Below are 130,586 nucleotides of genomic sequence, written 5' to 3' on the forward strand. Positions count from 1 at the left end.
ACGACCCCGTGGGGAGGCCTGGGGTGGGGGGCGATGGACCAATCCCGAGAGCCCAGCCCTGAGACGCTCCTTCACCTCCGGCCACACTCACACTGCACAGCTACGGAGAGTCGCAGCTCCCCACACAGACCAAAGCAGGGATCCAGGAACGGGGCAGTGCAGAGGACGGGGTGCGATGTGGGCTCGCCCCTTCAACGGGCCCCCTGGAGTTGCAGTCCGTGGGGACCACTGGAAGGGCCCATTTGCTTTGGTGGCAGCCCACTGACCAAAGGCCACCGGCTTTGCCCTCCAGTGAAGAGGTGTCTGCAGAGCTCGGCCAGGCCGCTTCCGGACATGGTCAAGACGCCCTGGCCTGGCCTTCCCTGGGGCTGCCGGGGACCAGGGTCCTGCCTCCACGCTGAGAGATTTGGAGTTCGGAGCAGGGCTCCACCCTGAAGCCCTTTCCTCTGTGGGCCCAACGGGCACCCGGCTGCCCGTCAGCTTCCCTCCCAAACACAGTGGGCGCAGCGGGTCCTGGTGCCAGGGAGCGCTCTGCCGGGGACGGAGGCCTTCCTGCTGCACAGGCCTGCCCGTCCTCACGGTGCCCTGTGCCTGCCCCACGTCGTGCTTCGTGAACCTCTCCTGGGGTGCACCCGGATCGAGCGAGGGCCTCGTGCTGCACCAACGTGTCTCCGCACGGAGTCCGCAGGACCCTGTTGGGTAGATGCCGGCGTCAATCAACGACTGTTTCCACCCGCAGAGCCGCGCCGTGGCGTTTGGAGACTTGCCGAAAGTAACAACAGACCGAAACGGATCTCCCTCCTCCCCGTCTTCACACGGAGCTGCTGTCCGTCCCTTTCACTTTCGCTGTCCCACTCGGGCCACCTCGGGGACCATCAGAGGAAGGAGGTCATTTCCACAGAGACAGGCTGCAGCTTCCTGAGCTCAGAGCCGACAGAGCCACGCCCACGCGAGCCGAGGTCCAGCCGGGTCACGTCTGGGCAGCTGCTCCGCTGCGAGTGTGTTTCTGTCCGTGTCAGACTTGTCCGTCTGCACCGCGGCCCTCGTCGGCGGCGTGTACTGTGGGTGGGGGCGGCGGGCAGGGAGCCATGAAGACGGTGGGGGCACTGCGGCTCCCCAGGGGAAGGGCGTCTCAGCGGCTGAGCCACCAGGAGACAAACCGGCCAGAGGAGAACTCGGGTGGTGCTGACTTCACTCCACCAAAGTCTGCAGCCGACCAGCGGCCCGTCCCTGGGGAACGTCCTTGTGCACCTGTCCCGTGAGGTTCACACTCCGCAGGACAAGCTCCCAGGTGATGCCCAGGTCGCTCGAGAGCACCGACTCCCTCAAGTCAGCGAGCAGAGCAGGAACACCTGTCACCTGTGCACTTAAACACACTGAACTAAAGACAAGATGGAAGTTACAGTGGTGGAATCAACTGGATTCTAGAACTGCTGGTCCCAGTCACCAGAATTCCGGACCACCCAGCCGGGGACGAGGTTCGGAGGTGAGAGCGTAGGGGCTGCCAGGACTCCTGTCCCTCAGCCTCTCGCTCTCGCTCCTCCTTCCCGCGCGTGTCTCTGTGTGAACACGTGTGAGGTGGCTCCGGCCTCACCTGTCCTCACAGTGACCTTCAAACGTCAGAATAACCTTAGTGGCAAACGGTGGACCGCGAGGTGCTTATTTGTGGAGCCTTCCCCGACCGACAAGCCCGCTCCGAGCAGTTGGCCGCCCTGTGGGCCTGTTGCCCAGAGCACGGTGGGGCCCCGTCGGCACTGAACCCGTTGCTTCACCACAATGTGGCAAAAATAAAACCTCACGCCAATGTGTGACCAAACCAAAATAGCGTTTCTTTTCTGGGCCCTTTGCTGCCACAGAGACCTATCTTCGGAGTCGGCGGAGACTCGCGCCCAGAACGCTGCTCACCGCCCGGGGCAGCCGCCGGGAGTCTGGGAAGAACGAACCCCCCCAGCAGTCTGCCGTGTGGCCAGCGTGGGGCTGTGCACCTCCTGTGGGGGCCACGGAGGGACACGCTCCGCCTACCCTCCAAGCTCACGATCACACGAACAGAGCAGATTCGCAGCAGACGATCTAATCTCATACTCGGGGAATTCCCGTGAGCACTGGGGACAGGTGACATTTGGACAAAGGAGAAGGGGGCCGGGGTCTGAAACTTCAGAAACGAGAACAGGGACAGGCAGGAGAATCCTTGCAGGCTCAGGTGACTCAGAAACAGGGGGACTGAGGAACCCAGTGAACGGACCCCGTGTGATGCCCCCCACCCCCCACCCCAGGTCCTCAGACCTCTGCCTCTCCCTCTGAACCTCAGGCAAGGGGGGGGGGGGTCAAAGTTCTTCCTGCGTCTCATTAACCAGCTGAAGAATCGACATCTCAAAGGGCAAACCTTGGGTCCCCTTCCCTCCCAGAGCACCTGCTGTTGTCAGGACTGGCTCACCCGGAAGAGCGGACGACAAGGGTCTGCGTGAGGTCTGGCCCCTTGGCTGCGAGCTAAAAATGTCCCGAGACGGCCAGTCCAGGGCCTGCCCTGGGACGGCTTCTCCCTGGAGGCACAGGCCTGGAAGACGAGTGTCCCTGTTGGGTCGTCCGTGCCGCCCCGGGTTCGGGCTGAGCCGTGAGCAGCGGTCAGCAGCGGTCAGCAGAGAGCTCCCGTTCCCGGAGGAAGAGATGAAGTGACCGAGAACCGAGCACTTGTTCCTATCGTTTAAATCCACAGCAGCACTGCAGACAGAGGACAGTCGCCCCCTGTGCGGATGGGGGGGCTGCGGCCCAGAGAATGGAAAGAACCTCAGGAAGGTGACCCCGTGAGTCGAGGGCCTGCTCCGAGCACGGGCCCCTCTGCGGCCAGTCTGGGTTCGTGTGGGTCCAGCCCCAGGGCCTGAGGGAAGTGAAGCCCTCTGGCCATGTGACTGTCACAAAACCAAAGTGGTTTCGTGCTCCCCAGCACTCACCCCGCTGTGGAAACCTGGCCGCCACCCAAGGGAAATGACCATAATTCCGCCCGGCTCATCATTAGTGGCTTCCTCGGTGAGCTGCCGCGAAGAGACCGGAAAATCTAGTGGAAAAACCACTTCTTCTCCGTCAAGCTCTGCGGCCTGTTACGAGCAAATCACCTGCTCCGTGAGAATGTTGAACGCATTTGCTGTATTTCCTGAGACGGTTACAGTTGAAAATCTTTTAATTGCAGAAGAAAAACACAAAGAGAAAAATTTATGCCTGGGCACCCCGTCGGAACCACACAAAGGCCGTACTTGGCTGTGAGCCCTGGACCAACCACCAGCGAACAGGGCTCACACTGCCCAGTAGCCGGGCGCATGGGGTTCCTTCCTACGGCCCCCCGGAAGATGTTTCCCCGTGAGGAGTCTCGGGCCCTCCAGCCTGAGCCAAAGGGCCGGGCTGCGAGAACTCGGGGACACAGGACGACAGACCAAGCGCCTGGCTCAGGCCGGGCCCACGGGTGGTCAGGGATGTGCAGCGGTCTCCACGGACCCAGCTTCTCAGTGCTGGGGGGGCAGAGGGAGGATTTGGGGAACTTCTGTGGGTTTCCTGGCGCGCTGGGCCCTGACATAACTTTGTAAAAAAGTAATTCTGACACCTGGGGTGCACCTTCCAGTCGCTCTGGGGCCCCCAGGAAGGATGGAGGAGGACAGGAGCTCACACCCTCCTCCACCCGGAAGCTGGGAGCCCCCGCCTCCTCACTGCCGCTGGGGGAGCCCAGGAAGGGGCAGGGTTCCCATCCCCGGGGCGGGGGGCTGCCTCGGAGCCTGCGCAGACTGGCTAAGCCGGGGTCTCTACTCTGGGCTGGGACTGTGTCAGCTCATCTCGCTGTGCGGGTCCCCAACACGCAACCCAGCTCTGCGGCACTTAAAATGCTTTTGGCCCACAAGAGGTAGAGCGTGTCGAAGTCACAGCGACCCCGGCTCCGCGGGGAACAGTAAGAAGGTCTTGGCCATGAAGAGGCTGGGGCTGCCGTTCCCGCTGCGCTGACAGTCCTGACGGGCACCCCCCCCCCCCGCGAGCACCCGGCAGGGGGTTCAGGAGGGTGCTGGGAGCCTCCTCCACGCGGAGCCTCTGAGATCCCAGGAGTTCCTCCCTCCAGAACGCTCTGGTTGAGAACCAAAAATAAACTTTCAAACGCAACTTTATGACACAGAATAAACGCTGCCTGACACGAACACGATCCCAGCAGAGCCGGGAACTTGGTTCGTTTTGACCCACGTTCAACGTAAAGGCTCCCGTGTAACGGCCCAGACCCCACTCTGAGGGCCGACGGCATCGGACGCCCAGTTCCGAGCTGCGTTTATCTCTGTAACCGCGTTTGCGATGCTGCGCCACTCCGTGAAGCAGCAACTCTCGTGGTGACAATTCCAAGCACGAAATATGCAGAAACTTCTCCTGGATTTCCTTCCAAACCTTCACTAACTCAGTCTTGAAGAGAAATCCTCGCACACATGTTCCCAAGCTTACTTCCCCTACTGGGTCCCATCTGGGTTTCAGGACTTGGGAACGCTGGCTGTACTGTGATTCAGGAGGTAACAGGCATGAACGGCCCTAAAAGTGAGGTGAGATGAGGGGTGACTTCTGTCACCCTGTGTCGTCCCCACTGCTGGGGAGCTGGGCGCTAACCTCACAGAACCACCCGAATACCCCAGAAACGGCCGCTGATTCAGAGACACCCTCAGCCCACCGGGGCTGCCTCGGGCGGAGCAATGAGGGCGCCTGTGGGCCGGGGAAGTCCGTCACCTCAGGGCCCCCCCCCCCCCCGAGCCGTGCAGCCTGAGGCAGGCCGCCCCTTGCTGGGAGAGCCCCGCAAACTCCCCGGGGCAGGGGTGGAGGCAGCGTGCCCCTCGACTCAGCCCGCGAAGGGGCCACTGCTGTGCGGTCAGTCCTCAGCCTCTCGGCGGGAGGGTTACCCCCAGTCTGGCTCGGCCAGGAAGGCAGCCAGGATTCCACGTGTGGGGTGTCCTCGTGAGGAAAGTGGGAGCTTTTCTCATAAGCAGGCGATTTAGTCGATTGGAGGTGCCCACCTCTCAAGTCCAAGACCCGGGAGTCAGATGACCCCACACCCAGCACCTGTCCCTGCAGATCCCTGCACTGACCCTCGAAGACTCGCGAGCCGGCACTGGCTGCTCGGGCGGGGATGTCGGCAGAGCCCGGAACCTCCTGTGCACCCAGCCCACACGGCCTGCGGGCCGGGCAGAGGGCAGGGACCCCGGTCAGCACAGGGCCCTGAGCAGGCTTCACGCCTGGCTGCTGCCCCCGGCCCAGTGGCAGGAAGTCGCCTGCACGACTTCACAGCAGCAGAACCGCACGTTCATCCGGCAAACCCTCCCGGCTGCGGACCCCGAGGGAGAAACACCTGGGAGGGCTCCTGGCTAATGGGCTTCACATTTTTTAAAAAGCAGAATCTAGTGCCTCAGGGCCTCACACCAAACGCCTACACCCAGCCACGTCCCCCCACCCGGCCGCGTCCCCCCAGTTCCTGGGATCCCAGTCCAACCAATGAGACTGATGTCCCCGGTCACAGCTCTGACCAATCAGAGTGGCTCTGTCCTGACTGATCAGAACCGTCTTTGAACCAATCACACTCTGAGGATTCGGAGTCCTCACCTGCCTGAGGGCAGACCAATCAGGGAGCAGGGGCGCAGATTCCTGTCTACACAGCCGGCTCCCCTGCGGCTGCGAGCCAGCGAGATGGCAGACGGCTCCCCGGGAGGGGTGCCTGTTCCACCTCACGCTGAGCTGTTTGCACCAAACAAGGTTCCCTTCTCCTTTGCACCCCGATGGGGGACTCCTGTTGGTGCTGCGTGGGTGCCGACGACCATGGGTCACGTGTCACGGCACCAATGTGGGCTGTAGCGACGCCCCCATCTCCTGACACGTCCCGAAAGCAGCTCTCCTGGTGCCTGAACCACCTGCGATCAGGTTGTCTTCCTGGGGGCACCTGAGGACCTCAGGTGAGTCCCCTCAGATCCAAGACCGCCCGCCCTTGTAGTTGAGTTCTCGGAGATTTTACTTGTATTCGGTTTAGGTAGGGCACCCTTATCCTGTGACCTTGGTTCATACACTTGGACCCAGAGGGTCCCTCCACAGAACTTGGGTTTGGGGCCTAGGAGGGGCACCCCTCAAGTCATAGTTGGTCCCAGGGTGGGTTCCTCCGGGTTGGGGCCAGGCCTTGTCCACAGGTCTCGGGGACACTCTCACTAGCAGGCACTGGGGGCAGCCGGTGGGAACAGACTCTCCCGCAGCAGAGCGAGGTGCCATCCACCGCTCATCACGTTGTCGAACGCTTCAAACGTGGTTGCACCTATTTCAACACCGACTGCTGTCAACTCCCCTTCTCAGGCCGATGTGGGTAGAAACAGCCCACACTGTCAAGAACTAAACGTTCGCTCGCAATGTTCAGACGTACTGGGAAGGACTTCCGGAGGAATGTTCAACCCAGACAGAGCCCTGCTTGGAAAACGTTCTCCCTCCCTTCCTGCCAAGGGGTCCGCAGTGAGCAGACTCGTGCAGGCAACCTGTGTGCCCCCAAAAGTTCTATTTTTATCTGGACCTATGGAGATCAGCCTTGGGCTTTTGCTTGTCTAGACAGCTGGAGGCTGGCTGGGCAATGCCTTCCGGTCATTCGACATCCTTTTACCATCTTCAGAATAACAGCCCCCCCTGCCAGTGCCGGTCAGGGGCAAGGGCTGGTCAGTGCTAAACCAGCATCCTCATGAGGGTCCCTCTGTTCATGAAGACAATTCTTGTGGCCCTTCTGTGGGATGTGAGTTGCTAACAGGTTTCTCAGGAGATGAGGGTAATTACGTTGAAGAGCACTTTCACGGGGTGGTGCTTAATTAGATATAATGCAAAACCTAACTACAGCCGCCAATGGATCACACAACCACCAGCGCCGTCTGAGCCCAGCAAACGTCGCTGGACTCCTGAGGACGAGTGGCCCATGACCACAGAGTCGTCCTTGACCACGTGCCCACAGCCCAAGGAGGCGTTGGTGCCCAGCCAACACCTCCTGCTGCACCTGGAGAAATACTTCCTCCCAGGAAGAAGTAGATACAACCAAACTCCTTAACCTTGCCGGATCCTCTGAGGGCCATTCCAATTCTGCTTCTAGTGTCAAAGGCTCGTCAGGATTTAAGTTTTCTGACATAGTTAGTTGGCTCTCAGCTGGGCTCAGAACTATTTTAAGGTCCAGATGGCAAATTGCTTTGCTTGTGGTTACTTTAATCTGTTCCATATATTTCATTGTCAAGCTACTGATGCTCCGTATCACCAAATGTTTAAAACCTACACAAACCCGAGTCGTGTCTGCGTGAAGGACAGAAGTGACCCATCAAGCCACTGCGTCCTCTCCAGTGGTCAGAAATTTCAGTCCTGGTGCCAAATACCCGTGACTTGTCCTACCAACCAAGTGCCTCTCGTCCGTTAACCTTTCCCAAGTTGTTCTGGAGACTGGATGCTGACTTTGGCAGGTGACCGGGAGACCACTGGTACGCGATTGCTCGGCTGCTGCCCTGCACGGGCGCCCCCCAGGGGCAAGGTGGCCAAGCCCCTCTGGCACCAACACGGGACAAACTGGCCTGGTCCGCCATCACCGCTGGCCGTCGACGCGGTCTGACCGAAAGGGGGAAATGTGAGCTCTGAGAAAGAAAATACCTAAGCAGGGCTCCTGGTGGCTAACGGCTCAAACCGTTTAAAACTGAGCCTAGCAGCCGTGCCTGCCCAGGGGCCTCCCGCCGAAGGGAGAAGCCTCCAGCTCCCAACCTCCTGCCCTGAGCCCCCGCCGCCGCTGCACCCACAGGGCAGCCCTGGACCCCTCGCAGCCAACAGGCCTGAGGTCCCCATCCTGGGAACTGTGCCGCTCTGACCGGAGTGGCTCTCTTCTGACCAATCAGAACAATGCCTTTGGACCAATCAAATTGTGAGGATCCAGAGTCCTCATTTGCCTGAGGGTGGACCAATCAGGGACCAGGGGCGGGGACTTCTGTCTATATAAACCCGTCCCCCACTCAGCTCTTCCCTGGCTGAGCCCGAACACTGCGCTCTGGGCTGAGCAGGGCCGACCCGGCTGCAGAGGGGCCTGTCCCGGAGCCATTCCGCAGCGGGCTGGTCACTCTGAGGTGTCTGCATTGCGTCGTTCCCTCCTTTATCGCACCCCAGGTCAGGGGTTCCTGTTGGCCTTGGCCTGGCACTAACAGCCCTTGGTGGCCAAGGGCTCAGCTGGTGTCCGAGTGCCCACTGGTGCCACCAGCGGTCACCGCTGTCTTTCTAACAGCCGTAGTGGGAGTGTCTCGGGTGAGACCCGTGCACCGGCCGTCCAGCGCTTGCCAGTGTGACAGCTTATTCAGGTCGGTTTGTCATCTGTAACTTCATATCTACTGAAAACAAAAATACGTGTTGGATGAGCAGTCATAGCGTCTGAGTTTGAGGCCAGGACGGCCCCTCTCGTCTGCTGTGTGGCCTCTGTGTGCTCGCTGCACCCCTCTGGGCCTCTGCGCCTTCACAGTTCGCAGGCCTCACTGCTCGAACCCACGGTCAGCTCGTTCTCTGGACTGAACTATTCGGTGAGACGGGGGTTCTTCCCGTGGTCTGAGCCGAGCCACGCAGCCCCATCCTCCCCTCTCTGAGCTTAATCAGGACGCGTTAGGGTCTGGGCAGTCTCAAAAGACAGAACCTTGCTCACACCCACAGACGAAGCTGACGCCCAACACGGGTGTGGGCCGGAGGTGGGGTTCGGAGGGACATGCCCCAGTCACGTGGACAGAGGGAACCGGACTGCTTCTCACACCCTTCCGCCCGGAACCACAGCAGACGACTTGTGTTTTCCGCGGCTCATAGTGGCTCGGGTGCCAGGCGGTCCCCAGGCCCAAAGGTGGAGCGTGCTGCATTGGGTGGAGGTTATTTCTAACTACCCCCACCCTTTGCATAAACCGCGCTTCAGGGTCCTGGCCTCAGAGACCTGCGCTCCTGCGCTGACACCAGGGAAGAGCGTTTGCTCACGCGTTTCGGTCTGGGATCCCCGCTCTCTGATAGGGGGTGTGCTCTTCCTTGGAAAGACCTGGCGAGAGCAGGCGGAAGCCTTCCCTGTAGGAGTCCAGGACGAAACGGGTGCTCCAGGGAGCCCCAAGGCTGGGCCCGCTTCGCGCAGTCTGGAGACCAGCGAGCAACAACCTCTGTGTACAGAATGGGCCCACTGGCTTCTCCTCTGCAAGATACGAGGCTGGGGTATGTGGCCCCCCTCATGCGTTGGGGCGTGCTGCTCTCTAAACCGACACAGAACAAGCTCAGAGCCCACGGCTGCAGCCAGGTGGCCTGGCCACGCTCTCCAGGCCCAGGGTCAGCGGACACCCTGGGGGGAAGGTGCCCACTCCCCCAAGAGGGATGTCACAGTCTGGAAGCGGTGCACCTCCTGACCATCCTTGTCAAAACTTCAGCCTGGCCGTGTGGCTCAGTGGTTTCGCCGGTTCAATTCCGGTCAGGGCACATGCCCAGGTTGTGGGCCCGAACCCCAGTGGGGGGCGTGCAGGAGGCGGCCAGTCGATGTTCTCTCTCATCAATGTTTCTATCTCCCTCTCCCTTCTTCTCTCTCTCAAAATCAAAGGGAAAAATATCTAAAAAAAAAAGTGAGGCTTGAATCTCGAAGGATGTCAGTGGTTGGGGGAGGGGGAGGGCTGTGCTGGCCCTGACTCGGGCTCAGCCCTGCGCACCAGCAGCTCGGGGGAGGGGAGGCCGAGGCAGCGCCCGGCCATCGCACAGGCCCAGCCAACACCATGTCCGGCCCCGCGCGGCCCTGTTTGCAGTTGTTTGGGACAATATCATCACTTTCTGTTTTGTTTTCCGAAGAAGTCGAAAGCCGGGGCTGGAGGCTGAGGCAGGGGGACAAGGAGCCAGGGATTCTGAGCGGTGCTTGCCGAAGGCCGGGAGGGAAGCGTGTCTGTCACGAGATACTGGTGCTGACCAGATGTCACCGCTTTTTTTTTTTTTTTTGCATGTGTCTCTGAACAGCTGGTGAGAACATCAGCTCAAATTATTCACCACAGCACACGTTCTGTTGTCTCCAGATAAAAGGATTTAGAATCCTAGTCGTCAGTGAGGGGTGGTAAAAACTGGAATGGATTTTCCTAGACCAAAAACCAAGGTGACCTTCCTTGGTCCCGCCGTCTGGACAGGGCACCCAGAGCTGGGGAGCTTGGACGGTCAGGACAGCTCCAGCCCCTGCCTGGGCCCGGCCGCCACCCAGGCCCGCACACCGCGGTCCTTCCCAGAGACTCCGTCTCGTCGTCTGTGGGAAACCAGGCCGCTGCTGCTGTCCACTCAGTCTTGTCTTCACAGGTACACACCAGCCCCACCAGCCCTGCGCGTCCGCGAGGGCTCGGTGTCTCTGGAACGTTCTGTCTGCGCACTCGCGTGGGGTCTGCTGCTGGCGGCAGCGTCACCCTGGCGTCCGGGGAAGCTGTCCGGCCCTTATTCATACTCCCAGGGGCTGTGCGCAGCTCAGGTCTCCGAAAACGCTCACGGGGAACATTTATAACAGGTTCGCTTTCAAAAGTCACTTGATTGGAAGTAACGAGAGTGTCTGCAGCAGGGACGTGGTGCCCTCCAAGCCCGGAACCTCAGACGGTGGCCGTCTGTGCAAATAGGGTCTTTGCAGATGATTAGGAGCAGAGATGAGATCAAACTGAGGTGGGTGGGTCCCCAACCCCGCTCTACTGTTCTCACAGTAGTGGGAGGAGACGCCCAGGGAGACGGCCACCAGGGCACGGGAGCTGCAGGGACAGCCCCAGGCCAGAGGACTGCGAGGACGGTTGCCCCCAGCAGCCAGGAGAGCAGTGGACGCAGCTCAGAGCCCCCAGCCCACCTGCCCACACCGTGGTGGAGGACTGTGAGAGGAAGTGCCCACTGTCCGAACCCCAGTCTGAGTCACTGGTCACAGCAGCCCCAGGGACCTAGCACAGCACCGGAGAGGCAGGAAGTTCCAATCAGCTCCGAGGAAGCAGCCGCACCCCAGATGAGAGCCTGTACAGCCAGCCATCCAGAGGGCACCCCGGGGCCCCCAGTTGGTAGCTGGAGGCTTGTTCTGAGCTCCCAGGGAGACCTGGCCACCTGCCTCCTGGCTGGGGAGCGGGAGCAGGTAAGCAGACCCACACCCGGCCGCGCCCTCTCTGCACACGCGCCCCACCCGGAAGGCGGCTCCTGTGCCCAGACCCTGGCGGTGCCCTCGCTCCCGCTGCCAGCTCAGGGCGAGTCAGGCACGCGACTCCCTCGTGCCCCAAGTGAGGTGCTCTCGGGACAGCCCAGGAGGCCCTTGGAGGGTCTCCCATTTCACCAGGGGCTGACGAGCATCAGAAAAAGGCGAAAGGCCACACTGTTCCTCTCCCACCCCCAGAGCCTGCAGATTCCGCCCCAGGCGGGTACTGGCTGGTCGTTACTCATTCTCTGCGTGACACAGACCGTCTTCGAGTCTGTGCAGAGCGGGCAGCTGGCAGAGCCCTGGAGGGGAGGAAGGAGGCACCAGCCAGCACCTGTGCCGCGGGCTGAGCACGCTCCTGGGTCCTCACCAAACACGGCTGCTCGCGGCACGGGGCAGGCGGTCCTCCCACAGGTTGGAACACACCACAGACAGGCAGTGCCCGGTCGCCGCCTCCGCGCACAGGCCCAGCCCTTGCCAACAAGGGTGTTTGCCTCTGCTCTGGAGCCCAGCCGTGCACCTGGGTGTGCAGCCAGCCGACCGAGGAGCAGCTTACGTGACTTCACCACACTCCCAGGCGGTGCCGAAACCGAGTGCGGGTGCCGCAGAAATCGTCGGTGTTTGTGCAGCTCAAAGTCCAAGGGCGGGGGTGGGTGCCGTGGAACCCTGCTGATAACAGGGACCCCAGGTTGGCAAACACTGTGACCTGACTTTGTCTCCTGCCCAGAGAACACATCTCACATCTGTCTCGCGACTGTAGAGCTCGACCCGGAGTCCTGTGGGCTCTGCTCCCCGGGCCTGGGCCCAGCACAGCGAGGGCAGCACCTCGGGGCGGCGAGGGCAGGGTCCACCGGCCCAGCAGGGCTCCTGCCCACCCAGCCTGCGTGGGGAGGGGCAGTTTACACTGCCTCTGCTGACGCTTGGCCTCGGCTCCTGAGGGCGACCCCGCCCCAGGAGGATCCCAGAGAACCAAACGCCATTCACAGCGGCTGTCGGGTTAGGGCTTCAGGTTTCGTCCTCAGCACTTGTCTGGTTTGCTGCGGGTCTCGGGTCAGTGTTTATAAGAAATGCTGAGCCCTGCCCAGCCGGTGTGGCTCAGGGGGTGAGCGTCGACCCTGCACCAGGAGATCGCTTGTTCGATTCCCGGTCAGGGCACATGCCCAGGTTGTGGGGGGCGTGCAGGAGGCAGCCAGGGGGTGTTCTCTCATCAATGTTTCCATCTCTCTCTCCCTCTCTCTAAAATCAATAAAGAAAAAAAATTAAAAAACAAACAAAAGAAATATTGAGCCCTGGCCAGTTTGGCTTAATGGTTAGAGTATCAGCCCTTGGACCAAAGAGTCCTGGGTTCGATTCCTGGTCAAGGGCACGTATCTCTGTTGCAGGTTTGATCCCCGGCCCCCGTCGGGGTCGTGCAGGAGGCAACCAATTGATGCGTCTCTCTCCCTCCCTCCCTCCCACTCTATCTAAAAATCAATGGAAAATATCCTCAAGTGAGGATTAAAAAGAAAATTAAAAAAAGAAAAAAGAAATAGTGAAACAGCGGCTATAATAGGAAAAGCAAGAAGCATTCTTTGAATATTTCAGAGCAAAGTGCCCTCCAAGCCCAGCGGGACGGGGAAGAGAGTGAGTCAGGGGCAGCTGCCCAGCACCTGTTCCTGCCCCACCGCCGAGGTTCCCGGGCGTTTGGGAGGAACGGGCCTTCCTCCTGCAGGAGCACCCTGGGCTCTGACCACACCGTGGACGGCACCCGACTGTTGGCTGGAACAGTGGGGCTGGGGTGCAGTGGAGAGCAGAGCGGCCCCCACGCTCTGGGCCACCCCGCCTCTGCCCTGCGGGGCCCGTTTCCCCCAGGACAGAGGTGCCGCTGTGGTCCCCAGTCTCGGGGAATATTCTCAGTGGGTCCTCGGGCCACACGGACGGCACTAAGGGCCCAGCCTCAGAAGGCGACAGGCTTGGACATGAACAGGTGGGCTCAGCACCCTCGCCATCCGCCACCGGCCCTTCTGGGGCTCCTCTGGCCACTAGAACAAACGGCCACGAACGTACACTTGTGAGGGATGGAGGACCCGCACGGCTGCTGGTCAGATCCAGCGTCGACGGGGCTGGTCCTGCTGGGGCTGCAGGAGGATGGATCCCTGTCCTGCCTTGTCCAGCCCCTGCAGGCCCATGTCTGTGGCAGGTGCCCCCCTGTGCCCACAGCCAGCACACAGCCCTTCCCCACCTCGCTGTCCTCCGGGCCGGCCGCCCGCCACCCTCTTTCCCTTTGAGGACCTTCGGTGGCATCGGGACGCCCAGGAACGCAGGACGACATCCATCCAAACATTCTGACCTCGACTCCCTGCAACGCCCTGACGGCACAGGCTCGGCACAGGGCCGGGCCTCGGGAGGTGATGACTTTGGCTCCTTCGTCCCCTCCGGTGACCTGGACCATCTCTCTCAGGTCTTGGGGACAGAAATGATGCCAGTGAGGGGTCCCTTTCATCCAGACCCTCTGCTAACTGACAAGTTGCTCCAAGAGGGTTGCTAAGCACCCGCCACACCCAGACACGGCTCCGGTCACCGGGGGCACAAGGAGGCCCAGGCCCTGGGCTGCAGCCACAGGTCAGAAGGGGGAGGACACAGTCCTGAGTGGCCGCCAGAGACGAGAGAGCTTGTCACGCAGACTGGAGAGTAGCCACAGAGAACGGAACCTCCCTTGGTGCAGAATGGAGATGCCCGGGGAGAGCATCTGCCCGCTCTGCTGGCCCTCTGTCCCGCCAGCTGGGCTGATGGGGAATTTAAACCAAAGGGAGGAAGGGGAAGGAGGTCAAAACCTGCTTCCTAGGGCTTCGCCAATTTCTAGAGGCAGCCGGTTCCCTGTGGAGAGGACAGGCTGTCCTGCTCACTTCCGCGTCCCCGGGGGAGGCCGTCCACCGCCAGGCTGCCGGCTGAGGACTGGTGGTCTCTCGGTCGCCTGGCACAGCGGGGCGGCCGTCGGGAGCGGGGTGAGAGAGACCCCTCCCGCAGCAGCTGTGTGGCTGACTCAGTCCCAGTGGAACCAAACCAGCCGTCGCTGTGGTCCTGGACCCGCTTCCTCCGGCCGGGACACGTGTCAGCCTGCACCTGGCGGACCGCGGTTCTCGCCTTCTCCTCCCGAATGTTCTGTTTTCAACATGACGTCTTGACTTGCATTGGATGGCTGCCTCACCGCATCCGAAGGTGGTTTCTAACAACCGGTTCGCTCAATCCGTGTGATCCGGTTGTTAGAGCCATAGCGCTGAGCTCAGGTTCTGAATTACTTTAAAATATTTCCCATTAGTTGGAAAACGGCTCCCACGCCGTCTCGCCCCGGTCAGGTGGAAATAGCTTCGGAGCAGGTGTTCAGCTTGGGGGCGATGCCACGGGGCAGCTGCCCTGACGAGCTGGCCTCTGGTGAGCACGCCTCTGGTGAGCACGGCCGGGGCTCCTCCCCCACAGGCACAGCTCTGGGCTTGCTGCACCCCTTGGCCTGCTCCCCCGGCCCCGGAGCTGTGGGGACCCGTGAAGATGGCACAGCAGCCTCGCCGCCCTGGTTTGAGAGGACTCCCGTCGACAGAAGGAGCAACCCGGTCCGGGGTGGCGACGGCACGAGCCACACCCCAGATGCTGGGAATGAGTCTTCAAAGCCCCGACTTCCTGTGTGGGGACAGAGGTGTCCCCATCTCCCACCGACTGGCCGCTCCCTGCTGCCCAGCCTCAGGAAGGACGACAGCCCAGGCAGCTGCCCTGGTCCAGGCCCGGCTTAGGTCAGGCGGTAAAGGAGGGGCTGGGGCTGGAATGTTCCAGGTGCCTCAGTTTGTCACTGAGACCCCCGGCCCCCTGGGGTTTCCACAGCTCAGTGACCCCCGAGGCCACCCGGGTGCACCCCCAGGACACCTGGCGCCGGCCGCTCCAGCGGCAGTGCTGTGACCCAGAAAGGTGTGGGCGCCTCTGAGGTCCAGGCCCTGGAGGGACGGGGGGCACAGGACTCTGACGTCAGCTGAATTAAGGTGGAAGTGAATCTTCTTGAAGCCTGGCGGTCTTTCTAAACGGGGGTCTGTCTCTCTGAGGCACACAGGCCTGACTCCTCCTGAGACAGCCTCCCGAGGCTGCCGGCGTCTGCACCGAGCGCTCGGTGGCCAGCTCCACTCACTGTCTGTCCTGCTGACGGACCAACGGTCATCTGTCTGCTCCCGCCCGCCTCCAGCCTCCCAGCGCCCAGGAGCCTGCCGGGCCAGGATGGCGGCCACTGCCCGTGGCCCAGCCTCCCCTCCTCCTCGGTCCACAGAACTGGACTTTGAGAAACAGAGAGGCAACTGGCATCACTTTGTCTTGAGTGAAAGACCCAAATGTAGGATCTCTTTCCCTTATAAATATGCTCTTTTTAATATTGTATGTAACTTGACATTTTTATGCCAAAGTTTTTTCTAAGCTTCTAAGAAAGCGCTGAAATTCAGGCAGACAAATCCATGCTCGGTCCTAAAAGAGTCTGGCTGCCTCTTCGCAGGGGCAGCTGACAGGCCAGCCAGAGCTTGTGCCCCACCCTCCTCACACGCAGGGCCTCACCCGCGGGGGCCCGGACGCAGCCGAGAGAACTGGTGGCTACTCCAGCCACAGCTCCACAGACGGCGCACACGTCCGTGGCTCTGACCGGTGTCACCGGCTTCCGTGTCCGACCGGGGAGCTTCCTGTGACGGGCCCAGCACGGCACACAGACAGGCCCCCCTTCTGTCCCGTTCATTCTGAAGTTCACGTCAACGTAAAAGCTGACTTTTCTCAATGTGGGCTTGACCGTGATGGCAGTAAAAACCGGAGGCCGCACGGAGCAGACATCGCTGTCAGAGAGGACGTGGTTCCGGAGAACCACACAGACGGACTTAACCTCTGGGTCCACGTGCCCGTGTCAACCATAGTTAGCGCTGGGCGTCTGCCCGTTTTTAGAAGTCGTGTCAGAAGGGCTTCTGCCATGTCCACGCCGGCCTGCAGCCTTCCCGAGGACCTGCCCTGAACTGTGTCCTGCGCTTGTCGGCGCCTCACGGGTCTGGCACCAGCCCCCCTTCAGGAAGGCTGTTCCCGACTTGAGCGTCATCCCGCCCCCTTACACGCTCCCCAAGCAGAGACTTGGACTCTCCTGTCTCGTGCCAGTGGTCCAGGGGCCCACTCTGGTTTCGGTAAGACTGTGATCCCCAGAATACGAAGTCAGACAACACCAGACGTGGGGCAGGAGGCGTTCCTTCAGAAACAAGGGAGGTGAGGAAGAGGACGGTTGTGTTGTTTTCAAAGCTTGTTGCCAAGAAACCACAGGTACACGTCCAGCCTCCCGGGAGAAAAGCGAGGTGGGTCAGATAGGTTTCCCCAACGTGAGGTGCTCGTCCGTCGGAGCCAGTGGGAGCCATTCGGGTCTGCTCAGGGAAGGCTGCATGTTGTGCATGGTGTGTGTGTGTGTGTGCGCATGCGTGTGCATGTGCGTGTGTGTGTGTGCCTGGTATGTGTGCATGTATGTATTTATGCGTGTGTGTATGTGTGCCTGGTGTGTGCGCACATGTGCATGTGTGTGTGCATGTGCCTGGTGTGTGTGCATGTGTGTATTTGTGTGTGTGTGTGCGTGTGCCTGGTGTGTGTGCGTGCGTGTGTGCACGCATGTGTTTGTGTGTGCATGTGGACTCACATGTGTTCGCCCTCTGCAGCTCAGGCGTGCAGCTATGACAAAGGCTGGACCTGCTCTCTGGGACACAGACCTGAACAGCCACATGAGCACGTCCAGCCGGGAGGACATCGGAGGGTGGAGGCACCCCGTCCGGGAGGTCCAGAGGGCTCCCCTGACCACCGCACCTCAAGGAGCTCTCAGAGGCAGAGTGCACCCAGCAGGTGGAGGGTCACGTGGGAAGTCTCGGGGCCGGGAGGGCGGAGACCCTGTGCCGACAGCCGTGTGGCTGCCGCTGACAGGCTGCGAGGGGAGAGCACAGACGGGCAGAGACGGGAGCGACTGCGCCAAGGCCCGGAGGACCCAGCGAAGGGCCTCGAGTGGGCACTGAGGCAGCGGGACGGCCCCCTTGGGCTCTGCCTCGGGAGCCTTCACTGGCGCCACGGAAACGGGGCCCTTGCTGCCCAGCAGAGACCCCTGTGCGCTTCCTCGGCGGTTCAGCAGGTGACAGTCACCGGTGCCTGGACAGAGCAGGCAGAAGCTGGATCGGAACCCTCCACGTCCACTCACTGGATGGTTCGGCTTCGGTCCTTTCCGATCTCAGTCCACGTCCGCAAAGATGGAGCCTCCCGGTCACTGCCGTGGGGGCCACCTGTCTGAGCGTCTTCCCGAGGTGTGACCCCTCGGCGCCCCCCCGCAGCGGGCACCGCCGCCCGCGGGCCGCCACGCCCATCTCGAGTCATTCTGAAGCAAATCCCAGACGTAGTCATGTTTCATCCATAAATATTTCAGAAATTTTCTCTTGAAGACTCTTGTTTAGTTTAACTTAACAGTAATAACCTCTCACATCTGAAAAATTTAAATAGACCTTAATGCCATCAAATGTGCATCAGTGCACATTTCCATCAGGCGCCTCCCGTCTAGGACCCGCCCCGGCCACTTCCCCGGCCACTTCCCCGGCTGGTTCCTGGGTCCGGTGAGTCGATCCGAGCCCCCGTCGCCTGCCGTTCTGTGAACAGCTAACTAGATGGACAGGTCTGATCAGATTCCTGTTCGATTTTCTTTGCACACCGCCCTCGTCAACGGTGCCGGGGGCTGTCTGCTCAGCGTGCCCCTCGCCAGCGTGCGGAGCTCGTGTGTGGGGTCGTGTGTGGGGTCGTGTCTGCAGGCAGTCAACGCGGACCTTTCTCGGCAGCTTCCCCACGGGTCATCTGTTCACATCTCGGTAAATGCTCATTGTGTCGAGGTTCACGAAGCCACGACGTTAGAAACACCGTCGCGGGCACAGTCTGCTAACAGAACAGGCGTCTGGGAAGGGCCGCCTCGCGGCCGGGCACCTTGGCAGCCGTGGCCTGCAGGTGAGGTGAGCTCGGAGAGCCGATGGCAGGTGCAGAGGGCCGTCCCAGCATCACAGGACGACAGTGAGGACTGTCACTGCAGAGTGATTCAGGCCCTGGCCGGCGTGACTCAGTGGTGGGAGCATCGCCCTCGATTCCTGGTCGGGGCCCATGCCCATGTGGGCTCCATCCCCTGTCGGGGTGTGGGGTGTGAGCAGGAGGGAGCTGATTGACATGTCTCCCTCACATTGATGTTTCTCTCTCTTTCCCTTCCTCTCTCTCTAAAATCAATAAAGACGCCCTGGCCGGTTTGGCTCAGCGGTTAGAGCATCAGCCTGCGGACCAGAGAGTCCCGGGTTCGGTTCCTGCTAAGGGCTCGTACCTCTGTTGTAGTTCGTCCCCAGCCCTGGTTGGGGTGGTGTGGGTGGCGGCCACTCGATGTGTCTCTCTCACATCAATGTTTCTCTCTCGCTCTCTCTCTTCCTCTCTCCCTCCCCCTCTATCTGGAGATGAATGCAAAAATGTCCTTGGGTGAGGATAAAAAAAATAAAAATAAAAAGTAAAATCACGACAGACAGAGTTTTGAAAGAGGAGTGAGGTGGTTGAGTCTGCTGCTGCCGGCTCACTGGCTGAAGAAACCAACAGAGCAGAGGGAGGGCGGAGCCACCGCCCTGGGGCCGGGAGAACTCAGTGCTACGCTTGCAACATCTCTGGACGCGCAAAGTTCAAGGAAACACGGAGAAATGTGCTTCACCTTCCTCAGGCTCCACCCAAGTCCCAGCATCCGGGGCCTGGGGGTGGCCTGGGCTGAGCAGAGGGCCCAGCCCTTCCCAGGCCGCAGCCTGGCCCTGGGGCTAATTCTAACTCGAGTCGTGAGCACAGGGTTGTCCCGTCCTTCCCACTGCTGGTGGCACTGGGAGGTCATGACCAGCGGCTGGGTGCTGGGTGCTGCCTGGCATGACGGTCACAGCTGGCCGAGTGTGCCCGAGTGTGTACAGGTATGTACATGGCCGGTTTTGATTGGTGTACCTGATTTCCCGCCACAAGGGGCCTGAACCCGCACACGGAGGGACCACCTGATTGACCAGCACGTTGAATCGGCAGCGCCGGGAGGGACTCGGGAGCCCAGGCCGCCAGGGTTGGGTCTCGGCGTGCTCCTCAGCCGGTGTCCTGCTGGCCAAAGAGGAAGGACAGGGCATTCCCCGATTTGCAGAAGGTCGGGAAGACGAAACGGAAGCTGCCTGTACGAACTTCGAGGTCTTTCTCTTCGCGGAATGGACTTGACAAGAAGCCAGCATGTTCCTTAGTCTTGAAAATAGATGAGCCGTTTAACGTGTTACCAAGTCGGGTCACTTCTGAAAGTAGAAGGAAGATCTTCACATCGCCCGAGCTCACCCCCTCGCCAGAGCCTGCCGGCAGGAGGACCCTTGGTGATCGCCCCTGTTCTGGGGGTGCTGCTGCACCTCTCACGTCAGCAAGGGGCAGGCTAGGGGGCTGGGAAGCCCCCCACTGACCTCCTCCTTCCCGTGTGCTTGCCTTTGGGGCTTATTCACAGTCAAAGCCAGGGAGTCAGGATAGGCTGGGTCCACGTCAGACACAGACTGGCAGAGGCGTGTGCCCTGTGCCCTGACGGTGGCTCTGCTGGTCTCCAGCCGCATGTCCACCGTTCACACACACGGGTGGACGTGTGCCCAGTTAACACACCACCTCTGCCCCGGGAGACTCCAGAATTTCTGACTGTACAACCGGGGCCATGACCTCCTTCGACCCTGGACAAGGGCAAGGAGACCGCCCGCCTGTTCCCCTCCAACCTGGAAGTGGACCGGCCGCCCGAGAAGCACCTCGGCCACCCCCTGGACCACCCCTCGCACCGGTGACGGGTCTGGTTCTCTGACACACGACTGACGAGCTGAGCTGGGATCAGGAGCCGGACGGCCCAGACTCACACGGGACGGAGCCACGTGCACTGTGAGCAAGTGCCGTCCCTCTCCAGGCCCGTCTCCGCCGCTGTGCCCGGGAAGGGCACCCAGACCGCCAGGACCAGAGACGACACACGGACAGCGTCTCCGGCTCTGGCGCGGTCGTGGTTCTTACCGTGACACGTCCGTCCCACCACCGCTGTAGTTGGATGAGAAGGCAGCACCTCTTTTGAATTAACTGGAAATAAACCCACGAACCAACTGATGAACCAGTATCAGCCCAAGACAGAACGCCTTTGCCATGGTGATGCGGAAGCTCCCTGTGGACGTCTGATCCCAACGGAGGCTCTGTCCAGTTCTCAGAGAGGAAGACTCGGAAGGAGGGTGGCCAGGTCTGCGGCCCAGCTGCCCAGGCGCCCGAGGGGCCTGCCCCTCCAGTCGGGCCGGTCGTGACCGCTGAGAGGCTGTCTGGTGGGCACAGGAGCAGGAAGGCGCCCTCACCCAGTCCAGTGAAACCAGTCAATTAAAAATGGGATCCGGGAGCCCTGCCTGCCTGTCCCCGGGGCTCGTACAGCAAAGTCAGCACGCCTCAGGTTGTCATTCATAATATTTATTTTGGAAAAATATTTTAAAAAGGAATTTCTTCATTAACAAAACAGTAAAAAACTCAAATAACATTTGCACGATATTTCATAAATACATTTATATACAAAAAAATATAGTCACATAGACCTGAAGTGCCTTTGTACATATTTACCAAAAACTTAAATTATAAAAAAATGAACATCACAAAATACTCAAGCTTTACAGATATCATGAAAAATATTTGTACAAGTCCAAAAAATAACACACATCTTTTTCCACCTAGAAAAAACACATTTTAGTATCAAAAAGGACGATAAAGGCAGTGTTTGTGATTCTAATTCAAGAAAGACTGGCTCATAAGAATCCAAAATATACACTCAGGCTGTGCATGCGTCTCATGTCGTAAGTCCATTCACTTAAATATATATTTTCTTAAAAGCAACTGTCCATAGTGCAATGGAGACGTCGTGAAAAGGCAGAGTCCGACAGGCGTCCTGACGGGCTCTCCTTCCCTCTCAGCAGCATCCCTTGGGGCATAGATCCTTGGAATTCTATTTATTTTAAGAGAAACGGGGGTTCTGCCATGTCACCTCAATTCTACACCTGGAGGGACCAACAAGACAGAAGGGTTAGCCGCGCGCCGAGACACAGGTCCGGGGACCGAGCCCGCGGGCCGAGCCCACGCCCACCTCAGTGGCTATGACACACTCGTCCTTCTCGGATATGACGTACACCGACTGGTACTTGGTGTCTTTCGAAGTGGAGTACACAGAGTCCCGCCGCCTCCTCTCGGGGGCCTCTCCGCTGGAAGGGAAGCGGACAGACCAGTGAACGTGAGCAAGCGTCTCCGGATGGAAAGGCGGCCGGGCTCCGGGGAGAACACCCGCCTGCCCCGCCTGGCCTCCCGCACCCCCGACAATGGGGAGCCCTCCCTGGCTGGCCTCCCACCTGGCCCTCCTAGCCCAGAGCACGCACCCCCTGAGCGTCGGGGTGCCCTTCTCCTCCCCTGCAGAGCCCTGGGACGGGCACGTGGTGTCCCGCTGGCTGTGGGGGTCCCTGGCGGCGGCGTCTCCCTTGAGCTCCTGCACCAGGTTATAGTCCACCCCGGGGTAGCGGGCCTTGAGGCCGTTCTTGTCGGTGCCGTGGTCCCCGTGGAAGTCCACCTTCTTGTTGGTGTTCTTGATCTGCGTGGCCCCGATGACGCTGACGGAGAGGCCCTTCTCACGCTGGCAGCTGGCCAGGTTGTTCATGGTCTCCGTCTCCCCGTGGCCGGGGTCGGGGGGGGGGCCGGCCCTTCCGCAGCCTCAGCCGCACGCAGACGACCACAGCGGCGCAGCCCAGCAGCAGCACGAGGACCAGCACCACGCCGGCGCCGACGGCCGCCCAGGGGAACGGCCCAGCCTGGCCCTCCACGTACTTCTCGGTGAGGTCCACCACCACGGGCACCGGGGGCGGCTCGGGGAGCAGGAACTGGCAGTTGGGGCCCCCGTAGCCGCGGGCGCACTCACACAGGTAGCGGTGGGCCCGCTCGTGACAGGTGGCGCCGTTGTGGCAGGGCGCGTGCTCGCACCTGCTGACCGGGGCACTGCAGTTCCTGCCCGTGTACCCGGGGGGGCAGGTGCAGGAGAACTCGTTCACGCCGTCCCGGCAGGTGCCCCCGTTGGCACACGGGGAGGAGGCGCAGTCGTCCACGTTGTCCTCACAGTGTCGCCCGGAGAAGCCGCTGCGGCAGCGGCACAGGTAGGCGTCGCCGAGGTCCACACACTGGGCGCCTGGAACATGGACGGGGCGGTCGGTCACTCACACCCAGCAAACGCGGACAGACAAGGACAGCCAGGCGGCCTGAGGGACGTCACGCTCAGGACAGCGAGCACAGCCCGCCACCTCCCATCGCCCCCCCGTCGCCCCCGGAGAGGCCGGCAGGTTCCCCCCAGCGCTGAGGCCGCCTGTGTCCTGGGGCACCTGCGCTTTGGCACAGACTGCCCCACGGCCCGACGAACAGCCCGCTCAAGAGGAGCAGGAGAAGGGCAGGGGTGGACCGAGGGGCAGGGGTGTCCTTCCTGAGCCCGTCTGCTGAGCCTCCAGCTAGCTGCCTCACTGAAGGGGGTTCACAGGCCACAGCCGGCACACGGGACGGCCACACCTTCTGTGCCGCTGACGGGACCCTCCTCCCATTCAGTGATTGAGCAGTGAGGTTCCCCACCACCCTGTCTAATGGTGGAGCTCCGGAAGCTTCCAGAAGGTCCGGCCTGTCTGGGGCCCTGCTTCCCTCCCTGAGCGTGCGCAGGGCGTCCCAGCCCCACGGCTCACTAGGGCACACCCGAGGGCTGGGGGCAGTGCGGAGCCGGCCTCTCTCCGATCCCAGGGGCTGGACGCAGCTGGAAGTACGACCGGCAGCAGCAGGGCCTGGTCAGAGGGCCACGGGCTGCACGCACGGGAAGGGGCCCCGGCCTCTCGCCAGGCCTCTCGCCAGGCCTCTCGCCACAGGCTCTCCCTGAGCAACCTGAGGGTGGAAGCCTGGCTGCCTCCCTGCCTCCCTGCGCGGGCGTCTCCGGACTCAGGACGAAACCTCTACAAAGAGCTCTGTTCAGATTCAAGGGCTCCATGGACTCGGCAAAGCTGCGGGCCTGGCTGGGACTGAACTCGAGCTCGGCGCCCTCGTCGGCGCTGACACGGGGCAGAGCCTCGAGGGGCCCCTACCGTTAGAACAGGGTGCGGAGCTGCAGGGGTCCACCTTCTTCTCGCAGTTGAAGCCGGAGAAGCCCGCAGGGCAGCGGCAGGTGTAGCCACCCTCGGGGTTGTCTGAGCACCGCCCCCCGTTGAAGCAAGGGCCGTCCGCGCAGGCCATGGCGCTCAGCTCACAGGCTCTGCCGTAGAAGCCGGGTGCACAGGTGCAGGAGTAGCTGTTCTCAAGATCCTATGTGACGGAGAACACGGAAAGCCTTTTTAGCGCTGCTCCGGGAGACCCGCGCAGTCCATGTCCAACCAGGGCCCACTCGGCCGCCGAGCCGCTGAGCCGGGACTCACCGTGCAGCTGCCCCCGTTCCGGCAGGGGCCGGTGCCACACTCGTCCACCTCGGCCTCACAGGTGGCTCCCGTGTAGCCAGGCCGGCACGAGCAGGTGTAGCTCCCCTGGCCCGTGTTGGTGCAGGTGGCCCCGTTCTTGCAGGGCTTGTGGTGGGTGCAGTAGTTGAGGTCTGGGGGCAGAGCAGGAGGGAGCCCAGGGTTAGACTCGGGGAGGCACACCTCCCTGTTTGAAGCCGGAGCCCGGGGGCAGACAGGAGGCTTACCCTGGTTGCAGAACAGGCCCCCCCAGCCTTCCTGACAGGTGCACTGCCAAGGCTGCTGGCAGGTGCCGTGGAGACAGCCGGGGTAGCGGATGCACTGGTCACAGTACCGGCCCTGCCAGCCCACTCTGCACCTGAGGAGAGGACAGTGAGGGCCCAGCGTCCACGCCCAGGAGCCTGCCTCCCAGCGGCTCCTGCCCCTCTGGTTCTCAGCGGGCAGGACAGGGACTCCCTCAGGACCTCCGAGGGTCCGATCCTGGGGTCACCAGGCAGCAGTGCCAGAGGCACCCCCAGCGAGTCCTAATGCCACGGGTCCAACTGCCATCTTCCACCTGCTGTCTGAGGTTCCTGCAACCAGCGAGCTGAGCTGACCACCCGTGACCTTCCCCGTCTCCACGTCCTCCACAGCCCACCCGCTGGCCTTCCCCGAGCCTGCCCTGGAGGCGGTGCCCCCAGACTCACTTGCACTCCCCCGGCCTGTCACAGAAGCCGTGCTGCTCGTCACACCCAGGCAGGCAGATTGCTGCAGGGAGAGAGGACACAGGTCACGCCCAGGGCTGCCCGGCACGGCGGCCGCCTGCCCACAGCCCGCCGGGCTCCGTCCTGCCTGGTCACCGTGGACTTTACTCAGCCAGGGTGAGTGTTCTTCTTAACACAGCCCCTCGAGGACAAAAGATCTCGGAAGCCCCCACCCCCACCTCACCCCCTTTCTTCTAAGAGAGGGTCAGAAGTCCTTCCCCGCCTCCTCCCCCACTTCCCGATTCTGTGCACAAAAGCTCCACCTCTTAATACCCAGAAAGTGTGTGTAGATGAGGGTGGACAGCTGGTCTGCAGAGGGCCAGGGCCAGACAGCTGCTCCATTGTCTTCCCTCTCCCAGCAGCTGCCCCGTGCAACAATGCGGCCCTCACCCCGGCCCCCACCCTCACACACCCCAGCGTGTACACACCACACACACATGCACGCGCGGCCTTTCCGCCAATGAGAGCGGGCGTGCGTCCGTGCACCTATCCCTGCCGAGATCTAATGGATGGCACGCGCGCACTGGGGGCGGGGAGAGACGCCAGTGTTTGAATAAGAAGAAAAAAGTTTGAGTTTATGGCTACCCACAGAGAAGAGAGGGCAGTCCGAGGGGGGAGGCTGGGGCTGGCCGGCTTCCTGCGCGTGCTTACGCCTGGTGGTGAGACTCCTGGACAAGCCCCTCTGCACAGTTTTAAGACAACAGAGACACTGGGGCTGCAGGAGCTCGGGAAAGCTGGGAGACAGTGACGGGGACAGTGACGGGGACAGTGACGGGCCACCCTCGCCCAGGTACAGCCCATGAGCACCTCGGGGAGGGCTGCTCCTCCAGGGCAGGAGAGGAGAAGTCACCGGGGTCTGAGGAGCTCCGGGACCCACCCTGGCTGGAGGGAAATCTGACCCCTGGGTCTGCAGGCAGCAGTGTGGACTTAGCAGGCTGGGGAGAGGCCCAGGAGCCAACAGGGTCCTCACAAGCCCCCACGCCCCCTGCCCTGGTTTCCTGCAACCTCAGAGCAGCTGCCTGTTCTGTCCTGGCTGCCAGGAGAATCCTGGGCAGGAAGGGCCTAGGCCACTTGTAAAGTATCTCTTTCCCAAACAAGGTGCGGAGGGCCCTCCCACACAGGTCTGGCACACCCAGCCTGCACGTAACCCTCCTCCTGCCCCCAGCCCCCCGCGGGGGACAATGTCGTACAGTGTGTGCGTGTCACGTCGGGTATTCGCAAGCACGTGAGCTCTGGGAAGAGGCCAGGCACTCCAGCCTCAGAGAGCATTAAGCTCTTTCCAGTGAGACTCTGTCCCAGCAGAGAATTGGTTTGCAGCAGCCCCTACACACCAACACTGCTCTCTGTTCCTCCCTTCCTTCCTCCCCTCCCTCTCCCCCACTGACTTCCTGACCCCTGGCCCTGTCTCCAAAATCCTCCCTGATTAAGAAGGGCAGCTTCCCATAACGGAAGTTAAAAAGTCTGAGTTGACCCCAACCCCGAGCCTGGCTGACTGAGGTCTTGGCAAGTCTCTCCAACTCCCCAGATCTGGTTCCCCCACCAGAACACCTCTGCGGTGCGAACAGCCTGGATCCCAGCCCACAGAAAGCTCCACCACTCCCAGGAAAGTAAGTAAACTGAGGAAAGCAGACTGCTCTCCATGGAACCCACCTTCAGTGCAGTACTGGCCTTTCCAGCCAGGGTTACACACTTTTTCCCCCCTCTCCCCGCAGGTGAAGTGGCCAAAGGCGTCGTCCCGGGGGCGGCAGAAGACGGAGCAGCCCTCCCCGTAGTAGTGCTCGTCACACACGAAGCGGTAGGAGTACTTGAGGTCCGTTCGGCCACTGCTGTGCAGGTCCTGGGACCACTCCTCACCCACAGTCAGGTGCCGCTGCGTGGCCAGGCGGCTGATGAGTCTCTCTGGGTTTTCTGTGGGAAGAGGAGGCTCCTGTGGGTTCTGGCTCTGAACCTAGAGGCTGGGACTCGGGGGGACAGATGCACACTGCAAGGGAAGGGCCCAGACCCTCTGTCCTGAAGCTCCTGCAGGAACGTGCAGAATGAGGGTGCACACGTTTGTCTCTGGGAAGACAGGGACTCAAATAATATTAACGAGGGGAGCAGTTTGGGAGTTTTTTTGTTTTGCGTTTACCTGTTGCAAGGTCGTCAGGAGAATCTGTATGCAGAGCTTCAATGATCAGAGAGAAGGTGCCCTGGGAGAAGGGGAGGAGACAAGATAAACTAGAAATGTCTCTTCAACACTTAGAGCACTGGGGACAAGTCAGGGAGGGCCTGGTGGCTGCAGATCTGGTGTGCAGTGCATCTGGGGAGGGTGCGTCCCAGGGAGGAGCTGCGTGTACAGTGCGTCCCGGGGAGGGTCTGCGTGTGCAGTGCGTCCCGGGGAGGGTCTGCGTGTGCAGTGCGTCCCGGGGAAGGTCTGCGTGTGCAGTGTGTCCCGGGGAGGGTCTGCGTGTGCAGTGCGTCCCGGGGAGGGTCTGCGTGTGCAGTGCGCCCTGGGGAGGGTGCGCCCCAGGGAGGATCTGCATGTGCAGTGCGTCCTGGGGAGGATCTCTACATCTGTCGCCTGTTTTCACTTTCCTCAAGGAAATGGAAGAACTTAAAGAGTGGTTTCCTGGCGTGTTTTTTCAGCCTGTTAGTACAGGATATCACATTAAAAAAAAAAAAAGACTGTGCTGGAGCGGGCGGGGCTTGAGCGGGGCTGTCCTCAGTCTTCAAGGGATGGACCCACGCAGCGGGGTCTGGGGCTGCCACGCTGAGGGGCTGACCATGGGACCAGCTTGTCTAAGAGCAGGGGCCTAGGACCTTCCCACAGACGGCACTCACTCGACTTGGGGGCTGGGTGCAGAGTCCGGATACGGAAGCGTCCAGGGTCCCCGCCTCTGCCTCACCCTGCCCCGGCTGTCACCCTGCCGCCGCCCAGGCCCCCGCGTGCCCCGCCCCGCGCAGGTGAGGCGCTCACCGGCCAGGTGAAGCCCAACGGGAAGCGGATGGGGTTGCTGAAGGCGGGGTCGGCGCCCGCGCCATCGGGCAGGCTGAAGGAGTCGACGCCTAGCACCGGCGTGACCGCGCTGCCGTAGGTGCAGGGCGGCTCCGGGGACACGCTAGCCTGGTAGTGCTTGAGGCAGACGCGGAAGAAGGTCCTGCAGGCGCACGGCGGCGGCCCTGCGCCCCCGCGGCAGCAGTTGCGGTTGCCCAGCAGCCCCTTCTTGTTGACGAACTCCTGCAGCTTCAGCTCGAACACCCCCGAGCTCCAGACCTGCGGGGAGGACGCGGCGTGAGCGCGCGGCAGCTGGGGGGCGGGGGCCGCCGGTTCACTTTCGCTCCACAGTCTGCACCCGCGCGTCCTGCGACCTTACCCCACAGGGCTCCTGACAACTCACCTGGCACAGCAGGGCCGAGACCACGGCGAGGGCCAGGGCGCACCGGCGGCCCATGGTGCACCGCCCGACGCGCTGGCTCTCCTGGCGTTCCACCGGTTCTCTTCTTAAAGCAGCAGCTGGGGGCGCGAGGGGCTGAGTGCGCACCGACCGGCGAGGGCAGGGAGGGCGCCTCTGCCCGGCTGGGACGACCAGGGCTCCTTTCTCTCGGGACCCGGCAGGCTCGGTCCAGGCCGAAACGCCTTGGATCGCCCTCGGCGGCCGAGGCAGCTGGGGACGCGCGGGGAACGGGGCTCGCTCGGAGATATTGCCCCTGGAGCAGCAACTTTCGGTTTTCTCCTCTTTCTTTCAATCCACGAGTGGGGAAAGGTCGTCTGCTTCCTGGTCTTGTCTTAGGCGTCTTCGCAGGAAAAAAGAGAGAGGGAGGGGGAGAGAAAACGTCCAGACCGTCAGCTTAGTTCCCAGGGAACAGCGGAGTCTCCTCCGAGTCCTGTTAGAGGCGCGATCGGGCAATCCACGGGCGCGGCGATAATCCGGGGCCAGTGTGGCGCGGGCCGAGCCGGGTCATTCAGCGGCGGCGGGCGCTCCGGAAGCAGCCTGGGCCCCTGGTATCTCCTGTGCCGCCGCAGATACTCGCGTCGTTCCGAGGAACCCAGCCAGTGCCATCCGAGTAAACACACGCGGAGCCGCGGCGGGTCGTGGGAGGAGGCTCTGCGCGCCGCGGCCCGTCCTCCGCAGCGATCCGCCCTGGCCGCCGGTCCCGCGGGTGCGCGCCGAGGGTCTGGCTCTCGCCAGCGCCGCGCCCTTATATACCTCCGGCCGCCCGCATGGCTAATGAGATGCAAATGAGCAGCCCCCCAATCTGGCGAGAGCTGTCACAAAGGAGCCACTTTTCCAAACCCTCCTCTCAATGGATCGCCAAATGGTCAGTGAGCTGTAAAATGTGCAACCCTCCTCCCCGCCCCCACCCCTCCCCGCCTCCGGCCCTCCCCCTGCGCCCGCCCCCAGCACCCCCCTTCCTCCCTCTCGACACAAAACGCACTCATTTACATTCCTGCAAAATGTTCCCTGCTAGAGTCCCTTCGGATCCCGAAGCTAGTGCCACCGCCCGGCCTCCTCGGCCACCTCCCGGGCCACAGGCTCGCGGAGGCCCACGGTGACACCGCGGCGCCGCGCCTCCCGCCTGCGGAGCGCAACCGGACTTGTGCGCTGGACACGGGCTGGCAGACTGTCCCGGCCGTGGTGCCCGCCCACCGTCTCCTCGCGCCCACGTCCCGGGGCTCAGGGGATGGGAGGGGGGAGCGAAGTTAGAGGCCCGGTTCCTGGCGGGCCGCCTTCTCGGGGGCGGCCTCTTCCGAAGGAGGAGTCTCCGAGCGAGGGGGCCGGGGGCACGGTAGGACAGGGGCGGGCGCGAGCAGCAGGCAGAGGGTGGCGAGAGCACATCGGCAGTTTCGAGAAGTTTGGGATGGTCTGACACCCACCCACCTCCTGGCCCAGGACCCGACTCAACGTCTGGGAACGCAGAGCCCGCAAGCCGGGCAGGGCTGGCGGCCAGCGCAGTGCCCCCCACCCCACCCCACCCCACCCCACCCCACCCCACCCCACCCCACCCCCACCCCACCCCACCCCGCTGCTGCTGTGGGGGCGGGATCCCGGCAGCGCGTCCCCCCAGCCGGGAGATCCTGCCGCCTTAAACCGCAGTCTCTCTCGCTCCCAGTGCACACGCGCACCCTTCCCGGCGCGATTCTCGGCCGCGGCCGCTTTCCTGGGTCTCCGGCCCCTCTCTCCTGGGTATATCCCCCCTCAGCCTCCCTCTGCTTGGTAAAAAGTGAGTTCGGTGTGTGTCGTTCGCGTGGCTGTCATTAAGGCAGCCTGTTATTGTGCGAGCCTGGATCAGGGGCTCTTTGTGCGCTCAGCTGTATGGTAATGCGGGCCGCACCTGCTCCCGCACAACGCGAGAGAAAGAGCCCCTCGCGCGCCCCGGCCTCTGCAACAATGTCCGGCACATGCTCCCAGACCTCCACCCGCCCCCCAGCCCGCAACCTTTACACAGCCATCACCTTATTAGGTTTGTACACGTCCATCAGACACTAGAACTTTTGTTTTCAGTTTTAAAAAGGGAAATGAGTTTATTGGGAGGGCCGAGAACACACGTATCACACAATGAATTATCGAAATTGCTCTCATGCTGCGGGCTCAAGGCAGAATTAAGGTGGGGCGCACACTCCTACTCTGGCATCCAGCTCTGTGCCGGGCGCGCGCCGAGGTCTCTCCCATCGCTGCTCCGCCTTCTCGCCCTGCCCCGCGCGGCTCACGGGGCCAAAGGTGTGTGTTGGAGAAGTGTCCCTTGCACGGCCTCGCAGCCTGGGTGCTGGCCAGGGCCTCGCTGTGGGTGCCACCTGATTGGTGGGGACGGGCACCGTTCAGGCAAAAGTGGGCTTTCAGTGCGACAGACGTCAAGATGGCAAAGTTCATAAATACAAAGTAAACTCACTGTAAACAGCCTCTACAAGTCACTTAGTTGTCCACGGAGTCCTTCCAGTTAGGCAACTGGGGTCCTGCTTCTGTGGCTCCCAGACACCCCTACGGTTTGGGGTCCACAAGTACACACACTCCAGGGTTCCCACCGCTGCCTCCTTAGAGAAGCAGAGAATTAATCGCAGGTAACGTTTCAGGCGGAGGTGAGGAAGGCAGGCCAGACCCCGCCAGAACCTCCTGCCGTTTGGTTCTGAGCAAATGGAAGCTGCTGGCGAGGCTACACGCAGGACGGAGGGCGCTCCCCGCCTGGGCTGCTCCCGCCTGGACTCGCTTCCACACAGGCGGCCAATCCTAATTTAACCTTGCCACCTAGCGTCAGCTTCCTCTTCGCACGACATCCATGTTTCCTCTGACAGCTAATTTCTGAGAACTCTGCTCCCCACAGCACAGAGACCAGTGTGTGTGTGTGTGTGTGTGTGTGTGTGTGTGTGGTGGTGGTGGGTGGTGGGGAGTGAGCGCCTTCCTGGAGCAGGGGACCCCAGAGGCCGACAGGAACGTGGGCTCTAAGTGCTCTGCGCCCGAGACTGGAGTAGATTCAGTAGGAAATGCAATATCAGGAACCTTTTAATTAGAAAATGGAAACAGGCTTATTTGAATGCCTGTTTAAAAAAGTGGAAATAAAAAGTTCCACGCGCAAGGGCTTAAACCTTGGGGGGCAAAGACTTGCCCCAAATCTTTAACAAACCCCCCTCAGGATCAAGTATTTGTTAAATTGACATGGCACAGATTTCTCGATTACGGCGGCAAAGCGGAACTGAAAGGCGTCGTAAAATCCATCAGAATCCTGCCCAAAGCGTTCATTCTTTTCCAACTTAATTTATGCCACGAGATTCTGTATTGGGGAAATCAAGCAGAACAAGTCTTTCTCCTTCCTCCTCGCCTGTTCTTCTTTCCTCCTTTCTTCTTCCTTTTCTCCCTCCTCCCCCTTCTGCTCCTCCTCCTCTCTCCCACTCCACGTGGGCTCCCCCTTCTCCCTTCCTAAGCTGAGCTGAAGGAGACTGTTTAACTTCAGTGTTTCTATGGGAGCCTGTTGTAGTTTAACTCCTGCACACCAGTAGCTGAGAGGAACAAAGGAGAGACTCGAGGTCCAACTATTCACCCTTTCTGCGCACTTTAATTTTCATTGATTGGGAAGACAAGGGGAGCCCTTAGGGATTCAGGCTGAAGGGGGATGACACGCCTTTAGACGCCATCAGCCCCCTAGCCAGCCATCTGCTCCAAACCAAATGGCGTTTTTTCACTCCCTAACTGCATGTCTCTATACTCCCGTAACTCAGCGCTCTGAACCCCCAAATGCAGGAGGGAGCTTAAGCTGCAGCATGTTAAGTAGACCAGCTCCATGTTGGCCCTCACAGCCAGACCTCCTCCCCACACACCATAAATCCTCACCTTGCTCATTAGGAAAAAGCAGGAAACTTTCTTTTAAATACTTTTTGATGTCTCAGCAAATTCACTGTACAAAGTGAGGCTCATTAAGGCTGAGAAGACACCCAATACATCGGACACAGGGTTGGAGCGGGACTTACTGCCTGGTGGTGGTTTGTTCTTGCCAGGCAGGTGTAGCTCACAGCCTGGATGACCCTGCTGGCTAGGACAGAACCACGGCACAGCCACCACAGAGGAATTCTGTGCTGGAGAGCCTGGTTATTTTACCAACCATTCTATTAGGCCACTTTACCAAATTAACCATGCCCATGCTCAGGAGTTAGTGTAACCTACCACTGTGGTTACCCAACCTCGTTCAAATCCCCTTCCACCCAAAGAAAAGTCCTTTTCTCAAGGTGTGTGTGTGTGTGTGGTGGTTTGGGGGCAGGGGGGTCTGGGAAGATTGCAATAAACAATGCCCACAATGGGCCTGGGACTCTAAGCCAGCCACAGGTTCAGTTTTCTGTGTAAATAAGTCTGGAGACTTGAGTGGGGTTTGTGTTTTCATAGACCCACTGAACACTGTATACCCAACAGAGAGGTTCTCTTATTCCCAAGAAGAATTAGGGTCCTTGTTCAGAACAACAAAATAAAAAAAAACTTCCAAGAAGCAAATCTGTTGTTGGTCAAACATGCCAGCTTACTTGAAAAAGAAGGAGGAGGAGGAGGAAGGAGCCCTAAAGCATGTTTATTAATTAGTATTAGTATCACATCTCCCACCAACACACCCTTTGCCCACTCTCCTTAGCCACAGTTAATAGCGGGTAAGACACCAGAGGGATTGGCCTGCCGGCTGTGAATGCACGGAGCTGCTGCAGATTTCTGTGGGCAAATCCTCGGTCTGCCCTGCACATGTGATGGGTGTTCCCTCCCTTCTAAGGCTGCCTTACGGACCAAACCCTGGGGGACACGTGCCCGTTTACAAGACACACTGACCGAAATGTAAATATGAGTATGTTTCCCTTTGGTTGTGTCTGGACCTCGCTGGTGGCAGATACCCTTCTAAACGAAGCAGTGATTTTCAGCTGGTGAGCCGCAAGCATTTTTGAAATATGCAGCGCCTGACTACTTAGTCAGGGGCACTGACCTCTTTTCCCTTGGATTGTCAGTTTTTAGAAATGACAATAGCCGGCTGCTGTGAATGAATCAAACGTATACCTATTTTTTTGTCACGTGGGCAAAAATACAATGTATTTTTTGGTGTGCAGAATTTCAGGAATTAGTTGGTGTGTGCCGTGAAATGAAAGAGGTTGAAAATCGCTGACCTAAGCCATTCATTCCTCCATCCACAGCCGGAAAGAGAAGGGGGCCTATCCAGTTTATATTTAGACACCGGAGGCTTCCCTCCGGCAGCAGGATAAACACACACACCCCGACCAGCCCGCTTCTGCCCCGCTGCGGCGCGCCCCCCGGAGGCCGGCCCCACAGACGGCGAGGACAGCGACCCCTGGCCCGCAGGTTCGTGTGGGCTGGGGGCGGGGTGGTAGGACAGAACCGGGGAGAACGACTGGCCCTGACAGCTCCTCCGAAGCCTCCCCCTCCGTCCGCCGTGAATGAGCCCGGGGCCCCGGCTTCCCTGCGGAGCGGGGTCACCGCCTGTCTCAAAGCCTCTCCTTCTTTCAAGGGACCAGCGGCGAAGGCGAGGGGAGGAAGGAATGCCGCACACCCACGTGGTTTGTCTTGTTGTTTGGGGTGCACTGCATTTGGGGCACCGCCACCAGAGCGGTGCGCGGAGCCGGAGGCCGCAGGTCTGCAGACGTTGCAAAGGCATGTGCGGATTTGCATGAGAAAGGGCGGGTCGCGTGGCTCAGGCACGGCCGGGGCAGTGGACCGCTCGGCCCCTCCCCCCGGCCACCCTCTTCTCCTCGCTCCCCACTGCTCCCTGCGCCCCCACGGCCCCCAGCACCTCCCCTCCCGCACCCACTCCCCGCGCCCCCCGCGCCCCCACCCCGCGCCACCCGCCCCTCCCGCACCCCTCCCTTGCCTGTGTCCCCACTGCTTCCTCCCACCCCTACCCCCCACCCCAGTCTCCTCGGCTGCTGCCACCTCTCCCCGAAACCGCGGATCATCTGCTCGGGGCTGCGCGCCCATCTCCATGACAAAGCGCGTGTTTACCTGGCCCAGGCCCCGGCGGGCGCGCCTTTGTCCCGGATCAGATGACCGCGCAGCTGCTCCGCTGCGGCGCTCCCCCCCCCCCCCCCCCCGCAGCCCCTTGGACCTTTCCGCAATAGAACGTGCTAGGCCGGAGGGGGGCGCGTTAGGTGGAGGCTGGTGTCCCCCCCCCCCAACACAGACCGCAGCGCTCTGGAGGGCTTCCTGGAGGCGGTGCCGGCGCTCACTCGGAGGGGCATCTCTGCTAGGCCGGGAGGGGCCAGGTTGGCTGGGACCTGCGGTGGACCAACCCCACCCCCCCCTGCTGCCGCTGGGAGCCTCTGGCCGACCCTGCAGGCCCGCGCACCCCTGCCGCTGGGGAGGGCTCCCGGGTTCGGCCCACTGCGACCAAGGGGAGGCTGCGCGCACTGTCTGCTGGGCCCGCGAGTGGGCGGTGGAACCTTTGTGCGCCCCTGGACCCCAGATCCCGGCTCCAGGGCGCACGGCCAGGTCACCTGCATCAGTGATTGGACCTGGAAATGCAAGGCCTGTGACTTTGTAAGACAATGGAGGAGGGAGAGGGGCTCCGAAGGGCGATGGGCCGCAGGCCTTCCAGAGGCCTCGCTCTCCGGGACGCGCCCCACCCGGGAGGTCGCGGGCACCTGTCGCCGGGTCCCGGGGCGGCCCGTCAATCACCGCCGGGCGCCCCAGGCTCTGAAACGCAGTCGCCCCGGAGACGCCGCGCCCCAAGCCCTAACCGGGGCGTGCGGTGCTCGGACCCGCCCTCCCTGCGGAGTGTCCCGGCTGGACCCCAGGAGCCCTGGGTGAGGCGGAGCTCTCGACAACGCTGTCCTTCCCTGGCCTCCCACCTCCCCTTTTCTGTGAGCATCTGCCCGGGGGAGAACAGATGTGGGCACCTGCGGTGACAGGCTGCATATGCTCCATCCTATTCACAGGCATTCAGACGTGGCCACAATGAGCAGCCTTTGTGCGCAGTCACTAAATATATTAATCTGCACTCCCCAGAGCACCGGGCTGTTTAATTTTTCACCAGCAATAACATCTGATCTAATCCTTAAATCGGCTCCCAAAAGGCTGCCCTCCCGCCCTCCTCTTTTTCTCTTTCTCCCGCCCCCTCCCGAAGAACGTGTGAAGCTATTCAACCTTCCACCTGTTGCCTGCTGAACTGGGCGTGGGTTCCTGCAACATCTGATGTTGGTCGGGGCCGCGGTGGGGGCGGGGGACTGTGTGGGGGACGCTGTTGGGCCACATGGGCAGAGCCTGGGCATGTTTATCGGGAAAATATACACAAAGTGCTGAGCGCGGCTCCCCAAATGTTGTGCAAACAAAAACGATAATTATTAAACAGCTTCCAAAGCAACAGGGCAGACCCATCCCTTCGGTGTAAGCGCCTTTAAAAATGTACATAAAGTTCCCATTTATCTTTTTGTTTATTAAACTCTAGAGGTTTTTATAAACACCGGTCAATAGGCCACACAGCCAAAAGGTAACATAAATCTCAGATGTAAGACTTAGATTTTTTTTAGCAATTTTGTTGCATGACTCTTTTATCTTAGCACCCCTTATTCTGTTTTGATTTGTTTTCAGCCACAATGAGTCCTTCAGTGCCATTGTGGGTGTCACAATGCAGACGAACACCAGGCTGTGAATGGAGACAGAGGCCGTTGAAACAAACCAGGCTCTTTCTTTCCTCTCCGCCATTGTAATATGAATGGGCCTTCTGCATTCGCTGCTAGGAGACGACTCTACAAAGCCCTGCTCCACCAAATGGGCTGGAGAGAAAGGGACCCCAATAAACAACCTAAGTATTGGAGAAAAAAAGAGGGGACACGTTTAGGCAAACGTCGTTCACCTTCTGATCCACACAATTTATTAATCTCAAAATGTAGGACCTACTTTCTACAGCTGCATTCCTTTCTGTTCCCCGTCTTCTTCCTTCTCAATATTTTAATTCTTACCCGCTCCCAAGGGACACAGAATGGGGATGGCACTGGCTCACCATCGAGATTTGTTTTCAAAATGCCATTTTCTTTGAGGAAAATGGGAACAGGGCAGGGGCTGTTTCTCAGTCATCACCCCTAATAACGAATTGTTAAGTGCTTTCAGAATGCATGCATCAGGCTGTTGCTAGGTAAGCATTGGCATGGCTGGGGAGTCTGTTTTAGGAACAATCTCAAACTATCGTTTGTTTTAGTGATACTTGGAACTGTTCCTATTAACAGTAGAAGTTAATTAAGGCAAGAAATGTAGCTGTTTTCAGGTTCTTAAGGCCCCAGCAAAAGTGTTATTTAGTGGCTAGACCTAAGTCAGGCTACAGCTGGCACAACCAGAGTCCAGCAAATGGGAAAAGGAGGTCACCTTTCACAGTGGGGGCTGCAGTCAAACACCGCTGTCCCTGGAGGGTGGGAAGGCCTCTTCAGTCCTCATCTGTTCATTAGTCCACTAGCTAGTCATAGGGGCTGGAGGTCCAAAAATAATCTAGAACTGCTTTTGTAACTGCCAGACCAGCTCAAACTGGTCCTATCCGGTGTCTAACAAAACCCAGAAACAGAGTTTACCCCACTCACAAGTAACACCTGTGGAGAACGGAAGGCCTGACTCCTGACCAGAACGTGAACACCAGAACCCTTTCAAAGCCAAGGCCCACTGTCCAAGAATATCTGGTGCTGAAATGCCCTAAGTCTTGCCTGGACTTTGGGGGGAGAGTGGGGTGGAGGGGACCAATGGCAAGGAAAGGGGGACATCGGTAATACTTTCAACAATATGTATATTTTTTAATCCTCACCCAAGGATATTTTTCCATTTATCTTCAGATAGAGTAGGAGGGAGAGAGTGAAACATCCATGCAAGAGAGACACATTGATTGGTTGCCTCCCACATGACCTCGACCAGGGCCAGGGACTGAACTGCAACCAAGGTACGTACCCTTGACCAGAACTGAACCCAAGACTCTTTGGTCCGTGGACTGACACTCAAGCCGCTGAGCCAAGCCAGCCAGGGCTAAATACATTTTTTAAAAATCTTGCCTTGAACCCCGAACCCAGGAGACAGATTTGCGCCTCTCTTCCTGTCTCCTTGCCAGTCCACTTGTGAATGGAGCCTTCTCTTTTCCCAGAAGCTGATGTCCCAGCACTGGCTTCTGTGTGTGCCAAGCCACAGCCTTGCTGGGTAACACTTTAAACTACTATATGAATTACACAGTGAGCAGAGAAGTTCCCCCTGCTCTTTTATTTTGGGGAAGAGTTTCTGTAGGATGAATGTGTCTTCTTTAAATGCTTGAAAGAATTCGCCAGTGAGTCCGTGTCTGAAGTTTTCTTTGCTGAAAGTTTTTAATTGCAGATGCAATATAATAAATACATTCAGGGTTTAATAAATATAGGGTTACTCAGATTTTTTTCTTCTTTGGTCAGGTTTGATCATTTGTAAGATTCAAGGAATTTCTCTATCTCAACTTAAGTTTTTTGAATAGTCTCCTTTTAACCCTTAGTATAAGCAAAGCTGTGATGTCGTCTTCCATGATTGGTATGGATAATCATGTCATCTTTGTTGTTATTGTGATCAGTATAGCTACAGGCTTATCAGTTTTATTGATCTTATGAAGGAACCAGCCTTTTGTCTCTTTGATTTTTCTCTGGTGACCTGGACATCTCTTTGGTTGCCTCTCAAGAATCTCCATCCTTCACTTTTTGCTGTCTCCTGTCTGAAAGTAGAAAAAGCATATATTTTGTCTAGTTCTCTGGTTGTTTAGAGTAGAAGAACAAGTTCCAGAGGAATTATTCCTTCGTGGACAGAAGCTGAAACAGACAGCTACAAGTAACAGAAAACCCCAATTCAACACTCTTCACTATTAAAGAAATTAAGTTTCGTATTCAAGTAAAATAATGAGGAGACGTCGTCTCCTAGAACCCGAGGAATTAGGAGGCAGAGTGGTCTTAGTTAATTTTAGTTCCATCACCTCCTCTCTGCTGGGGGCTGGTTGGTTCTGACATTGCTCACTCGGCCCATGATGCCTGCAGGACCCAGAGCCACATGCACAAAGGACGAGGGACACATTCTCTATATGATGCTTGTTATCAGCAGTAACACGCTTCAGTCATATTGAACATGGATCAACCATGGAGAAGTCGGTTTTTATGGTTGTACCTTTTCTCTCTCCCAATTTTTGGATGGTGAACTATTATTTAAATAAAATCTAGGGCCCATGTGGTTGTTGCTTTCCAATAAACCTTGAAGGCCATCGAAGGGTCAGCGTGTCACCCGGAGAAACCTGTCCCGAATCCTACCCTTTCCACAGTTCATGTCATTCTCCATTTCCTTTGCTTTCAGTCTTTCTCTTTAACCCGCTACCCTCCCTTAGTTCCTCGCTTCTCCCCGTGTTCAACCTACAGCTTCTCTTTTTCCTTTTCTTTCTTATCTTCCCTATTTTCCTCTTTTACGTAAACTCTTCGTCCCCTGCTTCCAGGCTCTCCCGCGACTGGCAACGCGATGTGTCTGCTAGAGCACGGGGGACATGTCTGTGTGGTGTGAAGTACGTAAATAATCACACATAGCTTTTTTCCTCCTGTTACACTGACCTTTATATACACTTTTCCTTCTTTGGCTTCCCTTTTACTCACGGTAGTGTATTGTAGCCTTTTTTTTTTTTTTTTTTTTTTTTTAATTAGAAAGACTTCAGGCCCTGGCCAGTTTGGCTCAGCGGTTAGAGAATCAGCCTGCGGTCCAGAGAGACCCAGGTTCGGTCCCCACTAAGGGCGTGTACCTCCGTTGCGGTTTGTCCTTGGCCCTGGTTGGGTTGTGCGGGTGGCAGCCACTCAATGTGTCCCTTTCACATTGATGTTTCTCTCTCTTCCTCCCATTCTATCTGAACAAAAAAAAAAAAAAAAAAAGGAAAAATGTCCTCAGGTGAGGATAAAAATAAATAAATAAGTAAATATGAGTAAATAAAATTAGAAAGCCTTCAGAATTCAGACAGATTTGAGTTTCAGTAACAATTGTTTCACTTACAACCACTTGTACTAGTTAACCAGTTTTTTTAAACTTTTTCCTTTTATCAGAGTAATATACTTACAGATTTTAAAATTCAAATAGTATTTCTAGATTTATAAGAAAAGATAGCCCTGGCTGTTTTGCTCAGTGGTTAGAGCATTGACCTGTGGACCAAGGGTTGGATTCCCATTCAAGGGTTGCAGGTTCGATCCTAGCCCAGGTTGGGGTCGTGTGGGAGGCAACCAATCTTTGTGTCTCTCTCACATAGATATTTTTTTCTCTCTCTCTCCCCCTCCCTCCCTCCCACTGTTATCTAAATTTAATGAAAAAAATATCCTCAAGTGGGGATTAACAACAAAAAAATATAATAAAATATAAAGGAAAAAATAGCAATTTCCCACACCACACATTCCCCCCCAGAGTCCCTCCTCTACGTTTAACTCCTCAGTTCCTGCAGTGATGTCTTTCTCTTTCGGTTGTGTGCATTGTCTGTGGACATCCTGAGCTAGCAGGTGGGGATTCAACCCCACCCCCCACTTTCTAGACACTGTGGGGGTCCAAGGAAATCACTTTCCTCCCATCTTCTAAGTTCTTCTAGCCGGGGTAACAGTCAAATGAACAAGAAACAGATCAACATGAAGAGAAAATGTCCAAAATTTATTACGGATGACATGTGGGGGTAACATAAGAACATGAGACCTGAAGACCCATCGGGTACAAAGGGGGAGGCAGGGGTATGGAATTTCAAAGGGAAAGCAGGTAATTCACAGGTAGAGGAGAAAGCTAACAAGCAGTAAACAAGTTCTTTCTCAGGGTCACCAGAAACAGTGGGGCGCAGAGGGGCTCAAACACCAGGCTTTGCTGTGGGCCACACTTAGTTTACATTCGGGTGCTGAGGGGATGCTCTCTTCTTCTGAGGTTTTTCTACCTGGATTCCTTTAGGCAGCTAAGGGGAGGGTCCAAGGTTCTTTCTGAGTCTTTTGTTTCTTAATAAACAGCTTTAAAACAACATCCCAAAAAGCATATTTGGGGGCGGCAAAACTTTGGTCACCCTCAACACACGTTTATGAATACATATAAATACATCTCCCATTTCTCAAAAATAGTTCTAGCATCCTTTTGATTAAGTCACCATTCACTATTTACCTTATTAAAATTGTGTAATCATTATTAATAGCTGAGGCACATGCTACTTATTGCCACCAAACTCGACAGGTCTTCTAGAATGTCCAAACACATCATACTTTTCCTGGAGCTATGTCTCCACCGCCTTCTGCTGCTCTCTCGGTGGTCCTCAGCCTTCACCTGGGAATTGGATTCCTACTCTCCAGGTCCCCAGCATTCTTTTTTTATCCTCACCCGAGAATATTTTTTCCATTTTTTGTTCAGATAGAGTGGGAGGGAGAGAGAGGAAAAGAGAGAGAGAGAGAGAGAGAGAAACATCGACGTGAAAGGGACACATCGAGTGGCTGCCACCCACATGACCAACCAGGGCCAGGGACATACTGCAACCGAGGTACGTGCCCTTAGCGGGAACAGAACCGGGGTCTCTCTGGACCACAGGCCAACGCTCTTAATTGCTGAGCTAAACTGGCCAGGGCCATTACTCTTTTTTGACTTTGTAATTTTGGAGTATACCTTCCTGCTTGTGGCTCAAATGAAGTATTTGGTAGGTAAAAAATTTTTTATTGATTTTTTTTAGAGAGAGAGATGGAAACATCCATGTGAGAAAGAAATACGGATGGCTGCCTCCTTCATGCCCCCTACTGGGGATCAAGCTCAACCCTAACCAGCAACCCCAGCAGGTGCCGGATGCGGAGTCCAACCTGGACCCCTCAGTCCATGGGACAACACTCAGTCCACTGAACCACACTGGCCCGATGGCAGATAAAATTTTTGAGCTGCATATCTGAAAATATCTTTATTCTACCCTCACATTTAACTAATATTGTCATGGAGAGTAGAATTTCATGTTAAACAAATTTCTTCAGAATTTTGAAATAAATACTCCATTGCATTTCAGCTTCCTGAGATTCTGCTGAAAAGAATGCTTTCTGATTTCCAATACCTTAAATGTGACCCTTTTATTGTTTTCTTATGTAAACGTTTTAAGATTTTTTTCTTTATCACAGAAATTTTGTGATGCTATGCCTTAGTGTGCCCTTTCCATATGAGAATGTATCTTTGGGTCTGGGAAGTTTTCTTGAATTCTTTCTTTTTTTAATTGATTTTTTAGAGAGAGAGGAAGGGAGAGGGAGAGAGAAACACTGATGAAAGAGAACATCAATTGGCCACCTCCTGCGTGCCCCCCACCAGAGACTTGGCCCACAACCCGGGCATGTGCCCTGACTGGGAATCAAACCGGCGACCACTTGGTGCAGGGTCGACGACCCTCAACCACTGAGCCACACTGGCCCGGCTTGAATTGTTTCTTGAGTAATTTCCTCCTCACTTTCTCTGTTCTCTTTCCTGTAATTGCTATTTTTGGATGCTGAACTTCTTAATCTTCTAGCTTTTTATGTCTTCTCTTTTCCCATGTCTTTTTTTGTCTTATTACCTGAGAGATATCAAATTTATCTTTTTAAAATCAATTTTTACATTTAAGTTACTACTTTCTGAATTCTCAAGAGCTCTTTCTTATTTTTGGAGTGCTTTTTTTTATATGGATGTAATATCTTCAGGGACTGTAGACAATTAAGTTTCTTATAGCATTTTTTTCTTGTACTAGTTTCTGGTTTTTTTTTTCTTTTGGTCTTCCTCAAATGTCTGTTGATCCAAGTCATCTGTATATATATATTTTTATCCTCACCCGACATTTTTTACATTTTTTGTTCAGATAGAGTGGGAGGAAGAGAGAGAGAGAAACATCGACGTGAAAGGGACACATCGAGTGGCTGCCACCCACACGACCAACCAGGGCCGGGGACAAACTGCAACGGAGGTACATGCCCTTAGCGGAACCGAACCGGATCTTTCTGGACCGCAGGCCGACGCTCTAACCGCTGAGCGGAACCGGCCAGGTGTGTGTATTAGGAGCGGAGCCCAAGGCTTCGGAGGCTGGCGGGGTGGATGGGGACTGCCCAGTGGTAGGACTCACATAAGCAATGAGGGGGGCTCTGGGCAACCTGCCTCCGGCCCCGCTGTCTGCGAGCGGGAACCTCCTGCTCCCGAGACCTGCGCCCCTGGCTCCTCCCTCAACCACCGGGATCCCTGCTCCCTTCCCTTTCCTGGCTGTGTGCCTGAAAGTCCCTCTTCCGATCCTTCCCTCCTTCCAGGCTCAGCCACACCCAGGCCCGAGCCACCTCCACCACGCACGACCCAGCTTCCTCGACTCGGCTTGTTTCCTGAACGCGTCTCCGCGGCCCCTCGCGCTCGGGGCGGCCCGCGGCGGCGGCGGCGGCGGCGCCCGGTGTCTGTCCGCCGCGAAGACTGTGAGCACCGGCAGGGACGCCCCGGGACTGCGGCCGGGCCTCCCGTGACCCTGAGTCACGTCCCCTCGGGCTCCGGGGCCGGGCCGCCCGCCTGCGGCCTCCGCAGGGGCAGCGCGCGGTCCCCGGGGCTCGCTGTGCCGAGACGCGGGGCCAGGAGCGGGGGCGAGAGGCGCCCTAACCTGGCTTGTCGACACTTTTCTTAAAAATGAAGGAGGCGGGTTTCGAGGCGCCTTTCTGCCCGCGGGACGTGCCCTCGGCCGCAGAGGACAGGGTGTCGCTGCCGGCGAAGCGCGGACCTGACGCGAAGGCCGCCTGAGCTCCGGGTCCACGCAGCTCGTCCCGAAGGCGGAACGAGGCCGAGGCCCGCGGCGGGTCCGCACTCCGTCCGCCGGGCGACGCGCGGCAGGACCCGGGGCCGCCCAGCTCGGGGCCCGGCCCGTCACCGGCCCCCAGCCCGCCGGCAGCGGCCGCCGCCCAGAGCCCGGCCACGCTCCCGCGGAACCGCCCGCCCCACGCTCCACGCCGCAGCCAGGACCGCGGACCCGCGGGAAGGGGCGGGCCCACCAGCGCCCACGAGAGCGGACCGCGGAAGCCGAGCTCGGTCGCGCCGCGCGGTTTCCCAGGCAACGGGCGCGGCGCCTGCGCACCTCGCTGCTCCGGCGCCTCGGCCCCGCCCCTCGAGCGGGGTGGTCCCTGGGGCGGAAGCGCCCGAGCGGAAGTGAAAGTGCGCGGGCGGCTGCGGCGGGACTGAGGGCCCCTGGGGGCGTCGCGGCGGTGCTGGCGCGTCTCCAGGTAGGGCCGGCCCTCCGGGCGCTGCGCTCGCGGTTCTGCCGTCGCGGCCGCTCCTGCGTGCGCCCGGGGCGTGCTCGGGCCCTGCCGCCCCCTCGGGCCCTGTCCGCCCCCTGTCCCCGCGCCCCCTCGGGCCCTGTCCGCCCCCTGTCCCCGCGCCCCCTCGGGCCCTGTCCCCGCGCCCCCTCGGGCCCTGTCCCCGCGCCCCCTCGGGCCCTGTCCGCCCCCTGTCCCCGCGCCCCCTCGGGCCCTGTCCGCCCCCTGTCCCCCCATCCCCTCGGGCCCTGCCCGCCCCCTGTCCCCGCGCCCCCTCGGGCCCTGTCCGCCCCCTGTCCCCGCGCCCCCTCGGACCCTGTCCCCGCGCCCCCTCGGACCCTACCCGCCCCCTGTCCCTGCGGGCCCTGCCGCCATTCTCTGCGCCTTCTCCCCGTGTGCCCGGGGTTCTCGGCGGCCGTGGCCGTGGCCGTGGCCGTCCCGCACGGCCACATTGCGTGCGCCTCCCAGGCACAGGAGGGGACTCGTGCTGAAGGCAGACTGGGCACGTCCCCGAGGCCTCCTTGCAGGGACGGGTCCGCGTGGGGAAGGAAGGGGAAGAGCGTGCTCACGAAGCAGCGGGCCCCTGGGGGCCAGGTGCACCAGGACGTGGCTGCTGCGCGGCCGCAGGGCTGTCGAGGCTTGTGCAGCCGTTTTCCGCATTGTCTGCTTAGACTTTTTATGTTTTATTTTTTTGGCTTTTTATTTTTTAGTATTTCTGTCCGTTTGGTTCTCCCAGGTCAGCGTTCAGCGTTGCTGCTGCCGGGCGTAGCTGTCTCGGTGCCCTTCCCACACTCTTCTCTACTGTGGGCTTAGCAGCGGGTGTTAGATGGTAAGTCAGACCCCAGGGAGTCTCCGATGGACCCGTTTAGCCTTAACTCGGGACTAAATTTCAGACTGGATTCTTATCCTGAGTTCTGGGTAAATGAGGCATCATGCTCATGGGGCTGCACACATTTTCCTCTTCTGTGACAGGGTTGCGTTTCATTGTTGACAGTTCAAGGGTATTGATGCGCGGCGGTGGGGGAGAGCCCCAGGGGCCCGCATCTGGGCTGCCCCTGGGGTCCTGATCATTCTGTTAGGGCCCCAGGGACTGGGAGAACCTCCAGGAAGGACAGCTCTCTGGACTCAGATGCACAGCGTTAGGTGGGGGTGTGTCCTGCTGAAGGGGCACAGGCTTTGGCGGCAGATGGTGCCGCCCCAGCTCTGCGGTTGCTGCGGGACCTCGGCAGGTGCCTCACGCAGCGCACACTGCGGGCGCTGCCTGTGCCCGCAGAGCAGAGCTGGTCACTGCCACAGGGCCTGGAGGGGGCGTCTGCTGTGGGGCTTTCTGATGTAAAAAGTAGCCATGTTCTTTGCAGGAAAGTCATAGAACAAAGAAACGTTAAGAAAAAAAAACTTTTTTCTTTATTGGTTTTAGAGAGAGAGGAAGGGAGAGAGAGATAGAAACATCCATGAGAGAGAACATCGATTACCTGCCTCCTGCATGCCCCCCACTGGGGATCAGGCCCGCAACCTGGGCACGTGCCCTGACTGGAGACCACTTGGTGCATGAGTTGATGCTCAGCCACTGAGCTACACCAGTGGGGCCAAAGAAACATTTTTATTTATTTATTTATTTTTATTTTTTATCCTCACCCAAGGACATTTTTTGATATTCTATTCAGATAGAGTGGGAGGGAGGGAGAGAGAGAGAAAAATCGACGTGAAAGGGACACATCGAGTAGTTGCCACCCGCACAACCCAACCAGGGCTGGGGACAAACTGCAACCGAGGCACGCACCCTCAGCGGGAACCGAACCCAGGTCTCTTGGGACCATAGGCTGACGCTCTAACCGCTGAGCCAAACTGGCCAGGGCCAAAGAAACATTTTAAGTGTACAGTTTCATGCATTTTGATGTATGTACACACACCCATGTTTCTTCTTTGCCGAATGATCCTGAGCCTTGGCGCCCTCCTCAGAGATCCAGACCTTAGGACGCAGTCCTGCTCCTGCTGTGTCCACAGCTGCTGCGCAGGGCCCGGAGCACAGCGCACTCTGGGCGCGTCTTCACTGAGCACGTGTGGGAGTGGGGCTCTCACACTTGGGTTTGTCTGGGAGACCAGAAGACACTCTCTCTACATCCTTAGTGTTTTGTGGTAGGAAATAGGGTTCTGTGTCCCTCTCGTCTTGGGGATCCAAGAGGGAGGGTGTGGGATTTTGGGCAGCCAGGACAACCAGCATCCACAATAGCCCCCCATTTGTCTCCACTGCTGCCTCCCCTCTATGAGGTAGGCAGGGTGCCGTTTCTAAAATGCTTTTGCTTGACTGTCCTGTGACTTTCCTGCAGACAAGGTACGAGCCTGGCCCACAGCCCCTCCGCTGCCTGGTGCTGCCCTCTGCGGCCTGGGCTCACTTCTCGCCTTGCAGCAGAGGCTCTGGCCATGCTTGGCATTTGCGGTTATTTTTTCCATTTTCCATGTTTGAGGAACACACTTATAAATGAAGTTGCAGGTTAAACTACTTAATAGAACAGAAGTTTTAAGCATCTTAGAAACATCCATTTCATAATAAAAAAGACACCTTGTGGACTTACTACTCTTCCTTCAGGACTCCCGTCTGCCAGGTGTCCCTCCTGCAGTTGGCCACTCAGGAGAGCCATCGTGGGACTTGGACCTGGCTGGGTCTTCCTGCCGTGTCCCAGGCACGTGTCTGCCCCTCTCTGCTCTGTCCTGAGTGAGCCCAGGCTTGTTGCCTGTTGGACGTTCCTGCTGGAGTGTCAGCTGCTGGACAGCAGGGCCGTGGCCATTCTCAGGGCTCCGTGTCTGCGCAGAGCTCCTAGCTGACCGAGGGAGCCGCATTTGTGTCAGAGGGAGCTGCCCTGGTGCAGTGGGGAGAGCTGACTGGTGGTGCATCGCGGCTGTGGAGGGACGGCCTGTTGGAGGGGCATTGCCAGGATGTGCTTTCACTTGGCCTCAGCAGTTTCCCGTCTGAGATTCATCCCAAGGAAACGTCAGAGGTGTCCTCAGAGATGTGTGTGTGTGGGTGTGGCATGTTCTTGCTTATGGCCTGCAGGACAGGGAGAACCTAAATATGCAACGGAAGGGACGGGGGAGCGCCCTTAAAATTGCACTGTGGGCCTGGCTGGTGTGGCTCAGTGGTTGAGCGTCGACACTGCACCAAGAGGTTTCTGGTTCAATTCCCAGTCGGGGCACATGCCCAGGTTGTGGGCCTGATCCCCAGTGGGGGCATGCAGGAGGCGGCCAATGGATGTTCTCTCATCGACGTTTCTCTCTCTCTCTCTCTCCCTTCCTCTTTCTCTAACATCAAAGAAAATAAAATTGCACTGTGATAGGTCAGCGCCCTGATTCGGGAGTGCGTGTCAGGACAGATTACAGCACTGCGCAGATTATAGAAAAGCATGGTCCCAATTTTTAAAATTCGCAAATAAAACGACTAGAAATACTCTAAAATATTTATTTATTGTACTCCTTATCTTTGGAAGATGAGATTATGAGTAGTTTTTTTTTTTTCCCTGTCTATGATTTTCTGCAAAGAACATGGCAACTTTATTTTTCATGGCTACTTTTCTTTTTTATCCTCTCCCAGGGACATTTTTTCATTTTTTGTTCAGAGAGAGCAGGAGGGAGAGAGAGTAAGAGAGAGAGAGAGAGAGAGACATTGATGTGAAAAGGGACACATCAAGTGGCTGCCACCCACACGACCCAACCAGGACTGGGGACAAACTGCAACCGAGGTACATGCCCTTAGCGGGAACCGAACCCCGGTCTCTCTGGGCCGCAGGCGGACGCTCTAACCACTGAGCCAAACCGGCCAGGGCCCATGGCTACTCTTAATCAGTAAAAATTTTTACAAATAAATATATTTTCAATATTAAAAAGTTAATCTAGCTTATAAAATCACAAGTATAGTAAACCGTCATTAATATTTATATGGCTTTGTTTTAGATTTTGAGATAATTTAACATTTTAGACGGGTGCTGGGCAGATTTTACTCAACTTCAGGCCACTGATGAGAAGTGTTTGATGAATACATTTATAATCTAAATGAAGTTACATCTCAGCAATTTATGAGGTCGGTCTTGCAGATAAGAAAATGAAGCTTCGAGGACAAAGTGCCTGCTCAGGGTTTCCCTGCAAGGAGGTGGAGGTCAGAGTCAGCTGGGCGAGGTTTATTCCTGACCTTTCCTTTCGCCAGCACTGCCCAGCACCCACGCTTCCTCCCGGGGCGCCGCGCACAGGGCTGTGCCGCCAGCACCTGCGCAGGCCTCGCGCCAGTTTTCTGGTTCTTGGCACTAGTGGTCACAGCCAAACTGTTGTGAGGTCCCGCTAGGGCGCCTGCGTCTGGACACGCACACCCAGGCACAGTGAGGTGCGGCGCAGCAGCTGCAGGCTCCCCATTTCTCCTGTGGCACGGAGAACAGTAAGGAACACTTTATGCAAGACTGTTGCCACAGGGGAGAGAGATGGGGCCCCACTTCAAATACAACAGAAACATCTGGGGGTTTAAGCCAACAGGCAGAGCAAGGGCGAGACTCAGGGCAGAGGCTGAGGGGTGCGATCAGATGTAGGGGTGTGATCAGCAGGGCTCCTAGCACTGCCCGAGGAAGCCTGAGGTTGAGGCCTGTGGAGAAGGGCCCAGAGGAGCCTGCCTGGAGTCTGCTGCCGGGGAGCTCTGCAGTGGGGTGAGCCCTGGGGGCAGCCCTGGGCATGTGGAGACCACCCAGGCGGCAGCTCCCCTTGATTTACTTCCTGGGTGCCTGTGGGTCCGTGAGTCCTCCGTTGTCCACACGCTGCCATGGGGTGGACCCTCTAGGAACCCTCAGTCCCTGTTCTCAGCCTTCTGTGTACGGGGTCCCCATAAATCGCTTTTTTTTTTGGTGGGGCGAGAGGAGAGAAGAAAGCAGGCTTCAGACATCCCACGCGAGCCAGGAGGGGCCTCGCTGAGAGGACCGAGACCCAGCCAGCGTGTGGCCCTCGAAGACCCAGAAACGAAGCACAGAACCAGACCACTGTGCACTCGTCCTGTCATCCAGGGCCCCTGTTGGACAGACCCCCACACTTGCCCGCGCGGGGTGCTCTCCCAGTCAGCCCAGACACTGGTGTTGCGTTATGTGGTGTTCGTAGGTTTTGTCTTGTGGAGATAGACTTATTTGTTTGGTAAAGATAAAAGCAAGTTTATGGTTTTTTCGCTCTCGAGGGCATTAACCTGCTTTGTCTCCAACATGAAAAGCCTGTTTTGGTCAAGCCCAGTTCTTCAGGCGCCCTCTGCACGGGAGGTGCTCTGACACTTTGGGATGCTGGCCAGGTCTTAGGGTGGCTGCAACCACGGGGCCCAGTTGTCCGCAGATGCTGCTCTGCACATGGGCCGTGTCCCCGAGTCCTCTGTCCCGGTGTCTGGAGTGGCTCTGGACCTGCAGTGCCCGCCCCTGCTGTCGGCAGCAGGGTTGATGTGTCCCTGCGGAGGCAGGCCGGGACTTGTCTCCTGTGCACGTCCTCATTCGCTGGTGACCAGGCCTGGGATGGGTCACTGCAAGGAGAGCGAAGCCGTTCCTGGAGGTGAGGCCGCGTCCGGGGTGGCACGCGCCCCGTGTGCCCGTGGCCTGGCCTTGCAGTTCCCTGCACTGGTGCTGCTGGAGGGCACCGCTCCCGCACTGTCCTGTGCCCCTCGGGGTCAGGCACCTGGCGACTCCTGGTCTCTCGCGACACACCTGCCCTTTGGTGCCTTCACGTGTTCACTTACAAATGCTGCGGGCACGCTTGCGCACGTGTGTGTGCACGCGCATGTGTGCGTGCGTGCGTGTGTGTACGCGTGCGCCATCCCCCTGCGTGGCAAATGCCACTGGGTGCGGGTGTGATAGCCGTCATCTGCCCTGGAGAAGCTCTCGTGGGTAGAACTGATTTCCTAGGCTGTGTTTTGGGCAGCAAGACCCCTACCAAATGGGATGTGACTTCTGTTTTCTTCCTAGAATATGAAGATTTTCTTATAGTTTACAGGTAGGATAAATGAAATTATATACATGTTTGGAATCATCTTTGTTTTATTTTATTTTTAAATGTTTTTATTGATTTTTTTTAGAGAGAGGAAGGGAGAGAGAGAAACCGTGATGTGAGAGAGAAACCAATCGACTGCCTCCTGCACGCGCCCTACTGGAGGTGGAACCTGCAACCCTGGCCTGCTCCCTGACCAGGAGTGGAACCGGGGCCTCTCAGTCCATGCGATGTTGCTCAGTCCACTGAGCCACACCGGCTGGGCTGGAATCATCTTTAAAACTACCTAAAGATAGAGCTCGGCCAGTGTGGCTCAGTGGTTGAGTGTCGACCCATGCACCAAAAGGTGGCTGGTTCCATTCCCGGTCAGAGCACATGCCCCGCTTGTGGGTTAAATCCCCAGTCGGGGGCATGCAGGAAGCGGCCAGGGCCACAGATGTTTCCCACCACCGGCCTGTGTTGGTCGGGGTGGTGGGTGTGCAGCATGTTGGGCTGAAAATGGAAGGACCCTCTGCCACCACAGGTTCCCCGATCTCTGCGGGTCTGAGCTTCTTCGCAGACCCCTCAGAGGAGCACAGTGCACGCTGACACCCTGAGGTAGTTTGTGATTCAGACTGGGAGATGGGCGTGTGAAAGCCAGGAAAAGAGTGGGCTTTTCATTACTGGGATAAGAGGAGGAAAACATTTGAATGAAATCAAAGCGGAGCTGAATCTGACTTCTTGTAAAATAAAGGGGAGGGTGTTCGGGACATCAGTGTTGTCACTGCAGTTTGAGTAGGAAAATGCTTGAGACAAAAGTCCTCTGGTTGGTGAGGGAGGCTGCCGCACGCATGGGGCTGGCCCGCGGGAGCTGGGGTGAAGGCAGCATCTGTGGGCTCCCACTGGCTGCTGGTGGACGTGGGGGAGGGGGCAGCACCCAGCCTGGGGCCTGGTAAGAGAATGGAAACTGAGTCACACCGTTTGTAACAGTAACCTTTGCTTTGCTCATTGTCAACCACCTCGAAGCCTGCTTCCCCAGAGCCAGGCATAGAGAAGTGGCCTGGGCTTTGAGAAGTTGGAGATTGTGACCACCCTTGTCCTTAGACGCCCTTCCCAGACCTGCACCTGCCTGCCGTTGGGATGTCAGAGAAAACCCCTCTGCTCAGGAAGACGCTGTGACGGTCCTAGACGTAGGGCCCACGCCCGGAGGTCCAAACTACCACCTTACAGCTGAGATAATCATGCTTAAAGTCCAGTCTGCTTTGGTCTCACGTTTTGATAATGTTCCTAGGAGAAACGCATGCTATCTAGACAGAGCTCTGCGGTGGTGTGGGTGTGTGTGTCCGTCATGTTAGCCAATGAGCAAGAGTTCTCTAAATTTCAACATAAATGTGTGTTGCTTATGTCCACTCAATTAAAAGAAATTTCTTTTTCTTTATTGACTTTAGAGAGGGAGAGAGACAGAAACATCCACTGGCCGCCTCCTACACGCCCCCCACTGGGGATGGGGCCCCCAACCTGGGCATGTGCCCTGACCGGGAATTGAACCGGCGACCTCTTGGTGCAGGGTTGACAGACGCTCCACCACTGAGCCACACCAGCCAGGCATCCACTCAGTTTTTATATATTTTTCACTTAATGGCTATTAAACAGATAACTTCAAATTCTAGTGGAGTCAGCGTCTGTTGACAGCGGTTGGTCCCTAAGCAGTCGCCCTGTGCCTGGGCCTTTTCTCAGCCTGGCACTTCGTTTGCAATTTCATGTGTGACAGTGACAGTGACAGATGTCTGCCTGTCCGGTCGTCGTGGAGACTGGAGCCTCTGTGTGGAGTGTGCGGGTCTGGAGGTGTGAGCCCAGGGCCGAGGAGGCTGCTGCTGCAGACGGGCCTCAGCACCGGCGGCCGCGCTGGCTGGAGCCTGCCAGGGCCTGTGCATTCTGTGCTGGGTCTGCCTCGCGGGGGTTCTTGTTTTGTTTTATCGAAGGGCACTGAGTCCCGATGACTCTTAGAATCAAGTGAGAAGAACAGGCCGTAAGGTGAAATAGGTCACTGGGATCCCCTGACCTCGGTGGGCGTTGTCACCTACTCAGGTAGTGTCTTACATTACACTTTCTATTATGGAAGGACATCTTAAAGTGCTCTGCTTAGTTCATTTTTTTTCAGATTTTGAATTCTAACTCTGAACTACCTTGTATGTGCTTACATTTTAGAAAGGGCAGTTTTCGCCCTGGCTGGTTTGGCTCAGCGGTTAGAGCGTCGGCCCACGGACCAATGAGTCGCAGGTTCGATTCTGGTCAAGGGCACGTACCTCGGTTGTGGTTCATCCCCGGGCCTGGTTGGGGTCTGGCGGGAGGCAGCTACGCGATGTGTCCCTTTCACATTGATGTCTCGTGTGCTCTCTGTTCCTCTCTCCCTCCCACTCTATCTGAACAAAAAATGGAAAAATGTCCTCAGGTGAGGATAAAAAAAAAAGAGAGAGGACCGTTTTCCACTGAGAGCCATCGGCATCTCGGGTGTCACAGAAACTTGTCGTGAGCATCTGTGCCCCGCAGTTTTGACCAGAGGTGGGGGTCCGTGAGGCAGAAGGCTGACCCCACTGACATGTGGACTGCACTGTTCAGGGGTCGGCTGGGCTTTGACCTGCACTGGGGTGTAGCTGACATACAGGAACTGCATATGCTCAGAGTTCACGGCTGCCACGTGCTCACCCTGATACCGGCGCCACAGTCGAGGTTATGGGTCCATCTCCAGAAGTGTCCCCTCTGAGTCCTGCCCCCCGTCCCCCCACGACCCTGCCCCCCCGTCCCCCCCACAGTCGAGGTTATGGGTGGGCCCATCTCCAGAAGTGTCCCCTCTGAGTCCTGCCCCCCGCCCCCCCACGACCCTGCCCTCCCTCCTGCCCCCCACGACCCTGCTGTGCTCTTTGTCACTACAGATGAGCTCGGCTCTGATGAACTAGTTTTATATAAATGGGTCATACAGTGTGTGCTTTTTTTGGGGGGGGGGGGTTACCTGGCTTTTTCACTCAACAACATTATTTTGAGAAATATCAGTTTATGTTTTAGGTTTTCAAAGTTAACTTCATTTGGGTTCCTAGATGGGGAATATGACCTATTTGAAAACTGACCCTGTTTTGAACTCAACTGAGAAATCTCTTGAGTAAAGTCTTAGTTACCGTCTTAGAAGGTGCTGCATGTGTTGTCCTTGGAGAGTGACTGGCACTGCGGCCAGGCCCCTCCCGTGTCTCCACAGAAACCAGGCTCCTATAGGGGACAAGCGCTCACGTGGTCTTGTGCTGCTCTGCCCGATGCCCTGACGCCTGGTCTCCTCCCTTGCAGGTCCCTGCGGCCGCTCAGCCATGGGTGTGCGAGGCTTGCAGGGCTTTGTGGGGAGCAGCTGCCCCCACATATGCACCGTGGTGAGTTTCAAAGAGCTGGCGGAGCAGCACCGAAGCAAGTGCCCCGGAAGCACCCCCACGGTCGTGGTCGACGCCATGTGCTGCCTCAGGTACTGGTACACCCCAGACTCCTGGGTCTGCGGCGGCCAGTGGAAGGAGTACTTCTCTGTCCTGCGCAATTTCGTGAGGGTGTTCACGGCCGCGGGCATCCAGCTGGTCTTCTTCTTCGACGGCATGGTGGAGCGGCACAAGCGGGACGTGTGGGTGAAGCGCAGGCTCAGGAACAGCAGGGAGGTCGCCAGGATCTTCCACCACATCAAGTCGCACAGGGAGCAGCCCGGCAGAAACATGTTCTTCATCCCCTCGGGGCTGGCCATATTCACGCGGTTCGCTCTGAAGGCCCTGGGTCAGGAGACGCTGTGCTCCCTGCAGGAGGCCGACTATGAGGTGGCGGCTTACGGCCTCCAGCACCACTGCCTGGGCATCCTCGGGGAGGACACGGACTACCTGGTCTACGACACCTGCCCCTACTTCTCCATCAGCGAGCTCTGCCTGGACAGCCTCAGCACCACCATGCTCTGCCGAGAGAAGCTGTGCGAGAGCCTGGGCCTGCGCCTGGCGGACCTGCCTCTCCTGGCCTGCCTGCTGGGCACCGACGTGGTCCCGGAGGGCCTGTTCGAGACCTTCCGGTACCAGTGCCTGTCTGCCTACACCTCCGCGCGGGAGAACTGCGGCAGGAACGGCAGCGTCATCCTAGCCGTCGCCGACCACATATCCAAAGTCCTCCGCTTACATCAAGGGGAGAAAAAGCTAGAAGAGATGTTACCTTTAGGACCAAACAAAGCCCTTTTTTATAAGGGGATGACATCGTACCTTTTGCCAGGACAGACATCTCCATGGATTTCCCAGAAAGCCAAAGTGATAGCCCCTTTGGACAGCCAGGGGGCATCCGAGAGTTCAGACCCTGAGCCCAAGCCAGACGTTCCCGTGGGTTCAAACCCTGAATCTGAGCAAGATGTCCTGTGTACAGATCTTGAATCGAAGCAAGAAAGCCCCATGTGTGCAGACCCCGAGTCCAGGCAAGAAGACCCCACGAGTATGGAGCCTGAGCTTAAGCAGCAAGTAGCCCTGGTTTCAGACCCTGAAATCTTAGAGGTAGGTGGATGCACCACCCACATCTAACGCCCTGGCTGGAAACACATCCATCAAGGGGCTCGTCGGTGAAGGTTGACTACCTGCAGGGGTTAAGGCACGGTGGGGACACAGAGGGGACCCCTGGAGTTTAGTTAGGAAGTGTGACGTGGCCACGGGAACTCCCGCAGTAACCATATTTGATGCTTCCCCGTGACTGTTACACAGGAGAGCTCTGGAATTTGGAGGGGAGGTCACGGTGGGTTAGGGCGCAGAGAGAAGCTCCCGGAGGAGGTGGGAGTCGGGCTCCCACCTTGGTGGGGCTGCCGTGTGCTTCCAGCAGCCTAGGCTGGGAGTTGCCAGAGATCAGGGTTCTCAGTGGGGTGTGTGCAGCTTTGTGGGCACGTTTGTCAGAGCACCAGCTTGTCTCAAGGGGAAGGATCAGGAACGGTGCACAGGGGTGTGGCCTACACGCTGTTCCTCAGGCTGCGACGCACCCCTGACGTCTCTCACAGCCTGGGTCTGGGGGTGTGGAGGGAGACCACTTCTGACCCTCGACCAGTCGGTGCTGAGTAGTGGCTCCTTGTGGTCTGTGTGCCTGTGACAGTCACCAGTCACTGAGCACGCCCGGTGTGCCGGCCACGTGGTTGCAGGTGTCACCTCTCGTAGTCCTCACAGCAGTTTTGTGAGGTTGGCACCTTCATTAAACGTGTTTTATATATGAAGAGCGTGAAGAATGAAGAGATTAAGACTCAAATCTGCATAATGAATCCACGTAACGTGTGTGTGAATAATGAGTCTGAGTCAGAGTTTCTAACATTCCAAGTTATCTTGATGCCACACTTTAAATGCCGTTAGCTGTAGGCTGTTTGGATTTAAATGCAGAGTAGTGATGTAGATGAATTTATTCCTATGGTAATAAGAATGTTCTTCACAGGAAAACAGAACCTGTATGTAGGTTATTATAGCCTTTCTGGTTTTAAATTCTTACGTAATGAGAAAGTGATTCACATTGTACAGTCGTCCTCGTTTATTGCGGTTAATTGTTCCAGACTCGAGCGGTTGCACCTGGCGTTGAAGGATCCCTGGGTGCTTGAATACACAGGCCTATAGTCCATACGTGCAGTAATTTTAATTGTAATTTTAATACAGGGTGTATAACTGACTCAGACAACCAAGCGCGTGCTGTATCATTTTACTGTCTCGCTTGACTTTTTAATGAATATGTTTGAAAAAACCGAGATAGAGTGAAGCCATGAACGTCAGAGGGCGAAGTGGCCAGGGACGACTGTACCTCTCTCCACCTGCCCCGTGCCCAGGCACAGCAAGGCAGACGGGCGTGTGCCCAGGACGCATTGTCACTTGGGAAGTGCTGAGCACAGGGTGAATGAGCATTTCTCCTCCCAGGGAGCTGGCGGTTCAGTGAGTCAGGCCCCAAGAGGAGGGGAGCAGAGGTTCTGGGGAGGGTGATGCTTGAGGTGAGCCCTCGAGGGAGGGGCTGGTGCAGTGGAGGCTTGTGGAGCAGGGGCCGGTGGGGGTGGGGGGGCAGCCTGGGGGCACTGTGACTGGGGAGCATTGGAAGGGGCCTGGCTCCCAGCGGCAAGAGCGTGGCGGCTGTGCACAGGTGTGGACCTGGGGTTGCCCAGCGTGGGGAGGGGTGGGTCTGGCAGTCCCAGCAGGCCTTGCTCTCCGGTGGGCAGAGGACCTGCTGTGCAGTCAGCGAGTCTCGGGGCGCTCGGGCTGGAGGACAGGGAACAGCAGGAACCTCTCAGCTGGAAGCCCAGAGGGCAGGAGACATGCCAGCTGAGTTGGGGACAGTTACTCCTTGCTGTGTCCCTTGAAGCACGGGTGTGTGACTTAAAGGGGCCGACGCTTGCTGTGTGGAGGTGGCTCTTTGCGAAGAGAAATCCGTTGTCTCCATTCCGAGCAGGTTGCTAGAGCCCGTCACGTGCAGGCGGAGAGCTACCTGGTGTACAACATCATGGCCAACGGGGAGATCGAGTGCAGCAACACCTTGGAGGACGCGCTGGACCAGGCGCTGCCCAGCCAGGCCTTCGCCTACCGCCCGGTGCGGCAGCGCGTCTACTCGCTGCTGCTGGCGGGTGGTCACGGTGAGTCCCGAGGACGCAGGTGGGCTCGGACGCGGGCGGAGGAGGACACAGGTGCGCCCCGGCAGGCGTGTCCTCGGCCAGTGTCGTGGAGAGGCCCACTGGCGCCTGTGCAGGCGGGTGACGGCCACGGCATCTGCGACCAGCCAGCCAGCCGCTGGTCAGCGCTCACTGAACAAGAGCCTTGTTTCTGTAAAAGGTCGTATTTTTATACCTTGAGAGGACTTGGTTGTTCCGGACTGAAATCGCTGTCCCTCCTGAGGAAGTGCAGGGTGTCCGTGACGACACAGTGTCTGCTTGGCTCCCTCTGAGGGTCCACAAAAGGATGCGGTAGAACCGAGCGCGTCAGCTTCTAAAATATGAGCAGGATTTCCCTCTAGGGGTTTGTCATGAAGTCCCGTGTCCCCACCTCTGTCCATTGTGCAGCGAGAGGGCGGGGCGGGGGGGGCATCAGAGGCCAGAGCTGGCTGGGGACGGCCTTTAACCCGACAGGAAGTCCCTCCGGCCCCTGACGCGCTCTGAGGAACAGTTTGGAGAGGAAAGAGCATTTCCTCCTGTCGTCCACTGGTGGTCAATGCACGTGGTGATCTGTGTCGCTCAGACAGGCCGACCGCAATGTCCTGTCTGACGGGAGAAGTGATGAGGAAGAAGCTGATTTAAAAACAGAAACAGCCAGGCTGGCGTGGTCAGTGGATGAAGCATCGTCCCTGGACTGAGAGGTCCTGGTTCGATTTCCAGTCAGGGCACAGGCCTGGGTGTGACTCGATTCCCAGTAGGGGGCGTGCAGGAGGCAGCCGATGGATGTTTCTCTCACACATTGATGTTTCTATCTCTCTCTCTTAAAAAAAATCTCATTCTCCTCCCCATACCAAGGGTAATCATATTTAAAACAAAAACAGGACCATGACCTGGCCAGTTTGCTTAAGTGGTTAGAGCATCAGCCCGAAGACTGAAGGATCATGGGTTCAATTCCTGGTCAAGGGCACACAACTCGGTTGTGGGTTCAATCCCAGTCCTGGTTGGGGTCATGGGGGAGTCAGTCAATTGATGTGTCTCTCTCACATCGATGTTTTGCTCTCTCTCTTTCTCCCTTCTTCCCACTCTATCTGAAAAAAATTAATGAAAAACATATCCTTGGGTGAGGATTAAAAAATAAAGGAAACAGAAACAAAAGAGCCTATGTATTAAACTTTGGGAACAAATATTATTTAATTTTCTCCTTATATGGCTCTCTGCCCATATTCTTTCTGAACATGAATGATTATACATTGACTAATGATTAAAAAAGATATTTTCATCTTGAAAAAAATGTACATTATAGAATAATATTTGCCTGGAATTGCTTTTAGAATACAGTTGACCCTTGAACAAAACCATGCAGGGTCAGGGGCATCATCCCCAGACTGAGTCTGAAATTCACAGGCAGCTGCTGTTGGCCCTCCACGTCCTCAGATCCCTGCACGGGTCCCCTACCGAAATGTCCGTGGATCCCCGAAGTTCACACTCGTGTTCAAGGGTCACCTGTATTTTATTAAACGAGGCTAAAATACATAAACTTGACTAACCTAAACGTCATACTTTGGTAATCCACTTGCAGTCATATAGATAACTTCATTAGATAATCGTGATAACAGGAAAAAATGCTCTAATTGAATTTGTCTTCATAAATGATTTTTACCTTTCATTTTTATTTTTCAGCTTTTTGGTTTTCGACGGGAAGTTTACATTATTAGGATGTGAAAATAAAATGCTGCTGTTGCTGGTGTATTTATGGTGACAACAGTGCGGCATGCTCTGTGTTCCCTCTGAGCTCAGCCTGTGCCTCGTGCACTGGGGAATGGCGTGTGCTCTGCAGTTGCGGAGCGGAGCGTCCCAGAAATGTCCGTCTGCTACCAGTATCTGTTCTTAGTTCTTGAGAAAAGAGTGTTGACATCTTCAGATGCTATTGTAGATGTTTTTACTTATACATCCTGTTTTGTTCGTTTTTGCTTCAGCTCTATTAGAGGCTCTGTTAGGTGCAGATATATTGAGGATTGTTATGTTTATTAATGAATGGACCCTTTTAACACTATGAGATTTCCCTTTTTTAAAAACCGGGTAATGCTCTTGACGTGACGATGGCTCTGTGATGTGATGTGTGCCCTCCAGGCTTGATCAGTGTTGCACGGTGTAGCCTCGTTCTGTGCTTTCACTTTAAACCTATGTACTTATATGCAAAGTGCACCTCTTTTAAGCAGCATATTGTCTGACGGTCTCTGTCTTTTAATGGAATGTTTAGACCTTTTACGTTTAATGCAATCATTGCCATGATTGGGTTCGAGTCTCCATGTTGCTCTCGGCTGTGGTTTTTTTCCCCACTTAGTTACTCCTTTTCTGACTTCTTTTGGATGAAGTGAGTAATTTTTATTTTGTTTTATATTTTCTTTGGAATTGCTAGATTTGCCTATTGTTTTATAGCGGTTGCTCTAGGGTCTATAATATTCATCTGAGCCATCCCAGCTGCCTGCGCAGTGTTTGCGTGTGTGACGTGGAGCCCACGGCAGGGCTCTTCTGTCACTTCAAGGTTTCAGCCGTTGTTGGTCTATGTCCTCTATATAGTTTTAAACCTTTTTTATTGTGAAGTAACAGATCGCAGCAGTAACACACTGAGTCCCACGGACACCTCCCGGCCCCCAGAGAGGGCCCTGTGAGACAAGCTCAGTGAGGCCGTCCTGCTACCTGGACCGCAGGCCGTGACCGTGCTCACTCTTCACCGCCCTCCTCGTAGCTCTGCCGTTTTGCCCGTGTCGGGACGCAGACCTGGGCCTCACCTCAGACGCTCCCTCGTGCTGCCTCTGTGTGTCCTGCCTTCTGTCCCTGACCCACGGACACTGATCTGTCCTCCATCTCTATGTTTCGGTCATTTTGAAACTGTCAGATAAATGAAACATGTCGTATATAACTTTCTGAAATTATGCATGTGTTTTAAACCCCATACGGGATTCTCATCTTCACTGCCGACGGGGTTGGAAAGCTGCTCTGTGCAGGGCGGGCAGTGAACGCTGAGGCCCAGAGGTGCCCCAGTCGCTGTGACCCGCACTGAACCTGCTGCGGTCGACAGTGTCGGTGCCGCGCCGTGGGCCAGCCGAGCTCCACCGCGTCCATGCCCACGTCAGAGTCCACTCTGCGCCCCTCCTGGGTCACGGGAGCCTGCCTTCGCTGACTGTCAGTCATTGGAAATAACGTGGGAAGCATCAGCTCTCAGACCGTGGAAACGCCAGATCTGGCCCAGGGACTGGCGTTTTCCAACCCTTACTTTAAACAGCCTCTTGTCTTAAAAATTTATTTTTTCTTTATTGATTTTAGAGAGAGAGGAAGGGAGAGGGGGAGAGAGAGAAACATCAGTGAGTGAGAACATCGAGTGGCCGCCTCCTGCACACCCCCCCCCCGGGGATCGGGCCCACAACCTGGGCATGTGCCCTGACCAGGAATTGAACCGGGACCTCTTGGTGCAGGGTTGACCCTGAACCACTGAGCCACCCGGACTGGGCCCCAGCCCTTTTTCATCTCTAAGTCTGTCATGACCCAGACGACTTTCTTACCTGTAAGAACATGGCAATAAAGACGCAGGACTTGGTGAATTTCTTTTTTATTTTGTTTCGTCATCACCTGAAGATATTATTCCATTGATTTTTAGAGAGACTGGAAGGGAGCAAGAGAGACACATCGATTGGTTGTGTCCCACATGACCCTGACCCGGGATCGAACCTGCAACCCACATACGTGCCCTTACCAGGAATCAAACCAGCCAGGGCTCTTGTGGTGCTCATTTTATTTTCGAGTTTTTTCCCTAAAATATCTTTATTTCAGAAGTACACTTTTGCTGGGTATAGAATTTTAGGTGTTTTTTGTTTAGCACTTCAAACCTGTCACACATGGTCTCTAGCTTGTGTTGTTTCTTGCGGGCTGACAGTGTCCTTCTCACTGTTGCTCCCCTTGAACAACGGTCTGCGAGGTGCTCTGTGCGCCCCGGTTCGCAGCCGTGCCCCTCAGTCCGTGTCAGTGGCAACGTTGTCTCTCTCTCTCACCTCTCCCTCTGGGCCTTCAGTCAGGTACAGGTACGGTTTGCAGCTCAGTGTCCTCAGGCGCCAGGGTGGTCTCCGAGCCCCTCTCTCTGCTCTGTCCCAGGTCAGTGAGTCTTCTTCCGCCTCCTCCGTCTGCCACTGACCCAGCCATGGAGATGTCGCTTCAGATACTGTTCCTGAGCTGTTCAGAAATCCCATTTCTTTCTTCCCTGTCTCCTTGGTTTCCTTTGAACCCTTGGACATATTCACAGCCGTCTTCAAGTCCTTCTCACAAACTGTCCTCCCTGTCACTTCTGGGCCTGAGTGTTGACGTTTCTCCTTACAATGGGTCCGTGTGTTTCTGCTCGCTCTCGTGGGAGGTGATCACGTGTGCTGGCCTGGTTCTCTCCGGTTCCCCTGAGGCTCATGCGGGGTCTGCAGCCCCGCCCCTGGGCTTGGCCCTCTTGGGCTGTGCCCGGGGTGCGGGTGCTTCAGGGGTCCCTGCGCGTTGGAGCCTGTGCAGGCCGGCAGGCGGCCAGCGGGGCTCCCAGTGGCTGTGCTGTTCAGCTTCACTGAGTCTGCCCTGCACATAAGCTCAGGTCTGAGCCCGGAGCTCAGGGTGCAGCTCCGCACAAGGCCACCCCCCTGCTGGTCTGCCCGCAGCCCCGGGTCACACAACCTCCGTCTGAGCTCTGTCCTCACTCAGACCTGCTCCTCTGCCAGGGCTCCTCCCCAGGCTGTGGTCTGCACGGTGCCTCAGGACACGAAATCAGGGTGAGGGCGCAGCGGCTTCGAAAGCTTGTCCCGATCTGGAGTCAGGAGTCAGGCGGGGGGCGGAGGGGCAGCAGCCCACCCCATCTCGGCCGTGCCCCGTCCTCGTGTGTTTTAGCTGCTGACACTGTTAAGTGCTGGTTGACTCTGTTCCTGTCCTGGTGACTTTTTCTCTTGGAAAGTCTTAGAATCTTTATTCTTCACGTCCACACATTTCTCTCCTCCGCTGTCTGCTCTCTGCTGCTGGAATGGCTGCTAAGAGCTGGGCGTCCGCCTTCCCGGGCCAGTGTCCTTGTCGTCACCTCTGGTCCTGGCTTCTCTTCCTACATGGCGGGAGCACTTCCCCACCCAGGCTCCACCCTCATGGCGGAGTTTCTGCCTTTGTTCCCTCTCCACCGAGGCCACTGTCCTGGTGCCTGGTGAGTTCCCCACCTCTCTGCTGTCTCTGCTCCTCCCTGACTGCAAGTTCCCCCGGAGCCCTCGTCTGGGGACCATCCTCCTCCCTCCTGGCCCTGTGCCCTGCTCCCCCGTGGGCGACCTCGGAGCTGGGCTGGGCTCGGCCTTTCACACCCATGCATCCTTCTCTTCACGTCAGAAACTAGATCCTCGTTGAGAAATGCCACTTCCGTTTCTCTGGCTCAAACCATTCTTCTGATCAATTCTGTGCTTCCCTGAGGTCCTTATAAATAAAGTTCTCCAAGTGCCTCTGTTCCCTCCTCCAAAGTGAGTCCCTCCGAGAGCACCCTGCGCTCTCCGTCCTCAGGCCTGCGGTCTGTACCCGCCAGGCTGGGCTGTGGCTGTCCCGCCTCACAGGGCTGCCCCCCAGGGGGCTGGCAGGGGCTGTCCTGCTGCATTCGCTGCAGTGAGGTGACTGGGGGTGTCTGGGTGTCTGCCTTGCGTGCTACCTTTCCAGGACTATTTGCTGTGAGCGAGGTGCCCCTCAGAAAAGGACCAGGCCAGTGGCCGCGTTTCAGACGTGGAAGGAGTGGGCCTTGCAAGCCCCCTGGGTGAGCAGCTGTCTCCAAGCCGAGGCTGCCGGAGCTCAGTGCTTGAAGTGAGGTTCAGGGTCAGGGTTCCTTTGTCTCCAGGACCCAGACTCTGGGTACGAGCCCTCAACATGTGCAGCCGGGCCTGTGAGTCCGAGCCAAGGACTGCAGCCTGGCGGTGCTGCAACTTGAGTCCCGCGCAGGCCGACCTGCTGGGCTCTGCAGGGCTGGCTGGTCGGAGCGGCCTCAGCACTTTTTCGGGAGTAGGTGTATTTGGTGGCGAGATGGCATGTGGCCAGAAGCGAGAGAAACCCTGAGCTCACTCACCCTCGGCCCATTCCCGGCCTCACACCTGTTCTTACCTGATGCTGACTCCGTCTCTGAGTTTCAGTCTCTAACGGTCGTGATTATCTTGGTGTAAACCACTAGGAAACCATCCACATTTTAGGAGGCGGAATAAAGCCTCCTCGACGGCTCCGGGGTTATCTGAGTTCGGGAAGAACCTGGGCGCCTGGTGCCCTGACATTGGGTGGGCCGTCCCGTCCCTGGTTGTCCTGTCCGGTCCCACCCAGTGGGGTAAGGAGGGCTGCTGTCTCGTGGGTGCCCCGCCCTGCAAGTCCAGAGGCAGTGCTGGGGGCCGCGCGGGCCCTTCACCCGTTGAAAGCCCAGATACTGACCCGAAAGTAACTTAAAAAAATTATACAAAAAAAGAAAGGGAAGTTTGTTATTTTAAGGACCAGGAGCACACACAATTGAAGATTAAACAGTGGTGTAAAAACACTGCAGAACCATAAGGACAAACACTCTTTAAAAAGCTGGAGGATGGTCACAAACTTGAAAATCCCACTTGTGCCCCCTCGCTTTCTGCCCACACGCCCCACACATGCCCTCAGACCCAGATCGTGAGAGGAGTCGGCTCGCTGAGCGGTGGTCATGTGACCTAGCAGGTTCCAGGGGAGGGTCAGAGGTGGACATGTGCCCGGCTTTGCTCCCAGGGAAGCATGTCTCACTTACGTGCAGGAGACTGGACAGAGACGCCCTCTGCCCCATGGGTGTGAGGACAGGTCTGGGCCAGGCTTCCATCGCCAGGTGCAGCGCTGGGTGTGCGGGAGCGGAGACCGGCGGCGGGCGTGCCCTCTGTCCTGCCAGCTCAGAGCCAACCAGGCGGAAGTTCCCCTGAGGGCTTGCCAGGCCCTCTTCCTCTCCCCTTCGTCTCGATCTGTGGCACTAGGGCTACTTTCTCCTAATCCAGACAGACCAAATTGTCGCGGACGTTTCTGCTCTAATTTCAACGTGATGACATTAAAACCGCTGAAATGAAGCGGTGCCCAGAGAATGGCCAAAGTGGAGTTTTCTAGGAGCATGAGTTCATTGTTACTTGAAGGAGAGCTTAGGTAACCCTTGTGTCTGGCTCAAGGTTCTGGAAGGAGCCTGGACCTGTAACTGTAGGGGGGTCATCTGGACTAAAGGTGAACACGGTGCATCTGAACGTTTAGGTCGAGGTGAGGATGCTGCATACACCACCCGACTTCCTCTTTTTTTTCTTTATTCCTCACCCGAGGATACTTCTCCTTATCAGACAGAGTGGGAAGGAGGGAGGGAGAGAGAGACAGAGAGAAACAGGGACGCGATAGAGCCACATCGACTGGCTGCCTCCCGCACGGCCCTACCAGGGCGGCGGACGAACCGTGCCCTTGACCGGAATCAAACCCATGACTCATTGGTCTGAGGGCTGATGCTCTAACTGCGGAGCCAAACCGGCCAGGGCCCGACTTACTGTTTTGAATGTTGACAACACTCTAGCCTCTGTGCCCTGCCCTTTGCCCTCTTGTGATGAGGCGGCTTTCTGAGGGTCTGTTAAGCTGCCTGTCCCTGTGGCCCGTGACCCAGAGGTGAGGCTACTGGTGCTGCTGCATCTGCCTGTGGAGCGGGGCGGAGGGTGCCCGGGGAGAGTCTGGGAGCATCGGCCCAGAGTGGATGGCCTGGAGTGGGCCATCTGCCTTGGCCTGGAGTGGGTCCCCAGCGGAGTTGGGCCTGGGGACGAACGGCCTCACCCACCCACTGACCCAGCTGTCCTTTCTCAGATGGCGCCAGCAGCTGCCCCCCCGTCCAGGAGTGGTTTGTGTACTCTGGGAACCCGCTGAGGCACCCGGATCTCGTCAGGCCTCTGCAGGTGAACATCCCAGGTACTGGCAGCACTGTTGAAGCGGGTCCGATTTGTCCCCGGGTGGTGTGAGTGCAGTCACGGGTTCACCGTGGAAACGCCTGTCCCGGGATTGCACACGCACCGGTTCCGTTCCTCCTGGGCCCCAGGGGAGGCCTCCTCTCCCCACAGCAGAGGGGCAGGTGGCCTCGGCCCGGCCAGCCTGCTGCTGGCTCCGCTCCAGCTCTCAGACGGTGAGGTGCCCGGGAGCAGGGGGAACACGCTCCAAGAACATTCTTCGCCGTACCGGGCGCAGCGCAGGCAGGAAAGAGCCTCGCGCCCTTGGGACACAAAGCACAGTGTCTGTGTGTCTGTGTGTGTGTGTGTGGCCTCCAGTCCGTGAGCTCTGCTGAGTGACCTGGTCCCGCTGAAGCCGAAGCCCAGAGGTGTCGAGAGGGGGGAGGCTCGTGCCTTGGTGCTCTTGCTGTCTTTCTGGAAGGAGCGTGTGATGACATACTGCACTTCATGGACTTTTCTCCTGCAGGAGGACCGCCCAGCTTGAAGCTGCTGTGGCTGAGCCAGGAGCCCGGGGCCCAAGCCCAGCGTGTGGACGTGCTCCTTGCCTGCTTCGACCTCTCCTCCTCCAGGGAGGAGCTGCAGGCTGTGGAGAGCCCCTTCCAGGCGCTGTGCTGCCTCCTCATCTACCTGTTTGTGCAGGTAACGGCTCCCCGGACCTCGCGTGGGAGGGGCATTGCTGCAGGAGCAGCTGGGCCTGGGCCGTGGCTGCTGTCCGGTGCCCGGTCCAGCCATCTGTGCGAGGCTCTCGGGCGGTTCTGTTCCACATTTGAGAAGCCGTCTGCTGTCAGACTTGGAGTGTGATGCACGCGGGTGAACAGGCTCGGGAAGCTCTGCTCACGCTTTGTCCTGCTTCCCAACTCTAGGGGAGTAGCAGCCCCCTTCTGTCATGTCCGTGCTGGTGGTGCAGGTGAGGGGTCCACCTCTGCACTCGAGCTGACTGGCTACAGTCTCAGCTCTCCCTCAGCAGGTCCGCGCTGCTGGGCGAGTTACTGCGGCTTTCGGGGTCACACCCCACTGTCACCCCAGCAGAGGTTCACTGGGCACTGGCCGTGTGCTCTGAGCTGAGAGCGAGGTGGTAGCTCCTTCCTGGCTCTTGGAGCAGCCGTGGGGTGGTGGGCGCAGAAAGGGCTCTGGGAGGGCCCGGGGTCTGCCAGCCCATCATCGTCACCGCTCCTGTCTCAGCTGCGGCCCGGGACCCAGGCCACACGCCAGGGGGGAGCCGAGGTCTCTGTGGGTACCCTTCAGCAGGTTGGATGGCTTCTTCTTTCATTTTATGCTACTTAATATATGAAAATTACAAAAGCCAATGAAAAGATTTGCCTTTTTAGTAGTTTTCCACACACGCAAGTCTGGACACCCAATAAAAGAAGAGCTAAAATACTTCGTCCCCAGCCCCACCTCTCTTCCCCAGCTGTCCTACTTAATTTTTTTAAATTACCTTCATTGTCGAGAGTATTACAGATGTCCCCTCTTTTTCCCCATTGACCCCCTCCATCCCCCCTGCTGCACCCCCTCCCAGGCCCTCACCGCACTCGTCTGTGCGGATGTGCGCAGAAGCTCTGGCTGACACCCGGGTTCGCCGGTCTCTTCCTGCTTCCGCGCCTCTGGACCTAGTGGGTCCGCCGCTCACTGTTCATGAGATTCCACGTGAGGGGCCGAGGGGACGGTCTCCGTCCCCCTGCCGTCGCAGCCACAGTGACAGTGTCCGCGCCTCCGCCCCGCGGGCTTTCCCAGAGCCTCCCTGCAGGCCACCTGCGCTCTGTCCACCTGGAGTAGGAGCAGGGGTCCTGGCTCAGCCCCGCACTCGCCTGGCGGAGAGCTGAGCGCTGCACTTCGGGGCCTCCCCCGGTTCCCGTCTCAGGCTGCCTGGCTCTGGGCTCCGCAGCCAGCTGTCCTGCCGCGTTGGAAGAGGGGGGGTGTGCTTCATGGCCGCTGCCCGCCCCAGTGAGCCCCAGTCTGCATCACGGCTGCGGGCAGATGCATCTGTACCAGCCTCAGCCACGTGCAGGTTCAGAGAGAAGGCGAGTTGTTTATACTTACGTGTAAAATATAAACACCTAAGTTCCTTTGGTGTTGCTCACTGCGCACCCTCATGTAGGGTGATGTTCCTTGTGTGCTGGGTGCCAGGCCGCCCATGCTGTGGTGACCTGGCCGCCACGGGGTGGGGCGGGCCCATAGCCAGCAGCTCTTTTCTCTCCCAGAGAAATAGGTGTGTGTTCTTGTCAGTGTCTTGTGTGCCAGTGTGCGCCCTCCCCTGGGTGGGAGCCTTCATGGGTGTGAGCACCCCCCTAGGTGTGCGCCCTCCCGGGTGGGAGCCTTCATGGGTGTGCGCCCTCCCCTGGGTGGGAGCCTTCATGGGTGTGAGCACCCCCCCTGGGTGGGAGCCTTCATGGGTGTGCGCCCTCCCCTGGGTGGGAGCCTTCATGGGTGTGAGCACCCCCCCTGGGTGGGAGCCTTCATGGGTGTGAGCACCCCCCTGGGTGGGAGCCTTCATGGGTGTGAGCACCCCCCTAGGTGTGCACCCTCCCGGATGGGAGCCTTCATGGGTGTGCGCCCTCCCCTGGGTGGGAGCCTTCATGGGTGTGAGCACCCCCCCTGGGTGGGAGCCTTCATGGGTGTGCGCCCTCCCGGGTGGGAGCCTTCATGGGTGTGCGCACCCCCCTAGGTGTGCGCCCTCCCAGGTGGGAGCCTTCATGGGTGTGCGCACCCCCCTAGGTGTGCGCCCTCCCGGGTGGGAGCCTTCATGGGTGTGAGCACCCCCCTAGGTGTGCGCCCTCCCCTGGGTGGGAGCCTTCATGGGTGTGAGCACCCCCCTAGGTGTGCACCCTCCCGGGTGGGAGCCTTCATGGGTGTGAGCACCCCCCTAGGTGTGCGCCCTCCCGGGTGTGAGTCCTCCCCTGGGACATGCACTTTGAATTATTTCCCAGCTGCGGAGATGGGGTTGAATCCTCGCAGTCACTCAGCTGCTCTGCTCACCGTCAGTCACAGGTCCACCTGCTGCAGGGACCATCCGGTGCAGAGCACTGGCTCTCTCCGTGCTGGGCACTTAGACCTGGAGCAAGTCAGGCTCCGAGATTTCCACTTTCACCTTTTGCTACTAATAATTACTTTTTACATAGAAATCTCTTCAGTGAAAGTCAGTGTGAGGCAGACTCGATGCCAGCCTGACCCTACAGGACACACTTGGTGGAACTTTGTAAACTAAGCAAGTGGACACTGTGGCAGTGTCCTTGGGGTAGGATGGCCCTGACCCTTCACAGGTGACCTTCCTCAGGTTAGCAAGGTGAGGAGGTGCACTTGCAGCGAGCACACCTCTGTGTGGCTGTGCTTAACTCAGATGTGTTTGGGTGTAGTTGGGGATAAACATGCATCTGTTCGGGGTGCAAACCTACCCAGAACTAGTCCCAGCTCTCTGAGAAAAGTCAGTGTGCACTAAAATAATCTGCAGTAGAGCAAACACTGTGTAAGATAATGTCCATCGTGTGAACTTCTAAGAAACTGTTACTAAGAACCTGGCCTTTCACCGAGTTGTCAGCAGTCGAGGTGGCCAGACGTTGACGAACTGAAAAGACACGACAGAAGCAGCTGTTCTGCCCCGAGGTCAGTGCTGTAAAGCAGCCTCTGCAGAAGTTGCTGACGGCAGGAAGTCATAGCCCTGCCACAACCTCAGTGTGAACGGACAGATGGGCTCATGGATGTGAACCATGTTCTCTGCTTGGACCTGCTTCTGAGGGGTCTTTTTCCTGGGTCACAAGCCCTGCACATCAGCAATGTTTTGGTTTCCCTGAAATAATCACACTGTTACTTAACAAAGGCAGCAACTGCTTTGGAATAAAAACAGACGAGGAGGGTGCTGGGTCGGCCAGACGTTCAGATCTTGGCGCCAGTCTGCCCGCAGGCCTGGCCGCAGGAAGCACTTCCTGTGAGGAGAAGCTCCTGGGTCCTTCAGCTGGTGGCACACGGTGCAAAGCTGCTGCCCCGCGGGCCTGCGTCCACTGTGCTCGCCTGGCCGCATCGTCCTGGCTCTCGGTCCCTCCTCTCCCACCTGCCTCCCCTCCGCTGTCTCCTCTCTGCCTCTCCTGGCTTCTTTCTCACACTCCTGTTAGACCTTTTCATTCCACAAAGGATTGGTGGGCACTCATATTTTGGGGATCCTGATTTTCTTTAAATTGGGATTTGAGGGCGCAAACTTCCCTTAGGGCTGGTGAGGGTGAGTTCTTACTCCAGCCCTGGTCACCCCGTCAGGCCCGCTGTGTGCTGTCCGCAGACCCTGCACGCCAGCTTGGAATGTGTGCCGGCAGGACCCCTGTATTCTCTGAGATCCGGTCGTAGCTCATGACTCCTCCCAGCATTCCGGAGCTGCTGCCTTGCAGGAGAGTGACCAGACTCTCCCGCCCAGCTTGGCCTGGGCCCCGCGGAGAGCTCACCCCCAGAGCAGTGAGAGAAGAGGCCCTGCTCACACCTGCGTCTCTTCTGCTGCTCGAGACCCGGATGCACCCCGTGCGCCTGTATCTAGTCAGCACAGCCCAGTCTGAGAAGTGCTAATGCTGGGCTCTCCCTTCCCTGCAGGTGGACACGCTGGGCCTCGAGGACCTGCACGCTTTCATCGCTCAGGCCCTGTGCCTCCAAGGAAAGTCAGCTGGGCAGCTCGCAGACTTGCAGGTACTGCAGACTGACCTTCACCGTCCTGAGGACAGCCTGGCCCGGCGGAGGGTCAGCTCGGACGGCCTTTGTCTGTTCTAGTTCTGGTGTGTGTTTTCATTGTGTGTGGTGTGGCTTCACCCCTCAGATAGCTGCACCAGAGCCCTGCCAGGTGGGCAGAGCCGTAGAGGGAGGCGGCACAGATGACAGCCCGCACGTGGCACAGTGCCATCTGGGCTCTGCGCAGCCGCAGCAGAGTGTGGGCAGCAGGCTGCCGGCTCCGAGGGGCTCGTAGCTCCTGCCGCGGGCTCGGGTCCTGCCCCTGGACAGCAACGTTCATTTGATCTTTTGTGACCCTTGCTGGCTTAGGTACGTGTCCTGCCGCCAGAATGCACCCTGTCCTTCCCACGTTGTCGGGGACCTGTCCCCCGAAGGGTGCCGTCGTGGGTCCGCGAGGAGCGTTTGGTGCAGGTCCCTGTTCTGTGCCCTCGTTTTCAGACACGGACAGTCACGTGTGTTTATTCCTTAATTTCACAAAACGGCCCACGCGCGGGAGTCTCCGTGGTTCCTCTGCGTCTGCGGCTGGGGTCTGGTGGTTATTCCCCGTGGGAAAGCCCAGGTCGGGCCAGCCGTGCTGAGCACTTCCGACTGCGCTCTGCAAACTCCTCTGGGCAGCGATTGAGCGCCCAGAGCTCCAGCCTCATTGAACTCGTGTGGCTTGTCTTTCCAGCGGCTACTGACTTTCATCAATAAACAACTTCCGGTGGAATTGCAGAACGTTTGTCTGCTGGGTTTGATTCCAGCCTACTGCTCTTAACCGTCCGGTCAGACGCACAGGCAGGCTGTTTTCTCTTGTGTTAGCAGTTTTTTTTACATTGTTTTTAGTAGACCTGTTTCTGAAAGTGGATTTTTTCTCTTCCTTTGGCAAAACACAACTTTAGAAAGTGCCATGAGTTTATTAGCAGGTCAGTACTAGTTCTGAACCTGGGCAGTAGCTCCAACCACATGCCTTGCCGGCCGGGCCCCTGTCCTACCACCACCCGCCTGGGCCATCAGTGGGTGTGGGCTGCTTGAGCTGTGGGCGGGGACGCGGCGAAGTTCAACAGCCAGCAGAAGTAGAAAGAGCCCAGAGGTTGTGCCGTCTCTTGCTCCATTGTACAGGTAGAAAAACGGGGCCTTGTGGGAGGCAGACAGCTGGAGTTGGGGTCATGCACATGCGCGTAGCTGCTTGGCCTTGAGCAGCTTCTTCGGAGCAGCCGGACATGGCTCTCGTGAGACATGGGGACGCTGGCATGCGAGGCGCCGTGGGGATGTGAGATGCTCCTTGTCCTGCCGACGTGGTCGTCACCAGCCGCCTTGGCCCTGGCAGAGCTGAGGTGGAGCCAGGCTCCCCACATCCACACGGCGTCCTTGCCTCTGCCCTTCTCCGTGAGAGAGACCCTGGAACCAGAGTGACGAGGGCTCGCGACACACACTGAACAGGTTCCGTGAGACTGCGTGAGGTGGCGAGTGTTCTGGTTTTACAGAAGAAAAGCCAGCTCTCTGAACTGTGCACAGAGGTGGTCGCACAGGTGATGAGACGCTGGTCTTGCTGGTTCAGAGCACAGGTGAGCTGAGCGTGTGACATGTGTCACACTCCTCCCCGGTTGTGGTGGTGTGCTCCCAGGTGCTGGTTTTCCTGGACCCTCTGCACCTGTACCTTGTGCTGCCCGTGTGGAAACACACAGGTGAAGATGGGATTTAGGTGTGAATCTGCTTAGTTAGGAGGGAGAGTTGTTCAGACAGTAGACTGGACTGGAAAGGGGATAGGTAGCTCGCCAAATCCCCCTGTTGAAGCAGCCGCAAGTGGGAGGGTGGGTTCTTGGGTGCATCTGTCTGTGCGTCTTGGGCAGGTCTGCCTGGGGTAGGGGCACCGTCACCTGCACATGTCCGTTGTGGTCCTTCCTAGTCCTGTCCTGGTCCAGCACCCCATCTGTGGAGCAGCTCCTGACGGGCACTGCACCTTGTCTGGGGACCTAATGGCTGGAAGTAGCTCCCTGCTCACCCACAGTGCTCGTGGGACTGTGTGTGCCCAGCGTGTTCTGTGGGGTCCTCTGCAAAGCTGCTGTGTTGGGGCTGCCGACCTGCTGTCCCCAAGCCATACAGACAGCGTCTGCGCCTGCTCCAGAGTGTGATTGGCGTCAGCTCTTGCTCTCTCTCTGGGGAAAGAGCCAAAGGAACTGCTGTAGCTTCTTTGTTTATTGGGTTATCTCTGCAGCATCCAGTTCCTGAAACTGGCAAAACCATCATCCTCACCACTAGCTTTGACTCCAGCCTCTTTCCAGATGGACGGTTCCCACTGTTGGAACCTTCTGGACTCATCTCTTCCGCTCTGAGGGTTCAGGGAGCACTGTCTGAACCGCCCTTCACTGGAGAGTTCTTGGCCACTTTTGATTGGGGACTTAAAGGGAAAAGAAAAGAAATAGGAGTCAACAGAAGGGGCAGTTCTGCTGTGAAATTCAAGCCACAGCATGTTGAGCTGTCGGAAGGTGTGCTGGGTGCATGGCCATGGGGTGCGTGGCCGTGGCCGTGGGCACGGTGCTGGCAGAGGGCGTGCATCAGCCTGCACAGCAGGGCTCTGCAGTAGAGACAGCGCCGTCTGGCTGGTGGCAAACGAGGGTGCTCGAAGGGGCAAGCTGTGTGCACACCTTCTGCTAAACTGCAGAGCATGAGGATCAGTATTAATCATTGCAGCAGCAGTTCCTGTTAAAATACTGTGTAGTGGCCTCCAGCAAGGCCCTCAACCTCCCTTTGACCTTCTAGTGACCTCTTTTCATGACTGTCGTTCACTCCAGCTGGACGTTTGTCACATATGAGCTTCTATTCTTTTTTTTTTTATCCTCACCTGAGGACATTGTTCCATTTTTTGTACAGATAGAGTGGGAGGGAGAGAGAGGAAGAGAGAGAGAGAGAGAGAAACATCGACGTGAAAGGGACACATCGAGTGGCTGCCACCCACACGACCAACCAGGGCCGGGGACAAACTGCAACCGAAGTACATGCCCTTAGCGGGAACCGAACCCGGGTCTCTCCGGACCGCAGGGCAATGCTCTAACCGCTGAGCCAAACCGGCCAGGGCTGAGCTTCTATTCTACATCTTTTTTTTTTTTTAAACCTCACCCAAGGACATTTTTTTTTTTTTTTGCATTTATCTTCAGATAGAGCGGGAGGGAGAGAGAGAGAAACATCCATGTGAGAGAGACACATTGAGTGGCTGCCACCCACACGACCCCAACCAGGGCTGGGGACAAACTGCAACTGAGGTACGTGCCCTTAGTGGGAACCGAACCTGGGACTCTTCGGTCCGCAGGCTGACGCTTTAACCACTGAGCCAAACTGACCAGGGCTCTGCATCTTTCTAGGTAAAACTTACTGGGGTGACATTGGTCAGGACCATTACACAGGTTCAGTGGCAGGTTCAGTGAGTGACGCAGGCTCAGTGACACAGGTTCAGTGACAAGTTCAGTGACTCAGGTTCAGTGACTCAGGTTCAGTGACACAGGTTGTGACAGGTTCAGTGACAGGATCAGTGACAGGCTCAGTGACACAGGTTCAGTGACTCAGGTTCAGGAGCACAGACGCATGCTGGTGCCACACCCTGAGACAGTCACACAGGAAGACAGTAACATGTCCTTATTGAGAAGAAACCCATGAGGACGTGAAATCAACATGTGTCCTTACAGACATCCTTCTGCATAGAACGCACGCAGGTGTGCGCAGGTCTGTGCATGGAACCGATGTCACTCTTCTGGTTTTGAAACTGTAGCAGGTAAGATGTTAGGATTGAGGGAATCTGTTATTTTGTAACTTCCTGTGTATCATTTCAAAATAAATAAAAAGTTAAAAAAACTCACCATAGCTGCCTACCACACCCCTGAGACTGAAGGACCCAAGATACACCCCAGCCTGACGAGACCTGGGACTCGGACGTGGGCTTTCCGTAGGAGCCTTGCTGGAGGGAAGGGACGTGGAATGGGGTCAGCCCACTAGGGTTGTGTCTTAATGCTACAATTCTCCTATTTTTGGTTCAAAACCTGCCTTCTTTTCAGCTGTTAAACAGCTTTCGGCCCCCAGCCGGTGTGGCTTAGTGGGTTGGGCCATGTGCACCATGAGGTCGCCAGTTCGATTTCCGGTCAGGGCACAGGCCTGGGTTGGCGGCTTGGTCCCCAGTGGGGCGTGTGCAGGAGGCAGCTGGTGGATGTTTCCCTCTCACATCAGTGTTTCTCTCTTCCCCCCTCCTCACTCTAAAACTCAATGAAAATATTTTTTCAAGGAAAGAATGAGTTTTCAGGACAATTTGGGAAGCAGTGCACACGTGTCTTCGCTCAGCCTCAGACGCACTCAGCAATCCCAGTTCACAACGAGCTCCCCAAGGGGTCAGTGTTTCTGTCTCATAAGCAAGGCGACGCTTCACTTGTGAAGGGAGCCCCGTCCCATCTCTGGATTGGCTTCGGGTTTGCGAGCTGCTAGCAGTGCAGGGACATTCCCAGTGGCTGCTGGTGAACCGGAGCCTCAGACCAGCTGGAGCAGGCCACCTCGGGATGGCCCTCGGGATGGGCTCGTGGGGGCCTGCCGGGTGCCAGTGACTAGTGTGGCCCGAGTGGCCAGGAGGGCACTGGTAGTGGCCCAGCAGGATCCCCTCCCCACTGTGGCTGGTTAGGCAGCTGCTTCATCTCGGGACAACAAGAATGTTCCACATCAGGTGGATTTGACCAAAAAAGAGATGCTTCATACTGGAATGAGTCTCTTAATTGGTAGAAAATTATCAACCCTATGAGGTAATAAGCCATTTTATTCGTGAATGGTGTTTGTTTAAAGTGATGTTTTTAATCATTACCACTCAGAACAGCTGTCGTCTCCTCCAGCGTGGGAAGCCTACAAGGGTGCTTCTCGGCTTCTTTTATTTTATTTGCTTATTTTTTTATCCTCACCCGAGGACATTTTTCCATTTTTGTTCAGGTAGAGTGGGAGGGAGAGAGAGGAACAGAGGGGGAGAGAGAGAGAGAAACATCGATGTGAAAGGGACACATCGAGTGGCTGCCACCCGCACGACCGACCAGGGCCGGGGACAAACTGCAACAGAGGTACATGCCCTTAGCGGGGACCGATCCGGGTCTCTCTGGACCCCAGGCCGACGCTCTAACCACTGAGCCAAACCGGCCAGGGCAGCTTCTCGGCTTCTTTTAAAGAAGTTTCCGGAGCAGAGTGCACCCCAGAGACTGCTGAGGGCTCCACTCTGGGGGGGGGCGTGCACCCCAGAGACTGCTGAGGGCTCCACTCTGGGGGGGGCGTGCACCCCAGAGACTGCTGAGGGCTCCACTCTGCATGGGGGGTGCACCCCAGAGACTGCCAAGGGCTCCACTCTGGGGGGCATGGGCGTGCACCCCAGAGACTGCCAAGGGCTCCACTCTACGTGGGGGGTGCACCCCAGAGACTGCTAAGGGCTCCACTCTGGGGGGCGTGGGCGTGCACCCCAGAGACTGCTAAGGGCTCCACTCTGTGTGTGGGGGGGCACGGCGTGCACCCCAGAGACTGCCGAGGGCTCCACTCTGTGGGGGGGGGCTGCTCTGGTCTGCAGCTTGCAGGGTGTCTGAGCAGAGCAGCCTGGGCTAGAGGTCCGGTGTGTGACGGTGGGTGAGGAGACTCCCTCAGGTCACCTGCCTCCACACCTTATCCCTAGAGCCGCCACAGTTGTGTTGCGAGTGTCTGTCCTGAGTGGAGTCAGCCGGCCCGGAGGCGCAGGGTTTCTGTCCCCCACAGTGTGGGCTGCTCTTGACCATCTCTCTTTGTCCGGCCTCCACAGCTCGATCACATCGACCCCAGAGCCGTGCAGCTGGGCTCCCTCCTGGTCCGAGGCCTGACCATGCTGGTGCTGGTCAACAGCGCGTGCGGCTTCCCCTGGAGGACCAGTGACTTCATGCCCTGGAACGTCTTTGACGGGAAGCTGTTCCACGAGAAGTACCTGCAGTCTGAGAGGGGGCTCAGCGCCGAGGCTCTGGTGGAGCAGAACGTGAGTGCCCAGCCGTTCACCCGCGGGCAGGGAGTGGGTTTGCACCAGGGGCCGCGAACACTCAGGCCGAGCACTGGTCCCTCATGGCACTTCTCAGAGGACAGGCGTGTTCCAGAAGCGCCGTTGGGCCTGCTGCTGGAGCCACTGGCTCGGGGCCTAAGTCTGCAGGGCCAGCGTATCTTCCAGCTTCCGCCAAACCCTCCCCAGGCCCCGGACCCGACATCTGCAGTGGGCCAGCCAGCAGCGTCCTGCCAGCCCCAGCTGGCCTGGTTCTCAGGTGCCGCCCCCCCCCCCCCCCCCACCGTGAGGACGTGCAGACGCAGCTCGGCTGGCATCAGGTGTCAGGATGACTCCACAGGGTGGGGACGTCCGTTACTTGAAAATAGTTCTGAGGCTGCAGTTCAGTCGGGGACATTGGCTGTTGTCCGGCTTCACGAGTGCAGCTGCTACGCGATTCTTGGGAGATTTCCAGGCGAGGACTCGGCCCAGCTCCCTGGGGTCTGCTGTCCATGAGCACGTGCAGAGGCCCTGGCCTAGTGGGTGTGCCCTGAGCTCCCGCGTCAGAGGGCATCCGGTGCTTGTCGCAGAGTCAGTTCCCACGTGCACCGGGCGTCGCGGAAATTTGCACTCAGGACTCAGGAGCTGCCAGAGTCCCGTGCAGAGCCCGTGAGCAGGACAGGCGGGAACGGGCTGCTCCATCTGCCCTGGTTTCCAGGAGAGGGCGAGAGGCAGACGCTGTGGGTCATGGGTCGCGGATCCCTTTCTCTCCCTAGTGTCTTGACTACGTCCAGAGCCGACTGTGAGTGACTGTGAGCTCACCTGGTGGAACAGGCAGGCAGGATGGGCTGCTTGGTCAGGCAGAGCGGGGAGCCCGAGTGTCCACCCTGCCTGCTGCTCACACATGTGAAGTTACAGCGTGCTCACCGGCAGTTCCAGGCTCTGTGCAGTGACCCCGGTGTCACCGCCCAGCATGGAGGGTTTAGAAGTGACAGTGTGACCTGCAGAAGACACAGCTGCTAGTGTTACTGTCCGGGACTCGGGGAGCCAGTCAGGTGACGGCTGACGGCCGCCCTCCAGAGCCCGAGGGGACTGTCCCCGTCGCCTCTCCAGGTGCCTGCCGTGTCTGATCCTGGTCTGTTTGCAGAGGTCGTGGCTCACCAGGTTCCACCAGCTGAAGTCCGTCGTGTGCAAGGCCTGCCTGCGGGAGGACAGGCGTGTGGTCAGCAGGCGGCTGCGGCAGCCGCACCACTCAGGTAGGTGTGGGGCTCGGGCAGGCTGGAGAACAAAGTGGAAGCGATTGGTTGCCACCTGGCTGCTCAGATGTGGGCTCCAGCAGGAGAGACACTCGAGGGCTCCGCAGTGGTTGCTCATCAGGAGCTACTCTGGGCGCAGGGCCACTTCCCGGGGCCCCGCACACAGGCCCTGTGGGCTGATGTTTGTGGTGGACGTGGTTTGTCGTTTCTCACGATGAACATGTGTTAACAACCGGGAACACAGAGAGTAATTAAACAGGAAATGTAAATGCCTTTCGTTCTGCAACCTAAAGATGACTGGGCGGGTACGCACTCTGCAGTGCCTGTGTCCACTGTCCCAGGTAGCGCTGAGCTCAGCGTGAGCCGTGAGCACGGTCAGGACACAGAGCAGCCGAAACACTGCCCCGCCCCCCCCCCCCCCCCCCCCGGCCCTTGTTCACTTCAAGGTCCCCACCTTGAGCTCTGAGGTTGCTCTCTTTTTCTCGTTATACATACTGCTTTTATGTATGTCATTTCTTCAGATTAGAGTACAGTAGTTCACAGAATCATAGATCGAAATGTAACCGGATCTGGATACATGTTACCAGTTTGTTTTCTAAACAGCTTGAATCACGTGACACCTGCACCAGCAGGGCTGGAGAGCCCTGTCTCAGGCACCTCCCCAGCCCTGGCTGACTGACTGGCCGTGGGTGGCAGGGTGTGCGCCGTATCTGGGGCTCCTGGTCCACCAGTGACAGTGGCACCTTGCTCACCGCTGACTCTGTCAGCGAGATGCTTTCGTTATTTCATGGCCTCATTTGGTTGGAATCCACACCTGTGACTATGGCAGCCCCTTTTGCTTTCTTGGTGGTTAAGAGAGTTCACCCCGCCTCCTCCCCACTGGGCTGTCCCCAGCTCTGCCTGGTGTCCGTCTTGCACATGTTACTCCACCTTCATGTTATGAGGTCAGGTCCTGCCAGGTGCCCATGTGGATCTGACTGCAGGGCAGCACCTGGGGCGAGGACAGGGCCAGGCTCCCTCCTCACCCTGCCCTGAGCGCTGGGACCTCCCTCCTGCGGCAGGCAGACTGTGAGACCCAAGCACAGCTTCACTCGGCACAGGGCAGCAGGGCTCCACCCCCAGTGAGGTGGCCGGGAACTTGCAGTTGGTGGGCGCAAGCTGTCCCTTGGAGCCCACACCTGAGCCTCCCGCTGCGTTCCGGCGACTCGAGGACGGTGCGTGGTAGTTGGTTCAGACGGCCTGTGGCTTCCTGCTGCAGCTCAGTCGCTTCCAGTCCTCACAGGAAGTCTGACTCGATCACTTCCTAACGAATGCGCGTACCCAGGGGCAGGCTGGGTGTTCTGTCGTGTTCTCCACGTTACTCAGCAGAACCAGACACACGAGTCCCTTTAGAACCTGTGGACACTGGGCCTTTTGTCCTCAGTCATTAGCCTCTGCACAGACCCAGTTCGAGGTCCTGTGTGTGCTCCCGTCACTTTGCAGGAGGAAGCACAGGCCCCTTGTGACTCCCGTCCCCAGCAGGTCTGGAGGGAGCCCTCGGGTCTCTGCTCTCCACAGCCACCCTGCGCCCACGTCTCCACACGGCAGTCTGGACGACCCTCCTGGGCACAGGGCTGCACAGCTGCCCACTCCCACGGCCTGCCTGCCCCAGCTGCCCCTGAGCCGGGGACCAGGTGCTGTGCCCCTGGGGACTTGCTGCTCACCTCTGTCCTGAGTCTCTGAGCTCACCCGCTCGGGCTTGGATGCCGAGGTCCCGTCGGGCAGGGAGCTGGGCGATGAGTTTCAGTGGGTCCAGGTGCAGTAGGAGCTTCACTGGACTCCAGACAGCTAGTGTGGAGGGACTGGTGGGTCACCACACTTGACCGTGGAGATTTCAGTGGAGAAAGTGGCACTTGAGTGAAGCCTTGGGGCTCAGTGTAATTTGAGTGTGTGGTGGATGAAGGGACATTGCAAAGGAAGAAAGAGCTTAAGCTGCAGCAGAAAAGTCTACTTTCTGAAAAGCTGTGGTCAGATTTGTGTGAATCTAATGGGAACAGGAGGAAAAGCTGGGGGGTAAGTAGGAACAAGACTGGGAGACTAGTCAGTGTTGATATGATTACCCACAGCAAGGTGGGGGGCCGTGGAGGGTTTTTGAAGGGACAAGATCAGAGCCCTGCTTTCAGGGAGCAGCTCTGCTGACTGCAGGGACACCGGGCTTGAGGGGGGGCGGGAGGCTCCCTCTGCTGACTGCAGGGACACTGGGCTTGAGATGGGGGGGGCTCCCTCTGCTGACTGCAGGGACACTGGGCTTGAGATGGGGGGGGCTCCCTCTGCTGACTGCAGGGACACTGGGCTTGAGATGGGGGTGGGGGGCTCCCTCTGCTGACTGCAGGGACACTGGTCTTGAGATGGGGGGGGCTCCCTCTGCTGACTGCAGGGACACCGGGCCTGAGATGGGGGTGGGGGGGGGCTCCCTCTGCTGACTGCAGGGATGCTGGGCCCAAGGTGGGGGACGGGGCTCGCCCAGGGGAGGAAGGAGGGTTGTGTGGTCAGTCCTGGTGGCAGTGCAGGGGGAGCCAGGAGTCACACATCTGCATACTTCACATGTACCTGTGCGTACTGCCCACACACACTGCACACGTGTGTCCACACTGCACGCGTATATGTTCACACTGCACACATGTATATATTTATACTTTCACACTGCACACCTGCACATATGTATATATTTATACCTGTACACGTGTGTATATCCACACTGTACACCTATATTCACACTGCACACCTGTGTGTTCACACTGCACATTGTGTATTCACACTGCACACCTGTATCTGTTCACACTGCATACCTGTATGTTTACACTGCACATATATATTCGCACTTCACACGTGTATATGCTCACCCTGCACACGTGTATGTGTTCGCACTGCACACGTGTTCACAGTGCACACGTGTATATGTTCACACTGTGTGTTTACAATGCACACCTGTATGTGTTCACCCTGCACGTGTGTATGTTCACGCTGCACACATATGTGTTCACGCTGCACACCTGTATGTGTTCACGCTGCACACCTGTATGTATTGACACTGCACACCTGTATTTGTTCACGCTGCACACCTGCACCTGCACACACCAGGCCTCACCGTCTCATGGGAGTGGAGCCCATGTGCCAGAGCATGCTCTGTGCATTGCAGGCTCCCGCTGCGGCCGGGCAGGAGTGTGCGCCCGAGGCAGGACCTCCCTCTGTGTGGAGCCCGCTCACTGTACCGGGCACTTCCTTTCTCTGTGGGTCACCATGAAGCATCAAGGTGGTTTTTAAAGTGCATGCAAGTGAGACCTAGTCGGACCTTCTGTGTTAAACCCTAATCCTCACCCGTGGTGGAGGTGGCAGGGCCAGGAGCTGAGAGGGAGTTTGTAGTGAGAACGCATGTGTGCAGTCAGCTGGTGGAGGTGGGTCTGGCACACGAAGTCCCTGCACACTGGTGGCAGGTGTGCTGGTCAGGAAGCTGGCCCCAGGGAGGCAGAGTCCATCAGACTGACCGTGGAGGGCCCTGCCTGGACGGGGACCTCACAGAACACCCGTGTCCTCAGGCTGCTTCCCGCCACCGAGGCAAGGCCCCCCACCACCACCACCCGCCACCGGCACTGGGCCCTGTGTCTGCATTTTCATGGCTCCCCTTTGATGTTGGAGACACCAGATGTCTGAAAACTGCCGACCCTTGCTGCAGGCTCACACGTGCCATGCCGTGGTGTAGTTTGCTAACATGCCGATGTGTCCCCGCAGGGCGGTGGGGAAGACAGGGATCCGGCTCCCACAGGACCAGCTCCGGGCACAGTCGCTCAGGCCCAGGACAGCACTGGAGAGACCAGGGCCCAGGTAAGAGGGCGCTGCCCACGTGGTCTCGGTCAGCATGGATATTCTTGGGGCGGCTCTCTTGCTTTAGAAGAGGTTGTGATTTCCCAGGGAGTGGACAGGACGCAGTGATGTCTCTGAGTTCGTTGCTGGTTCATCTCTCCTCCTGCTCACTGTTTTCTGTCAGTCATTCATCTGTTCAAGGCCCAGCTTCTACAACCACTCAAAGGGAGGCGCTCGTTAAGGTCACACACGTCCTTCTAACGGAACAGGCTCAAGCAGTGTGCTGTCCAGCGAGAGTGGCGTGTTGATGGCTTCATGACTGGCTGTGCCCACAGAGCCCCCCAGGACCCGGGAGGGACAGGAGCCATGCCCTCAGCCCCGTGCACAGGAGACCTCGTCCGTGGTTAGATTCAGACTCCTTGGTTTCAAGGGCCAAACTAGACTTTTGACCCAAGACTTACTACTTTATCCTTTCAGATACAAAACACCTGTAATATAATGTGATTTATTATTTCTCACCCTTGCCCCCCAAATGTGCAGAGGCCTCACAAATGAGACACGACCCCTGAGCCGTCCCTGCCATGAGGGGCCCACTCCGCATACCTGTTTGCCATGTGCAGGTCACGTGTCGTCGTGAGCCCGGATGCGCCAGCCCCCCAGGGCTCGGCCGTGTGGGCCCTGCAGCCATGGACACTCGGCATCGGATGGGCCCCTGCAGCTGGGCGGTGGAGCTGCCTGGGGACAGTGCTGAATTTCTAGCTCTAAGGTGACAGGCCTTCCCCGGTGCACAGGGTGCAGGTGCTTCTGAGAGAAAGGACCTGGACCAGCGCCCGTGGCCAGCCAGGGGGAGCTCGTGTCCTCCCTTCTCCGCTGTTTTAAGCCCAGGTCCCGAGAAGGTTCCCTGACCGGGTGTGCCAGCTGGGGACAGAGGAGGGGTCTCCCCCAGTGACGCCGTGTCGGCATCAGGCGCGGCACGAGCAGCCACGCTGGGGGCAGGTGTGTCCTCAGTTGGCGCTCAGAGCGTGCCTTTGGTGGGGCTGTGCTGGGGTGGTCTACCCGGTGCCAGACCCGTCGGAGTAGACGTGTGTGGACCTAGGAGCAGAGCTCGGCCTGTTTTCTCTGTTTGAGCCCAGGACCTCGCACACCTCATCACCTTGCAGTCAAGGGGTCAGGCGGCCCAGGCCCTGGCCCTATGGCTGAGGCTCAGAATGCACCTGCTTTCCCCGGACAGCAGAGCCCGAGTGCTGGAAACCCAGTGGCCGCCCCGCGGGCAGCCTGGTGTGCAGGCTGTGTCCTTCCCTCCAGAACTCACGTGTGTGTCCTCTGAGGGACCTCTTCCGCTAGGTGTCCCCACGTGGCCAGTGTGGCAGGCAATGGTGAGCTTGGCTTGAGCTCATTCGTTTTCCTCCCCGCTGGGTCTTAGGAAGTCAGGGAAGACCGATAGCGGCAAGTTCGGGTGGTGAGGGCTGCAGGTGGGGGCCGGGCATGGGCTGGAGAGGCCGTGAGTTCGGTGTGGCCGACACCCTCTGGGCACAGGCCTGTGGTGAAGCCCACGGGTCTCCCTTGACTTTGCCAGCCCCGCAGTGGGCGTCCAGCCTCGGGGGCTGTTCTGTGATTCACTCTTTCATGATGGAGAAGAATGAGAACAGCCCTAGCCGCTTTGGCTCAGAAGTCAGAACGTTAGCCCGCAGACCAGGAGTTGCAGGTTTGGTTCCGGTCAAGGGCACGTAGCTTGGTTTCAGTTTGGTCTCCGGCCCTGGTTGGGTCGTGCGGGAGGGCACCAGTCACTGTCTCTCACATCACGTTTATCTCTATCCCTTTCTCTCCTCCTCCCACCCTATATCTGAAGATAAATAGGAAAATATCCTCAGGTAGGGATTAAAAGAATAAATGTGTACATAACAAAGCAGACAGCTAGAGCCTGACTGTGTGGCCTGTCACCCTGACCATCAGCTGCACCCCGCAGAGGCCATCCTGTGAACACCAGGGGGACGCTGTGAGTGTGGGCTGTCTCGTGGGACAGAGATGGCAGGCGGGCTCACATGGGAGGAGGGCACCTCTTCTTGTAAACAAAGAGGCTTCTTCGAGATCTGTGTCTGGAAAGTTCTGGTTCTCATGTCGATGAAAAGTGGACGAGCAGCCCGGCCGGTGTGGCTCAGTGGACTGAGCGTCGCCCATGAGAGGTCCCGGTTGGGCGCATGCCTGGGCTGCGGGCTCGATCCCCGGTGCAGGGCGTGCGGGAGGCAGCCGATCCGTGTTTCTCTCTCACATCGATGTTTCTAGGTTTTTCTCCCTTCCTTTCTCTCTAAAAAAGCAATAAAAACACACTTCAGAAAGGCAGACGAGCAGACATTCAGCCCAGTTCCTGCCAGGGAAGCTTGTTGCCGCTGTGGTGCGGCGCCTGCGGGTCCCTCCCTGACAGGCGGCTTCAGACACCCAGATGCCACGGGCCCTTGTTCCCACGCACTGCTCCGTGGGTCTCTCCTCGGGTGAGGAGGTCGGGCTGAGACCGTGGGTGGAGGTGGGAGGAGAGCTGAGCTGTGAGCCAGTCGGAGGAGCAGCAGCGCCCTGGGGACTGAGGAGGACTGGGGGGACCTGAGGGGCCGGGCGGGCGGGGGCCGGCCCTCTGCTCTGGCGGCTGGGCTGAGGGGACCAGTCAGTCTGTGGCAGGACCATCTTCTCTGACCTCTGCCCCCGGAGCTGGTGCGAGCTCCCTGTGGGAGGGGCTGTGGTGGAGGGAGGGGCCGCCCTGGTGCCAGCGAGCTGTCTGCTGCGCCCTGTCCCCGACCCAGTGCGTCTCGGCACAGCGGTGTGCACAGCCAGGGCCTGGTGGACGCCGGCTCTCCATCCTGACCTGGTGACGGTCCCCCTCCAGCTCTGGCCCCTGCCACACCGCCCCAACGCCCGTGTGCAGCGCCAGGGCCCTCCAGACTGTGTGCACGTCAGGACCTGGGCACACACCCCTGGAAGCAAGGAGCCAGTGGCTCCAGGGAATCAGGGTGGAGACTGTCCCGTGTCCTTCACGGGTCGTGTCGGGGCCAGAACGCTGGCGGGGGCGACCTCGGTGACAGTGGAGCTGAGGATCTGCGCGTGGAGGGAGTGTCTGGGCGGTGAGTGCGGGTGCGGGCTTGCCCCGGTGACCCCGCAAGGGCGGGCTGCTGTGTGCGCCCACCCCCTCTGCAGAAGTGCTCGCTGGGTTGAGCACGTGTTTCCCAAGCACACAGTCGTGTGTTGTGACTGGAACACGTTTTTTCAGGTCAGGTAACCCACCCTGTTACTTTTAATTGCCACGATTGGATTATGTCCTCTTGGCTTGGCCAGCACATTTTTTCCTGGGTTTGTCTCCCTTTGGCGACAAAGTTGGGAAGTCCCGGGGTGGGGGTGAGGACCTGCAGTGGGGAGACCTCTGCTCCGGCTCTTCCTTCCTGGGAAGCACTTTGCTGGACCTGGGCGGGGAGCAGGGAGCTGGGGCATCAAAGCTGCAGGCGTCCTTGGTGGCGGGAAATGAGGTGTGAAATTCCACAGTCAGTAGCTACCAACTGGCCTGTGATTTCTCCAGATTCTCACTTCCCTGGGGTGATTCTGTGGGAGGCTGGCCGGTTGTAAGCGCCTCTGATCACCTGTAATAACAAGGGTGGGGCCAGGGTCCTGGGAGCCTCACACTCGGGAGAGGTGTGAGCATCAAAGACCCCACTGCCCCCCGGAGGGCGGGTGTCATCCCGGCAGAAGCTGACAGATTTAGTGGGAAAAGTATGATCTGTCGAAGGAATCACCTCTTTCACGTGTCGGGTGGCCCTGTCTGGGGGAAGGCACCAGGCCCGGACAGGAGCCCCGGTTCAGCTGCAGAGAGGGCCCCGCGGTGCCTCTTCAGTACTTGGCAGCATGTCCCTGTGGGCTGTCCGCCCGGGACGCTCCCTCCCAGGCTCCCTTGGCAGCATGGCTGCCGGGCAGGCAGACACGGCCCCTCCTGCTCCCTGTGCTGCCCGAGGAATCGCTTCCTGCTGCTGCACTGTTGAGGGCGGAAGTCCAGGGCCAGGGCCACGCGGGAGCAGCGCCGCAGGCAGCTCGGCAGGTGGTCTGGTGCGGGCTGAGGGGTGCGCAGTTTCTCCTGTGTGGGCTCAGGCTCATTCTCAGTGGTGGCTCTGCTTCTCGTTTGGTACAGGAAACAGACAGCACGAGTCCGACCCGTGGAGGAGACACGCGTCGTCCTCTGGGTGAGTCACCGCTTACACGTCGGGGAGTCTGCTTCCCCAGAGGCGAAGGGAAACATGTCTTTATAACAAGACGTCCATGTCAAGGGCCAGATGTTAGGTCCTGCCGGCCTGCACCTAAATTAGCTTGGTTTTAAGGAAAGTGTTTTCTCCAGAAAAAGTGTGGGGAGAGCAGATGACGAGTCAGGACTTGAAACCGTGTCACCCTCCTTCGGCCATCAGACCACACGCCGCCCTGCAGGCCTTGCTGTCAGTCAAGAGAACATCCTTCTCACGCCCAGCTTGAAGGGGTGGCGCTGGCACAGTCCTGAGCATCTCCCCCGGGTCCTGTGCACCCTCAGTTCCCAGCTCAGTCATGTCTCCAGCTCGAGCGTCTGTCCTCAGAAGTGTTTGTGCAGAAGCAGCAGCAGCCTCTCCCTCCCTTACCGGGGAGAGTTAGGTGGGAGTCGGGGAGGTTCTGCCTTGGGTCACGCCCAGGGTGGCCCCTGGGTCCCTGTCACTGTTTGCCGGGTCCAGCCCCGTCTGTGCTGCAGCTCAGGCCTGGGGCCCCAGCCCGGCACCAGGCACAGGCAGGAAGCCTTGAAGGGAGAGAAGCAGAGTCGGGTCAGCCTGACCTGTGTCCCGAGCAGTGCGTCTGCAGCTTCAGACACAGCGATGTGAGTCCTGAGCAGCCCTCTGTGTGGAGGGACCTCCACAGCCCAAGAGCTGATGTTCGCCCAGCAGCCTCCGGAGGGCTGGTGGTCAGAGTGAGGTCAGGCGCCTCACGGCAGCCGGGCTTCTCCGGGTCCTCCTTCCAACAGAGCACCCTCTGCAGAGTCGGCGCCCAGCTGGTGCACTTTGGGGTGCCCCTGCCCTGCCGCACGGGGCTGCACAGCTCCAGGCTCTTTCTGTCCTGAGCCCTGTCTGGCTGCTGCCGGGACAGGTGCAGACTGCAGGTGGCTCACTGTGGTGTTTCTCCGTGTGAGACGGCCCACGGCCTCCTGCGGGTCCCTGGTCGTGCGTGTCTGGGGGACCACAGCCTCATTCCCAGCTCTGGAAACGGGCCTTTCAGTCCCTCTCAGGAACGTGTTCCGTCCGAGTCCTGACATTCTGTCCCTTCAGTTCTGCTCATTGAGACCACGGCTGCTCCGGACAGTTTCCAGTGTTGAAGTGATGTTCTTGTCCCGTAGGCTGTGTGTGACCCCGGGACAGTCGTTTTCCTCATGGCTTTCAGCTGCGGGTTGTAGTACGACCCTCTCCAGTTACCAGCTCAGCTGTGCCTCTGAGGGGGTGAAAGCCAACGCCGCCTCCCAAGTCCTGTCTGCAGTCAGCCCTCCGTGAAGTCCCATGGACCAGTCTTACAGTGAAAGTACGACAGTGTGCTTGTTGCTCAGAATTAGATACGACTTCACATTTCTCTGATCGTTTAGAGCCCATGTCACCACCCAGGACGCCGGGTCTCTGAGGAGGAGTTGAGTTCGTCACCTGCTGACTCCACCTGTGCCGAGACGCCGCGCGTGTCCCGCCGCGTGGCCGCAGGGTCGGCCCTGGGCCCTGGGCCCTGGCCCGAGCTGTGCTGCTCCCTGGGTGTGCCCATGTTTTCTGGGGGTTCCTGCGCGTGTTTGTCGGGGGTATTGGCCTGTGATGTCCTTTTCACCGTGACCTTGTCTGGTCCGGGGGCCACTGGCCTCGGAAAAGGGTTGGAGAAGGTAGAACTCACCACTGAAGCCGTCTGGGCCTGGACTTGTGTTTCCGGAGGTTCTGACGACTTCAGTCTCCTTTCTCACTGATTCGCCTGTTTGGAATTTCTGTCCCGTCGTGAGTCCTGGCAGGTTCGTGTTTCAAGGAGTGTGTCCATCTCTGCCAGCCCAGTGCGGTGTGGAGGGCGCGGCGTCTCTGCGTTAGTTGTGATGTCTGCTCTGTTTGTCGTTTTATTTACTTGAGTCATCTCTCTTTGTCTCTTGGTTAGTTTTGTCAGTTTTATTTATCTCTTCAAAAAAACCAACTTAGTTTTGTTGATCTTTTGTTATTGTTTCTTGTCTGTATATCATTTATTTCTGCTCCTGCCTGTGCTCTCTTTGGGCTTCAGTCTGCTGTTTCTACTCCCGAGAGTGCCAGGTCAGGCTGTTTGAGACCATTCCTTTCCCTTCGTGTGGGCCCTGGTCGCTGCGAACTTCCTTCTAGAGCTGCGCCCTGTAGGTTTGTGGGTTATATCTGTGCTTGTTTGTCTAAACATACTTTTTATTTCTTCCTTGACCCCTTGGCTGGTCAAGCGTGTGCGGTTTTACTTGCGCTGACCTGGGAAGTTTCCATCCACTGGTTCAGAACTTTGCTGCTGTGACCCAGTCTCACGTCCGGAGCACTGTCGCCCAAGGAGCGGCTGCCTCTGCGGGCGGGGTGCGTCCGTCCGTCTGTGACCCAGTCTCACGCCCGGAGCGCTGTGCTCGAGGAGCGGCTGCCTCTACGGGCAGGGTGCGTCCGTCCGTCTGCGAGCCGTGTCCCCTTGCTGATGCGCAGGCTGGACATCGGCCCGTCACTGCGATCAGGGCGTTAAAGTTCTCTGCTGTTACATTGTTTTCTGTTTCTCTGTTCAGTTCTTTAAATATGTTCTTTATATATTGACAAAATTCAACATCCCTTCGTGGTAAAACTCACCAAATTAGGTGTAGAAGGAACACACCTCAGCACAGTCAGAGCCTCGTGAAACCCGGTGCTCACGTCTCCTGCAGCGACGGCAGGAACCTCCTGTGAGTCAGGCCCGAGCAGGTGCCGGCTCCCCATCTGCCCAGCACGCCCGGCCCGGCCAGCCTGAGCCCTCGGCAGTAGAGGAAGTGGAAGGCGTTCGGGTCTCGGAGAGGGTGACATCTGCTTGCAGATGACATGATCTCATGTAGAGAAAACCCTAGACGCCTCCAAAGTGTCAGAACCACTGAAAGAATTCCGTGGAGCCGTAGGATACAAACCAACTCTCTTTAAAAATAAGTTAAGAAAGCAACCCTATTTACAATCGCATCAAAAAGAATAAAATACTTAGAAATTAATGTAACCAAGGCAGGGAAGGATCAGGAGACTGAAAACTATAAAACATGGATTTAAAAAGTTGAAGAAGATACAAATAGATGGGCAGATGGGTAGAAGAATTAATGTTGTTAAACTGTCCACACTGCCCAAAGCAATCTACCGATTCAGTGCAATTCCTGTCAGAACTCCAGCGGCACTTTGCACAGAAACAGAACCAAAAAGGCTACGGTGCTGAAATGTACAATAGTTGAAATGAGAAATTCATGGGAGGGGCTGTGACAGGGTTCAGCAGGCGGAGAAAAATTACACAAACTCGAAGATGGGACTTTTGAAGTTAGTGAACCAGAAAAACAAAAACTGAAGAATGAAGAGAAGTGAGCAGAGCCTCGGGGACCTGTGTGCCGCACACGCTGTCCCTCAGCGAGGAGAAGGGGGAGAGTGTTTCCAGCAACAACGGCTGAGAGCTTCCACGATCGGATGGAGAGTGAACCTGCATCTCCAAGGTCACGGGCTCCGGTGAGGACGCAGCACAGGACACGCAGTCGGGCCGGCGCCGGCCGGGGGCGAGGTCCTGGGCCAGGGCCAGAGCAGTGGCATCGGCTGCAAGAGCCCATTGCCTTACGGGCGTCTCGTCGGGAATCTCAAGACTGAGGGCGTCTCCGGCCTGTGAAGAGCAAGGATGGGGGGGGGGTGCTGCTGTCCCGGGGGCCCCACCAGCTCCCAGAGCCCAGTGCCCAGCACCGAGCACAGGTGCGCCGGGGCCCCCACCTCCCACGTCCGCGATGTTCTCCCTTCACTTCCCTGCGCTCCTCTGTCTGCGGGTGAGACCCCCCACTTTGTGTCTTGTCCCCCCACTTTGTGTCTTGTCCCCCACTTTGTGGGAAATGTCCTCGGTCTCATCTTCACTTGTTTTTTCTGTTCTCCAGTCTCTATCCTTCGATCCTGAGCGCTCAGGTCTCCTTCACAGCGTAGCATTCGGGTTCGTGACCCAGCCCCTTCCTGCGGCAGTGAGCTCATTGCACCAGTGGTCTTTGTTTTCTTCTTCATCGACTATCTTCCGAGCCCCCCCCCCCCGTGTGTGTGGGGGGGTCCTTGTTTCTGTTTCGGATTTTTCTCAAATGCCTGGCACCTCTCGAGCGCCCGCTCATGTTGGAAAGTCAGGCTCTGGAAAGGGACTGGACACCTGTGCAGGGCTGTGTCGCGTGGCGGGTCCCTGCAGCCTCCGCTCTGCACCTCGGGGTCAGCATCCTGGACGGGTCGGCACAGGGCAGGGGCACTTAGGAAGAGCCGAGACAACGCCGCTGGGCTGTGGGAGGCCAGAGAGGTGCCCCACAGTGACCCCAGGCTCTGACTGCATCGCTGCGATTTCAGTGCCACTGACTGGGGGGATGCGAGGGAAGGAGGGAATGGAGACCAGCGGTCACCCTGGTGCGTGGGAGTGAGGTGCCCATGCCCTCTGGCTGAATTGGAGTCAGATGGAAACTAGGGTTCAGGTTTTGCTCTGCTGCCCGCTCTGGGTGTGGTCTCGGGCTGCACCTCTGGCCTCTCTGCTCCCCACTTTCTCAGGGAAGACAGTGCTGTCTCCCCGAGCAGGCCGGGAGGAGAATCTATATAGATGCGGCGTCTGCGGACACACGGGAAGCACACGCTCCATCTCACCCCCAGGGCTGGCTGCTGTTAGGCGTCCAGGAAAGTGGCTGCGGGTCACAGCAGGAGCTTGGCAGCGTAGACGCTGGCGCCAGAGCCTCGACTGAGGGTGGGAGGAGAGGGCGGGGGGCTCTTCAGAAGGGCAGCGGCTTCCTCTCTCTCCAAGGGGTTAACCTCCAGGTACGGACGACACTGGGCACCAAGCGTGTGTCGGCCCAGATGAGCACCTGTGAGTGAGGCCAGATCAGTGAGCTCGGCTGGAGACGTGACCTTTGGGTCAGCAAGTGGGTCAGTGCTGATGGTCACAGCAGTGCACTCGGTGAGGGGACCTGGGGGCAGGGCCTCAGCTCCTGCCGGAGTCAGGCAGCAGGTACTCACGGGAATTGTTCTCCAGCTTCTGGTCCAGATCCTCGGATTGCTGCTGGGTGTGCACACACACGCACCTACACACACACACAGCCCTACACTCACATATAAGACACAACCATACACACACAGCACACACACCGACACACACACCACAACCACATAGCTACACACATACAACCATTCATACACCAACCCACACTCACGTAAGCACACGACACACACCCCACACTTACATCTGCGCGCACACACCCTAGGCTGCATCCTGTCAGGGAGCTGCAGCTGACAGACCCCTCGCTTCCTCAAAAGCCCCTCCACTTGGGGACGCGTCCTCCTCGGGGCAGCGGGAGGAGTGACCCTCCCTGTCCCAGGCTGACTCCCATGGCCGCCCACTTGTGTTCCAGGTGGTCCACCTGATGCGTCTGCAGAACAGCCAGGACCCTTTCACAGCTGGAGAAATTCGTGTAACACTGGGATGTGGAATGTGGATCCTCACATCTGTTCGTGGACCGTCAGACACAATAAAACACGTCTTTCTCGCATCACCCCTGGGCACAGGTGTGATGGAACTGGGCGTGATGTGTGTTTTTCTCGCATCACCCCTGGGCACGGGCGTGATGGAACTGGGCGTGATGTGTGTTTTTCTCGCATCACCCCTGGGCACGGGTGTGGTAGAACTGGGCGTGATGTGTGTCTTCACTTCCCCCTGCGGACAGTGGTCGGAGGAGGGTGCTCGTGAGACACTGTTGTCGCCCACGGCGTCCCTGCAGCTTCACCCACAGAGGAGCTGTCCTCGAAGAGATGGTTGTGAGTGTGGAGACACCGTGGGGATGTGTTTTGGGGGGAGAAGGGAGACACCCTCCGGTGTGGGCCCCAGGGCTGGGCAGTCATCACAGCTCCTGGTCTGATGAGCTTGGAGAGAAACCCGCAGCCACGTGGGGGCCACCAACACGCGTGTCTGCTGTCAGCGGGTCTCGAACTCATCACACTGAGGCTGAAATGTGACCACACAACTCACTCCTTCAGTGCAGCCAAGTCCCTGGCAGAAGGGCCCTTGTCAGGCTACGGTGCAGACGGCTCCTCTGGTTGGATCCCTCGTTTAAATGTGTCGGAATGTCGCTGGTCACAAGGGCAGAGTTTTCTGTGGGTGGGTGGGGACCCCTGGTTTGTGGCCACCGCTTCGCTCAGACCACATTCAAGGTGACACGGCCCACAAGGGGCCACACGTCACCTGCCTTACTCTGCACAGACACCCCGACTGGGGTTGGGTCTCCCCTTTGTTGTGACGAGGTCTGCGGTGCACATAGTCTGGGGTGCAGTGCCCAGTGCAACAGCCTGTTGTCACTCACGAGAAAACGAGACCACCTGCTTCACGTCTGTTTTCGTGTGGACCTGTCACTCGGTACTAGACTCGAAAGGAACATGGGGGATCTTAGGGGCCAGGTGAGACCCACAAGTCACCTGTGGGCTCTGGCAGCAAGGCTGGGCCACCTCCCGCTCTCTGCCTCTTCAGTGGACAGATCTGCTTCCCTGCAGGGTCCACGCGTGAGTCCTGTGCACACCCTTGGAAAGAGCAGCGTTTAAACATGTCAGACATGCGTTTGCTCCCTTGTGCCCAGAGCTTTTTTAGTGCAGCTTTTAACCTGAGACATCAGCGTTTAAGTGAAATGAAGACAAAATCTCAACAGACGGGCTGTTGCCACAGCCCCAGTGTCTCTGGGCGAGCAGCAGCCTGTGGTCAAATGTGGGCCTCGCACAGGCGCTGGCTGCAGCCCCACCGAGGGACACGGTGGCCGTGGGGGAGCGGGGCGCGGTGCTGCCGGGACAGGGCGGGGAGACCCTGCCCAGGGCGCCAGCCACAGCCCGTCTCCAGACCCTCCGTCCCTTCACCCTCAGCAAGGAGCCCCACTGCGTGCGCCCCTCCCTCAGGCCAGCAGGGTGTCTGGTCAGCACCTGCGCCGCCTCCGCGGGGGGACCCCTGACCTCTCTGCGCGGTGGGTCCCACAGCAGCAAGGGTGTGTGTCCAGTGTCCCTGAGGAGAAAGGAAAAGGAGAGACAGTGTCAGTGTACGTGTCTCAGGTCGAGTACAAGGTCACTGGGGACTCGCGAACTGTCTTTCGGTTCCAGTGCCCGAGAGCTCGGACATGTTCACGTCCACGTTCTTTGACCATTTTTTGTTTAAAATTTCAAGCTTTCAGCATCTGCCACAACTTAGGAGGGAAAATAAGTCGCTGTGTTTCCTGACCGTCCCGGAAGAGAAGAGGGACACGGAGGGAAGGAGCCTGCGCCGGCGTCATAGTGTGAGTGTGCGAGCGTGAGCGTGAGTGTGAGTGTGATACTGTGCGCATGGGTGTGCGCTCTGTGTCTGCACCTTGTGTGTCGTGACTGTGACTGTATGAGTGGTTGTGTGTGTGTGTGTGTGAGTAGGTGTGAGAGGGACTGTGCTACGTGTGGTGAAACATTCACTCCAACTTGCTGCCTGTCTGTTCGCTTGTTCCCACCGTCCTGGGAAGAGCTGGGCCGTCTGTCTGTGCTGAGCCGGAGTCAGAGCCCCTCCCCCGCTGGGTCCCGTGGGCCGGCTGACCAGTCAGACCACAAGCAGCTGCTGGGTGGCGGGAGGACCCGGCACTGTCCTCGGGAAGCTGAGCTCCACAGGAGGAGCTCGGCCTGCTCGCCGGCTGCGCTTGCCCCTCGGGCCTCGCTGTGACCTCGTTGGAGGGCAGTGGAACGCGGGGCTTGACCCGCCACCAGCCGCCGCGTCTCTTCCTGTCGCCAAGGCTGACACAGGCTTTTCTTGGCGTCCGGCTCCCAAACCCCCGGGGGCTCTGCGAAGCAGTGAGAACACACAGTGACGGGCAGGTCTCCATTCTGTGCTCCCGCATTGAGCCAGTGGACACACGAAGGTCCTGGTGATGCAGTTCGTTCCTCCAGACCCCTGTCAGTCTGGCGACATCGAGGCCACCGGCCTGTGCCGCCACCCGACCTGCTCCCGCAGTGGAGGACAGGACAGGACCTAGGGAGCCTGAGGCCACCCTGTAACCAGGGAGACCTGTGTCCCGTACCCTCCAGGTTAATCCCGGAGGGAGCGTCTGACAGCACGGGTCGGGGTGCGCGGGAGCTTTGTGGTTGCACGGAGGAGGCTGGGGAGCAAATGCCACTCCCTCTGTTGGCCATTTACCACGTAGCATTGGCGTCCGGGTCCAGCCCACCCAGAGCTCATCCTGCAGTGGGGTGGACGAGAGGAAAAGGGCGCAGGGCAGAGGTGGGTGGGGGAGCCGGGTGCAGGCCTGACCCTGTGGTAACTCATCGGGAGCAGGGTGCCCTCCTGTCCATCGTGGACAGGCCCCGTGTGAGTGGCCATGTTCTGTGCAGATGGCTCCTCGGCCCAGGCAGCTGGGGCACCAGCGGGTCCCCCTCTTGCCATTTGACCAGGGAGGAGTGGACCTGAGGTCAGCCTGACCGGAGCAGCTCCATGCGGCACACGTGGCGGGAACCCCGGGCCCACCAGTGGCTGTGACATGCTCGGCCGAGCTCACCCTCCCCTGCAGTCACCTCTCCAGACCAGCCCCTGCCCGGGGCCCCTCCCTGACGCCCCCACGCAGCGTGCTGCTGGGCTGCCCTGTGCCCTGGTCCTCCGTGCTGACCCCACAGTGATGTCCTGCTGCTCAGCGCCCACTCATGCCGGCTGTTTGCTAAGAAAAGAGCCAATTGTAACGCTGGCCTAGAAAACCACAGTTAGGGAGTCTGTTACCTGCCAGGTAACAACACGTTCCGAAGTCTGATGGGTGATGGTGGAGGAGGCCACCTCCGGGACCCCACCTGGCCGGGCACGGCCATGGTGACTTGCAGAGAGCACCGCGAGTGAGTTCATGACGCCTGGAGCTCGGCTTCGGGAGGAGTGGGTGACGGGTCGCCGGGCCTCCCCCCTGGTGACACGGGGTGACACGTTGTGCACTGAGCTTCTCCAGGGCAGCTTGTGGGGCAGGGGCTGCACCCCAGTTCCGCAGGGAGGTGCATCTGCCTGCCCACTGGCCGTCAGCACAGGCATCTCGGTGGAAGCGCCGTTGCAAAGCGAGTCCCGCCCGGAGCCTCCTTCACCACAGACCAGTGTCCTGGCGAGTCTCCACTGTGGTGCCTGCTTCTCATTGACGTGGCCACACCCCTCTCGTCCGTCTTTTTACCCATCCTTTGAGACTCCCCTGGAACCTGTCCGGTCGTCTGCTCACCCGCTCACGTTTACCGAGTGACGACGGTGCCCAGAGCTTCTGGACACGCTGAGGCCGCGCTGAGCCGGCTGACATCACACAGCCGAGCCTGGTGACCGGTAGGGACAGTGCGAACGGCCCCCCAGACGTGTGGGCTGTGGCGCTCCGCTGACAGACGAGAGGGCCCGGCTGGTGTCTGCAGAATGAAGGCCCCTCGGGGGTCTCGTGTGGGTTCGGTTCAGGGAAGTTGGTTCAGTCGCAGTTACTGAGCCCGACACAGGCCAGGCCCGAGGCATCCAGGCCTGAGTCTGGTCGTGTTTGACGGCACAGCTACTGAAAACACCCCCCAGTCCATCAGGGTCGTCAGACAAAGGGGTTCAGCTCTGAGCGGGGGATGACTTCAAATAGTCAGGACTGGGAGCATCGACGGAAACCCTTTGCTGTCCGCTGCCGTCGCCAGGGTCCTGCGTGGTCAGCAGGGTGGGTTCCCCGGCCGCCTCTCGGTGCCCGAGTCCCGGGTCTCACCCCGTGCCGCTTCCCCACAGGGCTTCCAGTGGTGGTGTCAGCTTCGGGGTAGATGTTGCTTAGCGTTTGGGGTGCTCAGCTGTGAAGGGACCGAGGGAGGGGCTCTCCGGCCCCACAGCAGAAGAGGGGACGAGCAGGAGGCCGCCTGCATGTCCCTCAGCCCGTCGGGCCCTCCTGCGCCGCTGGTGAGACAGAGCCTGGCTCTGAAAAGCAGGAAAACCCGTCACAGTCCACACACACCGTGGGGCTATTAGCTCTTCCTCGTAGTCGGAAAACCAGCCCCAAATTCACGGTTGGGTGTGATGATCCGGTTCTGGGGGCTGGGTTTTCGAAGTGCACTCGGAGAAAGACGCTTGTCCCCCCACCCGCAGCCCAGCCGGTTACTGGGGTGACTGTCGGTGCCCAAGGAGTCCGGCAGAGTGGCCTCCATCTTCAGGGTTCGAGCGGAGGAGGTAGGCTCCCTCGGGCCTGTCCACCTGGGGTCACCTGGGGACCTACCCTCAGGTCCAAGCCGGAGCGTCTGCCTCTGCCCACTGACACCCTCTGGGACCTGGGGGGTGGGCTGTGGCCCCTGGAATGCACCGTCCTCGAGGTCTTCGGCTGTGGTGCGTGCTCGGGTTCACACGCTGGTTCCGGGGGGGCCCTTGCAGGTGGGGGGGGACTGTGGCTTTGTCCCTCTGGAGGTGGCTGTGGTTCTGGGAGTGAGGCAGGTTCTGGTCCTGGCTTAGCAGGAAGTGACCTGAGAGCTGCCCCTGGTCACTGGAGGCTACTCTCTGCTTCAGCCTGTTGTGGACAGAAACCACCGGCCTCGACCTGGTCCCCTGTGTGTCTGGCGTGAGGGCACCTCCCTGGCTGCCTGCGGCCACCAGCACTGGACACGGCCCCAGCAGAGTGGGTCAGCCCTCAGTGGGAGGGTCCAGTGGCTGACGAGGCGGGAGGACCCCAGTCAGCACAGCGGGCCGAGGACAGAGGGCAGCTGGGCTCACCTGGACCCCCAGGGGCCTGCGCCCTACAGAGCACATCCCGGCTCACGTCCGTCGGCGGGACTGCCCAGGGAGCACGACCTGGAGGCCGGGGCCTTTCGGGGGGCTGCCCACCCAGGACGGGGTGGACGCCAGCCCTGGCTGGCCAGCTGTGACCGCACCTGCCTCACAAGCCCGAGGCGGCGGCAGGGTCTGGGGCGCAGCAAATGCTCCGGGAAAGGCAGCTGCTGCGCACAGCTGGCGGCGACCCTGTCGCCCGGCGTCCTCCTGAGCACAGGGCGCACGGCGGGCGCTGGCCCTGCAGCCTCCTCTCGGGTCTAGCGAGATGCAGAGGGTGTTGGGCAGTGAGGCCGTGGCCTCCAAAACGACACATCCTGGGTCACTCGTGCGGGGGTGCAGCCGCCTTGGGTCTGCCCCACCCCGACCCTCGGGCCCCGGCGGCAGCTCCGGTCTGGTCTTGGGGAAGAGCCCCTAGAGCCCGGCCTGGCTCTGCTCCTGACAGCCGCCCGGTCGCACGTCCAGCAGACCCCCGAGCAGCCGCTAATCTCCGGGCGGTGCAGCGCCGATGGGTGGCCGCGAGGGAAACGCCAGGCTCCCGCGTGCTGCCCACCCTCCATCTGTGCCGCGGCGGCGCGGGGCATATGCTGCCTGTTGCTCACTGACCATCTGCTGCTGAGCTGATGCAGGGTCCCCGTTACCGTGGCGACAGAGCCCTTGATTGGCGGTGGCACCACAAACATTCCCTGCTCGGGTTTCACTTTTATCTGTGCTCTGGAATGGGGCTGGGGGAGGGGAGACTGGCTGGGGGAGGGGCGGGGGCTCTGGGAGGGTGTGGGTCTGGGGGGGGGGGCAGGTTTTCTCCACCCCTGCCCACGCCCCTCCATAGTGCGGAGCAGGTAGCGCAGGGAGCTCCTGGGACGCGTCCGAGCCCCGGGTGGGGGCCTGTGCTGCCTGCCTGGCCCCCTGCCCCGGGAGCCTTCCAGAATCCCAGGCTGCTGGCTGAGGCTGGGTCCCAACACGGAAAAGCGCCACCTGCCAGGACTTCTTGCCCCCACCTGTGCGGTCTGGGAGCTGCTGGGACGAGGGCGAGCGGGGCCCCCGGAGGCTCCTGTGTTCCCAGCACCGAGACCCTGCCTCAGGGATGAGCTTCTGGGCAAAACAACCTTCGTTACGGGATTTTGTTTTCTGAGCCCTAAACTGAGTGACTCAAAGTCTAGGTTCCGTTCCTGCCCCTAATTCTCAGTCTGGTGACCAGTGTGCGGTGGTGGGAGAGACACCCCTGCACATAGGGGTACGTGGGGCCGGACCTGCCCTGGACCTCCGAGGGCCATGCGTCGTGTGCCCAGCTGATCCTGACAGACCCTTCCGGGAAGAAGGGCGCCCGGCTGTCCTGCCCTCTGAGGTGGCGGGAACACCCCGCATCCGTACAGCAGGACCAGGCAGGAAGGTGAGGCCCAGGGTCTGCTCTGGACCCCTCAACCCGCACGAGGCCCCCTGGGTGAGGGACCTGGAGCACCTGGCACCACGTGTGTTTCTGGAGTCACCGCGCAGCCAGTGCCGAGTCGTTCCCTGTGGAACATGGGCTGCTCCTGGATGGGAGTCGGACCCCCCACAGCCACGACACCCACAGCCACGACTCCCACGCCCGTGACACCCACTCTCAGGGCACCCACAGCCACAACACCCACAGCCTTCCCCCACGCCCAAGGGAGGTTGTCCGGGCCAGTGGGTGGCACAGCCCACAGAATTCCACTAAGTCTTTTTAAGTGTTCATTTGTGACATTAAAAAAAAGGACCCTCCCCCCACCCCTGTCACAGGGGCTGGGGTGTCACTGATGTGGTCTCAGCCCCACAGTTAAGTAAAATTGAAATCTGGGCTTCAGACAGCTTCCAGATTAACCAGCGAACATGTGTAGGTACCAGGTAGACCCCAGAGCAAGGGAGATGTGGACTTTCACCAAAAGCGAAACTGTTGGACTTATTATCTCAGCTGAGATGAGAGGCTCCGTCCTGACACCTCACCGGACGTCCCCCAGCTGCACCGGGAAGGCGCACGTCCAGGTTGGGGCCGAGGACGCCGGTTCCTTCACCCCACAGGCTCCGAGCCGCGCTGGCCACAGGAAGCATAACATTGGCTCTCAAGAGATCAGTAAAAATAAAACTATCAGCTAATCCAACGTTTAAACAGCTTCATGCAAATCCTAGATAGTTAGCAAACAGAATCCAGTGGTGTGTTGATGGGATTATGACCGAGACTGAGGGGTTTGTTTTGGTACATGCCCCTAGCGGGAACCGAACCCGGGACTCTGGTCTGCAGGCCGACCGGCCAGGGCAAGTCTTTTTTTCAGCAAAGATAAAATGGCTGAATTGATACACTCGCCACTCAGTAGAGCAGAAGAGAAAAATAATGTCACCAAACCTGTAGATTCTGACAAACTCTGGATGACATTTAACATTTATTCTCTGTTTCTGAAAGGATCCTCGTAAAAGAAATTGGTGGGGCCCTGGGTGGTTTGGCGCAGCCGTTGGGGCACCAGACCGAAGGGTGGAGGGTTCCGTTCCGGTCAACAGCAGGCACCTGGGTCTCTCGCACATCAGTGTTTCTCTCTCTCCCTCTCCCCGACTCTAAAGATCAATGGAGAAATATCGTAGGGTGAGGATCAGCAACAAAAATGGAAATCGGTGGCTAACATGGTAAATGGTCTCCCTCCACCCGAAGCCGGCACCCTGGGAAACCAGCCGGCAGAGGCTCGGACGCTGCGGGGCAGGCGGGGTTCACCGCCGTGTGGCCCTCCCCCGCCCGGAGAGCAGTCTGGGGAACAGAAGGAAAAGCATCCGACGGGAAAGGATGCGATGAAGCAGTCACTGTGGGTCGTCTCATTGTGTCTGGAAAACAGCCCTAGAAGAGCACATGAGAAATGCACAGAAATATGGAAGAATGTCGCCCCGGCCTATTTGCCTCAGTGGTTAGAGCATCGGCTCGCGGACCAGAGTCCCGGGTTCAGTGCCGCTAAGGGCATGTACCTCGGTTGCAGTTTGTCCCCGGCCCCGGTTGGGGTCGATGTGCCTCTCTTCCTCCCTCTCTCCCTCCTGCTCTGTCTGAAGATAGCGCAGACATGTCCTCGGGTAAACACACACACACGGAAGCGTGTAGAAGGCGGCAGCCTCAGTCCCCAGGAACCAGCCCCCCCTGGCGAAGCCACAGGAGCAGGACGTTGGAGGATCCAGTCACAGCAAGAGACAGGGCGGCTCTGCGGCCTGAGGACCTCGGGCGGCTGCAGGCTGGCCTCTGCCCCAGGAGGCCCCCCCAGAGCCAGCCCAGGAGGAGGGGCTGGGAGCCAGGGTCCGGGAGCCGGGGGCCGGGCTGGGCCCTGGGGTGCGGACCAGTGGCTAGGACGGCCCTGCCCGGCGGTGCTCTGGTGGCTCCAGCCACCCTTCTTCCGTCAGCACCTGTCTCGTCACATCTGTCCGTCACCCGGTCTCAGGATGGAGGAGGGCGGAGGGCGGCCACAGACCCTGGTTTTCTCCTTAGATCCCTGAGCCTGGAGACCCCACGCGTGGTGCTCTGCTGTCCCTCCGTCCACCTGGCCCAGTGCTGCCGTGGGCGCCCCCAGGCCTCAGGCCTCCTGCACACGCACCGGCCAGGCCCCTCCACCTTCTTGTGAATGAGGAGCCAACAAGACTCTGAACCTCACTGGGAGAGTGGGGCCTTGTCTGCCCCCCTCTCAAGGCAGAGACGAATCAGCAGCCTCCTGACAGGCCCGGGCCTGGGGCAGACGAAGGGCTGAGTGCTTCACTGACCGCTTAATGCAGCCCCTTTGGCCTCATGTCCCCAAGCACTTTGTAGGCGGGAACTTAACCCCAACACCAAGTCCGTGGGTCTCTGCAGAGCCACAGACCTGGGTGGGCCTGGGAGCCCGCGTTGTATCAAGTTCTGAGAAGCTGCAGGTGCTGCTGGTGGGGACCAGACTTGAGAGCCCAGACGCGGTGCTGGAGATGCCCGGCTGCCACTCTGAGCTTGGGAGGCGCCGGGGCACCTCTGCCCGGTGACAACCCAGAGGGAGCACGTTCTAGGATAGACCATCTGCTCAGACCTGTGTGTGCATGTTTTCACGTGTGTGTGTGCAGTCACCTGAGCCTGGTCCAGGAGGTCTGCTCCTGCCCATGGTATCCCCAGCCCCAACGCCAGCAGCTGCTCTGTGGTCCTCGTGCCCCCACCCCTGACCCCGGGGCTCCCTCCACGGGATCACCTCCTAGACTGGCAGCCTCTGGATGACCCAGCACAGTCTCTGCCTCACGGGCTCGCCTGCCGACGAGAAGCGGAGGAGAGGAGCCAGGCGGCACCGAGCCCCAAGCCAGGCGCTGTCCCAGGCTCCGAGCCTGCACCAGCCTCAACGTTGCCAGAGGCCGACCCCCATCCGGGAGGCCCCACACTCGTCCATGAGGACTGTAGATCTTGGGCAATGGGGTTCCCCTGCTCCCCTGCCCTCCTACCTGGGAGCCTCTCCGAAGACCCCCCCCCCCCCAGCTCATCGGCCTCTGTCAGCTCCTGCAGCCCCTCCGGCCCGCGAGCAGGTGGTCACGTGTGATCAGGAAGTGAGCCCACCTGCTTGTTCTTTTATTTGTTTATTTATTTTTGTTAGAGATGTTTCTCCTTTTCCCCTAGACACCTTCCTCCCTATCCCGCCCCTGCCCCAAGCATTGTTGTTCTTTGGTTTATCTCTTCCCTCCCCCAGCCCCTCCTCTGAGGTCTGTGAGTCTGAACCACCTGCTGGTTCTTGTTCTGGGTCGTATCCCAGGTGACCTTGCACTGACTGGCGGGTGGTGGACCCGCCCCCTGCAGACTGGGCTGTGATTCTGGGGGGATCACGGCATGTTCACAAATCAGGTCCAGCTGAGAAGACTCCGCGTCACCCCTTGTCCAGGCCCCGCAGGTCACAGCTCACAGCCCGGCCCCGACGCCCAGGAGCAGGGAGACAGAGTTCCGGCCTCAGTCTGCAGACCAGGGCTGCCCGCCACCCCAGGGGCGCGTGTCATCCTTCCTGCGCTGCCCGGAGACCACAGGAGGCCCTGACGAGCGGAGGGGCGGGCAGGCCTCCCCCTGGGCCCTGGAGTGTCCCCCCTGCGGCACTGAGTGGGCGGGTCACACCCTCCCAGGGTGAAGGACGGGTTGGCTGTGGAATCAGGTCTGCACGTACCCGGGAAGGGGGGAGTTTGCATCTGGCATCCTGGAGCCCGGCTGGCCTTTGGCAGCTGAGAAGGGCCAGCTGTGGCCACCTGGAGTGGGGACCCCAGTGTCCCCTCCTGTGCTAAGGGGACCAGTTTGTGTCTTCGAGAGGCTGGGGGTTCCAGGCACCACGTGGGCCCATTTGGACTGTGCTTGTGGGAATCTCAGCAAAGCACTTCTGATCCCTGAGACGTTAGTGGGGGCAAGATCTGGGGTCCCAACCCCAGAGGGGCTGCGTGCCCAGTGCCTAGCACCGCTGGGGCCTTGAGCCCTCCTGCTAAAGCCAGACCTGCCGAGCGGTGTACCGCGGCTCAGGTCTGCACACACCCCCACTGAGCCTGGCCGCGCGGTGGGAAAGCCAGCCCATGAAAGCAGCCTCGAGCCCTCCGTGGGTTACGGCTGGGGTGCAAGCCCCCTGCACCCCAACCGCCCTGCCCCCATCATGTGGCTTGAGCCCCGCCCGACACCGGGGAGCCAAGCAGCCCCCGTGGACGGGCTGGGTGATGAGGGTGGAGCGTACAGAACTAATCACTTGGGGACGTTTCAGCCTGATTTCCCCAGGGGTGGTCCGCGTATGGCCTTCTAGAAGTTTCTGAGGTGTGCGCCTCCTAACACCTGTCCACACCGAGAGCCCAGCAACCACAGCCTGGAGACCCACAGCACCCAGGGCCCAGCAGACATGCGGCGAGCCCACTTTGCAGATCTGGAACGGCTCTGGGAGCCCAGGCCACAGAGACCCAGTCTGGTTGCTACCTGGGCGCCGCCCTGTGAGACAGATGAGGCAAAAGCCCAGGAATGGGTCAGCGCACCTGCCACTGGGGACCTAGCAGAGCCACCGGGACTGTCCTGGGCCGTCCCGACCAGCACCAGCCTCAGCACCAGGGATAAAGCCCGAGGCCGTCTGCCCGCCCCCACCCCAGGGTCCTGCTGTGGCGGGTTCGGGCCATGTTTGGGCCTTGGGTGAAGATTCAGTTAGGTTCTGGAAAGTTCTCTCGAGGCACAGCAGGTCAGACAGCAGTGTGCCATGCAGTGAGGTTTCGGCGGGGGGACGTCACGGGAGGTGATCCGGTCCCCCTGGGGAGCAGCGTTGGCAAAAGGGAGGAAGGTGGCTTCGGCTACAGTGTCCCCAGGTCGGGTCTGTGCCCGCCATCCAGCCGGGTTCCGGCTGAGCGAGCGCAGAATCAGTCTGGATTCCTGCCACGGTGACCCGCAGAGGCGAGCACGGTGGACAGCTGAGCGTCCCTGCCCCTTCGGGCGCCCACACCACGCCTGTGTGCCGGCCAGGGTCCCCAGGGCTGGGCAGGTGGGACCAGCGTCCCAGCGCCCTCTGCCCGAGCCCCGTCGGTCGGCTGGACCTCAGCAGGGACTGGCTTTCTCAGAGCTGTGGGAAGAGGGGCGGCGGGGGTGCGGCAGGACACAGGGGCCCCGGGCAGGTTGTGGTGAAGACGGCTGTCTGTCGGGGGGGAGCTCCGGGGGCTTCAGCCCAGCGCCGTCCAGAAGGCCAGGCCAAGGTCCCGGGGCCGGACCCTGCGGACACACGGTGGCACCTCTGATGCCCACTCTGCCCAGCCTCCGGGTCCTCATGTCCGTGCCGTCCAGCTGCCCTGCCTCTGGTGACTGGGCATGGGTAGGGCTGGCGAGAGCCTCCGGCCCCCTGGATGCCACATGCCCACGAAGTTGTTCAGACACGGACAGGTGGGGGGCAGGGAGGGTGTGGGTGTGGCTGTGTGTGTCCCTGTGTTGTGTTCACACAGAGCTGAGTGTGGGGTGAGCTCTGTGGCCTCCAGAGATGAGGACAGGCTCCACCCACAGCCTTTGCCCCTCCAGCACCTTCCAGGAGGAGGTAGGGGTACCCCCCAACACCAGCAGCCTCCGGAGGGGACGGGGGATGTCCCCCCAAGGCCACAGGTGTCCCCAGTGCCCGGCTGCCAGGCTTGTAGCTTTCTTTTCATGACCAGCATGTGCCTCCTGGTCTCCCGCCATCCCATAGACAAAGCGCCCTCCCAGCCCTTGGTCCAGCAGACCCGCCCGTGGCCGCTTCAGCCAGCAGACCGCTCCTCACAGGACAGGAAGGGAGCCCAGGGACTCGGCGCTCGCGGTACCAGGACGGGCGAGCGTCTGTCCTCAGGGTCACGAGGAGCAGCGGCTGGCCTGGGCTCACTCAGGCCAGAGGGAGGAGCGAGTGTGGGAACGTCCAGCTGGTGGGAGGCAGCTCTCGGACCCTTCCTCTGGGCCCCGTGCTGACGCAGGGCCTGGACTGCACAGGGCTGGGCTGTGAGGGCCGCCTGGGCCCTTCCTGCTGCGTGTCCAGAGCAGCAGGCAGGGGAGAGAAGGCGGGAGGTCGGGTGCTGGGAGCAGACCCAAAGGCGTGTCCTCAGGGGTGATGGGCTGGAGCTGATTTTCTCCAGGAGCAGGTGCCGAGAGAAGACACACACACACGACGCCAGGAATAAAGGGACAAGCGCCTCCTGGTGCCCACCTCTCGCAGGGCGAGTGTCGCTGGCTCCGTGCACGGGGAGCCTGGGGGTCAGCGTGCCGACGGCGTGGTGTTTGGGCCCCAGACAGCCCCTCACTTTGCCCCCATCCAAGCTGGTGACTGTTGTGGAAGCTTCCTTCTTTCTTTCTTTGCTTTTGCGGAGGTGAACCAAGTGGCACAGAGACACTGAGGGGTCCTACATGCTCCCCCGGCTCCTGCCCCTCCCCCGGGCCCAGAGGTGGTGACCGCGGGTGGCGTCCAGAGGCTGCGGATCCACGGGGGATGGAAGCCCCTGCTCATCCCAAACACACAGGGCCCGTGGCTGGCAGTGTTCACTATGCTAAGTTTCTGAGCCAAATAGCTTTTAAACATATAAAACTGTTAAATACGTACAAATCCCTCAAACCAAACGGCAAGAACGATGAGAAGCTGACAGCTCGCTGCACAGTGTAATCTGTGAAATGTGCGCGAATTCATCGGACAGGAGGGGCCTGGGCGAGGGGCTCTGTCTGGCCGAGCGGGGCCTGAGGCAGGAGCCGGGCAGTTCGAGAGCAACGTACACTCAGACGGCCTGAGAAATGCCGAGTCACTCTCTAGGAAAACAGTCATGCTACAACACGTAACACCTGCACAGAGCAGGTCCCTGATGCACATGTGCTGAAGGGCTGGGTGAGTAGTAGAACATTGGCATTTTGGTGTAACTTGTATCATTGTATAATCACAGAAATCCAAAATTTACAGTGACACTCACCAAGCCCCAAGAGCCCACAGCCGTCCCTAGTCCCGTGTTCCTGCCGTGGTTCACGTGCTCCAGGGCCCACTCTGGGGACGTGGACACCAAAGCACCGGCCCCAGGGACGGGTGTCGGCACGGGGCTGGAGCTCTGGCTCGGGCACGCCCGTGACCTCCCTCAGCCTCTGCGCTGGCCGCGAGGCCCTGAACAGGCTCCAGGGCCCTCCTCCCAGACCCTCCAGCTGGGAGGGAGCAAAGCGAGGAGGCTGTGGCTGAGACCCGTCTGGCAGCCAGGGTGGCTGCGCTGGGCAGGGCGGTCGTCCAGAGGCGGGACGGGTGAAAGGGGGTGACAGGAGGGGGCTCCCGGAAGACGTGCTCCTGAGAGGACAGGGAGACGGGGGACCCGCTCCCCCAGGAGGGCAGCCTGGAGCAGCTCTGAGTGGCCATTGTGGGGACATTGGAGGGGCCGACTGCTCAGGTAGTAAATCACCTGAGAGAGGGGCGGTGGGCCCAGCGAGCCCCTGCCCAGAGGAGCTGGGTCTGGAAGGTCCAGGGCCCGGGGAAGTAGGCACCCAGGGGAGTGTCCGTCCCAGTGTCCCTCCCCTCCAGACACAGAGCAACAGGGAAGCGTGTGCCCACCACGCCGGGCCCCAGACCGTGGGGCAGCCACAGCCCCCGAGTCGCCACAGGAAAGGAGCCGGGAAGGTGCCTCGGAAATCCTGCAAAGAGAATTAGTCCAAATTAAGGCACAGACACCACAGAGAATTGGATGATAGCATTAAAACTCTTAGTAGCAAGACTTCTGGTGTTTAATGCTGTCAGGATTTCAACTGAACCTAGAAACAGCCCAGGAGGACGGACCACAGAGGCTGGCACTTTTAAAATAGGACAGAGTCTTGGCTTCCTGTTCAGGTTACTTCGTTGCATCTTTTAAAATAGTGTTTATCGTGTAAGATCTATGCAGGCAAGTGGTAGCTCTGTGGGTTTTTACACTGTGTTTGCCTGTGTCCTGTCACTGAGACAGCAGCCAGAAGGCTGGCCGCGTTTTTACAAAACAGATAGAGAAAAGTAACCAAGCAAAGAAACCACCTCTCCACATGGAAGGACTTTCAAATGACTTCTGTGTGCAGTGTCACTAGCAAAATCTGCGGGAAGCCACAGGGGTGCCACACTTGGTGGGGGTGGACACGGCACAGATGTTCAGTCACAAACACCAGCTCTGTGGCCCCTGAGGTCCCCACCCCACTCCAGGCATGACAGGCAGGGAGGCTGACACTCACACTCACACCCCCCCTCCCCCAGGGGGCAGTCCAGTGACCCGTGAGGTGGGTGTCAGCGATGAGGCCTCACAGGATGGTATCCAAATTAACATCAACAAATCGGCGGCATTCTTATACACCAATGATGAACTCACAGAAAGAGAAACTAAAAAAAAATTCCCGTTTACCATCGTGGGAAAAAAATTAAGATACCTAGGAATAAACTTAACCAAAGAAGTAAATGACCTATTCTCAGAAAACTACAGGACATTGAAAAAAAAATAGAGGAAGATATAAAAAAGTGGAACCACATACCTTGTTCATGGATTGGAAGAATCAATATCATTAAAATGTCCATATAACCAAAGCAATGTATAGATTCAATGCAATCCCCATCAAAATACCAACGGCACACTTCACAGAACTAGAACAAACACTCCAAAAGTTCATATGGAACCAAAAAAGACCCCGAATAGCCACAGCAATCTTGAAAAAGAAGAACAAAGTTGGAGGGATCACATTACCAGATTTCAGGTTATACTACAAAGCCACTGTAATCAAAACAGCCTGGTAATGGCACAGGAACAGGCCTATAGACCAGTGGAACAGAACAGAGAACCCAGAAATAGACCCAAGGCAATATGCTCAATTAATATTTGACAAAGGTGGCAAGAGCATACAGTGGAGTAAAGACAGCCTCTTCAATAAATAGTGTTGGGAAAATTGGACAGCTACATGCAAAAACATGAAACTAGACCATCAACTTACACCATACACAAGAATAAACTCAAAAATAGATAAAAGACTTAAATGTGACCAGTGAATCTATAAAAGTCCTTGAAGAGAATGTAGGCAACAAAATTTCAGACATCATACGGAGCAGAATTTTCACTGACACATCATCTAAGGCAACAGAAACAAAGGAGAAAATGAACACATGGGACTACATCAAACTCAAAAGCTTCTGCACAGCAAAATAAACAATCACCAAAATGGAAAGGCAACCCACTGTATGGGAGAGCATAATTGCCAACGATACATCAGATAAGCGGCTAATTTCCAATATATAGAGAGTGCTCATACAACTCAACAAAAGGAAGACAAAGAACCCAATTAAAAAATGGGCAGAGGAACTAAATAGACACCTCTCCAAACAGGACATACAAATGGTCAACAGACATATGAAGAAATGCTCAACATCACTCATCATCAGAGAGATGCAAATTAAAACAACAATGAGGTATCACCTCACACCTGTCAGAATGGCCGCCATCAACAAAGCATCGAACAAGTGCTGGCGAGGGTGTGGAGAAAAGGGGACTCTAGTGCACTGCAGGTGGGAATGCAGACTGGTGCAGCCACTGTGGAAAATACTATGGTGTTACCTCAAAAAATTAAAAATTGAATTGCCATTTGACCCAGTGATTCCACTTTTAGGAATATACCCTAAGAAGCCTGAAACACCAATCAGAAGGAATATATGTACCCCCATGTTCATAGCAGCACTATTTACAATCGCTAAGATCTGGAAACCGCCCAAGTGCCCATCAGTAGACGAATGGATAAAAAGCTGTGGTACATATACACAATGGAGTACTATGCAGCTGTAAGAAAGAAGGATCTCTTACCCTTTGAGACGACATGGAGGGACCTGGAGAATATTATGCTGAGTGAAATAAGCCAATCAGAGAAAGACAAATATCACATGCTCTCACATATTTGTGGAACATAATGAACAAAATAAGCTAATGAACAAAATAGACCCAGAGACATAGAAAGGAGTACGGTTCATACTGACAAACCTCAGAGGAGGGGGTTGGGGGAGGGATGAGAGAAACCAATGAACTCATATGCATGTATGCATGACCAATGGACATGGACAACAATGCTGGGGGGGAGGGGGGGATTTGGAGGACGGTGTCTGGGGGGAAAAAGGAGAAACATCTGTAACAAAAATAAATTAACAAAAATTGGAAAAAAAATAAAATAAAATCAACAAAAAGGATGACTATGTAGGGCCCACGTTGCCATGGGACCTGCTCTCCCTCCACACTGGTGGATGGGTCACCTCACTGCTGGGACCTGGGACAGGGTCAGTGTGTGGGGCCCATGGCAGGGAGGGTCGGGCCACAGACAGGCCCTGGGCACAGCGGGCAGCCAGGCCTTGAGGGTTGGGTTACTCAGGACCACGGATGACCGTTCCCTGCCTCCTGATGGGACTCAGTGATGACCTCTGCATATGGGTTTTTCTGGGTGAAGGAGAAACTCAGCCCCCATGACCCATGGCCTTGGTGGACCAGCATAACCTGGACAGGACAGACAGCATCCGCCCCTGCCCCGGCCTCCCCACCCTAGCGGAGAGAGGGTCTGGCTCCAGGGGGGGCTGGGATGGGTACCCCTGATGTTTATAGACATGAAATCAGGTCAAGAAAGAGTGTGTGGGGAGGTGACCGCAGGCTGGTGTTCTGAGGACCCTCAGCAAAGCCCAGGGACGTCCCTCCAGGCCACCTCTTGGGACAGGTTTTCAGGGCAGGAGGGAGAGGCCTTTTCAATGGTGAATAGTTTACTTTTCAAGCTGTAAGAGGAAAGCAGACTTTGTTGACGGTTCTGCTTACAGACCCAGGTCACTGTCACCCAGGCCCAAGCCGGCAGGACTCACCTAGAGGGTCAGCGGAGACCACCCCCACCCCGCGGCCAGGCCAGCGGCCATCTGTGCCCGCCCCCTGCTCTCAGGCCCTCGGGCTGGTCCAGCTGCCCCTCTGTGAGCTGGGCTTCAATGAGCTGGCCATCGACACTTGGCTGAGAAATGGGGCTTCTCACCTTCTTCGTCCCTCCCACAAATGACCCTGAGGGTGTCTGAGATCAAAGGACCCAGGCCCTCCCCCTCTGCAGGAGCCCACAGTCACACCCGGACAGGAATTCACACTGAGCTGGGAGGCACCACCTGCCAAGGGGGCGAGTTTGAACTTTGAGAAGGTGGCCTCCCAGCCACCTCAGCCTCACCGCCTCCCGCACCGCAGAGGTTCTGTGATCTGCACCTGGTGGGTCCTTCCTCCTTGGTCCTCGGCCTGAGTCTCTAACCCGTTTTCCACAACATGTGACCCGGGTCTTGAGGCCCCGGAGAGCCCCCCCCCCCACTGGACACAGCTCACGGCCAGGCCCTGAAGGCCAGAGGCCCAGAGGCGTGTGGGGAGGGCCTCACAGACAGACACAGGGACTTCGTCCACGACCAATCCCTGAACTCTTCACGCTCTGTTGGCTTTGTTTTATTTTTATTTATTTTGTTAATCCTCACCTGAGGATATGTTCCCAGAGTTTTGTAGAGAGTGGAGGGAGGGGCGAGAGAGAGAAACATCGATTGGTTGCCTCCTGCACAACCCGACCGAGGCTGGAAATCAAACCAGCAACTCAAGTATGTGCCCTTGAGCAGGAATCGAACCCGCAGCCCTTCCGTGCGTGGGCCGACACTGACCACTGAGCCACACTGCCGGGCGTCGGCTTTGCGCACCAGGCCCGCGTGTGGTGAGAGCGGCCCCAGAGCGAGGGCGGCCTGGCCTGCGGGTCATTTTCTGTCGCCACAGCACACGCTCGGTGCCGGGAACCGCTTCGCGCGGCATCATCTCTGCAGGTCGGCCTCTGCCCTGGGCAGCGCCGGACCTGAAACAGCGCGACGCTGTCTGAGGACCGGTCCCGTGCCCTCCGTCGCCGTGTTGCAGGGACACGGGCCCCACACGCCTGCCGCCAGCTCCCAGGACAGCTGCAGGGCTCAGACCCTCTGCCAGTCCCGCCTCAGACGGCTCGAAGCTGGTCTGTGGGAGCTTCCGGGGTCGCTGGCCGTGCGGAGCCCGTGGGCAGCTGTCAACACAAGTCTCCCTGGAAACAGCTTTCTACTCGCAATGTGCCCGTTCCTGGCCGGCCCCCCGCGGCCGGGTCACGGCCACACCGTCCTCTCCTCCTCGGACCGTCCAGGCAGAGTCCACTGCCGGCGGGGCTGTGACCCGAGCCCCTCACCACTCGCGCCGTGCGGAGGGGCCCGCGGTGCCCCATCCCACAGACACGTGGATGCGGCAGGCGAGTCCCACAGCGCGGCCCGGGCGCTCGGAGCCGTCGGGCAGACATGCCCCCTTCCCTGCTCACAGTAGGTGTCCAGTCACTGCGTGCAGCAGATGAAGAGAGGGGTTAATGAGCGTGACGATGGCCACCCTGGGCCCTGGGCTGAGTCTGTCAGGTGCCGCTGACAGTGGGCCCAGGACACAGCTGTCCCTCTCGCTGAACCGCGGCCCCTCCTCACCCCACACCCTCCCCAGCAGCTGTCAGGCGGCAGAGCCTTTGGTCCCCGGGCCCAGCCAGCAGATTCCAACAGGTGGTCTATGCAGGTTGGAAACCGCGGATCCTGTTTCCAGTTCCCAGAGGTCTCCGGTTCCCGGCCTCCGCGGTGCAGTGGAAACAGGCCTGGAGCTGTGGCTGCTCCTCCCCTGCGGGAAGACCCCAGACCAGCTCTGAAGGCCCGGAACAGCACCCAGGAGGCCGACGGGTGACCGTCCTGCCCGCAGCGGTGCCTGCCCAGCTGCCAGACCGCAGTGCCCCCGACCACTCAGGCCCCAGGCCCACTGCCCAGTCCCCCCTCCAGGAGAGAAGGACCGAGGTGAGGGTCCTTGGTCCTGCCTGTACGACCTCAGCCTGCCTCCGGGCCCTCGACCCCCAGTCACACTGCCCTTCTCGGAGGGCCCGGCACCAGCAGGCACGAGCCCTGTGGCCTCGGACAAGCCCCTTCACCCCTGATTCTCGGTGTCCCCTCAACCTGGGGACTGGGCGCTGGTGGAGCGCAGGGCCCACCAGCAGAGCCTGTGCCCGGTGGCCCCGAGTTCCCCTTCCCTCCCCTCCCCCTCCCAGCCCCCTGACGCCCCCGTTCTCTCCACCTGTTGTCCCCGTGCGCGTGTCCGTCTCCCCGACGTGCGGAAGCTCCTTGAAGGGGCCGCGACAGATCACGGGCCTCAGTCTCCTCGTTTAAAGAAGGTGAAGGAAAATCCCAACAGTGGATCCTGCAGGTGTCACCAGGACTCCAGTGACGTGTATGCAAAAGGCCCTGGGTCCCGGCTGGCGTGACCAGTGGTTGGGCGCCCCTGTGCACCGAACGTCGGGGTGCGGTCCCCGCTCAGGGCACGTGGCTGGGTTGTGGGCTGATCGATGTCTCTCTCCCTCCCTCTCCCTTCCTCTCTTTCTGAACATCAATTAAAAATTTTTACGTGCTTGGGCACAGTGAGGCACAGATGTTAATTATCGTGGCACTCCCCATATTAAATACTGTGGATTTGGCCCCAAATCCTCATAATTCAGGAAAGTCTTCCTCGTGGTTTCTCAGAACGTGGTCGGGAAAAGCCCTTTCTTGGTAAGTTGAGGAAAAGGAAAAGGGGTGTTTGATGTTGCTGTTTTTTCTCTCATCTTTTAGCTTATGTTTTGTCTTGTTTTCTCTTTTCTCAAGTGATCGGGTCCGAGTCCATTCTGCGATTCCCAGGAACAGAAGGGTCAGGGCACCAGCCGGGCTGCCCAGCCGAGTCCCGCTCGCTCGGCATTTCACTGCCGCGGTGCTGCTGGCCCCGTGCGACTCCGTGACCTGGATGCCACGGGTGGAAAGTAGATCCACTGCCCCTGACTGAACTGGAGGTCAGGGCTGGTCTCCTCGCTGGGCTGCTGGGTACTGGGTGGGGCCTTCTCTCGTTTAAAGTATAGATAGGGAGGAGGGTGCCCCTTGTCCGGCATCGTGGTGCCCCGCAGTGCCCTCTCAGTCTGCAGGGAAAGGGTGGGGCCTGGGCAGTGTCTGCAGCAAATCTTTTTATCGGTGATGAAATGGAGAGGCTGTTACTTGGTCCAAAATCATAAAGCAAGTGGTGGGTCTGGGATTCAAAGCTAGAATCTAAACCCAGGTCTGTGTGACCCAAATTCCACGGTCTTTTGTAGGCTGTGAGTACATATATGCAAATGTATGCACACACACAAATGTGCACACACAAGCACACACACAGAACACGCAAGCATACACACAGCACACACAAGCATGCGAGCACGGATGAGGGCAGCTCAGAACACTGAATGGCCACGAGGACCATGATGTGCAGTGTGCACGGCGGCACTTAGTCTCAAGGCGTAGACTTTGCTTCCAGGCTCTCTGGGGTTGGGAAAAGCTATTCTTTTTTTGGTCACGGGTGTTCTGTAGCCAAGAAGCCCAGAAGTCGCCCAGGATCACCCTTTGTTGTTTAAAGAAGGACAGTGCGGGACCTCGAGAGGCCTGGGAGGCAGGGCTTGTGTAGAAGCCAGGGAGCTGCCTGCAACTATGTCCTGAGCACGGCTTGGCCTCCGGCGTCTTTGAGGGTCTTGAACGCTAACCCTCAGACCCAGGCACACCCCTCCGCCCGTCGCTCATCTCACCCCCAGCATCCGAGCTGCACCCACGTCACCGTGTGCTCCGCCCAAGCGGCCGCCCAACGAGTGCTGCCAGGGACGGGAGGGACCGGTGACGTCTGTGATAGTCTGTCCGCCCCGGTCCCAGAACCCCTCGGGCTGTCTGAAATACAGGGCATTTCTTCTTTCCACAAAGTCATTTTTTAAAATATGTTTTTATTTATCTTTTAGAGAGAGAGGGAAGGAGAGAGATAGAAACATCGACTTGAGAGACACATCGATGGGCTGCCTCCTGCACGCCCCAGGCTGGGGATCGAGCCCACAACCCAGGCATGTGCCCTGACCGGGAGTCAAACCGGGACCTCTCAGCCCCAGAGGATGACGCTCCATCCACCAAGCCACACAAGCCGGGCTCCACAAAGTTTTTTTTTTTTTTTAATCCTCACCCAAGGACATGCTTCCATTTCTTGTTCAGGTAGAGTGGGAGGGAGAGAGAGAGAGAGAAACATCGATGCGAAAGGGACACATCGAGTGGCTGCCACCGGCACCACCAACCAGGGCCGGGGACAAACTGCAACCGAGGTACATGCCCTTAGCGGGAACCGAACCCGGGTCTCTCTGGACCGCAGGCCAACACTCTAACCGCTGAGCCAAACCGGCCAGGCCACAAAGTTATTTTAAGAAGTAAAACCCGCCCAGCCAGGGTGGCTCAGTGGTTGAGCATCGAGCCTGCACCAAGAGGTCCCGGTTTAATTCCCGGTCAGGGCACCTGCACAGGTTGTGGGCCCGATCCCCAGTGTGGGGTGTGCAGGAGGCGGCCAGTTGATGTTCTCTCATCGATGTTTCTCTCTCTCTCCCCCTCTCCCTTCCTCTCTCTCTAAAATCAAAGAAAAAAAAAGAAGTAAAACTGACAGGACATCCCACCTCACACACACCAAACACAGTGCACAGACCCTGGAGGGGGCTCCGTAGACTCTGCCTGCAAAGCCACTTCCCACACCTGCTCCACTTCCTGGCCAGGCCAGTGGTCGGCACGGGGCAGCACCTGCCTCTTGTGAGGTGTCCCCTGTTCCTGGGACCCCATTCCAGGCCCTGTCCGCACCCTGTCTCCGAGGCCTGGCTGACAGCCCTGCCTGCCACCGGAACCTGGAGTCACCAGTCACCTGCAGCGCCCCCCCAGGGCACCCCCAGAGGGAATGCTGGACGGACAAGGGCCAGGCGGATTCTCTGTCCCAGGCGTGGGCCCCTCCCGTGACGCTGGCAGCATCTCCGTCTCACAGGACACGTCCCACCCGGTCCCCCCCTCCGCCAGCAGCAGCCACAGCCCTGACCGAGGACTCAGCCCGTGGGAGGGAGGGTTGTGGCCGTGAACCACTGAGTGGCCGGTGTGGATGCACTAAGTGCCACTGAATTGCACACCTCGAAATGGCTAGTTTTACGTTAAAGGCATTTCTCTTCAATAAAAATGTGAATTTATTTTTTAAAATAAGTTTTTATCATAAACCACTAACCCAGAGGATGTCATCTCTGTTGACACAGACGTCTTTGATGGTCTAGTGACACCTATAGACCCCTCTCAGAATAGTGCCTTTAAGTGCAGAACATGAGACACAGGATGAGAAGGGAGCCAGGAGTGGGGGCCCCGCAGCCGTGCGCCCCTGTGAGCTCCCGGCAGGCAGCGGCGGGACGTGGCCGAGCCGCACGACGGGCACTCCGAGCTCTCGCCATGACGCCCGATCACTTGTCACGCACGTGCATTCGTGAAGGGACGAAACGCTAAGTGTCCCTTACGGGCTAGTGAAAAAAATGTAACGTTCCCCTGAGTTCAAGGATGCCCTAAATTAAGAATCCCTGTTCGAAGTATAAGAAACTTACTCTGGATAAAGTTATCATCATGCTTGTAACCAGTACACAGTTGCTCAAAACAGCATAAATATGCTATAAATTTTGATAAATAACATTAATGGTAAATTTATACTAAAATGTCTTTTAACAGGATGCTGAATGTTGGGGTGTGTCCCAGTTGGTTTACCTTTGGGCCACTAATGCTCATTGATAAATGGGGGACAGTTCAGCTTCAAGTATTTTCCTAGCATTTATTTTTTTTATCCTCAACGGAGGACATTTTTCCATTCTTTGTTCAGATAGAGCAGGAGGGAGAGAGAGAGGCAGAGAGGGAGAAACATCGATGTGAAGTGACACATCGAGTGGCTGCCACCTGCGCGACCAACCAGGGCCGGGGACAAACTGCAACCGAGGTACATGCCCTTAGCGGGAACCGAACCCGGGTCTCTCCGGACCACAGGCCGACGCTCTAACCGCTGAGCCAAACCGGCCAGGGCCTAGTTTTCATTTTTAGGTGTATGTTTGAGGAAACTTTGTTGATGTAAAAGTTTCATTATAGCGACAATATTCAACTATTTGCTCTCCAGAGTTATATGTCAAAAATCACATGGTAACGTATCATCGTACATTTTTTTGTAACGTTCTGTCATTGATGTCAATGTAGACTTCATTTCTACAGATTAGGGAGCCAACTTTCTTCTGAAAGTTTGTATTTAGTCATTAACCACCAAGAGCCACAGAGAACCCCTCACGCTCCCTGTCACACAGAGGCACCTCGGTCCTGCCCACGGTTCCGTGGCTGGCTGGCCACATGGGGGAGGCCACAGGGTCCTGCAGCCGCTGTCTGGAGGCTGCGCATGTCTTAGTCCCTCTGGACCGGGGCTGAGGAGTCGGGGAGTTTCTGGGAGTCCAGCCTGGAGCTGGCTCCCTGGCCACAATGACAACCTGGCAGTGCCTGTCCCTGTGGCCACCCTTTCGGCTTCAACTGGCTCAAGGTGTGGCTACTGGCACTGAGCTCTGACCCCCGAGCCTGTATTTGCCCACAGCTGGGCCTAGTCTGTGCTCCTGCCACAGTGATGCTCCCCGAGGCCAGCAGCTGCGCGCTCCCCCCTGCCCTCGGGCTGGTGGAGCAGACAGCAGCACGGAGGGGCGGAGGCGCTGGGGGTGCTGCTGCACCGGACGGGGGGCCCCCCCCAGGAAGCGCGGAGCCCGAGAAGCCTGTCTGAGTCGCCATCCCCTCCTCCTGGCCGCTCTGTCCCTAATTTATCTGCGTGTTCACTCGCTCAGCTGCCAGCACCCAGCTGCCGAGCCCAGCCAGGCCCGTGGACGCGCTCGGGGAATGTCTTCCACACCAGAGCGCCTGCCACCCGCCTCCGTCCAGACCCCGCTGTGAGATTTGATCAGCAGACACCGTGTTCCCCTACTGCCAAGCTGCCTTCCCCTCCCTCCAGAGGGGCGGCTCTGTTTGCCACCAGGCCGTCGGCAGTTGCCGGTCGACTTCTCATTGATTTAGGACGCAGGCCCCGTCCACAGCCTGACGGGCCTGTCCTTGGCGCGGACCTCGGCCACCGCGTGAATGTGGGGCGGGCTCTGCAGCCTCCTCTTCTCCCTGCAGAGTCCCCCCAGCTTGGCGGGGATGAGGGGGCTCTGAGGGTGGAGTCAGAATCTCCCTGAGCGGTGTCCTTATCCATGAATGTCGGGGCGCACTCCTGCAGGGGGGCTGTGCAGACTGGACCCTAAGAGTTCGCTCTAGCAGATGCTCGTTGCCTCTCTCCTTCCTGGGTCTCGGCCGCCCAGCTCTCCCTGCGGGGGGGTCTCTCTGTCTCCCTGTCTCTGCCTGTCACTGTCTCGCTGTCTCTCTCTGTTGGGAGTAGAAGGCAGAGAGACAGGCAGGCGCCCTCCACCCCTCTCAACGCAACGGCCCAGATGACCAGAAGACCATGTAGGAGCCGCTGCAGTGCCCCCTCCCCTCTGAGGTCGCCCCAGTCGAGGGCAGACTGCCTGTGAATCAGCCCTTGGCCCGAGCTGCCGAAGGCGCAGGGGGCGGATGGGGACTCGGGCTGGGACACGAGGCAGACAGAGCGCTCTGGCTGCAGGACCAGAGCCAGAGGCTCGCTGTGAACAGGTCGAGACCCGAGGACTCAGCACCGGTACGTCAGTGTCCCGTTCACCCTCCTGAAGGGCCAGGGCGACCTGCTCCCGCCTTCGTCCCTCCTCAAACCTCTGCCCTGCAGCCTGGCCCAGGCGAGAGGGTCAGACTGGACCACGTCCCGAGGGTGGTGTTCTGGTCACCAGCCTCACACTGATGGGCTGAGACGCAGCTCCGTGTAGTTGCCAGCCCTCAGCTCCCTGGGAATGCGTGTCCTTCCAGCAACCCAATTACCCAAGATTGGAAGGAAATGAGTCGCCCTGAAAAGCCACCGGGGAGGTTGACGTAGACACACCTCTGCGCAGAAGGCTGGTGTGTGGGGACCTCAGAAAGGTCTTGGGGACCAGCACTGAGTGAGTGGGACCTGCTCCCCAAGTATCTTCTCCTCCTTGACATTTCATCTGGAACAGACTAGAGAATATATTAAAATCCCTCACACCCCATGAGCAACAAGAACATGATCAGCTGCACCCTCATACCCTCTGAAGTACGCTCTCTCCTTCTACAGTCTCCCAACGCAGGTGCCCTTACACCCCACAGCCGTGTGACTTCTCACGGAGGGAGTAGCCCTCGGGCTCGGAGCTCCACCAGGAGGGAGGGCAGGGCTACCCCGGCTGCTTTCCCTGCTGGAGGTCCCGGTTTCGGGGTGCAGCAGAGGAAGGGAGGGTGCTGAGGGGAGGCTGTGGCAGCGGCAGCACCCAGTGTGGAGGTCAGCACGCCGAGCAGTTCCCGCTCAGGGACGACCCAGGTGCCGCGTGAACCGAGCAGCAGCTGCTCAGGGAGGGAGAACACAGTGTGGACCGAACATCCGGGCAAACCCATGTTGTCATGAAGTCAAAACTCCCACATGCTCAGGGAGACAAGAACCAGGATTTCCACAGACCATGTCGTGTGCCTGGGAGACCGTCCACCTCCAAGGAACCTACGGGTCCAGTTAGTGAGCCGCTAATTCCACGTCTTTCTGCCCTGAGGCCAGACGTCAGGGGAGGTGGACGGTGGAGGCTCCGTGGTGGGTCTCTGTGGACCGGGCTCCGACAGTCCAGGCTGCCGCCACCGGTGACGGAAAGTGCTCAGGCTGCGCCGGCCGCTTCCCCGGGGGCGACGTGCTGCCATGTGGGCTTCTGTGTCCCTGGGAGGCACAGGTGTCCCCGGGAGGGAGGTGTGGCCGCCATGCGTATCCCTGTTTGACCCATCGCACAGCAGCCGGGTAATTAGCCCAAAGTCCCATGGTTGGCATGTGGCCAAGTCATATTACATTACAAGCCAACAACATTACACATGAGACATCAAACAGCATTTTCAGGGGGCTTTGTGGGTCATGTTTTATAGATCTGGTGCGGACAAACCCACCACGAGCTCACGATCTGTCCACAGATTCTTCGCCATCCTCCCTTCTACAGGCGGAGCCCAACTCCCCTCCCCTGGAGCACGGCAGGACTGTCACTCACTCAGGAACAGCGGGCGAACAGGTGAAGGTGTGTCACGGCCAAAAGTGGGTCCCGCAGAGCAGTCTGCAGCGCCTTGCTCGCCCTCCGTGGGGAGCCAGCCGCCGTGCCGAGGCGATCAGGGGACACCGGTCGTCAGTCAGTCAGTCAGTCAGTCACTGATCCGGGAAAACAGGAGCAAGAGGGGAGTTCGTGGTCCTACCACATGTACGTGGCCCCGCAACCACGCCCAGACTGTTCTCGAACAAACCTCCAGAGAACCGTGCCCACTGAAGACAGCCAATCCCAGATGCATGATTCCACGTATATGACGTTCCCTTTAGTTTTGCTGTATTTTCCCAGAAAGTGTAATTATGATGAGGACACGGAAAAGGGAGCGTGTGGGACAGCCGTGGGAAGGAGTCACAGAGAAAGGGCAGGAAAGGCAGAAATGCTGGGAAAAGTCTGTAGAAAGCATTTTTGAATTGACACATTATAGCAACAGAGGAGAATAGCGGCTGCGGGAGAAGGAACACCCGCTACAGTGTGGCCATGAAGGCAACCAAGAGGGACCCACGGTGACCGAGCCTGTTTCTCCTGGTTCAGGTGCTCCTGCTGCGGACACGGTGTGGGGACGACACAGCACCCCTCAGTTATTTCTTTCAACTACATGTGAACCTACTATTACCCCAAAATAAAAGGCCCTGTTGTTTTTTCTTTATTGTTGAATGTATTACAGATGTTCCTCATTTTCCCCCATTGCCCCCTCCTCCCCACTCCCGCCCCCCTCCCACCTTTTCCCACACTGTTGTCCGTGTCCATTGGTTCTATATAAGTTCTTTGGTTTATTTCTTCCCACCCCTCAACCCTCCCTTCACTTTGAGGTTTGTCAGTCTAGCAACCAATTTGTTCTTCTTAATCCCTTCACCTTTTTCACCCATTCCCCCCATCCCCCTCCCATCTGGCAGCCAACAAAATGTTCTCTGTATCTATGAGAATGTTTCTGTTCTGCCTGTTCATCTTGTTTGTAGATTCCATTGCCGATAGATATGTATTCATTGCCATTTTGTTTGTTCATATTTTTTTATCTTTTTCTTCAAGAAGACCCTCCAACATTTCATACAATAATGGTTTGAACTCCTTTTCTTTTCCTTGTCTGGGAAACTCTTTGTATGGCCATCGATTCCAAATGACAGCTTTGCAGGATAGAGTAATCTTGTTGTAGGTTCTTGCTTTTCATCACTCTGAATATTTCTTGCCACTCCCTTCTGGCCTGCAAAGTTTCTTTTGAGAAATCAGCTGACAGCCTAATGGGAACTCCCTTGTAGGTAACTAACTGCTTTTCTCTTGCTGCTTTTAAGATTCTCTCTCTGTCTTGAACCTTTTGTATTTTGATGATGATGTGTCTTGGTGTGGGCCTCTTGGGGTTCATCTTGTTTGGGACTCTCTGTGCTTCCTGGACTTGTATGTCTGTTTCTTTCACCAAGGTAGGGAAGTTTTCTGCCATTATTGTTTCAAATAGGTTTTTGATTTCTTGTTCTCTCTCTTCTCCTGGCACCCCCGAGATGCAAATGTTGGCATGCTTGAAGTTGTCCCAGAGGCTCCTTACACTATCCTCATTTCTTTGGATTCTTTTTTCTTTTTGCTGTTCTGATTGGGTGTTTTTTGCTTCCTTATATTCCAAATCGATGGAATTTGATCGATTGGGTTTGCTTCTCGGCTTTACCTACTCTACTACTGAATCTGTGTAAATTATTCTTTATTTCAGTTAGTGCCTCCTTCATTTCCGACTAGTCTTTTTTTATCCTCTTGAGGCCCTCACTAAGTTCACTGAGGTTCTCACTGAGTTCATTGAGTATCCTTATAAGCAGTAGTTTGAACTCAGCATCTGTTAGGTTGCTTTTCTCCATTTCACTTAGTTCTTTTCTTGGAGTTTTGTTCTGTTCTTTCATTTGGGACCTGTTTCTTTGTCTCCTCATTATGGCTACCTCTCTGTGTTTGTTTCTGTGTATTACTTAACGAGAGGTATGGGGCTCGCTGAGACCAGATGCTGCTTGTTTGAAAGAATTTAGGAAAACCTGAAGCGGGATCCCAGACAGGCCAATCCTATGGTTAAGCAACTGGCAACAGCTTGGGTGGGCCTGAAAGTTGGGTGGGGTGGGGTGGGGCGGGGCCTCAGGGAGTCACCAGGGCGGGGTAACCAGTGTGAGCCAGGTTGCTGGAGTCCCAGATATGGGGGCTGTCTGCCGCCCCAGGGAAGGGCTCACCAAAGGAACAAAGGCCTCTGACAGCATGTTTGTCCCGGAGAAAGCCCCCTCTCCAGCCCTCGCTCCAATGCCAAACAGCTCAGTTCTTCCCTGTATGTCTCTGGCGCCCCTTGAGCTGCCTCCCCTCCAAGCTTAGAGGGAGCAAGTCCAATAGGTCTGTGCGTGGGCCCTTTAAGGAGCTGTCTGGGTCTCCAGCTGCCTCAGCCTCCCTGAGCCTCATTTCCCGCTGGTTTTTCCAGCCAGAAGTGATGGGGATTCTCTTCCTGGCACTGGAACCCTGAGCGGGGTGCCTGGTGTGGGACAGGGACCCCTCAGCCCTCAGGGAGGACCTTCCCAGCCGAGGTGTCCTCCTGATTTTTAACCACCACACGTGGGTGTGGGACCAGCCCCTCTGCCTCCGCCCCTCCTACCGATCTTGATGCAGCTGCTTCTTTAATTCCGTAGTTGTAGGACTTCCATTCAGCTCAATATCAGGCAGTTCTGAATGATGTTTGTTCTGTAGTTTAGTTGTAACTTTGATGTGGTTGTGGGAGGACAGACACCGCGCTTACTTACCCACCATCCTGCCAGAAGTCTCTAAAAGGCTCTGTTTTTAAGAAGGCTCCACACTGTGTGACTCTGCACGTAGGATATTCTGGAAAAGGCAACATTAAAGGAGCAGGAAGCAGCTCTGTGGCTGCCCAGGGCTGGTCTGCGGAGCTGTGACTGCTTTCTGTGGGGATTTTGAGTGTGAAGCAAACACTCTGTGTGGGGACTGTGATGGGCGTAGGTGTCACCATGCACATTCGGCAACACACACAGACTCGCACCGGAAAGACCTAATGTTATTGTATGTAAACATTTTCACAGGAGCCCTGGCCGGTTTGGCTCTGCGGTTAGAGTGTCGGCCTGCGGTCTAGAGAGACCTGGGTTCGGTTCCCACTAAGGGCGCGTAGCTCCGGTGCAGTTTGTCCTCGGCCCTGGTTGGGTCGTACAGGTGGCAGCCACTCGATGTGTCCCTTTCATGTCGATGTTTCTCTCTCTCTCCCTCCTGCTCTATCTGAACAAAACAGGGAAAAATGTCCTCGGGTGAGAATAAAAAAAACAAAACAAAAAATTTCACAGTGGGTCCCAACCAAAGGCAACGAGAATGTGACAGGAGGCGAGCCGTGTGGTCAGACTCGCGTTGTAGGACGAGCACTGGGAGCCGGTGGCAAAGGCCTGGAGGCCAGGAGAGCAGGAGACGGAGGGCGGCCGCAGCCCTCGGTTCCAGGCCAGCAGGGTCCGGACGGGGTTAAGTGGAGACAGACAAGAGGAAGGTGGTGCCTCAGGGCCTAGGACTGTGCCGGCTGGAATGGGAAGATGGACGAGGCTCCTTCCAAGCCCACGGACCACAGGGTGTGAGTTCTCGTCCAGCCAGCAGCTGCCACCTGCGCTCTGAAAACCCATCTCAGGAGAGGCTGAGGGGCAGGCACCCAGAATTAGGATGTTACAATTTCGGTTCGAATACAAGCATATTAAACACCAATTTTAAATAAAAATTTTTCATTAAAATCTTTGATAACAAGCTAACTTCAGAAATCAGCTCAACGTGTCCATCTGCTCGGGAAATGGGCCAGGAGAGCGGAGGCCCCCCGCGCACTGCCGGCGGCGCTGCGGGCCCTGCGGCCCGGCTCCTTCCCTGGGGCTCAGCGAGGGTCCGGGCGCCCTTCTCTCCGCAGCCGGACAGGCTCCCCTGCGGTGTGAAGCGCCGTCCTGTGAACCTCTCTGAGCGGAAATGGTGTCAGGTGAAGACGCAGTTACCACTAGTTTATGGAAACAACGTTGAGCCTTCCGAGGACCCCAAAATAACCCAACAAATCACAGTGAATAAAAGATAAAGCCTAAAACGACACCAACAGAGCCCTGGCCAGTGCGGCTCAGTGGGCTGGGCTGTCCCGGGCATGGAGGAGGGGGAGGGGAGGGGCTGTGGGGGGAGGGACTGTGGTGGGGGAGGGGCGGGGCCGTGGGGGAGGGGCTGTGGAGGGGGCGGGCGGGACCGTGGGGGAGGGGCTGTGGGGGAGGGGCCGGCTGTGGGGGGCAGGGCGGCGAGGCTCACCTGAGCCACTTTCACAGGTTTGCAGGAGAGATGAGTCCTGGGCAGGGCGCGGGGTGGGGCGGGGGTGGCCCGTCCGCGGGCAGAGGCGTGGAGGACACACTGTGCAGGTCTGCCCGGCGCTCACACGTCACGTCCACTCCTGAGGGGGGAGGACGCGTCACCCTGGTGCACGGGTGGCGGCTGCGGCTTCGCCTGAGGCCACGGGGCTGGTAGGAACGGACTGGATCCCGGAGCCTCCGGCCAGAGCTGGACGCCAGCAGCCGGTGCTGCCAGCAAAGCGGGCACGGAGCACAGGGTCTGCCGGGCGGAGCTGGCTGTGCCCACGGCTGTGCCCACGGCGGTGCCACCGCGCTGGCCACTCGGGGCAACCACGGGGCCTGAGGGGCCCCCAAGGGGACAAGACACGAGTCTCCTTCGTCCTTGGGCTTAACTTCGTGTTAACGCCATTCCTGTCCGATGTTCCGAAACACTGCCCAGGCCCCTCCACCCCGACGCTGCCCTGCCCGCGCCTCCCGACCGTCCGTCCGTCCCCCTGCGCGGTGCGGGGCTGCGTGCCCGGCGCCCCCCGCCCTGCGCGGCCGGAGCTCCTTCTGCAGTCGGGTCTGGCGAAGGCTGGGCAGAGTCACTTTACTTTCCCGGACAATTGAGATGAACTCGACTCCAAAAGGCCAGACATTTTGTTCCACCCACGGGGCCCCCACCCACACCACCTGCAGGGCCGGCGCGGAGGGGGGCCTCCCACGGGCCTGCAGGTGCTGTGACGTCACATCGCCGCCCACCCCGGGTCCTGAGGCCAGAGGACGTCTTGAGCCTTGAAAATAGCTTTAACCGGGGGAAATAAGAGCCGTTTCCTGGGCAGCAGTGCGAGTCCATGCTCGCGGCCGTGGCGCGCACAGAAGCCCTGGAAGGTCTCAGAGGCTGTGGCTGCGGCTGGCGGACTCTCGGCGGCTATTCCGGGAGCTCCAGGGGCAGGCTATTTGGGGCCAGGCTCCGGGAGCTGCCTGGGTCCCCGCCAGCCTGGCCCCGCCTGCAGCCCGAGGTCTGCTGGGAGTGGGCAGCGTCCAGCGTCCGCGCGGCCTCTCCTTCGAGAGGCCTGGGCCGCGCAGCAGGTGTCATCCTGCGAATAGCTCGACTCAGTTTCCAGAAGGGAACCTGGACCACCGGAGCCTCCCCGGAGAGGCACGGGGAGCACTGCCCGCGGCCACGTGTGCCCAGGAGAGCCGTCTGCAAGGCCGGGCACCCAGGCATCCGTGAGACGCTCCGCGGTGGGTTAGATGTGGGCGCGCAGCTGTCGCGGGCGGGGCCCTCCCAGGAATAGTCCCGGCGCGGGGAGGAGGACGCGGAGCGCGGCGGCCTGAGCCAGGCTGGTGCCGTTACCCCGGACTAGGGGTAAGTGAGATTCCATGAGTACGGGTGTCGTATGTAGAAACAATACATAAGTGAGGCTGTTAACGAAGGTGAGCCCAGGACACTGCCGGGTCCAGGCTGACCTGGGGCCTCCGGAGAAGGCAGAGCCCCGCGTGCCTCAGGCAGCCCGAGCGGGCGGGACGCTGTACCAGCGGGAAGGAAACCATCCCCCTGGCTGACCGCGGACGGCGCGGGGCGCCCCACTCCCAGGCGGACGCAAAGCCTGCCAGTCTGCCCCTGGGACCCGTGATCCAAGGCTTGCGGCTTTTTGAGAAACCAAAGTTTATCTTCTAACGACATAAACTGGAAAAATCAACAGTACTCTCAGATGTGTCACATCACAAACAGACTTCGTTCCCAGTAGATTATCATCTAACAGAACAGGGTTGAGCCCTGGCCGGTTTGGCTCAGAGGTCAGAGCATCGCCCTGGACCAGAGTCCGGGTTTGGTTCCCACGGAGGGCAGGTACCAACCACTGATGTGTCTCTCCCATCAGTGTTTCTCCCCCTCGCTTCTTCCTCTCTCCCTTCTGCTCTCTCTGAAGATAGATGCAAAAATGTCCTCAGGTGAGGAAGGAAGGAAGGAAGGAAGGAAGGAAGGAAGGAAGGAAGGAAGGGAGGGAGGGAGGAAGGGAGGAAGAGAGAGAGAGAGAGAGAGAAAGAAGAAAGAAAGAAAGAAAGAAAGAAAGAAAAGAAAGAAAGAAAGAAAGAAAGAAAGAAAGAAAGAAAGAAAAGAAAGAAAGAAAGAAAGAAAGAGGGTTGATCCACAGCAGTGAGAGATCAACTAGGTGCCCTGCGGATGAAAACAGAACTGACCGACCAAGTCTGCAGATCTAACTCCCAACCTATAGGAAAAGACACAGAAACCCCGGGACCGGGGTCAGCAGTACCTAAGGAGGGTGCTCCCAGACCACCGGGCGGGCGGCAGGCACGTGTCAGCGGAGCCGGGAGCCAGCGGCTGGAGCCGGATGCGAAGGCACCGGGTAGACATCTAAGAGACAACTGAGCAGAGCCGAACTTGAACCGGATACTTGAGGAATTATATTTAACCTGTAGAGGTGTCATGACGATGTCGTGATTATATTTTAAAATGTGTCATTATCTTTTAGAGGTCTGGGGTATTCACAGAGGAAGTCACGGGATTTCTGGGGCTTGCTTTAAAATAATCTGGGCCTGGGAGGAGATGGAACAAGGGTGGCCACGGGGAGTTACTGCCAGGGGCGAGGGGTACGTGGGCTCTTACTAGACTGGTCTCTCAGCTTCTGTACGCACTTGACATGTTTCATAATAAAACATGGAATAAATGAAGCATTGGAGGACTCCAAGGAAAAACAGCATACCTCTTTGTTTTTGTTTTTGTTTTTTTTTGATATGTGCCCCCAGCCACTAGGGCCTAGCAGGAACTGAACCCGGAACTCTCTGGTCCGCAGGCGGACACTCCAACCGCTCAGCCAAACTGGCCAGGGCCAGGTATACCTCTTAATAAACCAAAGGGTGCTGGTACTTCAGACATTACACGAAGACAAAGATGTTGCCACTTAGAAGTCCCTGACGTAGGGCAGACACACCACCTCCGGCGTCCACAGGACACGGGCGAGGGAGGAGTCGGAGTGGGAGGGGCTGAGGTGCAGGAGGGCCCAGCTCCAGATGGGCTAAGAGTTTTGAGCAACTGAAGATCTCATATCCAAAGTTTCTCCACTATTAAATGTTCAATTTATTTTTTCACTGAATTATGCAGGACATGGGATAATGTAAATTTATTAAAGGAATAAAATAGCCCTGGCCAGTTTGGCTCAGTGGTTAAAGCATCAGCCCATGCACTGAAGGGTTGCGGGTTCGATTCTAGTTTAAAGGCAAGTACCTGGGTTGCAGGTTTAATCCCTTGCCCTGGTCGGGGTCCTGTGGGAGGCAACCAATCAATGTGTCTCTCTCACATCAATGTTTCTCTCTCTTTCTCTCTCCCTCCCTTCCACCCTAGCTAAAAACTAATGGAAAAATATCCTCGTGTGAGGATTAAAATAAATAAATAAATAAAGTGTTGAAACCTGACATCACTCCATGCTTCCGATGGAGTTAAAAGGCATTGGTTATTTTCCCTGTGGTTTTTGTGGGAGACATTACCTCTAAGTATATATTAGCCGAGTCTGTAAAAAACATTTTTTTCTGTATTGATTTTAGAGGGAGAGGGAGAGAGATAGAAACATCAATGAGAGAGAACACTGATGGGCTGCCTCCTGTGTGCCCCCCACTGGGGACTGGGTCCACAACCTGGGCATGTGCCCTGACCAGAGTTGAACTGGCAACCTCTTGGTGCATGAGTCAACGTTCAGCCACTGAGCCACACCGCCCGGGCACAGCCAAGTCTCTCTGAGGGAAATGTTACACCCTTCAATACCATTTACTGTATCAGAATTACACAATGTTTTATCAAAGTTTACTAACGGCTAAAACCCCTTTGTGTTTATGAAGCCAGAGGGAAGTCAGAATTTTCCGTGGCTTTCTCCAGACATCGTATACGGCTGTCTAAAGAGCCCGGAGTTTCAGTTTCATACCCAACAGATAAATCTGGTTGTTACTCTGGCCCAGCCATCACCTAACCGTTCAACAGTCTTTGAAAACAATCAGCAAACCAGCCCCTCCTCCCAGCCCTGCCCCATCCCCCACCCCAAGCACCCATGGCCTATGACAACAATGCTCACTGAAACAAGTAATTGCCACTTACCAGTCAGAGCTGGTCAGCTGTACCTACTGATGTCAGCATGGCTGGTTACAAGTGAGATGTTCTGTCAGACAACATGGCTTTTTACTAACGTAAGAAACATTGCCAGGTAATTTTTTTCATTAATTACTATATCGCACCTACAATCAAAACAAAATATTTTTAGCAGGTCAGTTGGTTCATTTGGAATCATTAAAAAATGGAAGAGGAGTTATTAAATATAAAATTTTAAGTTTACAAAGTTTTGTCCTAAAATTTAAAACAATGATAAAGTCCATTAAGGATGTCTATATAATAAAGAAAACCACCCATCGCCAATGATACGTCTTATAAGAAGTTAATATCTGAAATTTATAAAGAATTCATACAACTCAGCACCAAAGAAACCCCCCCAAACAACCTAATTAAAAAATAGGCAGAGGACACTTCTCCAAAGAGGAAACACAGATGGCCGAGACATATGAAAGGATGCTCAATGTCACCGATCATCAGAGAGATGCAGTTACAACCACAATAAGATACTACATCAAGCCTGTCAGAATAGCTATCATCAATAAACCAACAAGTGCTGGCGAGGGTGTGGAAAAAAGGGAGCCCTCGTGCACTGCTGGTGTGAATGCAGGCTGGTGCAGCCACTGTGGAAAGCAGTATGGTTTCCTCAAAATATTAAAAATGGAACTGCCTTATGACCCAGCGATTCCATTTCTGAGTATATATCCAGAGAAATCCAGAACACAAATTCAAAAGAATATATTGCCCCCTATGTTCATTGCAGTGTTATTTACAATAGCCAAGATATGGAAGCAACCCAACAGCCCATCAGTAGATGAGCGGATAAAAAACTTGTGGTACATGTACACAATGGAATATTATGCAGTCAACAAAAGGAAGGAAGTCTTACCATTTGTGACAGCATGGACGGACCTACAGGGCATTATGCTAAATGAAAAAGAGAAAGATAAAAGCCAGATGATTTCACTTATATATGGAATCTAAAGAACAAAATAAATGAACAAACAAAATAGAAACAGACTCCTAGACACAGAGAATAAACGGAGGATTGCAGATGCAAAGGGGTTGGTGACCTGGGTGAAGAAGGCGAAGGGATTAAGAATCACAGATTATGCCCTGGCTGGTTTGGCTCAGCGGTTGGAGCATCGGCCTGTGGACCAGAGGGTCCTGGGGTTGGGTTCCCACTAGGGGCACATACCAAAAAAAAAAAAAAGAATTACAGATTGGTAGTTACAAAAAAATAATAAAATAAATGATAAAAAGAGAAGAGAAAACCTCCCGAGCTGGGCCACTGGGCTCTGATATGCTGCCTTTCTCCCGCATCAGCACGGTCTCAGCGCTGGTTCTCAGTGTGCCGCCCTGTCCTGCAGCCTTCCGAGGCTGCCTGACACCCCACATAGCAGTTCAATAATTGCTTGACCATTTCCCAAATGTTGGTTATCTAAGAAATTTAAAACTAAAGCCCCCTTATGACAGTCTACGATCTGGGTGTGCTCCCACCAGGCCCCGCCCTAAATAGCCAGTCTGAGCCATGCGCCCCCTCCCCCACCCCCTGCCCCAGCATTTTCTCACCTTTTCTCAGAGGGGACCATGGATATGGCCCAAGAAGAAGTTAAAACTTCAGTCATTAGTTGTGGTGCCCTGGCTGGTGTGGCTCAGGTCGTTGGCGTTGTCCTGTGCTCGGAAAGGTGGCCGGATTCCTGGTAAGGGCACAGGCCTACCGAGGTTGCAGGCTTCATCCGGTGCAGGAGACAGCCAGTCGATGTTCTCTCTCATCGATGTTTCTCTCTCTCTATAAAAAAAAAATCAATAAAGAAAAAAGGTTTTTTAAAAAGATAAATAATTCTAGTGTTAGGGGCCCAACACAAGAATCTCTGAATGGCTTCTTCTTCTTTTTATTGATTTTAGAGAGAGAGGAAGGGAGAGGGAGAGAGAGAAACATGGATGAGAGAGAACATGGATTGGCCGCCTCCTGCACGCCCCCCTGGGGATCGGGCTCACCACCTGGGCATGTGCCCTGACCGGGAATCAAACTGGCGACTGCTTGGTGCAGGGTCGACGCTCAGCCCCTGAGCCACACCGGCAGGGCTGCTGGTTTCTTCCTAGAGGAACAAGAGGGCCTCATTCTGTGCAGCTGGACGAAGCGCCTTCCCGGCACGCCCCTCCCCGTCCGACAGACATCAGAGTGTCCATGGGCCTGGGATGCTCATCTCAGCCCCAGTAGAACCCGAGCTTTTCTCAGAAGAGCTGGTGTTCTGTGGGGGCCGGAGCCTGAGGCCTGCGCAGACTTGGTGCACAGCTGGGACTGGGGACATGAACGTTGCAAAGTCAGGCCCGGACCTTCCAACCCTGTCTTGCTCTCACGCAGTCTGGGCTCACGTGCGTCTCCATCACCCTCCCTCTCAAGGAGACCCTGCCTCTCTGCTCCCTCACATGCTTCCCACCTAAAGCCTGATGTTCTCTGGGCGCTCAGTCTGCCCACCTCCGGACAGCAGGGCTCTCACCCCGTTCACAGCTGCCCCCCAGCACAGCAGGGGCTTGAAAGCAGCACTGGCGGGGGTCACTGAGCACAGCAAGTTCTGCGGCGATGCCCTCGCCTCTCCTGTCGACAAGCAACACTAAGCAGCAAATTCTGGCTTCTTGGAAAAACCTTGCTGTTGTCATTTAGCGGTGCTGGCTCCGGTCCGTCTGGGGCTGCAGAGGGCCACCAGCAACCCCACGGGCTCCTGGCCGGCACCCGGGGCTCCTCAGTGGTCCTCGGTCCTCGGCCTCTGTGCCTGTCTCTCCGACCACTCCCGCCCCTCAGAATGCGGACCGTTGCTGCAACAACTTGAGGAAGAGTTCTCCTGGGGACTGCCTCGTGACATTGCAAGCTCTTGGGGCGTCTTCTCGGAGCTGGAGAAGGCTCCGGCGACCCCGGACGCAGGAAGAACAAGACTGACCTCCAGGCTGACTTACAGAAAAGCTAACCAGCACCTCAAGGTTTGGACAGGAATGTCCTCAGCATTTTAAAGAAGGAAAACAGCAGCTGGTGCCTCCGCCTTCTAGGCCACTTGCATGGTTCCCACCAATTCATTCTGAAAGTTTGAAATAGTTAAAAATAAATATTTAAAAATAAATTAGCCCAGCCGATGTGGCTCAGTGGGTGGAGCATCATCCCATGGACTGAGAGGTCCGGGTTCGATTCCCAGTCAGGGCACATGCGCAGGGTTGCGGGCTCGATCCCCAGTGGGGGGCATGCAGGAGTATTGATGTTTCTCTCTTACATTGATGTTTCTATCTCTCTCTCTAAAAATCAATAAAAACATTTAAATAAAGAGAAAGAAACTAAGTAGGGATTCTTACCAAGTCTATCACAAGGGTTAAAATTTCAGACAGCCTTGAATTCAGAATTTGGTTAGACCCAGTACCACAGCTGTCCACAGACTTTGGTTTAGAAAATGCGGTCACTGCATTAAAGGATTTTCTTTTACCTTCAATGACAGCAGGTCTGCCTTGGACTTACTTGATTTTTCTTCTGCACAAGAGAAAAAAACGCCAAATGACCTATGAGCTACAAGAAAAACACACTGAGCCCTCGTCAGTAGCAAATGGAAGCGGCAAGGGCCACTCCTACTAACATAGACCCAGGGTGCTGAGTTAGTGCAGGTTGGACACTGTGCTTCCAACTTGGGGTTCCTCCTCCCACCAGCACCCACGTGAAGCTCTTAGCCAATGTCCTTAGGTCATCAGAATATCAAGGCTCATTGGAAAGGAATTTACCAAAGTTCAAGAAATTAAAGGGCTGGCTGGTGGCAGAAAAAAAGGAAGACGAGAGAAGCCAGTGGACTTCTGAGTCTGTTCTGCCCTGAGACTCAGTCCAGTCAGATTCCTGGGAAAACTCTTAAATTTCCCTGTTTCCAAAGACATTGCTTTGATTTTTGTCTCCTGAAACCAGGACCAGCCCTCCTGCCTCCTCTCTACCTCCCCGCCCTCCTCCTGCACACTCAGGACCTCCAGATACATTACTACCTACCGAGTTCTGGCTGACCTCCGGCAGTACAGGTCCCTGCTGACTGTGCTGGGTTTATCCGTCCCTTCCACCGGATGTCAGCATGAGCTGAGGCAGGAGCGTGCTCAGGGCAGTCCTCCTCCCGGCTGGGGCTCAGGGCTCTCACAGCTCAGCAGGGCGTGCACCAGGGACCTTGGCCAGCGGCAGGCTCCCTTGCACACCAGGCCCCCCACCGTGGGTGCCAACCTGGGCAGGCTGACACTGCCACCTGGCGGCCTCGGGGAGAGTGGCACATAGACCTGCAGGCGTTGGAAGGAGTCTGTCCATTTCCAAGGACTGCAGCCAACACAGGCTGCGGGGTGCTCCCCAGCAGCATCTGGGTGCAGAGAAGGGGCAGGCTGTGGGGCTGCCGGAGGGCTAGTGGTGAGATCACACACAAGGTCACCCATACACTCCAGCTCAGCTCTGTGGGCAGCAATCCACACCCCATGCTCTTTTCTGGGGATTTTTTCCATTATAGAAAAACATCTTCAAAGATGACAAGCTCCAGGAGCCACTAAGATCAGGGTGAATTCACAGGCAGATGCCCGAGAAGTGCCTTTAGGACAAACGCTGGTGCAGTAGTGTCCTCTCCCTTATGGGACGTGTCCAGCCAGAGTGTTGTGCGTCTCCCTGGCACAGCAGAAAATTTGCCCCAGGGTGTTGACAACCCTTCAGACCCCTAGTGGAAGACATCCAGCCAGCAGAACCCCAGGATGAGGTTCCGGCACCCCCAGGGCTCCTGGCCTTCTGGCTCCCTGCCCCTCTAAGCCGTCCGTGGTCACAGCTGCCACCTCCTCTGTGGAAGCTCCTCCCACGTTTCTGAGTGGCCTGCAGCTGGCAGGTGACGTGGCCGGTGTCTCTGGCTCCACAGACTCTCGATGGGCACTCGGTCTCTCAAGTGCAGGTTTCCACGCCCCAGCCCCAGACCAGGGCGGTGCATCTGGGGTGGCCCAGAAACTCATGACAAGTGTTCTGCACAATGCGGGGGACCCACCATCCGAGGATGGGAGACCAAGTCAGAAAGCATGTTAGGGTTGCTCCCCTACAACAGGCGGTACAGAAAGGCAGAATGATACCTATCAGAACAGTAGCTGGGACATTCTTGGTCACACAGACCGTCTCCCTACTAAATGATGCACATTCTTCCCTGTAAGTAAGAGCTGGGAACATGGAGGCGAGTGGTAGCTAAAGTCACAGGCTTGGTGGGGCCAGTGTAGCCCCTGCAGCCTGTCCAGCAGACTCAGAGAAATATTTCTGCTAAGGTCAAACCAACATCTACACAGCATTCCAACTGTGTGTGAACCTAGATTCAGCCAACACCTCCCCAGAGCAAGCTGTCCTGGCAGGAATGTCACTCTGACCTATGAAGTCTCAACGTGATGGCAGCTTTCTAAGCAGAACCAAAGGCTGGCTGCCAGAGTAAGTTGTCCCTTGAATCTATCCGAGTGCTGAACAGCTGCCTTGCTCAGGTGAGTGATTACAGTTCAACGATCTGGAAAAGCCGCCCCAGGACCGAGTCAGCGGGCGCCGGGAGGGTCCCGCGCCAGCACCTTCTGGAGGTGGTGCTGACTCCGGCCTTCTTCAAACACTGGCCTTCAAGTGAGTCCACAGTCAAGGTCTTTGTACCTGCAGCTGAAGGTGAAGTACTTTGTACCTGCAGCTGAAAAAGACATCATTGATTTGGAGAACTTCCCTAGAAACCTTGAGCGGTGAGAAAACTCTATAGACAAATTTGTGACTTAAGTGAAAAATGAGTCCCGAACTCAACAAAACATTCCTTTGAAACAAAAAAATAAACTATTCCTGGTTTATATCATTGCGGTGGCTCATTGTGTGTTTGACAGGACTGATGACGGGGTGTCTAGGTGTGTGTCTCAGTGTCACTTCTGCGTCTGAGCATTTAAACCGGCCGCCGCGAAGCAGGCTGAGGGGAGGCCAGGAGGGACACCAGGGGCGGGAGCCCACGCAGGCCAGGTGGCTGGTCCTGGGCCTCACACTTCAGCTGGAACGTGCTCCCCGGCTCGGGCTTGCAGGCAGCAGAGCAGGATCCAA

General features: G+C 57.8%; 2 protein-coding genes across 4 annotated transcripts; one reads left to right on the top strand and one right to left on the bottom strand.

The window, feature by feature from the left end:
* Nucleotides 1-21,175: 21,175 nt before the first annotated feature.
* DLL1 (delta like canonical Notch ligand 1) lies at nt 21,176-27,907 on the bottom strand. The gene is given in 12 exon segments (XM_036248894.1): nt 21,176-21,273; nt 21,360-21,474; nt 21,646-21,956; nt 21,958-22,442; nt 23,371-23,587; nt 23,698-23,867; nt 23,961-24,091; nt 24,420-24,480; nt 26,127-26,384; nt 26,605-26,665; nt 27,433-27,729; nt 27,854-27,907. Coding segments are annotated over 12 exon segments (2,166 nt in total). The 3' UTR covers nt 21,176-21,267.
* A 16,001-nt stretch (nt 27,908-43,908) lies between these two features.
* FAM120B (family with sequence similarity 120B) lies at nt 43,909-89,338 on the top strand. 3 transcript variants are annotated; one of them, XM_036248960.1, is made up of 11 exons: nt 43,909-43,996; nt 52,471-53,684; nt 55,591-55,771; nt 63,653-63,754; nt 64,256-64,428; nt 68,359-68,451; nt 74,273-74,479; nt 75,624-75,732; nt 79,501-79,593; nt 83,735-83,786; nt 84,953-85,118. In XM_036248960.1, exons 2-11 carry the CDS (start codon nt 52,491-52,493, stop codon nt 85,101-85,103), a joined length of 2,355 nt encoding a protein of 784 aa, XP_036104853.1. In that variant the 5' UTR covers nt 43,909-43,996; nt 52,471-52,490; the 3' UTR covers nt 85,104-85,118. The 3 variants fall into 3 exon arrangements, with proteins under 3 accessions (XP_036104853.1, XP_036104854.1, XP_036104855.1); XM_036248962.1 differs by lacking the exon at nt 43,909-43,996 and having other exon boundaries at nt 52,526-52,639; nt 53,560-53,684; XM_036248961.1 differs by lacking the exons at nt 43,909-43,996; nt 84,953-85,118 and adding an exon at nt 89,201-89,338 and having other exon boundaries at nt 52,491-53,684.
* The last annotated feature ends 41,248 nt before the right edge of the window (nt 89,339-130,586 follow it).

This window comes from Molossus molossus, unplaced genomic scaffold (assembly GCF_014108415.1).
Source record: "Molossus molossus isolate mMolMol1 unplaced genomic scaffold, mMolMol1.p scaffold_m16_p_8, whole genome shotgun sequence".
NCBI classification, from domain to species: Eukaryota; Metazoa; Chordata; class Mammalia; order Chiroptera; family Molossidae; genus Molossus; species Molossus molossus.

Excerpts from the sequence above, each read along its gene's own strand:
- FAM120B (XM_036248960.1), top strand. The coding sequence starts at position 52,491 with ATGGGTGTGCGAGGCTTGCAGGGCTTTGTGGGGAGCAGCTGCCCCCAC. Across the intron at positions 64,429-68,358 it reads TCATCTACCTGTTTGTGCAG|GTGGACACGCTGGGCCTCGA; the intron begins GTAACGGCTCCC and ends CCTTCCCTGCAG. Across the intron at positions 75,733-79,500 it reads GCGGCAGCCGCACCACTCAG|GGCGGTGGGGAAGACAGGGA; the intron begins GTAGGTGTGGGG and ends GTGTCCCCGCAG.